The sequence below is a fragment of the Cetorhinus maximus genome, chromosome 14 (assembly GCF_964194155.1).
Source record: "Cetorhinus maximus chromosome 14, sCetMax3.hap1.1, whole genome shotgun sequence".
In the NCBI taxonomy this organism is placed as follows: Eukaryota; Metazoa; Chordata; class Chondrichthyes; order Lamniformes; family Cetorhinidae; genus Cetorhinus; species Cetorhinus maximus.
Genome location: NC_135892.1, coordinates 90,128,337 through 90,272,515, shown reverse-complemented (window position 1 = coordinate 90,272,515; position 144,179 = coordinate 90,128,337). Strand labels below are relative to the sequence as shown.

The 144,179-nt window shown below is 43.2% G+C and overlaps 2 protein-coding genes across 2 annotated transcripts; both read right to left on the bottom strand.

The window, feature by feature from the left end:
* Positions 1-34,998: 34,998 nt before the first annotated feature.
* Positions 34,999-111,919, bottom strand: msh2 (mutS homolog 2 (E. coli)). Its single transcript, XM_078557217.1, has 16 exons — positions 111,624-111,919; positions 109,084-109,238; positions 107,845-108,123; positions 97,387-97,533; positions 95,399-95,548; positions 91,523-91,656; positions 74,951-75,150; positions 72,203-72,312; positions 69,670-69,793; positions 67,114-67,264; positions 64,726-64,823; positions 54,804-55,049; positions 52,409-52,613; positions 41,438-41,685; positions 36,840-37,012; positions 34,999-35,697 (listed from the first exon to the last, which is right to left on the bottom strand). The coding sequence occupies exons 1-16, from the start codon at positions 111,835-111,837 to the stop codon at positions 35,527-35,529; spliced, it is 2,805 nt and encodes a 934-aa protein (XP_078413343.1). The 5' UTR covers positions 111,838-111,919; the 3' UTR covers positions 34,999-35,526.
* A 16,317-nt stretch (positions 111,920-128,236) lies between these two features.
* On the bottom strand, positions 128,237-136,142 carry epcam (epithelial cell adhesion molecule). The gene is made up of 9 exons (XM_078557215.1): positions 136,043-136,142; positions 134,862-134,975; positions 133,150-133,402; positions 132,670-132,735; positions 131,718-131,778; positions 130,859-130,960; positions 129,938-130,150; positions 128,820-128,870; positions 128,237-128,729 (listed from the first exon to the last, which is right to left on the bottom strand). The coding sequence occupies exons 1-9, from the start codon at positions 136,107-136,109 to the stop codon at positions 128,685-128,687; spliced, it is 972 nt and encodes a 323-aa protein (XP_078413341.1). The 5' UTR covers positions 136,110-136,142; the 3' UTR covers positions 128,237-128,684.
* Positions 136,143-144,179: the final 8,037 nt, after the last annotated feature.

Genomic DNA, 144,179 nt, shown 5'->3' with positions numbered 1-144,179 from the left:
GTGCATGCCTGGCACCTGGATCAGGGTGCCCTCGTCTTTCCATTATCAATGGGGATTCCATGTTGGAAGCTGTCATCAATATAGAGACAACAGTGGAATGGTTGCTATTACAGACATCCTGACCTCAGTGCACAGCACCCCTACCTCCCTGTGGCACCCCAACCTCACCGCAACCGGTTGACCAAGGCGCATGGCGTCTTTCCAGCTCCAGTGCCTCCTGCTCGTATCTGGTCAAGGTTAGAAGGTGGGGCACTTCTCACTCAGTCAGCAGCCTTTCAGCATTGTTATGGGATGTCTTCTCCTGAAAGGACAGAGGAACATTGATTAATTCACCCTGTACCTGCATTGCCATTGACGCTTGGCCAACCCCACCTGAGGAACACCTTGCAGGGCTCAGCCCATTCATGACCCTGGAGCCACAAGGCACTCAGTCCAAGCAGCCAGGGCTCACCCCCTTGCCCAGATGCTGCCTCATTGACATTTACCACTCGCACTCTAAGAACCCTGAGGTTTGGATGGGGTGAGGGAGGGGGCCACTCCTAACAGCTGTGCTAAGTGACCCTTGCCAACACGGTGGTCACCCTTCCCAATCGCAGGAGATCATTAAAGCGTTTACGGCACTGCACCCATGTGCGCCGCACCGCGTCATGGCTGCTGACCCTGGATGCCACCTTCTCCCAAGCATGTTTGGTGAGGTGAGTGGGCCTCCCCCTCCCATCCCTGGGGATGAGTATATCCCGGCGTGGCTGCCACCTCCTCCAGGAGGGCAGCAAGACACTCGTCGGAAAAACGTGGGGCCGACTGTCCGGCCGACTTTCCCTCCGGCCTGCCGTGCTCAGCACTGATGTTCTCTATGCCAAGGGTCCTCCCAGTCAATGGCAGACTTCGCATGGCTGCTGCAGCCGCTTTTGAATCGACCGCCTGGTCGCCAATGGACACGGCGGACATTGAGCTCCCGCCTGTCCCTTCTCGCTGATGCCGGAGTCGCGTATTATGCTGGGCCGGTCTTAATCAGCCCACGCGCGTAAAATGGCAGCGGTCGGGTTCCCGACCTCCACCCCCCACCCCCCCCACTCCCGCCGAGCCCACCCAACCAATGTAAAACCCTGGCCCGTGTGTGTGAAGCTGCGTGTGCTGAAAATGGGTTTGTGTTATGAAATGGTTCTGAAAATGTTTTTTTTTGAAGAAGGGAAATGCTACTTTTCAAACATGTTTGGTTAAAAAACTGGATTTGTTCAAATGTGCATTTAAATCAAGCTTGACTATCTATTGGTAAAGTAATGTGAAAAGACATGTTATTCATTACTCAGGCAAATGAAAGATGATGGTCTCAAATCTAGCTGTTGTTGCAGAATTTAGTTGTAAAGTATTACTGATAATAAGTCAAAGAAGGTAACTGGACTATGGACTGTGAAAACAGTTGATGCGAATCGTTGCCCATCATTCATCACGTTAAGGTTAAAGAAAGCCTTCTGTCAACTAAACAATCTCCTCGCAAAAATGTCTGTACTGACTATTGAGATTGATGATCAATGATGCCTCCCTCCTGTGACTAACAGCAAACCTATTTCATGGCAGTGACAACTTATTGTTACTGTGAACAGATCTGACTATAAATAACAGGAACTGCAAAAAGTTGCCATTATGATAACGAGAAAGCATTTCATTACAATTGCAAAAACGTAACACTGGAATAGAATAAAGACATCTCATCATAATAGCAGGAAGGCAATCCATTCTAACTGAATTTTACTCACTATGGGCACCCAATGATTTCTCTGTTTTTTTGCATTCTTCTGAAGGCAGTGATTCAAACTGATATATAATTCCACAGGAAGTACCAGTCTCCAGTACTCACTCAAGTGGCTATTATTTAATTGTGGGCCTATTTGACAAAAGGGTGTTTGACTGCCCTCACTTGACATATGGGCATACAAATTTGTTAATGTTGCACCCATTGTACAAATGTAAAATGGACGCCCAGGTGTCCAATATAATATGAGGATCATCCTGCCTGGATTTTATCAGCCCATAGGGATGGGCTAGAGGCTGGGGATGGGGAGAGCTGTAAAATGGTGAGGGAAGGTGAGGGGTGGAGTACCTGTTGTCTTCCCACCGTGATGCCATTTTACTAGCAGTGGAGAAGGTGGAGGATGGCCCTCCTGCCCAGAGGCCAATTGTGCTAGTTATCAGGCCAATTAAAGGCCTCCTGGCAGTTTACCAGTGAGGGGTGAGCCTTCTGCCGCATGGGGAGACCACCCGGTAAATTCTAAAGGCCTCCCTGTGGCTTGGTTGGGGAGCCTTCTGATTGGGCAGCCTGTGGCCCATGGAGGGTCCCCCCCATGGCAATGGCTGCTCCTGCTGCACCTGCAACGGCCTCATCCTTGCCTTCACCAACCACCCCACTCCCTTGCCAGGGCTTGCCCTGGGCAACCCTCGACCACACTCACCTTGCTGCAAGGGCAATATCTATCACTGCTTGTTCTGCCAGCAGTGGTCACCAATCCCAGTGGTGCTGCTGAGACTGAGGAGCTGCTGACCCTCCTATTGGCCTGCATTTTTCGTGGCCCGTCCACCAACTGTAAAAGTGGACGGGCCACGAAAAATCGTTTTCAGTTGCCTCCTTAATGGGCTCGATTGCCTGCTTAATTGTCGGTGGGCGCACTTCCGACTGCTGTGTGCGTCCACGGAGCGAGATGTCGCATGAGTGCGCGATGATGTTGGGACGCTCGCCCAACATCATCTCGCGCTATTTGGCAGCTGTATGGGTCACGCCTGCCCGCGGGATGTAAAATTCTGGCCCCTGCATGTGTTATTTCATTACCAGGAATGACAAAATAGTAACCACTTAACAACATGACATTTTAACAAAGAAAACGACAAAAATGGTGCCAACCCAAAAGAGAATTTAGGAGAGGTGACTAAAAGTTTATTGTTCAAAAAGATGGGTTTTAAGAGGGTCTTAAAGGAGGAGAGAGTGGTGGAGAGTAGTGAGGTTTAAAGCCCAGGCAATGGAAAGCAAGGTCACCAATGCTGGGGCAAAGGAAGTGGGGGATACATCAGAGACTAGAGTTGGAGGTTCGCAGAGTCCTTGGAAGGTGCAGAGTTGGAGGAGGTTACAGAGACAGGGAAGGATAATGTCACAAAGGGAGTTAACCATGAGTTCTGTGCCATTCTGTAGCCTGTGCATAAGTGACAAAGCAGAAGGCACCACTTCTGAAAACAATGAGATCTCAGCGATTCCAACAGAGGAGACTCTGGGCACTGCTGCAAGTACATCAGTTATAGTTGCATAGTTAAAAGCAAAATACTGCGGATGCCGGAAATCTGAAACAAAAACAGAAAACGCTGGAAAATCTCAGCAGGTCTAGCAGCATCTGTGGAGAGAGAAACAGAGTTAATGTTTCGAGTTCATTTGACCCTCCTTCATAATGGCATAGTTTCTGCATTCCTTCTAGCTCTATAGTTGGCTTTGCAGTCACCTATCATGAGAGGACCCACCTTAAAACAATGAATTCACGTACAGCTTGGGCATTCTCAAATAATGAGGAGTCTACCACCACCCTTCAAATATGGGAGCAGTTAGTAACAATGCACATCTACAACTAGCACAGTGAATTTTATAACATGCAAGAGGCAAACATGCTGGCAAACACATTAAACATGTACACCAATTTCACGGAACAACCGAATGAAATGAATTCACATTGACTTTGTTATCCTGTCTCTAATTCGTTCATGGTGCAAAATATTATATAGTTAACTATCTTGCAGGTACCTGGATTATTCAGTATTAAGTTGAAGGAACTGATGACGTTCACTGCTGTACTACAATGCAGGGCATTGAGAGCAGGTGGCACGTTTCAGTCATAACCTCCTTGTACATTGCTTGTAATAAACTTGGAATGCAGGACTAGTTTCTTGTAAGAAACAGTAAACTTTATTTACAGACTCCAGATGAGGTTACATGCTTGTTCCAAGACAAGGCTAAAAAGCTCCACCCCTAAGATTCCCTGTGCTTAGGGCTGATTCATCTATATAATCACATGATCCCCATAACAGTAAGAAATGGTTCAACTTACAATTATTACGTTCCTCCCCCTTTAATTTTGTTTTACCCTCTTATTCACAAAAACATCTTAACCCATATTATATACAATTATATATAGTTCATGCCATTATAAATTTAGCCTTTGAGGTTTTCGAATTTGGGTAGAGCGATGCAACTCTACAACTGGAGGTTCTTCCATTGGATCGACTTGATCAGGAACTGCGGCATCAGGGACATCCTTCGACAATGGCAGTTCAGAATTATTTACTTCAGCAGAGACATTCGGGATATCTATTCTTTGTCGATCTGGCACCTCAGGGGTCAAAGTTTCCCATTTGATTTTGGATGGAGTAATTGGTTGTTGGAGAACTTCTCGACTCCTGAGATGATCCACGTGTTTCCTAACAAATCCTGTTTTCCATTTCTACTTGATAAGATAAAGGTCCGGTTTCAGAGATGTTTGTACCAGCGACCCATCTCAGTCCAGTTGCAAAATTTCGTACAAAAACTGTTTCTCCCACAGTAAACTCTTGACCTTTACTGTGACCATCATGATTCACTTTCTGACTCCCCTGGTTTCTCTCCACCTTCCCCTCTAATTTAGGGAATACTAGACTCAATCTTGTATGAAGCCAGCACTTCATTAGCAATTCTGAAAGGTGTTAAACCAGTGGTCGCATGAGTTGTGCAATAGCTGAACAGGAACCTTGAAATTCCTGTTTCCAACGATCCCCCTGATAGTTTCTTCATACCTGTTTTAAAGGTTTGCACTGCTCTTTCTGCTAACCCATGGGATAAGAGAGGATGTGGTGCTGTTCTGACGTGTTTAATTCCATTTATGTTCACGAATCTTTGGAAGTCAGTGCTGGGATTCGATGATTGCAGACGAAGTAGGTGATCTCACTTCAGACATGTCCATCTATTTGGAATGTACCTTGATAATCACAAGAAACATGGGGCAGAATTTCCCGAGCCCGCTGGCGGCGAGCGTGATAGGCGGTGTGTGTGGAAAATATGGCGTGACCTGCTTCATGACAGCGTGAAGGCAGGTCGCGATCATCCGCTCAGCCCGCCGACGGAGGGCCACGTTTCCCGCCATCGGTCGGCGGGGAGCTAATTGTAATACATCAGCGTATAATTAAAAGGTCATCCCGCCAGGCTCTTGGAACCCCGCCGTATCGTCCATCCACGTTGGTGGGAAAACACGCCAACGTGTTTCACAACAGCACACAGTGCACTTGGCAGCCTTCACTTTGGGGGAACTGAGGTGAGTGAGCAGCAGCGTTCACCACAGCTCACCCGTTGTTTACAGGCCTCAGGGGCACCAGGGGGTGGGAGCAACTGATGCCTGGCCCTGGAGGCGACTGCTGAGGGGTGGTGGGGGGGGTCAAGTGCTGCCCTGGTGCTGCATCCTGCACACAGGCAATCAAGGTGGGGGCAGAGTAAGCAAGGGGAGTGACCACGCATTAGGGACACCTGTATAAACTGACCATGCCTCTACAACTGAGACAGATCAGGCATAGCCACAGTGATATGATTGGGGTCAGGCTCCTAATCTGCCCACCCACGCAAGCAACATGGAGGCATGAAAGGGCCACCAAGCGCTCCATGTCTTACACCACCCCCTCCGCCCCCCCACACCCCCGGCACAGACTTCGAGCCCGCCACCACTTTATTGGAACTCAGGGCAGTTGGACTGCACACGTTGTACAATCTCCTCACCAACACTGGCCATGTAGCAGTCACTGCTGGAGGTGCTCACAGCCCCTTGCAATCTCAGCATCCTGGTTTGGACCAGTGTCCCCTATGTCTCAGGCTGACAGGGCTGCCATGCAGTGCACTCATCTCTGACCATCCAAGGGGTGACCAGCACTCTCCGGGAAGCATTAAGGGGCGGTCACACAGGGCCAGGAAAGGTGCTAAGTACACCCATGATAACCACGCCTCTCTCTCTTTCATGCTGCAGGAGGACCACATCAGGATCATGGATCCTGGTGACCTAGCCGTATGCCTGATGGCCTACAGAGACTGTAGAAGACTGAGGAGAGAGTGACTGAGGCTCCTGGCTACACAAAGGCAGGAGCTGCCGCACATGCTACCCAGAAGCGACAGCGAGCTGTGGCTAGTCAACACCCAGGGTCTATAGACGCTGCCTGCCATTCCTGCAGATGACTGAGAACCAGTGTCGCTGACGACTGCATATGTCTAGGGACCTGATGACTCACATCTGCTACGTAGGGCAGGACTTGGCGCCAAGGGGACATGGAGGGCATCCACTGCCAGTGGCTGTGAAAGGGACCGCAGCACTCAATTTCTACGCCAGTAGCTCCTTTCAAGGCTCCACAGGTGACCTCTGTGGGATTCACAATCCGCCACCCACAAATGCAACCATAAGGTCACAGATGCCATCTTCTCCATGGCACACAACTTTGTGCATTTCGCCCGGGACCGGGACAGCCAGGATGCAAGGGCCATTGGATTCGCTCTGATCTCAGGATTCCCACAGGTGCAGGGTGCGATTGACTGCACTCATGTGGCACTCAGGTCTCCATCACTACACTCAGTGGACTTCATCAACTGCAAGGGCTTCCACTCACTGAACATGCAGCTGGCATGCAACCACCCGAAATGCATCTTGCAGGTGTGCGCATGGTTTCCAGGGAGTGCGCAAGATATCTGAGTCACTTGCGGATCCCTGCAGTCTTCCAGGGTCCACAGACGCTGCAGGGTTGGCTCCTCAGGGACAAGGGCTACCCACAGAGGCCATAGCTGATGACACCCATGCAGCAGCCTCATTCGCAGCAGAGCAATGCTATAACGAGGCTCATGCAGCAGCTCGCAACTTGGTGGAGCAAACCATCGGGATGCTGAAATGAGGTTCCGGTGCCTGGACCGGTCTGGTGCAGCCCTGCAATACAGTCCACAGAGGGTGTCACGCATCGTTGTCGTCTGCTGCGTCCTTTACAACCTGGCACTGCAATGGGGTGAGGATCTGGCTGAGGAGGAGATGGAGGAGCTGGAGGTCTCCTCGGATGAGGAGGATGCCGACGGTGATGAGGGTGAGGGGATCCTCAGTGGTGACAATGATGGGGTTGACGTTCTCGCACTGGCTAGATGAGGCAGGCACGCTCGGGAGGCCCTCATAGCTGCCAGATTTGTGGAGGATGTTCACGCCATGCAGTGAGATGTCCCCATAGATCCTCACATCGCAGTTGTGAATGTTTGACTCCAGTCTGGCTTATCACAGCGCCAATACCCTCTGTGAGAATGCTCCTGTCACGGAGATGCAGCGGAGGCCCTAAAAGTCACTCGATCGCAGGTCACTCCATAAGTCTTCACATAGCCTCTGGGAATGTCTAACTCCTGTCTGGCTGAGGGCAGCTCGCTTGCACTCCATCATCAGGGCCACCTCAGAGACGCAGCCTAGAAACTTGAGATGCAACCGATGCTGTGTCCGCCTTCAGCACTTCAGCCCTTCAGGAGCTGGTGCACAGCATTACTGGTTGCAGATGCTGGTGTGATGGGGGCCAGCCCCACCTTAAAAGTGCTGAGAGCACATAGGGAGAATGAGAGAACTCTGGTGCCTGCCCGCTATATTCTGGCAGCAATGATCAGCACCGCTGAGGTGCAGGAATCAGTAATGTTTCCAGGGAGTGTGAGGCTGGACCATCACTTTGGTCTGAAGGTTGCACAAAGCACAGGCAAGAGGCCCTGGACTGAGATACCTGCCTTTTATCTTGTGCAGAAAGGTTTCACATCTGAGTGACAAGAACACTGCTCATCAGAACAAGGAGCCATAGGCAGGGTGACATTCTTAGGAGTTTATTGACAATAGTGAACAGTATGTACAAGTGACCAACACCCGTGCCCAGACTATGCAACTACTTTTCCTTAACTTTCCTAACTCTGCCGCTACATCTTGGTGCTCCCCAGACATCTCCAAGGGAGGTGGAGGCAGCCTGCTGACTGCAATGCCTAGTTTGTGATGACTTTGGCAGGCATCCTCTGGAGGGCCGAGACTTGGAGGGCCGCAGCATGCTTTCGGGGTCCTGCTGTGCGGCAGTGGCACCCTCCTTGGCCTGTGGAACTAGAGCTGCTGAGGACACAGGGAGATAGGATTTGGATGGGCCAGTCACTCCCAGAGTCACCTGGACGGATGGCCTCGGAGCGTGCACCCGTTGATCCTCCTCCCTATGGGTGCCCAAGGGCCCCTGGTTGACTTAGTGAGCAGAAGGGGCAGCTGGAGTGAGATCAAGCTGCCCAGCACCCCTCTCGCATACACACCATTAGAGGTCAACTATGGCGTCAGTGATGGAGTTAAGCCCGCGCAGCAGTGCAGGAGTGACATCCTGGATCAAGGCCTCCATGGCGGCTGCCATCCTCCCAGTGTTGACCTCGGTGTGTTGCAATGCTGGCACTATCACCTCAGCCTGAAGGCGGACGGACTCCTCCATTGTGCCTTGCAACCTGAGGAGTGCAGTGGACATCCCTTCCTGATGTTCCCGAGCTTGCCTTTGCAGCTCCAGCAGCTGTGACATGACCGAGTCCAGAGGCTCGTCATCTGACTTGGACTCAGCAACATTCTGGCACCCAGCAGTCCTCCGAGTGCCGGGGACCTGGGAAGTCCCTGCCTCCGCCTGCTCTGGATCAGAAAGTGCGATGTGTTCACCAGATTGTGATCCCGAGGCTACTCTAAAGCTAGGTCCCACCGAGATGTATATCTTTGCGCTGGTGGAGGGTGTGGGTGAGCGCTGTGATGGGACTTCAGGGAGGGTGTCTTCAGGTTCCTCTTCAGAGGTTTCTTCGGGGCTTGATTAGAGGCCCTGGGTCATGGATTCCGTCAGATGTTTGACAGATGTGCCTGCAAAAGCAAGGGGAGATAATTAATGCATGGCAGTGGCCTGTGAAAGAGGACACATCACTCACGGCATGGTTATCTGATGGATGTTGCACTGCTGTATACCTCACTTGGCAGAGCAGTGCCGACCTCACCATCAGCACAGGACCGGTCCCGGTCATCGCCGGCCAGCTGGATGGCTCTGTTTTCAAATTCTGTCGGAAATTTGATCTCCGGCATCCCTCCACCTGTCTGCAATCTTTCCCTCCTGTTGTGAGCCGGTTTGTCCTGCATGGATAGAGATGGGAAGAATGTATCAGGACACCTGCCGGGCCAGATGATAAGAATGCCTGGCCTGTGTGGGTGGTGGGTGGTCCCATAAACGGGATGAGGACAATGACGATGAGTGTGAAAGAGTGAATGGTGATGTCCCTTGCACTGGCAGTGAGTGAGGGCCCTGTGGGTGTGCGATGGGTTTGTGAGTGTGAGAGTTGGCAGTGATGAAAAGAGTGACTTACCCTGAGGAGGAGATCATTCATCCTTTTGCAGCACTGGGTGGCTGCCCTCCTCTACAGGGTGTTTGCGCTGACCACCTTCCAAGCCGGGTTGGTGACTTTGTTGCCCATCCTGCGGCCAGAGTGGGGGTACAGCAAATCCCGGTGGGCCTCCACGGCATCCAGCAGTCGCTCGAGGCTGGAGAAGCTGGAGACTGGAATCTTTTCTCCTTTGTTGGCCATGTCTCCCATGCAGCGGTGGTGAGCTGGTAGTGATGAGTGCTTTGCTTTTAACATGGCAGCCAATGTGATGCAACAGCGGGGTGATGGTGGGCAGGTGAATGATAGCCTGCCCACCATGGAAACGGCGTGTTTCTTGGGAATTAATAAATAATGAGGTGGGCTCGGGACAATACGACGTGAAAACCAACCATTTTCGTTGGCAGGTAGGACTCCATTTTACCCACCCGCTACCACACTTACCGCACCGCAAATCTGGGAAAATTCCAGCCATGGTACCTAGAAATGGACCTACATAGTTGATGTGTAGTTTAACCCCGGGTTGGCCAGGCCACTCGCATGGATGCAGTGGAGATGAAATGGGAAATTTCTGCTGTTGCTGGTACTGGAGGCAGTGTTTCACCATTTTTTCCATATCAGTCTATACCTGACCACCAGATATAACTTTGTGTGAGCATCTTCATTTTTGAAATATCAGGATGTGCACAATGGAGGTCTTCCAATAATGGTTCTCTTCCCTGCACAGGGATAATGACTCTTACTCCCCATAACAAGATACCATCTTGACAACTCAGTTCGGATCTACATACAAAGAATGGTTTTAATTCTTCAGGGACTTGTGCATTTGACCATCCTTGTAATACTTATCCATGGACTCTTGCTAAAATTGGATTCCAGTTTGTCCAAATCTTTATCTGTCTTGCGCAGACTGGTGAGGAGTCCAGGAAATTCAACACAAGTACGATCTCTTAAGGTACTGGAACATGTCTATTACTATCATGCAAAGGGAGACAATCGAAGGCACCTGCCTTTGCTATATAAACACCCGGACAGTGCATAAAGGTGTATTCGAATGCCAACAAAACTAAAGCCCATCCTTGAATTCTAGCCGAGGCTGTCGATGAGATTGGTTATCTTTACTAAACAATCCTAACAATGGTTTGTGATCTGACACTATGATGAAGTGTTGACTGTGCAAATATTGATGGAACTTTTTTACTCCAAACACAATAAATAAGCCCTCTTATTCAATTTGCGCGTAACCTTTCTTGGCTGCAGAAAGGGTTCTGGATACATATCCTATCGGTCTTTCAGATCCATCCTCCATTTTGTGCGACAATACTGCTCCCACTCCGTAAGGAGACGCATCACAAGTGATTATCAATTCCTTAGACGGGTCATAGTGCACTAGCAGACGTGACGAGTGTAAAAGCTCCTTAAATCTTGTGAAGGCTTCCTCTTGTTGCGCCTTCCAGTACCACCTGTGGCTCTTCTTCAATAGTGAGTGTAAAGAGGCTAACATTGTAGATAGATTAGGAAAGCGTCGACAGTAATAGTTTACCATGCCCAAAAAGTGCTTGAGCTCCATGACGTTGGTAGGAGAGGGTGCTTCCTTGATTGCTCCTGTAACAGCATTGATACTTGAGGCAGTCCTTGTAGTAAGCTTTCCATGATTCTTTGGAAAATCGCACAGGCAGGCGACACACTGAAGGGTAGGTGTGTATATTGTTACAGGCCCTTATGCATGTTTATGGTGACATAACTTCTTGACGTGCTGGTGCTGTTCAGCTCGAGCTGTTGATACGCATGACCCATGTCCCTTTTTAGTGTAGGATCTTCCTCCTGAGAGTTTAGATCTTCAATCCTTGGGTTTGGGTTTTTGCCTAATTTCGCAACCTTGTTTACAGTTCATTTATAATCTCCGCAGATGGGAACGGTTTGATCTGGTTTCATCACAGGGATTATGGGTGCTGCCCATCCTGAAAATTGGACTGGCTGTATTATTCCTAACTACTCCAAATGACATAATTCCGCACCTACCTTTTCTTTTAGAGTGTAAGGCACAGGTCTTGCCTTGAAAAACAGGATGTTGTTTCAGAGTCCATGTACATTTTAGCTTGTAGACCTCTGATTTTCTCCAACTCATCTCAAAATACCTTATCATACTTTTTCAGCAACTCTGGAATTCCTCCTATCCTGACCTGAAAATTTTCTGACCAATTTAGTTTGATTTCTTTCAACCAGTCAGGGCCCAGAAGACTAGGTCTTTCTCCCGTTACAACAATTATTGGCAGCTGAGCTGCCTGTCGCCTGTATGATACAGGTACCGAGGTGATGCCTTTCACCTGTGTTGCTTCTCCTGTATATGTCTTTTAACTGAGCGGCAGTTTTCTCCAAACTCAAAGACTGGGTACCTTCTCTGAGGTATTTAAAGATGTGTTCTCCCACCACTGTGGTCGATGCTCCTGTGTCCACCTCCATGAGCAGAGGCTTTCCATTTACTTGAAGTATAACAGTGATTGGTTCAGTTTTCCTGGCCTTTAGATTGTGTAGAGATTAAACGTCAGCCTCAGTAACTTCTGGCTCATCTATACTGTGCACTTCATTTAACTTGACATGCTGTCTGAGTGGCTGTCTCGATCTAGTCCTGCACTGCTTAACAACATGTCCTTTTTTGTGGCAGTAGTGGCAATCTGCCTCTTTAAATCTGCAGATTTCGAGTGCATGATTTCCTCCACAGTGGTAACAATTTAACTTCTGAGCTGCTTCCAGTATTTCCTTTTATTTTTCTAGCAGTAGGGACTGTGTCCTGCTTCGCGGTAGCTTCCCTGGTCTTTGTGCCATGCCCGGCAGTAGGCTCCCGCCCTAGCTGCAGAACGGCGCCATGTTGTACAACTTGCAAAACCTGCGAGTCCCTCTCAGCACTCTCCATTGCTAGCACTATCTCCATGGCGCGCTTCAGGTCTATCTCAACTTCTGCAAGCAAACAGCGCTGTATGGCATCATTGTTAATGCTGCAAACCAAACGATCTCGCAACATGTCGCTTAAAGTATAACCAAAGTCACAGTGCTCCGTTAACTGTTTTAATTTCCCGTTGTCCGTTGCGATCAACTCACCAGGGGCCCTTGCTCGAGAATCAAACTTGAATCTTTGCATGATCACTGAGAGTTTAGGCTGAAAATGTCCTTTCACAAGATTGACTAGCTCGGTGAAGGATCTGGAATTTGGTGCGATTGGAGCAGTTAAGCTATGGATTAGGTTATAGGTTTTGCTCCTGCAGACGCTTAGGAGAATTGCCTTCTGTTTCACTTCCATTGTTATTTCGGTAGCTACAAAGTAGAAACCTAATCGCTCAATGTATTGACTCTAGTCCTCGATGGATAAGTCGTACGGGTCAATTCTACCAAAGAGAGGCACTGCTGGTGAGTATACTTCTTTTCTTTCTTCCCTTAAAATATCGGAATGCTCACAGTCGCAAGGTGAGGTGCTGCGTCGGCTCTATTTATTCTCGTTGCCAATTGTAATAAACTCGGAAAGCAGGACTAGTTTCTTGTTAGAAACAGTAAACTTTATTTACAGACTCCAGACGAGGCTACATGTTTGTTTCAAAACCAAGGCTAAAAAGCTCCATCCCTAAGATTCCCTGCGCTTAGGGCTGATTCGTCTATACAGTCACATGATCCCCAAAACAGAGTGAAATGGTTTAACTTACAATTATTACACTGCTCCTCCACCATGTGCAGCTGAGAGAGCCACTGTGAGAAGCACACCTTTTATGCCCTCTGTGATCTCCAACCCACTCCCTCCTCCTTACCCATTGCAATATACAGTACCTGCAACGATTGTCATCCCCATTTTCTGACTCCAAACTGATGAAAGTGTGGACCTTAAAAAAAAAAATGAAAAAAGTCACAATGTCTTACACTAACAGACCTCATTTTAAACCAAAATAATCTTGATATATAAAACATGGTTTATAGATGTTAACATTGCTAATTTCTACTTGTAAATCAGAAAATATAATTTTGCAACATTTCTGATGCTCAGCAATGTTATGGGTTGTTTGAAACAGGATTGTTTACCTCATAGGAACTTGAAATCCTATTTAGAAGCTGAGTGAATAATTGACTAGCTGAGGGCTAGTCAATAGTTGATGATGTTCTTCAACCTTTGAACCATAAAGGGATTGGTGGGGTTTTGATACATTCCTGAGAACTATTTCAAGGCATGTTATCCACCTACTGAAATCCCAGTCATTTCAGTTAATTACTATCCTCCCACTCCAATCTCATTACTGGTTCAATAATCTCAATTATACTGCTTCCCAATGTCAAATAATGATCTGTGATATGCACTTGACATCGTTGCAAATAGTGCTGGAGCAGATATTTCTGTGAAAATGCACAAGTTAAAAATGATGCAAAAATAGCTTGAATTCTCCAAATTTTGAGGAACATTATTGCATTTTCTGATCCCAAAATTAAACAGCCCTAGTCCATGCTGAGCTAATTGAACTCAGATGGGACGGTGGGGTCTACAGTTGGATTTAATCACCCTGCGTTAGGGAGAATACAAATCACAGACTGTTCTCTCTCGGTTCAGACATGAAAATGGTCACTCAGGTGAGGTACTGGAGGGTGGGAACTGTAAAAGTATGGTCCCAAAAGGCAAATAACAATGGTTTTACATCTGATATGTGAAAAGCATTGATGCCTGAAATTTCTTCCAAGTGAAAGCTATAACTGCCTACTGATCAGTTTGAGTTGAAATGTTTAACCTAAAACCAAATATATTTTCATTTAAAAACCAGGCTCCAATAATTTTACCTCATCTACAAGCAAATAATCAGGAGTACACAGTCAGCCATATAATTATTCCAATTAACCAGGCACTATGAAAGGAGCATTGGAATGTAAGAAGAAAGGAGAAAGAGTAGGCAATTCAAGCCCTCAAGCCTGTGACACCGTTCATTTAGATCATAACTGATCTGTACCTCAGCTTCAATTTCCATAATTGATCCATATTATTGATATCCTTACCTAACAAAAATCTGTTGACACCTGTCATAAAAATATTAATTGTCCCAGCCTCCACAGCCCTTCATGGGACTGAGTTCCAGATTTTCACTGTGTGAAAAAATACTTCTTGATGTCCCTTCTAAATAGCTTGACTCTATTTTAAAAATTGTACTCCCTTGTTCTCAATTCCTTCACTAGAGGAAATTGTTTCTTTGTAACTACCCTACTGAAGCCCTTTATCATTTTGAAGACTTTAATTGGATTGCCCCTCAACCTTAAATTAAAGGGAATACAAAGGAAAAATTCATCATCTCCAGTTCACAGAGTGAGAGGAGAATTGCAGAAATGAATCAGTGCTACAGTTTCTGTGGGATATCATGCAGACAGATCAACCCAATGCACCTTGGCTTGACTTTGTCTGATCCTACTGATTTTGCCTAGCTCCAATTAAATGTTCATATCCTGGTTCACACACACCTGTCAGCTGGTTCTAGATGTCATAAAACTTTGTCACAAGGAACATAAAAAATATTCCACTCTACAGAATATTGACTAGAGTTGAAGTCTAATGCAGTAATCAATTATGTGCAGGTTTTGATGGAAATATTACTTATAAAGTTTAAGCAATTTGGGTAACCTAGGGGGAAATCATTCACAAATTACAGGCTGAAAACTTTAGTCATCTATTGGTTTAATAGTTTTGAAATAATTTCTAAAAATAGGCAGCTTTCACCCAGTTGAAGAAGGCTATGGTCTGTGATCTGTAGTAGTGGGAGGGGTCTTTTCATTACAACAAACCCAGCCATCACTCACTGGAGATCAGGGCTCACTAATGTGAATTTAAAAGGAGTGCTGAAAATTCCTCTTCCACATGGCCGTTGTCCGTTCCTGCTTTAATACAAGGTTATAATACAATTGACTTCTGTGCTAAAGTTGCTAGAGTTGTTCTAAAACATAAAACTTGTGCATTAAGCAAACTGCCAAAGTTAATAATTGATAGTGTTGAGCCTTTTATCACTCAAATTCCATATTGATGAAATAAGCCACCAATATGCAGGCTACCAGCTATATAAGGATCGCATGTTTATTATAGATAATTCATCATGGTATAAAAATCACTGGTTCTGTAAACATGGTGTGACACTAAATATTTTTAATGTCAAGCAATTCTAGAGTTTGTCCTTGTGCTATATTTGTTTTACTAATATCATGTTTTAGTCATCATTTACTGGTTTGCAATCTATAATGGATATTGTACGAAAGTCTATGGTGATTGGGAAAAACATTTAATCCAAAGCCCCATATCAGACGATTGAGTCCATTTCATGAAGGGTAGAATTAAGTGCAGAGTGTGCATACCCTCTGATCTGCCATTGACATCCTAAACACAAAGAAAACATATTGGTGACCTCTGTAACTGTCTGAAATTTGATTGTTGCTTCTATGACTTGCTTGCCAGAAGAAACTATGAGCCCAGCCAAAAAGTTAGGTTATTCTTTGAAGATCCAAAATACTAGTGCTATGAACTGGGAAATAAGTTGGTCCTTCCATTTCAGTAGTGAACTCTTACTCTCCACTCGTATCTATTACTATTTGTCTGAGCTGTGGCTCAGTTGGTATCTGAGTCATAAGGTTCTGGGTTCAAGTCCCACTTGAGAGTACAATAAACCTAGGCTGACACGACAGCTCAGTACTGAGTGAGTACTCCACTGTCATAGATGTTGCTCTTCAGGTGAGATATTAAATCAAGGTCCTGCCTGCTCTCTCTCTCTCAGATGGACATAACAGATTCTGTGGCAGTTATCCTTCCTGCCTGATCAATCAATAGTTCAAAAACAGATTCTTTGCTCAGTATCACATTGCTGTTTCTGGGACTTCATTGTGCACAAAGTGGCTGTGGCATTTTTACAGTACAGTAGTGACAACACTTCCAAAGTACGTAATTGGCTGGATGATGCTTTGGGACATCCTGAGGTTGTGAAAGGAACTATTTACGTGCAAGTCTTTCTTACTCCTAGATGTCTATAATGGCCTGCTGAAAAGTGTATGAGCAGGAGGGATTCCATCTTTGTTCTAATTTTCCCTCATTGGATCTACGGATGTGCACCAGACTTTCATTCATGATTCCTTCAGATGATTCTGGGGTCCAGGACTTACTTAGTAGAAATTGTGATAACATGCTCTCAACCACTCTACTACTTTGTGATCCTATCAGCACACCAGCACTTTGCACAGTCACTTTAACATTTCTATGTTAACTAGCCACTGACTGCATCCCTCTCCCCAAGGCTATACCATATTTGACTCCAAGATGAGCTTCCAACCACATAACTGCAGCATCATTAAGACTGCCTATTCCCACCACCATAATGTCACAAACTCTGGTCCTGCCTCAGCTTATCCACTGTTGTGGGGAGGAGGTGGCATTGTTGTTGGACTGGTTTTCCAGAGACCCCCGGTAATGTTCTGAGGACCTGGGTTTGAATCCCACCACAGCAGATGATGAAATTTGAATTCTATAATAAATTTAAAAATCTGAAACTAAAAACCTGACAATGGCCATGAAGTGATTGTTGTAAAAACACATCTGGTTCACTAATGCCTTTTAGGGAAGGAAATCTGCTGGATCTCCAGATGGTTGACTCTTAAAATGTCCTCTGAACAAAAGGGGCAATTAGGGATTGGTGATACCCATGAATGAATAATAACAAAATTCCTTGTCTGCCCCTTTTGAGAGAGATGGTAGTGTCACAGGACTGGTAATAAAGAGGCCCAGGCTAATGATCTGGGGACATGGGTTCAAATCCCACCATGGTAGCTGGTGGAATTTAAATTCAATTAAAAAAAGAAAATCTGGAATACAAAGTTAGCCTCAGTAATGGTGACCATGAAATTATCATCGATTGTTGTAAAAACCCATCTGATTGACAAATGTCCTTTAGGAAAGGAAATCTGCTGGTCTTGCCTACATGTGACTCCAGGCTCACAGCATGTGGTTGACTCTTAACTGCCCCCTGCAAATGACCTAATAATCCAAGGGCAATTAGGGATAGGCAACAAATGTTGGCCTCACCAGTGATGCCCACATTCCGTGAAAGAATAAAAAATGTTAACACTAGGCTTGATTTTTCTAACGTATTCCTGGTTGGCCTCCCACATTCTACCCTCTGTAAATTTGAGATCGTCCAAAATTCTGCTCCTGTGTCCTTACACCATTACCCCTGTGCTAACTTGCCTACTGTAGCGCATGGATAAGCAACACCTCAATTTGAAAATTCTCATCTTGTTTCCAAACTCTTCCATGGCCTTGCTCCTCACTATCCCTGTAATCTCCCCCAGTCCCACAGATCTCCGAGGTATCTGCACTCATCTCATTCTTGAGCATCTTAAATTTTAACCACTCCACGTTGAGGGGAGGGATGGAGTTGATGGCCGTGCCTTCAGTTTCTTGGGCCCAAGCTCTAGAATTCCCTCCTGATAAACTTCTCCACCTCTCTATCTCTCTTTCCTCCTTTAAGACACTCCTTGAAACCTACCACTTTGCCCAAGCTTTTGATCATCTACCCTTATATCTCCTTAACAAAAACAGAATTACCTGGAAAAACTCAGCAGGAACCTGCTGAGTTTTTCCAGGTAATTCTGTTTTTGTTTTGGATTTCCAGCATCCGCAGTAGTTTTTTGTTTTTATCTTATATCGCCTTACGTGGCTCAGCATCACATTTTGTTTTAATCAAAGGTGCTACATAAATACAAGTTGTTTTATGTTTTTGTAGCTTAAAGATTTGGAAACAAATAGCTGTGTTTCATGACTTCATGAAGCAGAAAAAGTAACAATTTTCAAATCATTAACCTGCAGTCTCTCCAAGTAAACACAAGAGACAGATTTGAATTGTATTCTGTATTGGGAATTCAAATCCGTGTTTGATGGGGTGTGGGGAGAATAGAAATGCACTCATTATACCATCTTTGTGAAAACAAATAAAAGGCATTAAAAGCCTACCTATCCTTTGGGCCAGAGAGACAATAGGCTATGTTGTAATGTTGTGATACAGAATGCATTATCACTTTTAAAGAAAAGCTCCTAACATTTAGAAATGGTGCCAATAATTTTATATACCAATGGACATTGTGCAGCCCTCTGATATTAAATTGTTTCTCAGTCCTCAGACATTTGTGAGATTGCACTCTATCCATCATACTAACTGATTAGAAGGTGCAATTATCATTCCAGAAACAGACGAGAGGACTTATCTTTTAAGGTATTATTCTCTGTCACATTCGAGTCAGTCGACCTTTTATCACACACATGTAAAACTGATTACTTGTTGGTCAAGTACCATAGAGTGAGATGTCTACAGAACCATTGAGTCAACTGGTACAGTTACGGTGTGAATGAAATTGGATTCTGCATCATCCTTCAGTGTTCAAAACAAAAGCATCATTAGGTGGTTATGTAGTTTCCATATAAATTAAGCCACTGAGATCTTACCGATAGAGGTCGGGACTAGACCTTAATGTCTGAAAACGCTGGATTGCACCTCTACAGGTTTAGTTATGGGATATCCGTAATGGTTGTTTATTCCTTCACGTATAGTTTCACTGCGCCATTCAAAAGTATGTATTTTACAGTGAATAAATTGGTGTACAGGAAGTATTGTTCAGTTAAGTTAAAAAATTATGGTTAGCTGTTTAAATAACCCATAAAAGTTCTTCGTTTTAACAGAAGGAAATTAATACTTTAGTAAATGGCAACTTTGAAAAATACTTCAGCATCTATTTATAATCAAACTGTTTCCATTCTTTAATAAATACAACAATCTATTTTAGGATAGGCAAGTAAAATCTAGAAGACCATTCGCTTAAAGAAGTTCATCTCTCTAACGACTCAACTCCCCAGTCCCTGTGCTATCTTACCTTTGTTTTATATTTACTTTTTGCTAATTTGAATTTGTATCCTTTTGTTTTATTGACCTGACTGAGCAGTTATAGTCTAGCTTTGCCTAATCCATATCATTTAATACTTCTTACCCTCTGTGAAGGTTTGCCCATAATCATTATAAGCTGCAGGGTGAGGCCCAGGTTTATGCCCGGGTGTCGGCTGCGCAGAGACGAGAGGGATTTCCAGCTCTGTGAACCCGACCTTTAAAGATGGCCGCCTGCAGGTCGAATTTTCGATCCGGGGCTGAGGGCTGGATTGGAAGTCAGGCCGCCGTCCCAAGAATGAGAGCAGAGGCTGCCGGGTGCAAAGGCAGGCTGGGCAGAAGACCTGCCTCTGTGCTCTGCACACTGTTGAATTAAATTGAAAAAAAGAATGAAATGAAAAACAGCCCTCACCCCCACACACTCCCCATGCCCCATCCATGCCAACCTATGCAACTTCATGCTCCCCACCTACCCCCATGGCCCTTTGTAGCCCCTATTTTAATTTAATGTCAACTCATGCTAACCCATGCCTCCCCACCCATCACCCTTTGTTCTTAGCCCTTCCATGCCAACTCACCTAGTATCCTTTGACAGTTCCTTGACAGCTTGACAGTTCCTTGACAGCTTTGACAGTTCTTCAACAACTTGACAGTTCTTTGACACCTTGAGAGTTCCTTGTCAGCTTGCCAGTTCCTTGACAGCGTGATGGTTCCTTGACAGCTTGACAGTTTTCTGTCAGCTTGACAGCTTTGATAGTTCCTTGACAGTTCTTTGACAGCTAAACAGTTCCTAGATAGCTTGACAGTTCTTTGTCAGCTTGACAGCTTTCACAGTTCTTTGATGGCTTGAGATTCCTGGACAACTTGACAGTTCTTTGACAGCTTGACAGTTCCAATAAGTTTATTCACTTTTTACACACAATCATGTTTACTTTTAACAATTCCAAAGGGTGCCTTACCTCTCCCAAAGGGTGCCTTACATGTCTCAAAGGTGTCCTAGGACCAGCTCCAAAGGGATACCTTACTTCTCCAAAGGGGTACCCTGGCTATCCAAACAAATCCACCAAGTTCCAACCTCCTCTAACCTGGCCTAATCCGCACACTCCAAGTTTCACATTCCTGGGCTACCAAAATCCCACTTCAGTGGATGCAGCTGCTGATTTAAATAGCCAGCTGCCTTCCCAAACTGAGCATGTGCGAACACCGGTCCGACTCCAGTCCCGCCCTGTGAAAATTGAATATACCGTGTTCAGGGTCCATCCATCTGTCCATCCGTCCATCCATCCATCTATGAGAGTGACAAAGAGAGAGAAAAGTGGCCCTACTTTGACTCCTGAGGTACATCATTTACAACCATTCTCCAACTGAGCAACAGCCATTTTCAATCCAACATTCAAATTTCTATCTATACTGCTACATTTCCCCATACAACATACATGAACTGGCTTAACAAGCTTCTTGTGAGATACTTTATCAAATTCTTTATCAAAATCTATATTTAGTACATCTACTGCATTCCTTTTGTCTATGAAATTGGTCATTTCTTCAAAACAATCAAACATGAATTGTTTTTAACAAATCCATGTTGGTTCTCCTCAATTAGCCCACACACTTCCAAATGCTCACTAATTTCAGTTTGATTTGTAGAACGTGAATTTGGCCACATCTGACATTAAACTGTCTATAGTTACATTGTTTATCCTCTTCTGCTTTCTTGAATGTAAGGTATTACTTGGCTGATTTTTTAGCCCCATGGCACAATTTATATATTTACGGAAAATTAAAGAATTGAGGCCAGAGCCTTTGCTTATTCTCCTCTGATTCATTTTAATAACCAAGAATGCCTCCAGGACCCAGTAACTTATCCATGCTGCTATTTTTTTTTAAGCACAAACTCTTTTTATTCTACAGTTTTCTTGAACAAGTGCTACATATTCTCCTCAAACACACTCATTCTCACTTCTACCATCGTTTGTAAATAGCAATGCAAAATACGGCTAACTCAAGTAACTTTCAAATTTATTTTGAAGTGTTTTGTTGATGTGAACAAAAAGCAGATCTGACATTGATTTTCACCCATTTCTTTCCTATTTCACTGGCTGTCAGATGTGCTCATGAATTCATGCACTGCTGAATGCCAGCCTGCTCTAAGCTAAAACTTTAATGATTATGATTTAAACAGCCATAGTCTCTATAATAAATAATGACTCCACTTCTGTAGGTAGGGATACCACATTGACCAATGGGTAAGGCTCATGGTGGTCCCATGAGAACAGTAATTACTGTGTTGTAGATGCACAATTCCTGATTTATATTCTTTTTTATAGCCAGGAGCTTATTTAAAAAAATCTGCATTTCACTATTTATCAGTCCTAAATGAGTTGTAAAGTTTAAAGTAAAAACAATATTATTAGACCATCAAGACTGATACTTCCAGAATCAAACTTACTTGTTAATTTTTCAAGTTGTTTACTTCTGCTGCTGATGAGGGTCCCTAAACCTTGTGTATAGTTCTCTGAGGGTGCTGGCCATTCTCCAGTACCTCGCCTAAGTAGATGTGCCTGCATTAAACTAGATAATGAATGTCATTAGAGTATTCAATCATGTGCTGCACCACAACCAGCCCAATTCATTTCCAACTCAACAACGTCACACTTAGAAATACACACTTGGAAATATGGGGTGGAACCTCTGTCCCGCAGACTAAGTCTGATGGCGGGCAGGGAAGTCGGACTGATTCCCGCTGGCTGGTGGGGTAGCTGAACATGCATGATCTTCCCTTTTTCAGTTCATTATGCAACCGTGAGCAACTCAGTGAATCTCATGACGGGACAGGCAGGAAGTCACCCGCCCTGCCATTACCTCATGAGGTCCAATGACCTGGCGCCATATTTAAAGGGCACCCGGACAGCCATTCACTCAGTGCAAGCCAGGAGCTCTGCATTACTCCTCCAGAGTCCTTGCGGCCACAGCTCACCTTGGAAAAGCTGGGAGATGTGAGCATTCCGGGACATGCAAAAACACCTCCAACATTGCCTTTTGTACATTTCTAGATAAGAGCACTGCCTGTGATACACCCACGGTCGGGCTAATGCGCGCCATTGCAGCGGACCCTGTTCACCAGCATCTCGAACTCCTTGAGGCCTCTTGCTACTCCTGGCCCTGTGCCAACTTATGATGGGCCTTCCTTCTCCTCATCTGGATGAGGGCCAGTTCTAAGGCAGCGTTGTCTGCAGCCTGCATCATCGATGCCTCAGTGGATCTGTGAACAAACTGAAGTGATACTTTTAATAAGCATGTCCCTTACAGGTTTCCATCTCAAAGTCAGCAGGCCAGAGTTAAGATCATTGCCTGGCCTCTGTCTAGACATGGAATCCCCACCCCACCCCTTCCAGGTGAAGGACATCCTGGACAACCAGAGATGGCTGTTCCTCCTGTTCATACATGACTGTGCATTGAGACATTGCTCTTTGACCAGGGTGATGAGAGCCATGTACGAGAAGCCTCCCTCTGACACTACTCCGCTTGCCTCCACTACCCTTCAGACCCTACAGAGAGACCACTGCCTTGGCAGCATAAAAAGACTAACCACTTGAGCCCTTGTCAGCCATGACCATTCACCCTGGAGGTTGGAGGTTTGGAGTCGGAAATTGGCTGCCGTCTACCAGCCATACCCCTTGGTGGCATTCACCTCCGTCCCTCCCTTCATCCCTGCCTCCGGCAGTGGCAGATGACAAATGCCTTGGAATGTATGGTAGCTCCGCACCTTGCTGGCATCTCATTATTGTGAGACCCATGAGTCGGGAACAAACCTGCTGCAATGTGGGCTTCACCATAGAGAGGAGAACACAACTGAGCGTGGTTGACATCCAGTTGCCTGATAATTATTAGGCTGTCCCTTTAGGCAGCCACTTGTGCTGACCTTGAACTCCGCCCAACCGAAAAGCCCCTCTTCCCACTTCAAGGGATCTCAGTTACTAACTAACGACGTCGTCAAATTTGAGAAATGGCGCACGTCACCTTCCAGACTCGGTCCACCTTCTACCCTCCCCCCATCACCCACCAACTTCCCCCATCGCCCTTGACCCACCCAATATCAACTTTCCTCTGCCCTCTTTCACCCTTGAACCTCCCCATGTTACGTTGGTCCCTATAACAATCCACCTCCACATGCCTTCCCTCCCCTCAGAGCAAACATCAGTTACCATCCCCATGTCCACCCTGACCCTGCCCCCTCCCAGTATCCGAACCACCTGTCTAGTCCCCCTCCATGACTAACCCCCCTTGAGCCTTTCACCTATCAAATTTCCACCCTGGACCTGCCACCCTATCACATCTTGTGACTGTTCCCTCCTGTTACCAGTATCCTGAGTTCACAACCCCACCAGGACCTCACCATTGACGCTACAGACCCCATCCTCTAATAAACTCTTTCCCTCCCTTCCCCGTTTAGCCTGCTTCACCTATCCAGCCCCCGCACCACCCTACTCTCCCTTCCAGCCTTCACCGGCCTCCTGTGTCCTGCCTTGGTGCAGTTTTCGCGACTGGCACTCAATATGAGTGAAGTTATGCGAGGTTCCCAAGAAGATGAAAGCAGAATCTACTGACCTCAAAGTCATGGAAGAAGTGAAGCTCGCCAGGTGCATGCCACTTATACACAGTCGTAAAAGTGAACGTTCTAAACTTTCGTTGGCAGGGAACTTGTGGGGAGACAATGGCGCAGTGGCATTCTTACTGGACTAGTAATCCAGAGACTCTGGGGACCTGGATTACTAGTGCAGCAAATCCCACCATGGCAGATGGTAGAATTTGAATTCAATAAAAACCTGGAATTAAAAATCTAATGATGACCATGAAACCATTGTCCGATTGTTGTAAAAACCCATCTGGTTCACTAATGTCCTTTAGGGAAGGAAATCTGCCATCCTTACCTGGTCTGGCCTACATGTGACTCCAGACCCACAGCAATATGGCTAACTCTTAACTGGCCTCTGAACTGGCCTAGCAAGCCCCTGAGTTGTATCAAAATGCTACAAAATCTCAAAAAAGGAATGAAACCAGACAGACCACCCAGCATCGACCTATGCACCGGAAATGATAATGGCAATCTCAGCCCTGTCAACCCTGCAAAGTCCTCCTTACTAACATCTGGGGCTAGTGCCAAAATTGGGAGAGCTGTCTCACAGACTAGTCAAGCAACAGCCTGACAGTCATTCTCACTGACTCATATCTTACAGATAATGTCCCAGACACCACCATCACCACCCTGGGTATGTCCTGTCCCACCGGCAAGACAGGCCCAGCAGAGGTGGTGGCACAGTGGTATACAGTTGGGAGGGAGTTGCTCTGAGAGTCCTCAACATTGACTCTGGGCCCCATGACGTTTCATGGTATCAGGTCAAACATGGACAAGGAAACCTCCTGTTGTTTACCATGACCGTGGTCCCTCAGCTGATGAATCAGTGCTCCTCCATGTTGAACACCACTTGGAAGAAGTACTGAGGGTGGCAGAGGCTCAGAATGTACTCTGGGTGGGGGACTTCAACGTCCATCACCAAGAGTGGCATGGTGGCACCACTACTAACCAAGCTGGCCGAGTCCTAAATGACATAGCTGCTAGAGTGGGTCTGCAGCAGGTGATGAGGGAACCAACAAGAGGAAAAACATACTTGACCTCATCCTCACCAACCTGCCTGCCGCATTTGTCCATGACAGTATCGCTAGGAGTGACCACCACACAGTTGCTGTGGAGACGAAATCCCACCTTCACATTGAGGATACCCTCCATCGTGTTGTGTGGCACTACCACCATGCTAAATGGGATAGGTCTTGAACCGATCTAGCAATTCAAGACTGGGCATCCATGAGGTGCTGCGGTCCATCAGCAGCAGCAGAATTGTACTCGAACATAATCTGTAGCCTCATGGCCCGGCATATCCCCCACTCTACCATTACCATCAAGCCAGGGAATCAACCCTGGTTCATTGAAGAGTGCAAGAAGGCATGCCAAGTGCAGCACCAGGCATACCTAAAAATAAGGTGACAACCTGGTGAAGCTATAACACAGGACTACTTGTATGCCAAATAGCAGAAGTAGCAAGTGATAGACAGAGCTATGCGATCCCACAACCAACGGATCAGATCTAAGCTCTGCAGTCCTGCCACATCCAGTCGTGAATGGTGATGGACAATTAAACAGCTCACTGGAGGAAGAGGCTCCACAAATATTCCCATCCTCAATGATGGAGGAGCCCAACACATCAGAGCAAAAGATAAGGCTGAAGCATTTGCTACAATCCTCAGCCAGAACTGCAGAGTGGATGATTAATCTCGGCCTCCTCCGGAGGTCCCCAGCATCACAGATGCCAGTCCTCAGCTAATTCGGTTCACTCCATGTGATATCAAGAAACGGCTGAAGGCACTGGATGCTGCAAAGGCAATGGGCCCTGACAATATTCCGTCAATAGCACTGAAGACTTGTGCTCCAGAACTTGCCGTGCCCCTAGCCAAGCTGCTTCAGTACAGCTACAACACTGGCATCTACCCGGCTATGTGGAAAATTGCCCAGGTATGTTCTGTACTCAAAAAGCAGGACAAATCGAACCCGGCCAATTACCACCCATCAGTTTACTCTCGATCATCAGTAAAGTGATGGAAGGGGTCAAGAACAGTGCTATTAAGCTGCACTTGCTTAGCAATAACCTGCTCACTGATGCCCAGTTTGGGTTCTGCCAGGATCTCTCAGCTCCTGACGTGACTACCGTCTTGGTTCAAACATGGATAAAACAGCTGAACTCCTGAGGTGAGGTGAGTGACTGCCCTTGACATTAAGGCCGCATTTGACAGAGAGTGGCATCACGGAGCCCTTGCAAAACTGGAGTCAATGGGAATCAGGGGGAAAACTCTCTGTTGGTTGGAGTCATACCTAGCACAAAGGAACAAGGTTGTGGTTGTTGGAGGTCAGTCATCTCAGCTCCAGGACATCAATGCAGGAGTTCCTCAGGGTAGTGTCCTAGGCTCAACCACCTTCAGCTGCTTCATCAATGACCTTCCTTCCATCATAAGGTCAGAAGTGGGGATGTTCGCTGATGATTGCACAATGTTCAACACCATTCGCGACTGCTCAGATACTGAAGCAGCCCATGTCCAAATGCAGCAAGACCTGGACAATATCCAGGTTTGGGCTGACAAGTGGCAAGTAACATTCATGCCACACAAGTGCCAGGCAATGACCATCACCAGCAAGAGAGAATCTAACCATCACCCCTTGACTTTCAATGACATTATCATTACTGAATCCCCCACTATCAATATCCTGGAGGTTACCATTGACCAGAAACTGAACTGGACTAGCCATATAAATATTGTGGCTACAAGAGCAGGTCAGGGGCTAGGAATCCTGCAATGAGTAACTTACCTCCTGACTCCCCAAAGCCTGTTCACCATCTGCAAGGTACAAGTCAGGAGTGTGATGGAATACTCTCCCCTCGCCTGGATGAGTGCAGCTCCCACAACACTCAAGAAGCTTGACACCATCCAGGACAAAGCAGCCCACTTGACTGGCACCCCATCCACAAACATTCTCTGCCTCCACCAACAGAGAGTAGCAGCAGGGTGTACCATCTACAAGATGCACTGTATGAATTCACCAAGGCTCCTTGGACAGCACCTTCCAAACCCATGACCACTACCACCTAGAAGGACAAGAGTAGCAGATAGATAGGAACACCACCACCTGGAAGTTCCCCTCCAAGTCACTCACCATCTTGACTTGGAAATATATCGCCGTTCCTTCAATGTTGCTGGGTCAAAATCCTGGAACTCCCTAACAGCACTGTGGGCATGCCTACACCACTTGGACTGCAGCAGTTCAAGAAGGCAGCTCACCACCACCTTCTCAAGGGATGGGCAATAAATGCTGGCCCAGCCAGCAAAGCCCAAATCCCATGAATGAATTAAAAAAATATTTAATTTGGAGGGGGAACTTAATTCCAGTGAGGTGGTCCTTTAATGAGCATGCATGAGGTGCTAATGCATGCAAATGAAGTTTTCAACATTGATCATTGGGAAGCCCAACTTGCCTTTAGTCTGCCTTGAAAGTTGGCAGAACAAAATTACATCAGTTTATCCTGCCATCAGGAAACAGGTTTTTTTGCCTCCTGTTAAATGAAGTGCCCCCGCTCACCATGACTCCTGCTGCTGGTGGGACCGAAAGATTCTGCCCATGGACATTACCACACAGAAACAGACCATTCAGCTCAACTAGTCTATGTTAGCATTTGCCCTCCATACAAGCAAATAATTCTAATGACACTTCATTACCCTGCTCTCATATCCTTTTTTTTCATTCACCCATCTGATTTAAGTTTAAATGCTGACATAGGCCTGAATTTTTGGTAAAGACAGAAAGGCTCTGTGCCTTCGACAAGATGGTGCTGGAGCCATGTTTCTGCAAATCCTGCCCCTGAATCCTGACGCTCACTATTTTCGCCGGTGGAGGAGGGATCAGAGGTGAATTGTATTTTGGACATGTATGGTTCACGGAGGCAGCTGCACATTTAAAAGTGCAGGAGAAGGAAGAGGACGCCAATGGCAGAGCAACTGAGGCGCAGGCCCATGTAGCCATGGCTCATTCTTTGCATGAGAGGGTCGCCAGAAGCGTGCTAATCCAGAATAGATATACCTAAGCTCTTGAAAGCTCACAATTCACATCGGTCAATCTCTGGTGAGCAGCTTCCATATAATAAATCTTTCACATGGAAGCCACACATCCTCAGGGAAATGCTCCTCCCCAACGAGAGAGAAAACCAACAGCACGTAAAAAAGTCAGTGTCATAAACATGGCTAAACCATGACCATCATAACCCTTGGCCGCAACATAGTGCACAACTACACCTTGAGAAGTCCTTCACAACTTGGACCCTACACACATCTGTTAGAGGCTGCAAATGAGCTGGCAAGGATGCCACCATGTGCATACTCAAACCATGACCACCATGTTGAGAGTGCCAGTAGGGAGCAGGACTTTACACCCAATACCTAGAGATATGATTGTATGTGCTAACAGTACTACAGTTAATGCATATTCTGCAGGGTGAGCCTGCATCTGTCTTCCACATTATCCATCTACCGCCTGCATCCAGTTCCAGGAGTGTGCCACATCTGCAACATGCAATGCTTCCAGAAACCCCAGCTCCAATAGAATTCACAGCCTCTACCACCTGGAAGAGAAAGGCTTCCAATGTTGTGGGGAGACCACATAAGCAGGATTTCCTGGAGTACACATGGCATCTTGACATATGGAGCTTCCACTTATGTGACTGTAAAACTCACATGTGGATGACTGCCTTCGACACAGCACTCATGCTTGAAGTACACCTGATAAACTGCATCTGATCTTTGAGTATGAACATTGATCCTCCCTTAAAGACAATCATTGATGGGCAAGAGATTCTGCAAGGAGCTTTTCAATCCACAATCCTTGATGCACTACTACCATATCTGAAGGTCTGGGGAAGGAAAATGCCTCCCACTGCCATTCATGCATGGACACACCCTTGCTTCTGCTGGCGTCAAGGTGACATGGACTTAAGTATGCAGTCTTCAGTGCCAATGGTAGAGACCGCCTTCATTCTGTAAACATTCTCATTGAAAGTTTTAGTGTATGAAAGCAGACAGAAAGTTTTTGTTGTAGTGACATGTATTTTAAAAGGTGCGTAATTTTGATTTGTACAATAGTGTCACCACGGTGAACCCATTAATGATCGAGGCGAGACAGTGCCCTGAGCTCACAAATACTCTTATGAAATCCCCCTGTGTTGCCTTGGATGAGGCGGAGGCAGGCTGCTCACCTTTAGTCCTATATGGCAATGAGGAGAATGGTAGCTGACCTCGTCATGCTGGGGCCCACTGGGGACCTACTTCAGACTGCGGCCTCTGCACTTTTGCAAGGGTAGCTGTTGTTACTAGCACATGTAGGGCAGATGAGGGCTCTGGCAGAGGGGCTAGGAAGAAGAGGGTGCTGAAATGCTCTCAGGACCTTCACTCTCCTCACTAATCTCCTAGATTGGCCTACAGGAGAGTTAGGTGGGGCTGGCTGCTAGTGTGCAGCAGTCGTCCATTCCAGCAGCCACTGTGCCACCAGTGCGACCATCTTGTTAAGGGAAAGGGGCTCCTCATGTATTCCATGGATGTCGGCGCTTATATTCTGAGTGGACTGCTCCAGGTTACTGAGTGAGCCTCATACCCTTTGCAGGCAGTGCTCTTACATCCACTCCAAGTGCAGCTGCATGTATATTTTCCATGAGATTGGCCATTGTCTTATGGTTGGGGCTCATGTGGTCGAGCCTCTGGGACAAGGTGGAGGTCGTCACCATGATGGACTCTTCCACTCGAAGTGCATGAGCTCGTATTGTCTCAGGGAATTCTGCCAGATGTCCACACATCTGCTGCTGATGCTCCAAATACTGTGCCCTAAATAGTGATTCCTGAGGCCCCACATCCTTGCCCACTCGAGCATCAAGGTGATTTTCCTTGCTCCTCTGAGGGGGACTATGTACAGATGTCTCTGACTCAGATACCTCCTCCTGCATTCTGGTGCGGTGCCCTTCGCCTTGTGCTACTGACTCTACACACGGGCTACATCCCTCCGATGTGTTAGTGCATTGAGAGAGTTTGGTTTAGTCAGATGTGATGCTTCCTCCTCCGACATCTCTTCCTCCTCCTGATGCCCAGGGGATGATCTGGCCTGGGGTGGAGGGGGGTGGCTGTGGTGAGCAAATGACACCGGGACCTGTGTGAGACACAAAAATTAATGAGATATAGCCCTTTACATTGTGAGAGCACTCTCTGATGGCCTTTGCCTTTACCCATAATTGCTGTGCCCTTATCAAACAACCCAACCTTTGCACACCCTCAAACCAACATCCCCTTGTGCTTAGTGGCATAACAGCATCACTTCCACTATTACCACTGTTTCAAAGTGCCTTTACCACTGCCTTTATAGCACCTGCTAGGGATGATTCACCAACAATCAGCCAGGCAGGCACCCTGGCAGCCCCCATTGTGGTCTCCTCTACATTACGGATCACCCGTATCCTTGTGGACCCACACCCAGCCGGGCCATCACGCTGACATTATGTGCCCTCTTGACCTACAGATAAAAGAGTGCTGTTAGCCTAATATAGTGACACCAGGGTCAAATATCTTGATTCTGGCAATGCAACATTTACCCTCATCCTACTGGAGCACTCTGGACATATAAGCCTGCATGATATGGGAGAGGTATGTGCCAGGTCTCCTGACATAGGTGCAGCATGCAATTGTGAACAATCACTTGGATCTCTGTCTGCTTGTGCCAAACAACTCACCTTGCCTGAGCACAGCAGGTCATGGAACCACTTCCTACACTGTACCATGAATGTTCGTGAGTCCCTGCTGTGCTCACAGTGTTGGCTATCTCCTACCATGCCCTCTTGGTCTTAGTGGGTTGTGTTGGCCAAGGGGGTATAAAATGGAGCGCCATCTCTGTAACTCCTCCACCAGGATCTGCTGGTCTTGTTCACTGAACCTAGGCGCAACCCTCCCTCTCCTTTCACAGTTTCTCTTTTTTGGGACATTCTGGCATGAGAAATGTGAAAAAAGGCACGTAAGGCTTCCAGCTTTGAATGGTCTCTCACACATTCCTTTGTTTACATACATGTTTTTTAACTCATCAATGCCTAATTTTGTGGGGGGCAGGGTGGGGTGGAGAGTGGGGCGAAGAGGGTCTGGACAAATGCAGGGTAGCTTGGATTTTGTTCCTGTCACTCCCAGATGGCATACAGTGCTCCCAACCACTAACATCCCTGCTGGCTTGCTCCCTCTTGAGTCAGACTGCTGTGTTATGATAGTGTACAGCTGTGAGGGTCCTGGTCAAGGATCCATTGCATGGGTGCACCCTGAGAGATGGGTGGAAAGAGAGTAGGTGGAAGGACAAAGAATCATGGCAAATGTGAAGAGCATCAGTCATCCCCTGAAGCATTAAAGTAACCTGAGTCAGTACAGAATATCACGAGCAGCTGATGGTGCCAAGATGCTGCTCCATGGTTGTGCCTTGTGAAGCTTTTCCAGTCTTAACTTGGTAGTGTGTGCTGCTTCATTACAATGTGAATAGGCAGCAGCAATGACTATATTTTCCTATGGGAAGCCCATGATGGGTCTTCTCTTTGTGTAAGCAACCAGTTGGACAACTATTACAGTTTGTACTCAAATGTCAAATATGATGTCCACTCCAAGTGAATGCAGCACCACCTTACACTTCCTGCCTCACTCCTTACCAGCTGCTTTTTATCCCCAACCGAGTTATGTAACCCATGTAGGGCTGCCTCTCCACTACTTCTGGGGTTGGCGGGCTTGACTCCTGTCATTCTCCCGTCCATCCTGAATGACTCGGGAGTGAAAATTCGGCCCACTGTTTCTGTCTCATCACTAATGAGCCCTTTTAAACAAAAGTACTGAACAGCAATTAAGAGTAGGACCCCTGGTTCATTTATTTCCATCTCCTATCCCAGAGGCACTGAAACAATTCTAATTCACTTTAGTACCAATAATATAAAGACCCCAAAAAGTTACTTATCAGAGCTGTCAACAGAGGAAATTAGAAGCAAAAGTTCTGAACACAAAAACAGTGTAGTTGTATTTAGTGCTGCGCATTAAACCAGGTCATTTAAAAATTGGTTTTGTTTTTGGCTTTTTAAACAAATAGCCAATTTTGATACATCACTCTTAAAGATTAACTCAGCTCCATTTGTTTAAACAGTTCCCAACTGCTTTACTCATGATCCTAAATTTGATTTCTTTGTTGGCACAGCTTAACATGAACTAGCTGAATCATTTAAACTTGCAGAACAAGTGGAAGCAAATAGTCTGAGGCATCAGCAAGTTATTGAGGTAGGGATGGAAGAGATCTTGGCTGTCAGGTCTCCATACCAAGGGCTATTGTAGTTTCACATCAGTGCCATTTGATTTCTCTAGTATGGATTGCAGAATTCCATTATTAAAATCAATTTTTTTCCCCCAAAATGAAATTTTTTTAGAAGTGAAAATGACATCCTTGAATTGGCCAAAACACTGGGGTGAGAATCAGATGTTTAGCAACTGATCAAAAACCTATTTGATACTATTTTTTTTAAAGCAAACAATATGCTATAAAACAATTAACTAAACACTAACCAACAAGATCAATTTTCAATTAAATGTGTTCACAAAATGTAGATTGAATATATGTTTAGATTAAATAAATGTGGATTTAAAAATGTCTAATTATTAAGATTAAAGTGTTACAATGTCCGATCTGTTTATCTGAATGGAATTGGAAGATAGACCTGTGACGCATAGGGAGAGATTTGCTCTCACAGCTGGAATAGGTCTATGGGAAGTCAGCATGGGCATTCCAAAGACCCACCCTGCAACACCCAGGTGTAAATAACCTATGACTTGGGAAGTCTGTGTGACAAAGAGGAAATGGGGTTATCTGCTGTGAAAAGGACCTGATTTTCATTTCTATTAAAGTTGATGGAAATAAACATCAGGCTGTTTCTATGAGCAGCTGGTACACAATCCCAGGTCCAGTCTTTCAGTGGGGCAAGGTTCTTAGGCTTTGTTACAATCCCCATAAAAACAAATACCTTTTAAAAAGAGACAAATTTCCCAAACAACCAATAGGAATGAATTGGTGGACAAGATTTTTTTAAAAGACTTTTACTCTAACTAAAATCAACATAGGTCAAACATTAATTAACAGGCAACTAATACAAACTAAAGGTATTCTGAAGTCATATTTGACTTGAAACCTTAACTCTGTTTTGCTCTCTACAGATATTGCCAGACCTACTGAGTATTTCCAGCATTTTGCTTTTATCAAAGGTCCTTTTCACATCAATTAACACTGCCAAAATATGCCTTATAAAATTCTTTCATGCTACACCATGCTTCTAGGAGATATGTGGCAGTAAAGGGACAGTTTGGAAGGTATTCCCAGCTCTCCAGTAGACGTCACTTGTCCCCACTATGCTAGGACAAAACTTAAGTGTCCTTCAACAATCGTTCTACTCCGGCCAAGTTGTCCCTGATGCAATTATCACCAGCAAAGCACTTCTCGACAACTCTGTTCCTTAAATTTTCAAAAGCCCCATTTGCTCTGTTCCCTTTTTGAACAGAAACTAAACTCTTAAAAACATCTTGCTTGCTTAACAAAAAACATTTCTCCTTGCTTTTCCACAGCAGTAGCTTCTTCACTCCTGTGTCCCAGCCACAGCTGCCCTTTTTCTGAGAGATACTGTGAAAGGTGTTAAAATTGCCACTCCATCTCAATGAGTTTCCATTTGAGTTTCTCTCCGCTGGGCAACTGGATTACAAGGGCATTGCTCCAAATTGAGGTGTTTATCAAGAATGCAAATTAAGTGTTCCTTTCCAGGATTCTTTTAAGTTAAAGCTACATTTTAAAACATAATCATCTTGTAAAGTTCAGCTTTCATTAATGCATTCTCAGGTGCTTTGCCCAAGACATTCCTGTTCGAGTGACTGGCACATGTCACTAGATTATGTAAGTGCAGTGATATAATATTGCCAGTCTGCCATTTGGACAATGGAGTTAATAAGAATTCCGTGGCTGATTTTCCTCCCTCACAGGTACATTGAAGCCAATTGTAATGCACAATATCAGTTAATTCAGTATGAACCTCCAAATTAAACCTGGCATAACAATTCTGATGACTGATACACTCTTGAAATATCATGACCTGTTTTTTCTCTTTACAGATGCTGACTCGCGCATTTCCTTTTTTCTCCCTTCATTGCTTCTGTGCTGTCAGGTGGCTGTAGTCATCCAATCTTGGATGAGCTGCAATTTCCTCCTTGCCAAACAAGCCACTCCCTTCTCTAGCCAATGTTTCATAATTAACAAGACTGCTCTCAACCTGTGTCCTACGCGGCTCAGCTGAGCGCCCAATCCTGTAGCCTTTTCCACAAAGACAACATATCTCCATGCCTATAGCATCACCTGCCTCCACCCATCTGCTATTGAAACTAGACTCCAGACTCTTCTGGCCAGCATCCCATGCTTCACTAACTTCAACTCATGCAAAGTTCTGCCCATATTATCCCACATCAAGCTCCCACTTGATTGTCACCCACCTTTGCTGACCTGTATGAGCTTCCAGTCAGCTGAGATCTCCAATTTAAAATTCTCATGTTTAATTCATGTTATATTGCCTCACTTCTTCCTATCTCTGTAATCCCTTCCAGCCCTCAACTCCAGATTCTGATATTTTGTGCATTTGCCTCTCCCTTCATGCAACTATTGGCAGCCATGCGTAGGTGCACATCCTCAGGAATTCTGTATCTAAACCCCTGAACTTCTCCCTCTTATAAAGATCCTCTTCAAAAGCCCATCTCTAACCCTCTTCTCTTTTAGCCCCTCCTAATCTGGCCTCCTTTCGCTCATTTCTTTTGATTAAGTTTCCATGAAACATCTTGGCACCTTCTTCCATGGTAAAGGTGCAATGACTTCCAGCATTTGCAGTTTTTCCTTTTTATTTTACTGAGCTTCACAGGTGGGGGTTCTTTCTACTTGACCACCCAATTTGTTCCAGTCACAGAAGAAACAAACAATAGGAGATTTTATTAATTTTATTGAAAATCTCATCTTTCAGAAGAAAATTAATAACAAAAATTAAATGCAATGTGGACTCACATTGCAGCTACAGTATGCAGCATAAATGGCATAAAGCAGAGTTTGGCAAGAACAGGGCTCCTCCAAACTGTGTCTCATTTTACACCTGAATTCCACATGGGAATTGTTGACACATATATGGCTGCTGAGCTCTTGAAAAATGACTGCCTTTGCCATTGCCAAAAACCATGCTTTTCTTGCTCTCAAAATATTAACCCCTCTATTACAATTTATGAACTAGACATTTTACATGTTAGAGAGGCAATATTATACAGTGTTGACTGTGAAGGAAGGAACTACATCTTCATCTCCTTCTTCTCCATGACTGGCCATACTGTTTTGGTGGGGTCCAAGTTATAGATACTTTTGCTCTCCCCAAACCTTCCCCCCACCCACCCCCTCCCCATCACATTTAAAACTATACACCTCAGTATATCCAATGAAGTTAACTTTACTTTAAAACCATGAGCTTATGCCGACACTCTAGATTTTGAGATCATTTCATTGATAAAACCGTTATTCTGTGCTAGCACTTCAGACTTCAACTTCATCAGCTTCTGCTTTACTTCTTCCTCAGACATATCAGTAATAGGTAAAGCTTTGATGTTTGACAGAAATTCTGCAATGATCCTTTCACCATCCTACAAAACAGAAGGGAAAATATTATTCATGTTGTTGGCTTACAGCAGGCATCTCTGGCCACAATGCTCTATTACTCTTTAATTATGTACTATTTTGGTGCCTCAGCTATGACCACATAGATACTAAGCATTCCAGGCAAATTATTTTCCCAGTGAGTCTACTGTTACATTAAACTTAATAAGATACATTTATGACAGCCTCATAATACTAGAAAACCACTCAGAAATTGCCCACCACCTGATCCTTCTTCATGCCAGGAGCATATTCAATGGTCTGACGCCTACAGAAAAGGCTGATTAACATTCCCATTGTGTACAAGCAACCATCTTAATATTGTAATTACTAATGCTGAAGAAACCTGCGATTTTAAGAGAGGGGAAAAGCCTGAAGTTTGTCATTAGTACCAATTTCCAAGATAAAATTATTTCAATTAAACATAATTAACACTTTTTAAACTTGACAATTTTTGGTTGAAATTATTTGTTTAAATAATTTATTAGCAGGTGGTTTCTTAGCTGTGGGGTTCCTAGCTCGAACTTTCCACCAGGGCGAGGAGTTCATGTACAAGTAAACTTGTTGATTGAGGAAGTCACGATAAATGATTTCAGTCCATTGTGTCACTAAATGGCCGCCTGGATTGAAACCCTAAAAAAAGTGCTGGGCGCCATGTACAAAAATTGCACTCCTGGCTCAGGCCTATGGGAGATGAACACTCCTCTCTAAGTAGCTTTTGATGAAACAAGAGAATTTGGCAGTTTAAATCCAATGTGTCACTAATAGGAAGTACGTCTCCCTTTTCCTGCTGACTTCTGGGTCTTCGTTTAAATGGGTTTCATGGAGATTGAACTATAAGATAAAACTCTGCATAATTCAGGATTAATTAGACTGAGATGGCCCACAAAGTGGAGATAAAGGCCATATCATACTGTTCATGGTACAAGGTACTCTTCTGGTTAGGTTTAAAGTACTGAGACAGAGTAGGATCCACCCTATTCTGTACATGATCTTCAAATACTTAATGTCAATGCTGAGTCCATTGTAGGAGTGCTCTGCTCCTCAGCAGCGACATTCCTCACTTGTGAAATGCAAGATAATTCTAAATAATTCAACAAGTCTAAGCTCCCTTTGTTCAGTCACAAACCTGCTTTTCTTGGCGAGATTTCTTAGCCGTTGGTCCCTCATCAGAATTTTCAGAATTCCCTGTATTCTGGAACTCCTCAAGCTCCGTGGCTTTGTCCTTGGCACTTTGAATAACATGTTTGGGAAACTGAGCAAGCTCAGCTACATGAATCCCAAAACTCTGGTCACAAACACCTACAAATTAAATTTAAAAATATTTTAAAAGCTTTCAATATCATACAATTACTGGATGCCAAGAGGTTTAGAGTGTGGACAGAGAAGAAAAGTTACAATAATGAAAAGTTTAATTTCCAGTGTTCTGGAATTCAGATTATGGAATGTTCTTATAAACAAAGCTTAACAAGAATTAAAGTGTTTGCAGGGCATCAATGCTGTTAATGAATTTCAGTAGTTGACAACAGCATAGTGGCCAGATGAACCGAATTATAGTATAATTTCAATTTACAAGAATTCAATGAGACCTCAGGATTCAGCAACCGCTGAATCTCAGTATTACACATAGAATCTCAGAATGGTTACAGCACTGAAGGAGGCCACTCAGCCCATTGCAATTCTCCAGCCTCTTCCCCACAGCCCAGCAGTTTTATTTCTCTTCATGTGCTTACCCCTTTTGAAAGACATGACTGAGTCTGCCTCCACCACTCTCAGGCAGTGCATTGCAGATCTTAACCACTTGCTGCATAAAAGGAGTATGTCCTATCAACTTTGCTTTTTGCTCTCCTATGGTTCTTGACCCTTCCATCAAGGGGAAGTTTCTCCCTTTCTATTTTGTCTAAAACCATCATGATTTTAAACGCTTCCATCAAATCTCCTCTCAACCATCTCATTTCTAACAAGAATAAACTTGTTTAAGTTCAGTTAGCACTTCACTGGGAAGTGGAGCTCCAGGCTATGGGAAATCATGACATGTAAACACACTGCATTACTGGGATGTCAGACACTCAAGCAGCTGAAACCAGGAGTTGGAAAGCTTTCTATCTTTACAGCAAATGACCAGTTAAAATCCTTGGCATGACTATCTCATCTCCCTTGTTCATTCATCAGGAATTCATCAGGCACCAGCAAAGCTTACAAAGTTAGCATTAACATAATGTATCAGTATTAACTTTTAACTGTTACTGAAGCTGGTGAAATGTTTAAGAACTCAAACTGGTGGACTTCTACAAGTATTAATTGGTCTTCTGGCTAGAAAAGTTCTTAAATGATTCAGGTCAGAGGAAGGATATTATTACCGTGAGTGTTTACAAGCTGTAAAGGAAAACACAGACTGCCACCTTTGCCCAATAAACTGATTTCCGAAATCCAATTGAGATGTAAAACACAAAACAAAAGCTAATACAATTGCTCTGTGGTGCTGTGCCATACAAGTTACTTGTGGCTCAGTTGGCACCTCTTGGAGAGGGGGCTGGAGCAGGTGTTCATTTTAAGCTCTAGCATTGCCAGCTGCACTCAGTATTTAGTGGTCTGCCACACCCTTACTGAAAGTATCCTATCCACTGTTAGAAAGAATCAGTTTATAGCTAATGCTTATGCATCACTGATTTAGTTTCTCAGTAACTGACTCTAGTAATAGTACAAGAGTGCCACTGGCTCTCCCCTGGCTCAGATTGGAAGCAATGAAATTGAGCAGTCCTGAAGAAATATGGGATAATGAACACCCACCACATTGGGTGCACAGTCCTCTTTCCCATCTTACTGCATCATTTCTGAATATACTAGCATTTTGGTACTTCTTAATTCTTTTTATTTTGACCAAAATAAAACTCCCTCAAATTGAACACCAATTCTGGGTGAATTGTTAAGACAATAAGATTTAAAATTCTTCACTTGTAGAATAAATAACATTCCACGTTTGTTTTGATTTCTAGAGCCCCAATTGATGATAAAAATTCCTGGGGAGCCACATTAAATGATTTGAGTAAAACCTATCGTATTCATCTCCTGTTCAGCCCATATAAAGCAGAAAGATCAGTACTTCGAAATTGAAATTCAAACTCAACACAAAGCACACATTACAGTGCAACAATAAACAATGTAAACAGAATTCTGAACTACATTGTTAAATGAGTTGACATAGTCTGAAGCCAAGTTCTGAAACTATAGTGTTCTTGTCAGACTGCACCTTGAATGCTGCATTCAGTAGTAGTCACCAACATACAAGGTTAAGCTCTGAGCCCTGGAAACAGTACAGAAAAGCTACAAAGCTTGTTCTTGATATTAGAGGACTGAGTTACGGACAAAGATTATAAAAGGGCTTCTGAAATTTGAAGGGAAGCAAATAAGCGGACATTTTACAGAGGAATACAAGATTACATGATAGAAAAGGTTAATCATGATTACTATTTCAATTAACCCAGGAAAAGAGAACTTGGCACAAACTGGTAAAATGCAAGGTCAGAAATGATGACAACAACTATTTCTTTATATAGATCATCAATAACTGAATTCTTCTTTTGGGTAGTGGAGACTAAAACTCAACACATTCATGAGGCAGTTAGAGGCGGTGATGGCCAGGAACAGGGAGGAGAGATCAGAAGCTCTTCTGGAAGAATGAGTTACAATGTCCAACCGTTCCTCCTCATCTCTAGTTTTCACATATGATGAATAACCACCTAAGCAAAATACAGGTGGATAGCTGACACTTGTGAACCAAGGGGTAGAAAACTACAATAAAAAAGAGGGGCACGAGGGAAAGAAAGCATCTTGAAGCTAAAGCAACTTCAGAAAGGAGCAGAGGAGGGTGAATAACAACAGCAAGGTCTTGTGAAGGCTAAATGTTTTAACAAGCACAAGATGGATTTGGCCTTTTTGCTGCAGATGCAGCTTTCAAGGCACTCTGAACTCAATATATTGTTCTTAGTTACAAATGCTTCCTTCCCACGTTAATTATATGCTTTAAAATGAGGGGCCTGCACAGACTTGCTGGGCTTCAAATTATCCAGCACCAACTGCTTTCCTGAAATGGTGACACTTACAAATGCTCAAAATGAGCTGAACCCCAGGTCTCCAATCCACCTACACTAGCTGTGTGTTACTCATCCTGCTTTTATTAGTCAACAGTAATTGCCTTGTCAAATCTATTTATAAGACACAATGCCAATAGCGCCATTTTTAAAAGAATTAAGGTTAGCTTTTTTATCCAATTTTTTCTCCCTCTAATTTCTTATATCACATTTAACCACTGATTGCTAATTTCAACTGAGGCAGTGACTTGAAACTGTTCCTGAGCCTGTATGTGTGAAGCAGCTGATCAGCATCACCAGAAACCCCCAATCATCCACTCAGTACACTGTTAGACTTAATTGTTTCTTCAAACCAGTTCAGGACTTTCCATCAGAACTGCTGTAAACTGAATTGCACATCTTAAAGGAGTTAGGTCTACAAGTTATTTGACATAAAAGTCACTCCTATAACTTTTATGACAAATGCCCAATTGACTAAAAAACAGTGATTATATTGATGTCAAGAAATTTGTACTGCTTTCTCCTCCCATGTTCTTACTTGAGAATAATTTTAAATATCAAAACATTACTCCTCCATGGAGCTCTGTAAATTCAGGAGCCTGGCATTTAAATTTGTTAGATTCAACAATAGTACACATTTATAGGTTGTGTTTCCCTTCAAGTCCAGGTTGGGCATTTGTTAAAACATGTCAGTCACTGTACCAGAAGTGGGTACAAGGTAGTGCTTCAAAGAGAGGAAGAGGACAGACATAACATGAACAAATCAACCACAGACCAATAAGCAGCACAAGTAGAACCCTCGGAACTGGTAGTAAGATTCAGAGCCGGAACATATATGGAAAAATGACATTATTGAAATATTTCCAAAACTTAATCTGGTTTAAAAATTGCATGCTCCACCACAGACTTTCATACCCAAGGCCCATCTATTTCTATGAAAGGCAATCAAATGTGTTTGCCACAGGGTCTTCTTGAACTCTCTGAAGACACTAGGGGATAAACTGGAGGGAATTGGAATCAAGTTTGGATTTGATCAAGTTTTGAGAGACAATCTAGCTCAATTAAGCCAGGAATGGGAATGTTACAAAGTCACTGTTTTCTAGTTAGCTTCATGTATTGTGGAATAATGTTCCATCCAAAGGTATATTTTGTGGATGAGTCTGAATAGAACATTTTTAATTGAGAGAATGTTTCTGCAAGTATTTCCTCTATTTGTAAAGACAATGCTTGATAAACCCAGTATAATTCTAAGAGAACAGACAATATGTAAAGATATTGCCTTGTCTGTAGGGATACATTTTTAAATGTAAGAGGAATGTTCAACATACTCAATCATTATTGTTTGGAATCCAAGAATTCCCCATTAAGGATACCTCAGTAATTGATGTATAGAATCTTTACTTTTGGTTTAGATATTATAGTTACCAGTTAAAATACATAAAAGGAAATCACACTCATCAATACAGAAAGCTGTTTATGTTGCACAATTATTCCAAAATAACCAGCAATCTGTTGCACTCTTGTACAGCAACTAGAATCTCTGGAATATGCACTATTACCATTAATCTGTTCTATGCAATACCATTCAGTGAATAGAGTAGATAACATTTCAAACAGCAGTATGTTCGTGCTTTACCTTTCTTTACACGGTATAGCATTGTTAGTGTTTCATCTGTGGTTAATGCAGTCACATGCAAGTTGTTGACTGTTGGTACTTGGTCAGCCAGGGCTGTCAACTCATGGAAATGAGTGGCAAACATACAAAATGTGCAAATCTTGGTGGAAATATATTCTGATATGGCCCAGGCCAGGCCAAAGCCATCATACGTAGAGGTGCCTCTTCCCAATTCATCAATGATAATCAGGGAGTGTTCTGTCGCTGATCTGGGAAACAATAATAATATTAAAGTTAATGCCTCCTATTCTGGGGCCAAATGGTGAGTCACAAACCTGCAAGGTGCATTTTAATATTCAGCCATCCAAAGTTACATATATCTTGTTGGTAATGGTTTTCTTTCCTTGGTAAACACCTACATTCTCCTTGGCAGGTTACAAGAAAAAAAAGACCCGTAATATGTATTTAGCCTCCAACCTCTCTCTTCATAGTAACCTGAATTTTCATCCTGTTAGTGCTGAATATTACGTAGGCTATCTAACACACACTGTTTTTCCTGCAACCTCACTGTCCTGAAATCAAGGAGAGAATTTTCTTCCCGTTGGAGGGCTGGGCAGGCATACAGCCGATTGCTGCCTGCAATCGGCTGTGTGCCGCCATTTTACATGGGCAGGCCAATTAAGGCCCGCCCAGCGTGACACGCAAACGGAAGCATTGAGCACTCCCTGTGCGGGCAGGGGGAGGAGGGAGAGTCGGGGCCTGTGATCTTTCCCGCATGCTTGCGAAACAGCGCAGAAATCTCCCTAAGGCACAGAGCTGCCTCAGGGGGATTAGTTTGATTATGAATTGAAATAAAGGAAAAAAAATTATTCACACATGTCCCCTCATGTGACAGTGTCACATGAGCTGGGACATGTCAATGAATCTTAATAAAAATTTTCATTCAATTTATAAAGCCTTCATGAAATCTCGTCCCGCCTGTGGATGAGGTTTCATGATAAACGTGAAGGCCGCCTGGGCTCCTTGCCTGCCGGTCAACCTTAAGGTTGGGCGGGCAGCCCAGACAACCAGCTTAATTAGATTATTAATGGCCTTAATAGACCTTTGACAGTTCGGCGGGCGCACAGCTGACTCCGATGTGCGCCCGCCAAACTGAAGATCGGAATGACGTGCGGTGATGTCAGGACACACACCCAACGTCACTGCGTGTCATTTTACGCGCAGGCGAGTGGAGCCCGCTCCTGCACGCCGACCAGAAGATTCAGGCCCTAGACTCAACACATTGACTCCTTCTTTTAACTGATACATTCCCAGGGTCTGAGCTGGAACTCTACCCCTCTCCTTTGCCCCCTATAATCTATAGTCTTTTAAAACCCAAGCTTGGCAATAACTGATCACCATTCCCCAGATTTATCTTTTCTCACTAACTCTTTTTCAACTGATCAGTGTGCTGCCTTTAATTTTTAGAAAATTATTACAATAGAAAAAATGTGCAAATGATTGGGAAGTGGAGTAAATTTGGGTGAAAAGCAAAATGTTAAAAAATGAACAAACCATAATGAATTTGCAAAGGATATAACTTTCCAAATTGTACAATGGAATCTTTCCCACATTCCCATTACTTGCAATTTTTTATGAGCAAGTTTTACATAAATTAGCTAAAATGCTTTTAATTGAAAGCGTTTTTAATTGAACTTGATTGCTCCTTGATCCAAGAGTTTGCCGCATTCCCAAAAAACCTGGTAGAATTTACTATCTGGGCAGTTCCGTATGTTAGCTTCAGTCCATGAGAGCAGTGGGAGTCTAGGACTAAGGGTCTTCGTCTCAGGATAGAAGGACAGCCAGTTAGGACTGAGATTAGGGGAAATTTCTTCAGAGTTGTGAATCTTTGAAACTAAGATCATAATAAATAGGAGCAACTCTCTACCCTGTAGGGCTGGATGTGCTGTTTTTGAGTAAATTCAAGAATAAGACTGCTAATTTTTTTTAACGTTAAAGCAATCAAGGGATACGGGGATAAGGCAGGAACTTGAAGTTGATGTAGAACTTCAGTCATGATCTTATTGAATGGCAGAGCAGGCTCCAGGGAGTATGGCCTACTTCTATTTCTAATGCGCTTATAACTCAGAGCTCTAGGTCCAGGAGAGTTTCTTTAGCAAGAATTGGGCTACGAACAATTTTTTTTGAGAAAGGAAGAACCTGGATCTTATCCGAATATGCTAGGAATTGCATGGCTGGAAAGATGGTGCAGGAGGGAAGGCTTTAGGTTCCAGGGACACTGGGACTGGCTCTGGGGGAGATGGCAACTGTACAAGACGGGTGGGTTGCATCTGAACAGAGCCGGGGCTGAGTTCCTTGCGGGTCATTTTGCTAGTGCTGTTGGGGAGGGTTTAAACTAACACAGCAGGGGTGTGGGAACCAGGAGAGAATGTTTGAAATTGATACCAGGGTGCACGGAATGCTGGGAGAGACAGATAGCACTGAAATAGAGAATAGTAAGTTAATAGATGAAGTTAGAGGAAGGGAGCAAATAACGAAGTCTATATCAGGGTTACACTCATGTTTGTGAATGCACAGAGTATAGTTAATAAAATTGGGGAGTTACAGGCACAGATTGCCTTCTGGGATTATGATGCTGTGACAATAGTGGAGACTTGGTTTAAGGAAGGGCAGATCTGGGTGTTAAACATTCCTGGTTACAAGGTGCTCAGAAAAGATAGGAAAGGGAAAACAGGAAGAGGGGTGGCGTTTTTGGTTAAGGAGAGTATGCAGTACTGGAGAAAGAGGATGTGTCAGAGGATTCAAGGACAGAAGCAATTTGGTTAGAGCTAAGGAACAAGAAGGGTACAATTCCATTGCTCAGTGTAATATATAGACCACCAGCTAGTGGGAAGGATATAGAGGAACAAATCTGCAAGGAAATTACAGAGAGGTGTAAACATCATAGAGTAGTTATAATGGGGGACTTTAATTACCTGTATATAGACTGGGATAGTGGTAGCGTATGGGACAATGAGGGACAAGGGTTCCTAGATTGTATTCAGGAGAATTTCCTACAGCAGTATGTGTGCAGTCCAACAAGAAAGGAGGCACTACTAGACCTGGTTCTTGGGAATGAGGTGGGCTAAGTAGATCAAGTGATAGTGGAGGAACATTTAGGGGACAGTGATCATTGTATCATATGGTTTAAGATGACGGTGGAAAATGACACTAGTCAATCCAGAGTAAGAATAATCAACTGGCAGAGAATGGACTTCAATGGGGCAAGAATGGAGCTAGGCCGGATAGACTGGAACCAAAGGTTGGCGGGAAAAACTGTAGCTGAACAATGGGCGACCTTCAAGAGGAGATGGTTTCGGCACAGTCAAGGTGTATTCCCTCAAAATGGAAGGGTAGGACAAACAAATCCAGATCTCCCTGGATGACAAAGAAGATAGAAATTAAGTTAAAGAAGAAAATGCATGCTTACAACAGGTGTCGGGTAGCAAATACAATTGAAAACCAAGCTAAATACAGACGGTTCAGAAGGGATGTGAAAAAGCAAATACGAAAAGCAAAGAGGGATTATGAAAAAAGACTGGCAGCTAACATAAAAGGAAATCCCAAAGTATTCTATAAGCACATCAACAGTAAAAGGGTGCTAAAAGGAGGAGTAGGGCCGATTAGGGACCAAAAAGGGGATTTACACATAGAGGCAAGAGGCATGGCTGAGGTGTTAAATGAATACTTTGCACCTGTCTTTACCAACGAGGTAGATGCTGCCCAGGCCATGGTGACAGAGGAGGAAACTTGGTCACTAGAAAGGATTAAAATTGATAAGTAGGAGGTATTGAATAAGCTGTATTTAAAGTTGATAAGGCCCTGGGACCAGATGAGATGCATCCAAGAATATTGAAGGAAGTGAGAGTGGAAATTGCAGAGGCACTGGCAATAATCTTTCAATGTTCCCTGGATTTGGGGGAGGTGGCGGAAGATGGGAGAATTGCAAACATTACGCCCTTGTTCAAAAAAGGTTGAAAAGATCTGCCCTGCAATTACAGACCAGTCAGTTTAACTTCAGTGATGGGAAAACTTCTAGAAACAATTATTTGGGATAGAATTAATAGTCGCTGGAAAAATGTGGATTGATTCAGAAGAGTCAGCATGGATTTGTTAAAGGAAAATCGTGTCTAACTAACTTGCTGGGGTTTTTTGAAGAGCTAACAGAGATAGTTGATGAGGGCAAGGCCATTGATGTGGTATACATGGACTTCCAAAAGGCATTCAATACAGTGCCACACAACAGACTTGTGAAGAAAGTTATAGGTCATGGAATAAAAGGGACAGTAGCAATGTGGATACAAAAATGACTGAGGGATAGAAAACAGAGAGTAATGGGTATTTTTCAGACTGGAAGGTTTGTAGTGGAGTTCCCCAGGGGTCGGTATTGAGACCCTTGCCTTTCAAAGTTTGCGGATGACACAAAACTTGGAAGAATTGTAAATTGTGAGGACAGTGTAGAACTTCAAAAGGACACTGATACATTGGTGGAGTGGGCAGATAGGTGGCAGATGAAGTTCAATGCGGAGAAGTGTGAGGTGATACACTTTGGTACGAAGAACATGGAGACTCAGTATAAAATAAAGGATACTATTCTAAAGGGTGTGCAGGAGGAGAGACCCGGGTGTATATGTACATAAATTATTAAAGGTGGCAGGACAGGTAGAGAGAGCTGTTCTAAAACATACAATATTCTAGGCTTCATTAATAGGGGCAGAGTACAAGAGCAGTGAGGTTATGATGAATTTATATAAGATACTTGTTAGGCCTCAGCTGGAGGCTTGTGTACAGTCCTGGGCGCCACACAATAGGAATGATGTGAACACATTGGAGAGGCTGCAGAAGAGATTTATGAGAATGGTCCCAGGGATGAGACACTTCAGTTATGAGGAAAGACCGGAGAAGTTGGGACTATTTTCCTTAGAGAGGAGAAGGCTAAGAGGAGACTTGATAGAAGTTTTCAAAATTGAGGGGTCTGGACAGAGTAGATAGGGAGAAACTGTTCCCACTTGTAAATGGATTGACAATCAGAGGGTGCAGTTTTAAAGTGTTTTGCAAAAGAAGCCAATGCGAGGTGAGAAAAAACTTTTGCCTACAGCGAGTAGTTAGGGTTTGGAATGCACTGCCTGGAAGTGTGATGGAGGCAGGTTCAATTAAGGCATTCAAGAGGGCATTGGACTATTATTTAAATAGAAACAATGTGCAGAGTTATGAGGAAAAGGCAGGAGATTGGCACAAAATTAAAATGTTCAGAGCTGGTGTGGACATGATGGGCCAAATAGCCTCCTTCTACACTGTAACAATTCTGTAATTCCATGAATTTGATTAGGCAATCCAAAATCAATTAAAAGCTAAAAATAGAGGATCAGCCTGGGAGATTTTCAATTATCTGTCAGGGTAGGGTGTCCTCTGTTATAGCAGATAATTGAAGCTTCACTGTATTCCCTTTTGACTTTGTTCTATGGAAACCATTTGCAGAACTCCTGACTCAAAGCCCAGATCAGATCGATGTGAGGAAATGCTGATAAGATTAGCTCCTGTTCTCATCTTGTACTAACAGAAGCTACAAATACACTTAATTTAATAGGTATAGAATGGGGGAAAAAAACTCAAAAGTACAAAAGCAAAATACTGTGAATGCTAGAAATCGGAAATGAAAACAAAAAATGCTGGAAATACTCAGTAGGCCAAGACAGTATCTGTGGAGAGAAAGAGCTAGTGTTTCCGGTTGAGGTTACCTATCATCAGAACTAAGAAAAATAGAAATGTAAGAGTTTTTAAGCTAGCGGAGGTATTCCAAAGTATTTCAGGATAATTGGAATATTTCCATTACTGTTGGGACATCTTCGCTATAGGAAGTGCAGTAAGAACGGGAGGAGCAGTGAATTGGGAGCTGGAGCTTCAAACAACAATAAAAAAAAAATCAAGGAGCGAAGTCACAAAATAGCAGGTAGGTGTTTGATGAGTTTTTTTTTGCTCTTTAAACAATGAAAGTGTGTCAATCTCAAAGCTAACAATCTGTAGCTTACCATTAATTTATTAAAATTAGCAAACTAGATCAGCTAAACCATTTATAGAACTAAAATAATCAATTGAACAATAATATTAGCTAAATAAGTGAACAGTATAGAAAATCATAGTATGATCAGACAGGATCAATATGGTTTTACAGAAGGGAAAGGGTGTCTGAAATATTTGAGGCGTTTTTTTGAGGATGTATCAAGTACGGCCTGTAGATGTAGTACGCCTGATTTGCAAAAGGTATCTGATAAGGTGCAATGAAAAAGATCAATGCACAAGATAAGGACTCATGGATTTGTAGCTAATATATTAGCTTGAATGGAAAACTTGTGAAGAGATGGGAAGCAGAGAGTAGGGATAAGCAGGACATTAAGTTGGCAGTCTGTAATGAGTGGGATGCCGCAAGGATCTGTGCTGGGACCTGAAGCTATTTAGAATCCAAATGAATGACTTAAACAAAGAGACAGAGAGCAATGTATCCAAAGTTTGCGCATGGTACAAAGCTAAGTGGGAATGTAAGCTGTAAGGAGGTCACAAGAGAAGCTGCAAAGAGATATAAACTGGCTATATGAAAGGCCAACAAGGTGGCAGATGGAGTATGATGTGGAAAAGTGTGAGGTTATTCACTTTGATGGTAAGATTAGAAAAACAATTTTTTAAAAAAAGACAGAGCGTTTTGGGTGTACTCATACAAAGAACACAAAGTTAGCATGTAGGTACAGTAAGCAATGCATGCTAAATTTGCTGATGACACGAAGATAGGTAGGAAAGTTAAGTTACCAAGAGGACATGAGGAGTCTGCTAAGGGACAGAGATAAGTTAAGTGAGCAGGCAAAAATTTGGCAGATGGGATAATAATGTGGGAAAGTATGAACTTGTCCAATTTGGCAAGGTGAATAGAAAAGCACATAATGTTTAAATGGAGAGCAATTGCAGAATTCTGTGGTACAGAGGAATCTAAGTGTCCTGTTGCATGAATCACAAAAAGTTAGAATGCAGTTACAACAGGTGACTAGGAAGGGAAATGGAATGTTGTCCTTTATTGCAAGGGGAATGGAATATAAAAGTAGGGATGTTTAGCTACAGTAATACAGGGTGCTGGTGAGACATCTGGAGTAATGTGTACAATTTTGGTCTCCTTAAAGGATATAAATGCAGTAGAAGCAGTTCAGAGAAGGTTCACTTGGCTGATGTCTGGGATGAGGGTATTACCTCATGAGGAAAGGATGGAAAGGCTGGGCCTGTATCCATTGGAGCTTAGAAGATTCAGAGGTGATCTTATTGAAACATATAAGATCCTGAGGGGACCCGACAGTGGGTGCCGAAAGGATGTTTCCCCTTGTGGGAGAGACTAGAACTAGGGGACACAGCTTAAAAATAAGGGGTCTCCCATTTAAGATGGAGGTAAGAAGGAATTTTTTCTCTTGAGTCGTGAATCTTTGGAACTCTCTTCCCTGGAGAGTGGAGGAGGCAGGGTTATTGAATATTTTTAAGTCAGAGGTAGACCGACTCCCTTGTTAGTCAAGAATTTAAGGTATCGGGAGTGGGCGGAAAGTGGAGTTGTGCCCACAACCAAATCAGCCATGATCTTATTGAATGATAGAGCAGACTCAAAGGGCCGAATGGCCTACACCTGCCCCTAATTCATGTGCTCATAAATGGCATGTTGGCCTTTATTGCAAGGGATTGGAGTACAAGAATAAGGAAGTCTTGCTACAATTATACAGGACTTTGAAGAGACCTACCTGGAGTACCGCATACAGTTTAGGGCTCCATAGTTAAAGAGGGATTTACTTGCATTGGAGGCAGTAGAGTGAAGGTTAACTAAATTCGTTTCTGGGATAAGAGGGTCATTCTACAAAGAGAGGCTGAGTAAATTGGGCCTATATTCTATGGAGTTAAGAAGAATGAGAGGCGATCTCATTGAAACATACAAGATTCTGAAGGGGTTTGACAGGGTTGATGCTGAGGGATTGTTTCCCCTGGCTGGGGAATCTAGAATGTGGGAGTACAGTCTCAATATAAGAGGGTCAATCATTTAGGACTAAGGTGAAGAGAAATTTCCTCACTCAAAAGGGTTGTGAATTTTTGGAATTCTCTACCTCAGACGGTTGATTATATTCAAGGCTGAGATAGACAGATTTTTGGTCTCTCAGGAAACCAAGGGATTTAGGGAGCAGACAGGAAAGTGCGGTTGAGGCAGAAGATCAGCCGTAATCATGCTGAATGGCAGAGGAGGCTCGAGGGGCTATGTAGTCTACTCCTGCCCCTATTTCTTATGTTCTTAAGAAGTCCTCCCTTTCACAGCACGGGGATTCAAATTTGAGACATCCTACACAAAATAAGATTCATCGGTCAAATTAGATGTCAAAAATGAGAATTTTATTATCAAATCCCTGTAGTATCTGTCTATATCAGCTACACTTATATATTAGATGCAGACACAATGAGGGTACTTAAATTATCACACAGGGAGGACGGCAGATGGTATTAGGACTAGTTAAAAGAACTGTTTACCAAGTAAACAAGCATACCTGCACCTTCACCCATTAATGTACATGGGTACAGTTCTTGTATATAAAGTAAATTTTTACTTTGAAGAAAGTTGTAAATACAGAACAATCAGTGCAGGATGTTGCAATACTCTTACTCCCCTTTCTTTCAGCCCAAACACAAACTGAATCTTTCCAGGGGGTCCAAAGTCTACAAAATCTCTTTGAACATCTACAAAATAATAAATTCAGAGGCTGCTGCAGGCCCCAATGCAGCTATATACAAGAGTGAATTGTTGCACTAATGATGGGCATTTAGCAATGAAATTTTTCCAAATAAGTAACATTTTTAAGGGTTATATAATTTGCTTGTTCAGATCTATTTCATAGTGTTATGTCTACAAATATAGAAAAATAATCTGCCATTTCACCACTAAATATTTACTGACAAAGGATTCAAATAAATAACTTCTTTCTCAATGCTGACAAAGGAGGTCAGGGGACTGCCAAGGGGACTGGTGCGCACCAGGTGAAGGGGGCAGTGCGCACCAGCTGAAAAGATTACATCAATTGGGAACTGGCATGGGTTGTAGCAGCAACTCTGTCAGAAAATAATCATCCAACTGGACAATTACTGTGAATATACCAAACTGTTCCTTGTTCTACCAAACAAGAAATGTATGATACATTTCCAATTTGTTTGCAAGTCAGGGAGTGGCTCGTTACTGCCAACAAATTCGCCAACCTCAGACAAAAGTGCTCCCACAGACAACCAGTCGTTCCCCACACAACAGCCAACCTACAACCTCTCAAAAGATGGCCAATTAATATCCAAATTAAGCTGGAAGTCCACATCCACTAGGAACAAATCCAAATTTGTGACATAAGATCCCTACAACCTAAAGATAGAGGGCTTTCATTCATCAATCTAAGCTGGCTTTAACTCAGGTTCTAGAGGTGAAATACCGCACAACGCAGTTCCCTAATAAAATTTTAAACATAATTGACAAAACTGATATCTTCAAGTCAAATGTGTAATCATCTCTACATTGGGAGACCAAATGCAACTGAATGGAGATTTTTTGCAAAGTTGTCATTCAGTTACAAGCATGACCTTGTCTTCTGGTCACCTGTCCTTTTAATTCTCCACCTTGCTCCAACTGTCCTTGACCTCCTACACTGTTCCAAGGAACCTCAATGTAACCTCAAGTTACAGCATCTCATCTTTTGATTATGGACTATACAGCCTTCTATACTCAACACTGAGTTCAACAATTTCAGATCATAACCTTTGCCCCCGTTTTTTTCTAACAACAACTGGTGGTGATTCTGATATTCTCATTCACACCTCGTTTATACCCATCTTTTGTTTCTTTACTCATTCCGTTATCATTTCCTTTGCTTTGCACCATCGCCCATTCTGTCATTTAATATGTCTTGCCTTCCACCCAATCACAGATCTGCCCTTTTGTCCTTACCTTCCCTCCCCCACCCCTTTTCCTTGCTTTTGTGCTTGCTTAAAATCTGTTACATCTCTGACTTGTTCCAGTTTTGACAAAAGATCACTAATCTGAAATGTTAGCTCCACAGATGCTGCATGACCTGTTGACTATTTCTGATGTTTTGTTTTAATTTCAGATTTCCAGAATCTACAATACTTTGCTTTTGATATCTTTAGATGTCTTGTGACGTTTTATGAAAGAAAAACACTACAAAAATCTAATTTGTTATAGTGGATTAACAGTCACATGGAAGTCATCCAAATGCACCAAAAAGTCAGTAATTAGTGCTTTCAATGTAATAAATTTTTAATGGTGCACAACTTCCTGCAACATGCATGCTTCTTCCCAAAATTCGAACACACCCATATTTAGTTAACAAAAAGTCCAGTGAAAATTATATATGTTCAATATTCTTTTCACAGCCCCTAGTAGAAGCTATATAACTTCTATTTAGGAGTGAAGTGTAAAAGATTCATTTCATTCAATGATTTGGGGTTTATGTGCAAATATTCTCTATTATAAATTACAATAAATTCATGTAAATGACCTATTCACTTAGCACATGCTTAAAGTTCCTATTAGTCAAACACCTATCCCTCTAGGCCACTTTGCTGATGGACTGAATGGAGATACAATACCTTGTTCAGTAGTACCTTAATTGAGCACACTTTCTACAGGACAAAAGGATTTAGGTAAAAAACAGCTCCAAAAGTGATATGAGCTAGATTTTACTGAAAGGAGGGTAAGAGCCTGGGGATAAGCACTTTTAATGCCAACAGATACAGATGCATCTTTGTTTCCACAATCTCTCCATCAGCTTTACAGAGGTGCTCTTGACATAAAACAATTTTTACTGCAGGCAGTAAAATAGAGAATGCATAGCTTCACCTATGGAATACTCCATTTTCAGGAGGGTGAGACGGTGTTAGGAATACTACCTCAAAATAGCTGCAGTCTCCAACATTTCTGCCATGAAGGTTGAAACACCTTTGAGCTGACTGTCACCAGCACCAACTCGAGCAAGAATGCAGTCTACAATACTGATTTCTGCAGAGTCACAGGGTACAAAACAACCAATCTGGGCCATCAGAACCACCACGCCAGTCTGCCGGATATATGTTGATTTACCACCCATGTTTGGACCTATAAAATGCAGGTTGAGAGAAGTAGAAACTACATTAGCATCATTAAAAGGAGTTTACAACATCAGCACAGTGAATCACATTTGACTGCAATCAGCACCGCTCAGAATTCTAAGAAGGTAGAAACCTGTTGTTGCAATTGTTTAAATGGTTTCTCGATATTAGCTATACTGATGTGGAGAGCCCTCCTTCCTCACCCAAAGAAGAAAAAGGAGAATTGAAGTCTATAATAGACACCCTCAATCAGTAAATATTTTCATTAAGGAAGAGGTTTCCAGGCTTTGTTTGGTGAGCCGAACCTCCACTGGAGGTTGGCGTTCCATCTACACCCCCTTTCTTTCTGAGGAACATGTTCAGATAGAGCATTTTTTCCCTAAGCCTCCCTTCAGAGATTTTCTCTTCAAAGCTCACTGCTGGTGGTTGTTACAGCATTTCTGTTCCATAATAGTGTTTATATACAGTAAACAACTATATTTTGAATTGTTTATCTGAAACCTTCAACAACTACACAACCACTAAAACGCCCTGCAACAACAGTCTTTCTCCAATCGCACATTTCCAGTACAAGTCACATAGCCCTTATAATGCATCGGAAAGGATGGCCAAGCAATCTTTCAGGCAAGACGTAGTTTGAGACAATCTTTGACCATTCTCAGCAGAGCCATTCAGGCTCGTTCAGCCTCTCCACAAGTAGGGAGGGGCTATGAATTCAAAACCGAGACCTAAAATGGCAACTCGTTGTGCACATAAAGAAAGACCTTAATTTATATAATGCTTTTCACAATGACTGTATATATCAAATGTTTTATAAGTCAACGAAGTACTTTCTTTCCCAAACGTAATCATAGTTGTAATATAAGAAGTGCACAGCAAACTCCAACAAACAGAATTTTTTTTTTTCTGATTTTGATTGAGGGATAAATATTGGCCAGGACAGTGAGGATAACTCTGCTGTTCTCCTTTGAAATAGTGCCACGGGGTCTTTTACATCTAATCAAACAAATAGACGGGACTCAGTTTAACATCTCATCGAAAGACGGCGCCTCTGCCAGTGCAGCACTCCCGCAGTGCTGCACTGGACTATCAGCCTTGATCTTTGTGCTCAAGCCCTGGAGTGGGACTTGAGCCTGGAACCTTGTGAATCAAGAGACAAAAGTGTTACCACTGAGCCACAGCTGGTGCATGCATGATAGCAAAAAGCAGGGGAGGCAGGATTTTGTCTTCCCAAGGAGAATGAGTACCATCAAGAATAGTGGGAAACAACGTTCAGTGATCTAGGTCAATGGCTTGCTCAGGTAGAGCATGTGATAATTCAATGATCTTTGAATTAAACCAGACACATGGATGTTTATAGATGACCGGGCAATCCTCTTGACTGTGGGTCACAAACTCCCTGTAGCGCTCTCCCTTTATAGTATGTTTTTAGCGTTGGATGCTGGCCTACAGTGCATCAGATTATTTCCTTTACGATTACATGACAGAAACAGTAGCCTTTAACCAGATAACAGATTTACAGATTAGCATTTTCCCAGGTCGCTGTCGGCATCTGCTCCCCGTGGTTTGTACTGCCTTACATTAATGAGTGCAAATAACATTGAGTTGAATCTCACATCTACGGTAAGCTAGTGTCCTATGAAGTAAAGCCAAATTTTGTTTCCAGCGTACTATTTTAACAAAACGTGAGGTATAAAGCTAACATTATACAAAGAGGCTTCATCCATACAAATGCTCAGCTGTGATAGGTTGGGCGCCCTCTACTAGAAATCAAAAATCCCAAATTAAACCAGGATCAACACATATGCATCACCTCTGGATATACAAGGCAGTATCAATAGCTCTCATACTTGTTCATTTAGGCCAGTGCGTTCTGTTCATGCCACCACCCCAGATAACCTCATTGTCTCACCCTCCAAGCTTGGGACTCTCTAAGGTGTGTAGTATTCTGAAGGAGTTTCAATCATTTTTAAACCTGGTTGAACACCAAGATATTATAGTTTTTGCAAACAATGTTAGTGACCTACTTTTTTAGGACAGCTACAAATAAACAATCCCAAGCAAACCTTCAAAGATTAAGAGATGGCCAAAGTAGGGTAATATTCATCAAAAGCCTCAAATATGTTAGATAATAATTAATTTCTTTCTATCTTATCTTTTAATTAGTAATTTCTCTAGTAAAAACACCAACACTTACCTGTTATTATGTGGAACATTTGTTTATCTTTCTCAAAAGTAACATCATTGGGTCTGAAGGCCATGTCATCTTGGACCTCGATGCAAGGATGCCTAGAAGCCTTCAGGATAATCCGACCATTGCCCTTCTCAAGGATCACAGGCCGCACATATGGCACAGGCGCCCCATTAGCTACATGGGCAAAACTGACTACTGCATCCAGTTGAGCAATCACATCATTTAGAGTCTGTTGAGGTTCCACATATCCTGTAAGTGCAGGAAAAAGATACCTGATACTGGTCAGCATTGTCACTAAGGTTTCAGAGCAAAGGAACTGTAGTTATGTGGGCTCCGATATTAAATGCGGAGGTGACAAGGGTGTGGGGGAAGCATGTCAAAAACCTGGCAAGTCAAAGGACATGGGGGCCCTGCTGATATTAATAACAAGGCCTCAATTAAATAAAATGTTACAGTCTCCTGTCAGATTGACAGCCTTCAGGGAGGTGGAGGGGGGACGCAGGTGGTGTGGTGAAGAGGGTGGGAGGGGTGCTGGCGGTGAGGTGGGATAGCACTCATGCCTCAAGATAATCTGAGCAATAAATTTGCAACTTACCTACTGGCCCAGGACCCGATTCCCAGCCAATTTTGCCTGATGGGTAAACTGACATTGGCCCCCACCCTCTACTCAGGTCTCTGATTGATAATGCAGATCAGGTCATGATAACATCAAACTCCATCTGCATGTTTTAAATAGAATCTCATCTCCCTCTTGAGGGTGCCTGCCTGTTCACAAGAGCAGGTTTATGATGAGAACACAACAAGGAAGAAGCAAGGGTTGGTGAGGTAACAGACCGGGGTGGGGGGGGTAAATGGAGGCTCTTTATACTGCCTCCCTTGTCTGATTTTGCCCAGATGGGGGCTCTGAAGTTTTCAACAGAGCATAAAAGTATGAGCATTTCACTTGCATCTATGTTCACTTGACCTTCAGAAGAACCAACAGCAGCACAGTAAGTTACTGCCATTCCAAAGTTGGGTTGCAGCTGAAGTGAGAATTTTGGGATATATTGTCGGATGAGGTATTGTTGATTGATGTTGGGGGTAAGCAAAGATGATGGACTAAGGGTGTCACATAAAAATAGGCCTAACTTAAATGTAATTTCACACACCTCTCCGAATGCCCACTCCATTACAATAGTTTAAAATGAACAGGTAGGCAATGGATAAAACAAATTGGCTGGAGTTATTCCAGAGGTTAAATACCACAGCTCAAGTAGAAAAAGACCTGCCTGTAGTAGTTTTAAATTCTACAGCTATCAATTTATTATCTTATAATCTTTTGCATTGTTTTGGGAAACTGAATAAAGGACTAGCTGGCACACCCCTTTCACCTCTAGAACCTGGATGTGAATCCAGCCCATACTGAGGAAATGAAAGTCTCCTCCCTCTGACAGCTGTCAGGATTGTCAGTGAAATTAAGCTGTAGCAGTCTCAATTGTGCTCTCAATAGGCAATATTCCCAATCCAGCACCAACTGGCATTCTTACTCAGAAAGGCCATAAGGAAGGCTGATGTAAGAAGGGAAAATGTCCAATTACCCAATAGGAGAACTCTAATAAGGTTGCTGGTACAGCATATTATTGTGGGGAAGAGTAGAAGGAACCTTGCTCTATAATTAATTAATGTTGTACCTGACTTGGAGCACTTAATGCTGATAATGGCATGCTGACAATTTATTTCCCCTCCAAAAAGGGAACTAATCTAACAAAGGCTGAATTTAACAACCAGGAATCATCACCACTAAGCTGCGAAACAGTAAAGTAGCACAGCTGTAAATCACTAACATTTTTAAAGCATCTTTTAAACCAGAAACTAAAATGTATCTCTTTCTCTCAAAGACAGATCAGGAAACCACTGTATTGTAGATGAACAAGCTGTTCTAACCACGCCTTAATCGCAAAACCTCACTTAAAAAAAGTGACTCAATATTCAACGTTCATTCCAAAATCCATGTCTTTTAGCAGACACTCCATCTGTCATCATCATAGTGAAATTTATGAGCCCCCAAACAACTAATCTACAAGTAAAGACTGACAAGAAACAAGTAAAGACTGAAATCAAAAATAAAAATGATAAATTCAGGTTTCTCAATAATACCATCAATCCATTCCCACTATTTTAGTTAAGAATGCTATAGCAATGACATCTTAATTTTAGAACATAAACACAGTAAAGATTTCTCTGAAAAGGATAAAATTTCCCATTAAAAAAAAATTTATTAAGTACAAATAAAAAAAGGCATTTTCAAATAAATTAATCTCAATGCAACTGAACCAAGACAGCCTGGAAGACTTACTCTCAGTCTGGAAGTCTGACTGAAGTCACCCACTTGTTCTGCTGTGCTGAATTTATATCATCATATTATGATGAGGTCTTGCTCAAGTTATCATCACATGTGCATGCCCACTGTCAGCAAGCTCAGAGATTAGTTCATAAGCAATTGGATATTAAATTGTGTGGGCACTTAAAACTTTCATAATTCTGTTTGAAAATGTAATTGCTTTATTATACCCTTGGTGAATAACTCAACATTAATCTACTTTGACAACATCACAACAGCCTCCCTCGATCTCCAACAATATTGTGCAATTAACCATAATGAATGTGTTTTTTTTTAAATTTTAGGACCATACTAACTACCAACAAAATTGAAGATGGCATAAAGCTGGGTATTTTCTGCAATATAGTTCTGATGTTCAAACACTTTAGAATATAAGGCCATAACAAATTCTTGCAATAACCTACAAAGCTACAGCAAAAGGTTATAGCATATCAAAACACTATGGGCTGCTCTGATTACATAGTGGTACCAGAGGTGTCATTTACAGCATCTTATTTGTACTTTCAGTAGGAAGATTTATTTACTAGATACAAATCATTCAGATGTAAAAATCCTTAAGGTCAATTACTAGCTGGAGTCTCCCGTTATCTAATTAAAGTTGATCAAATTCTATAGATTAATGCTCTGGTTATAAATGGAAAACCAATTCCTGCAGGGGTTTCCTCATGCCAGGTCCCAGCCTCGCTATTGCAGTGCTTCCAAACAAATTGCAAGGAATTGTGTGGTGCAGCGATCTCTGGGATCAAATCTAGCTTGATCTCTATAATTGTTGGTTTCCCTAAGTCCAAAGATCTATCGACCTATCTCAGCCTTGAAGGTGCTCAGCAACTGAGCATCCAACAACCATCTGGGCCAGAGAGCTTCAAACATTCATACCCCGAGTGAAGAAATTTCTTGTCTCAATTTTAAATGATTGAATACTTACCCTCAGACTATGCACCTTAATTCCAGACTCTTCAGCCTGGGGAAACAACCTCTCAACATTTACCCTGTCAAGATTCTCAGCATCTATACATTTCATGAGGTCATATCTTATTCTTCTAAACTCCAGACAGGATAAACCCAATCTACTCAACCTCTCATCAAAGGACAATCCTTCCATCAAAGAAATCAATCTAGTGAATCATTGCTGCACCACCTCAAAGGCAAATATATCTTTCTTCGGATAAGGAGACCTAAACTGTGCATAGTACTCCAGGTGTATTCTCACCAAAGCCCTGTACAAATTGTAGCAAGGCTTCCTACTACTGTATTTCAACCCTCTTGAAATAAAGGATAGCATGCCATCTCATCCTAATTGCTTGCTAGACCTGCAAGCTAACTTTGTGTACAAGGACACTTAAATCTTGCGGAATATCAACATTTAAAAGTTTCTCACCTTTTGAAATAATGTCCTGCCTTCATATTTCTTATTACCAAAGTAAATAACTTCAAATTTTCCCACAGTACACTCACTGCCATGTTATTGCCCAATGACTTAATCTGATTATATCCCTCTGCAGTCTCATGTCCATGTCACAGCTCACTGTTCCACATTGTTTTGTATTGTTATCAGACTTCGATAACGTTACTCCCAGCATCATCATCCAAGTCATTAACATAGGGTGTAAATAAGGTAAAATCTCGATGAGTTAAATCCCAGGAGCTCCACCCCCAAATCTGTGTTAAACAGAGCTTTGTAATAGCTGAGGTGGTCCCAGTCCCACATGAATCCATCTCAAGTAACCCGATATGTCTACAAATGTGGTCTGTCAGAAGCAACAGGTTCAAATGCCTTCGCCTTCGCACCAATCAACAACTCTTAACTTTCTCACAGATTTAGCCATATTCGCAGGTTTTGAAGTTCACAGGGAGGCATTAATGTCGAATGATGGCTTGCCCAGCACTCGATTTCACGCTCGTGTGGTCTAACTCCACACTGACTGGTCAGCGCTGTCATATGACAAGCTGAGGCAAGTTTGGTTAATCCAGAGTTACCAAAGTGAAATTTCAGCTTATTGTGGGCATCATCCTAAGGGATTTGCTACTCTGCCGGTGGGAATAGTTGACAACTTCGACATTTCTGGAACTGTGTCATCCAAGTTTGACTCATCGCGATTTCATCGCAGTAGAGGCCCAAGCACTGATCCTTGCAGCACCAGTGGTGCCAACTTGAAAATGCCCCATTTACTCCTATTCTCTGCTTTCTATCCGCAAAAATTCCTCTAATTATGCTAATTTATTACCCCAATTCCATGAGCCCTTGCTTGCATAATAACCTTTACTTGTTGCACGTCTTCTAGAAATCTAAAAATACAACATCTACTGGCTCCTCTTCATCTATCCTACTAGACAATCCTCAAAAAAATGTGTCAGACATGAATTCCCTTTTGTAAAACCATGTTGATTCTGTCTGATCATCCTATGATTTTCTAATTGCATTGTTAAGGCTTAGTTAATATTAGATTCTAGCATTTTCCTGGACTAATATCAGGCTAACTGGACTGTTGTTTCTTGTTTTCTCTTGCCCTCTCTCCTTTCTGGAGGTACAATGTACCTCAGCCCCAGCTTCAGCACAGCACTACATATTTGTACCAGGTGGGCATTTTATCACTAGAGAAACTAATGGGATTAAAAACCTACAAATCTCTTGTGCCTGATGGCCTGCATCTTAGCTTTCTAAAAGAGATGGCAGCAGAGGTGATGAGTGCACTGGTTGTGATTTTAGATTCTAGAATGGTCCCAATGGATTGGAAAATAGCAATGTAACACCTCCAATGGCTTGACAGTTGCATACAATCTGACCTTTACTTGCCAAAAACAGAAAGTCTACAGTTATCCATGGGCTCAGGTCTGACATTCCAAAAGTCTCTCAAGGAGACTCTGTTGTCACAGTGTCTGCTCGGGTTAAAGAAAAGCCTTGGGGCACCTTCAGCCCTTTCTCTGCATTGCTCCCTCGTGTGTCCAAGTTACTGCAGCATTAAAGGCAAAAGTGAAGGCTGCTCATGTTGAGAGTGCTGAACGGCTTTCCTAATTCTTCTGCTGACCTGCTACCCCTAAGTGAATGGCCATTCCAGTGCTGGTTCTTATTTGGTTGTCTCCCATAAGATTGCACTTGAAGTCCCGCTGCTGCAGCCAATGGGGTCAGGAACCAGAAATGGTTGCCGCCTGAAAGTTTTCAGAGTCTGCAAGATTGAGCCTCAAGAGTTTGAAACAGAAAATGTTCTATTCACTAGCATGAATGTCCCTCACTGCGGCACAACTGTAAAAAGGAAACACAAGCTGCACATGCAATTTATTTTGTGCATTGCCAGTATTTTCCCACAAGGCTGGAGAAGCTCCATACATCCCAGTTATAGCAAGCTGCTTCAATTTTTTTTCTGATTGCCTCTGCTTCTGACGCAGGGTTTACATTGATGCCCAAGAGGGTACTGCCATCAGCGATGCAGCTTAAAAAGCTTATTTTAGTCGTGGACATCAACCCTTACACCAGCTCCAACGATATTGAGGTTTCTGCCCAGGTGCACCAAACATTAGTATAGTTAGGGCACAATATAATTCAAGCTTTTATCCTTTTAAAAATAAAATCTGCTTAAAAGCTAATGATATGCCTCTTGGGCATTACTAAAGTTTCACTTCTTACCCAACCTAAATGTAATCTGTTTAACAGTAACTTTACTAACATGTCAAGTGGCCAAAGGTTTCTACCACAATAGATCCATGCCTGTTGACATCATACAGAATATCAAATGTGGGTCTCCAGTCACCAAGACTGACAATAGGAACAGGAGAAGGCCATTCAGCCCATCGAGCCTGCTCTGCCATTCAATACAACCATGGCTGATTGAACATTTCAATGCCTTTTACCCACATTATCCCCATAACCCTTTACGTTATTGTTAATCAGAAATCTATCAATCTCTACCTTAAACATATTCAATGATTGAGCTTTCATTGCCCTCTGAGGTAGAGAATCCAAAAGATTCAGAACTGAGTAAAGACACTTCTCCTCATCTCGGTCCTAAGTGGCTTCCCCCTTATTTTGAAATTGTGTCCCCTGGTTCTCGATTCCCCAACAAGGGGATACATCTTACCTGCATCTACTCTGTCTATTCCTTAGTATTTTGTAGGTTTCAATGAGATCACCTCATTCTTCAAAACTCTAGAGAATACAGGCCGAGTTTCCATAATCCCTTTTCATAAAACAGTCCCGCCATCCCTGGAACAAGTCTCGTCAACCTTTGTTGCACTCCTTCTATGGCAATAATATCCTGAGGTAAGGGGACCAAAACTGCACACACTACTCCAGGTGCAGTCTAACCAAGCTTCTATACAATTGACAAGACTTCACTACTCCTGTGCTCAAATCCTCTTGCAATAAAGACTAACATTCCATTAACCTTCCTAATTGCCTGCTGTACCCACGTGTAAGCTTTCAGTGACTTGTTGACAAGGATACCCAGATCCTTTTGTGCATCTACACTTTCTAATCTCTTAACATTTAGGAAATACTCTGCACGTCTGTTCCTTCTACCAAAGTGGATAACCTCACATTTTTCCACATTATATTCCATCTGCCATGTTCTTGTCCACTCACTAAGTCTGCCCAAATTCTCCTGTAGCTATTTTACATCTTCCTCACAACACACATTCCTGCCTAGCTTTACATCATCCGCAAACTTGGAAATATTACATTTGGTCCTCACATCCAAATCATTGAGATATATTGAGAAGAGCTGGGGCCCAAGTAATGATCCTTGCGGTACCCCACTAGTCACAGCCTGCCATCGCAAGAATAACCTGTTTATTCCTACTCTCTGATTTCTGCCTGTTAGCCAATCCTTAATCCATGCCAGTATATTGCCTCCTATCCCATGTGCTTTTATTTTGCTAATCAACCTCCTATGGGGTACTTTATCAAAAGCCTTCTGAAAATCCAAGTATACTACGTCCATCGATTCTCCTTGGTCAATTTTGTTAGTAACATCTTCAAAAACTCCCAAGTTCATCAAACATGATTTTCCATTCACAAATCCATGCTGACAATGCCCAATCAGATCATGATTATCCAAGTATCCATTTTCAGATCCTTTATAATAGATTCTAGCATTTTCCCTACTACTGATGTACGGTTAACAGGTCCGTAGTTCCCTGTTTTCTCTCTCTCCCTTCTTAAATAGTGGGATGACATTTACTACCTTCCAATCTTCAGGAGCCATTCCAGAATCTGTATAGCCCGTCCTCTAGTCAGCTCAACATACTGCTCTAGAAAACCATCCCTAACACACTCCAGAAACTCATCTTCCACAGCCTTAGTGCTCAGTTGGTTTACCCAGTCTATATGCAGATTGAAGTTACCCATGATTACTGTATTGCCCATGCTACATGCTTCTCTCATCTCCTGATTAATACCATGTGCTACAATTACCACTACTATTTGGGGGCCTATAAATAACTCCAACCAACGTCTGCTGCACTTTGCTGTTTCTTAGCTCCACCCAAACAGATTCCACACATTGTTCTTCCAATCTGAGATCGTCCCTTACTAATTCACTGACCCCATCCCTTATCAGCACAACTCCACTTCCTTTCCCTTCTTGTTTGTCCCTCCTACATGCAGCCGTGTTTCCGTAATGGCAATTATATCATACCCATTTACCTCTATTTGTGCCTTTAGATCATCTACCTTATTGCGAATGCTGTGCGCATTCGGGTAGAGTGCCCTTAACTTTGACTTTTTGACATCATTCCACATTCGAAGCACACTCAAATGCTCTGCTTTGTTTCTCCTGCCTTCCAGCCTCACTACTAGTTCCTGTTACCAACTTTACTTTCTTCCAATTTGGGTCATCCCTCAGGTTCCCATCCACCTGAGAAGCTAGTTTAAACCCACCCCAACAGCACCACAAAATCTCCCTGCGAGTATATCAGTCCCAGTCCTGGTAAGATGTAACCCGTCCAGCTTGTACAGGTACCACCTGCCCCAGAACCGGTCCCAATGCCTCAGAAATCTGATGCCCTCCCTCCTGCATCAGTTTTTCCAGCCATGTATTTAATCGATCAATTCTCCTATTCCTATGCTCACTAGCACATTGCACTGGGAGTAATCCTGAGATTACTGCTCGAGGTCCTGCTTTTAATTTCCTTCCTAACTCCCTGAGATCTGCTTTCAGGACCTCATCCCTCTTCCTACCCATGTTGTTGGTACCAATGTGGGCCATAACTTCTAGCTGATCCCCCTTCCCCGAAGGATGTCTTGCCGCCACTCCATGACAACCTTGACCCTGGCACCAGAGAGGCAACACAGCATCCTGGAGTCACGTTTACTGCTGCAGAAATGCCTGTCTGATCTCCTCCTGACTATGGAGTCCCCTATCAATATTGCCCTTCCATTCTTCTTCCTCCCCCTCTGTACAGCTGAGCTGCTCATGGTGCCAAAAGCTTGGCTCTGGCTGCACTCCCCAGAGGAAACATGGCCCTCACCAGCATCCAAAATGGAAAACTGATTAGCAAGCAGAAGAGACTCATGGGGCTCCTTCACTACCTGCCTGGTTCTCTTAGCCTGCCTGGCAGTCACCCATTACCCCTCTGGCTGTACGCTTCTGACCTGCAGTGTGACCGCCTCCCTAAACGTGCTATCCATGTAGTCCTCTGCCTCATGGATGCACAACAGTGAATCCAGCTGCCACTCAAGTTCCGAAACCCGGAGCTCAAGCTTGTGCAGCTGGTGACACTTTCCACAGATGTGTTTGTCAGGGACATATGGAGCGACCACGACTTCACATATACCGCAGGATGTATGGTCCACTTGGCCGAGCTGACCTAACATCCCGTAACTCTAAAAACTATTTATTACACTTAAGCAGAATGAGTAGAATAAATTACTAGTAACTTAACTTTACTACACTTACACTAACTTTTTCTTACTTTGGTTTACTTTATTTCACTGACTTAACTTTACTTCCCCATCGCTAGTGTTCCTTACTGAAAACCAAGTAGCTACTTCTTTATAAATAATACGTTTTTTTCTAGTTTTAAGCTATTTAAACACTCCCTAACAGCAGCTTCTCACCAACTAATGAACTTAGTTTTCCTGTGATGTCATTTCTGGATTTTTTTTTCAAATTCAGTCCATTGCCCAAGTAGAGGTATCTCTCGCAGGTCAGGCTGTCTCTGCTCCCGGAAGGTGAGTCCAATACTCCATCATTGGCCCATTCTAACCTACTCTAATCACACTTGCAAATGCCCTAAATAAATAATATTTATTTATAGAATGTCTCATCAGATTAAAATATCTCAAAAGTGCTGCATATAATGAACCAGTGCAGTAAGTGCTTAGGAGGCAACTACCAATAACCAGAAGGACAGAGTCGGGTATTTTTTTGATGGTGTTCTTTAAAGGTGAAGTGCTGGACAAGACACCAGGAGGTAAGAACTGTGCACATTTCTTCCAAATTATGGAATGATATCATTACAACATTCAAATGAACAGATCAGCAGACTCTCTGTTCAATGCCTCATCTGAAGTTAATAACATGCAGAGCAATTTATTCCAGAACATCTTACCTGCAGAGATATTAATGATTTCTTTAACAATTGCATTCTGAGCTTCTTCGTATTCCTCCCTACTCTTCACGTAGTCCTCATTGTAGGAAGTCAGCTTACTGCAAAGAAGGAAAATGTGTGTTCATTTTTGCAAATTCAGTACCAGGAGCCAAGCAGCCTCACGTTTCTGTTAAAATGCATTGCTTATATCAATGCTGCAGCTTTGCACTTGGCAAGCAAAGCTCAAAGTAGATGGTTATGTGTCATGCACTGCATCACTGCAGGGAGAGGAAGTAGGGGCAATATTCCAATTTTGTTCTCCCAGCTTGGTGTAGTGTTCGTGAATGCACATCAAGATATTAGGCATGGGGGATAGTACGTTTAGGACACAGCCCATCCAAATGTGTGTGCAGTAAGGTTAAGTAATCTTTTGTACAAGGTCACAATTCAACAGTCAAATTGTACAACAAGAATCTCAAACTTAATAAAGAGAGGATGAAAAACAACATGCACAGCATTGATTGCACTGAACAGACCGTCAAGAGGAAGCAGGGAAACTGACTGAATCAGCAAATTCGTTCAGTGGATGAGTATCTTGAGAAAAGCTCGACAGGGATTTAAATGTATCAAGGGAAAGGATATTTTCTGGACACTGGGAGCTGCCAAACAGGCCTCAATGGTCCTTTTGATTTTGCACATGCCTATTTCGTGAGGTATATTCTGGCCCTGCTCCAACACAGTTTACTTAATTCATCCTAATGCTCTGCATTCGATTTCCCAAACTATTATCTAATTAAATATTACATTTTGTAGACTAATAGTGCATTAATATTGAAGTAGCAATCCGTGAAATTGTGCCCCAATTCTAAGCTTCCAGTCCCAACTGCAATAGCAGTTCCTACAGCACCAAGATTGACTACAGATTAATTTTAATTTTTGACCTGTTCTGCTCCAAAATTACACACAGGAAATTATACATTCACTTGCTGAAGCTCAAAGTATGGTATACAGCACCCCTGCACCATCCTCCAACCAAGCCCCAGAGGACATAGGGAAAGATGCAGTAACACAAACTAATTTAGACATAGAATTCCTGAACGCAGGAGTATAAACGCAGAGAGTATGGCACCAATAAAGCCTGGAGGGAGGGAGTGTTTCATTCTACTCCAAGCTCAAAAGCAGAGATGTGAACTGGAATATAGGGCTGCAAGAGGCTGCAGAGGTAGAGTGGACAAGGCCACAAACAGGAAGGATTTTGAAATCAAAGTTCAAGGCGGGGAAGGATGCACCATTTGATGTCCGCAGTGATAAAGGTGAGCAAGTTTTATGCAAGCTAGGATGCAGCCAGTAGGTTTCTGGAAGAGTTGGAGTTTGCACAATGTGGGTCCAAGAGGCCACCCAAGAGGACACTGGTAAATGTGTCCCTTGTGATGACAAGCTAAGCCTTATCAATGCTTAACGGCAGGGAACTGACCCATTCCATTATGTCAAATAGGCTGTAACCATGCAACCTAGGATGAATGAAAAGAGATAGAGCTGGGTGGCATCAACATGGAGGTTCATGCCATGCTTACAGATAACACTACCAAGAGAAAAAAGGATGCCAAGGATCAGGCCGTGCCTTGAAGCGTGCCAAGTCACTGTGTGGACAGGAGAAGTCAGTGGAGCATGTGCTGGTTAGAGTTAGCTACAATTGGACCATGGTGTCATGATAATTGTCAACCTTACTGAAGGATATGGAGAAATGGAGGACAGCCATGGAGAATGCATTTGTGAAACACAGCTAAACCAATGACCCCATACTTTCCAGCAACAATCAGGAGCAGGAGCCCTTGCTTGGATGCTCTGCTCTTTCTCTCCCCACACACCCTTTTTTCTCATAACCCAGGAGCAGCAAGGACAACCACAATATGCAGGCTGCAACTGTGGCTAAGATCAGTAAATGCAGCACAAGATGACAGATCAAACCTGGTCTGGATGGCTCAGCTCCTTAATGCAAATGTACTTGAGCAACTGTTTTTATTTGTGCAACAACAGGCTGACATTCTTTATTAAAAGCTAGTATTCTTAGTGCAAGGTCCTTGCATACTCCAATTGGGTCTAAGCAGAAATAAAAGGCCAGGAAATGTACATAAATCCTTTGAAAGAATCTTGACTTTCATGTATAAAGCTCCCGGCCAGCTTCCATAAAAAGTTTTTAAAAACACCACAAAGAAATACGTTTACAAATATCTATAACATATGCCACAGTATTGAACTTGATACAATGTAACCTTCAAATCAATGTCAACATTCCCAAAACAAAGATGGAAAGTGAAGTTTTGGATATCCATCCAGTACAACTGGCTTTAATGATAACCCTCCAAGCTACTGACTATGACAATAAAAGGGAAGAAACAGAATTCTAACCTGTTAGTGAATCGAACTCCATTCTTCTGGATATCTATGGTGTTAAATTTCTTATTGTTACGAAGGGCCTTCTCCTCCTTGCAAGTGACACGGAAATAATAACCCAATTGAGCGTTTGACTCTAGTTTCACAGTCTTGCCAGCTTCAAGACCTGCATATAAATTGAACAGATAGTAATTTGATAAAACTATCCCACTGATATTCAGTTACAAAGTATTCATTCCTTTTTCTTACCACTCCTATCCCCTCCCAATAACGTCTTCCTCAACAATGCACACTTATCAACTCACATTGATACCAATGATACTCCTAGTAAAGTCCAGTGGTTACTTGCAGCTAGCTTGTTCTTGACCTGCAATTCACAGTGGCAATGTGATTTGGAAGAAGGTGTCAACATATCTTGGATTTAACACTGTCCAGTCAGAGAAAATAAAGGAATACCAGTTGGAATCTATCCCAACATCCGTAAAGCGAGTTAAAAAGGTCTATTATGATACTGAAAAAGGTGTCTCGCAGATTGTTTGTAGGAGAGAGTGTGCAGGACAAAAAGAAAACAACATTATTTCACCATCTTAACCCCCATGTTATGTTCTCTATAGGCCAATAACCTTTAAAAAGAGATAAGAATCGCACAAGATTTCATGTTTCAAGACTTTTACTGTAACAAGCCAACTAAAACAAAAATCAACTAAACATTACTTAGTAAGCAACTAATGCACTAAACTACAAAAAAGGTATCCCCCAGTAACTTCCTAACACAACAAAAAACCCCATGCCACATTTATACATTATGGCACCCTCTCAGCAGTTATGCAGTCTTATATTTGAAGTTCCGAATGTCTCCCGACAATTCAAAGGGCTCTTTTCTCCCTGCCCCATCCGAGTGAAGCCTCCAGTGTCCTTTTAATCAAAGTATCCTTCACTCAATCTTCTGAGCATACTTGAATGGACTTTCAGCAGCAAGGCACCCACCCACTCACTCTGGTGATTCTTTGGTTTCCAACTCTCCTCAACAAGCTTCGGTCCTTTGAAAAGGGGTTCTGTCCTCACCAGCACTTCACTTGGTGATGAACCTGACATAGCAGCACCTGCTTCCAGTTTGACTGGCTCTAAGACTCTGTGAATCTGCAGCAGTAAAGCCAGCTGCCTTTTCCTTTGTGTCCAGGTGTTAAAGCTCACACCTGACTTTGAATAAGTTTTGACTTCAGCCTCCATCCCCATGGGAACCAGGTCACATGGGCTTATCGTCAGGCAGAGTTCAGCACAACTTCACACCATCCCTCCATTCTAGGGCATTCTGTTTTACCTTTCATTAAAAGACAGTTTAAAACATAATCATCTCAAAGTCTAGTGGTCATAACACCCACTACAAGTTGAGTTGTCGAAGAAGCCAGCTACACCACCCCTAGTCAGAAGCAGGCTCATGGCTAATAAGGTGAAAAAAGTTGAAAAAAACTACGTATTGAAAAAGGGTTTATCCAGTATTCAGGCTGGTGCTGAGGACTGTGCGTAAGCACTAGGCGAAGCATGCTCCCAAGGAACCTTATTTTTCGAACATCAATATTTGCAGCAAGACAGAGATCTAGCTCAAATGAGTAAAAAGTTTTCCACATTTAACTTGTGTTTAGAGCCACTCCCCATAATCTATATACAAACTCAATGCAAAATGCCACACACTGGTACTGGTGCTTACAGCTCAACTAGTGGTAACAGCAAACTTCTACTCAGTAACATTTCACTTAGTCACGATCCAAGCAGGTTCTCACTTGAGGGTTATTCAAAGAAGCCCCACCATGGGCTGAAAGGTTACAAGGTCTGATGCAATTCTCTACACATAGTGGATGCCCAAATTGAATCACATGAGCAGGTGCTAATTGAAGGCTAGGTGCCATTCAGCCCATCACTATTGTGCAAGCTCAAGGGCAACTCACCTAGCCCCACTACCCCACCCTTCCCCTGTAGCCCTACAATTATTTTCTCTTCAGATAATTATCCAATTCTCCTTTGAAGGCCTTGGCTTAGTGAATCTGCCTTCACCGCACTCTCAGGAAGTGCGTTCCAAATCCATACATTTGCTGAGTAAAATGCTTTTCCTCATGTCACTGTTGCTTCTTTTGCTAATCACCATAAATTAGTGTCCTCTGGTTCTTGATCCTTCCTACAATGGAAACAGCTTCTCCCTATTTTCTCTGTCAACACTCATGATTTCAAACACCTTTATCAAACTTCCTTATATGAATGAAATATCTATATGTTCTACACTTTACAGCAAGATTTATATCAACAACTTTGATGTCAAGTAATAATTATTGTTGTAGCAAAGCAGGAGTTTTACTCTGCATTTAACCACACTCGATGCTGATACTGAATGCCCAAAATGGAAAGTGCGCTGATATCAATCAACTTTGACTGCTAACACTCCTGTGAAGCACCTTTGGATAAACATGCTATATAAGCGCAAGATGTTAATCTTGATTCATGAACACAAAACCGAGAATTACGCTGATCAAATGCAAGTGAAAAAATGCAGAGATTTATTTCAGATCTATTTCATACCTAGCTCCCTGGCAGCTTGGTTGAGTGTTGACTGCATACTTTTCTCCAAACCATCCATCTTCTCCCTCAGTTCAGTTAGATTTGGGTCAAAGGATGGCTTCACCAGGAACTCATGGTTTTCCACCTGTTAAGTCAAGTGAATGCTTTTAACATCTCTAATTAATTCCTTTATTATTGCAAAGCAAGGCCACTCAGCATATTAGCGCTCATCAGTAGCCATTCCGGTTTCTATTTCCATTTTACATGGACTACAGGAGAAGGAAGTCATAAAAATAAAGTAAAATAAAGAATAAGCAAATGCATAGAAATTGAACTGGATAAGGATACTGGCAGGGACTGAAATTATCTATAACACAAAGAAAGCCTTTCATTTATATAATGCCTTCTGTGACCTCAAAACATCCAAAAGTGCTTTATAGCCAGTCGAATGCTGTTGAAGTTTTGTCACTCCAGAAATAGACACAAGTCATTCGTTTCTACAAGTCAGTTGGCAGTTCTTTCATTTTTCTGTTTTTTTGTGGATCTACTGTTAAGCACCAAGTGAAGAAGGCACCACCAGTCACAAAGCTGATCAACTAATTTTACTAAGGACAAATCTTAGATGCCTTGACATATATTTTTCTCTAACAACAATTGTTTACAGCCTCACCATCACCAATGAAACTCCTTTTTCTCATCTCCACCTGAAAAGAGCCTGCTCAGCTCTCAAACATGACCATGTATTGGCCCATAAAAGATTATCAGAGAATTTTTCTTTATCCTACTGCACCAACATTACAAATGGTGTTGAATTCACCAGCAACTTGGACTCAAGTTAAGTCAAAGGGACATCATTCCACACCACACCCCTACCTCCCCACTCAGTCTACTTGGGGCAAGCACTTTCCAGGCCGATTTATTTCCTTGACCAAGATACTCTTTTGCCCTTAATAGCAACCTGGAAATGGCCCTGGGGAGTTGGGTTAACTCAAAAGCAGTTCCTAGTCAGATACTAGGTGCAGTTAGAGCTCCTTTTGATACATCGCAGACAGCTCCTTTGCTGGCACCTGGATATAGCTGTCAACACTACACCAAAAGCACAAATCGGATGAATAGAAATCTCTTAAATTTATGTTTTACCAGATATCACAGAATTACAGTAAGGTGGCAGCTCAAGAGGCCATTCAACCCATCGCTTCTACACCAGCTCTCCAAAGGAGCAACTCACCTACTGCCACTCCCCGCCTTCTCCTCGTGGCCCTGCACATTCTTGCATTTCAGATAATAATCAAATTCCCTCTTGAATGTCTCGGTTGAACGTGCCTCCACCACACTCAGGCATTCCAGATCTTAACCACTTTCAGCATGAAAAACTCTTTCCTCATTTCGTCTCATATAATGCAAAACTAGGAATTACAGCCATGAACTGATAAATATAATTTTATAAGGAATTTAAACAGCCCATACAAATTTCAATCCTTATGACTTCCAAGAAATTAGATTGCCAAGTAGTATGTTCTGAAAATGCTGCAAAATGAACCAAATTCCTTTTTCACTGTCAGCTGTGGCTAGATTTGGGGATTAATAAAGGATGTTACATATAAAATTCTATTTCTTCAGCCCACAAAGTCTCTCACTGTCATCTTCATTGACAAACTGATGAAATAGGCGGACAGGTGGCAGGTGAAGTTCAATGCGGAGCAATGTAAAGTGATTCATTTTGGTATGAACAACATGGAGAGACAATATAAAATAAAGGGTACAACTCTAAAGGGTGTGCAAGAGCAGAGGGACCTGAGCCATTGAAGGTGGCAGGACAGATTGAAAGCACGGTAAATAAAGCATAGTGTCCTATGCTTTATATGTAAGGTAATTGAGTACAAGAGCAAAGAGGTTATGTTGAACTTCTATAGGGCACTAGTTTGGTCTCAGCTGGGGTATTGCGTCCAGTTCTGAGCACCACACTTTGGGCAGGAGGTGAAGCATTGGAGAGAATGCATAAAAGATTCATGAGAATAGTTCCAGTTTTGAAGAACTTCGGTATGAAGACAGACTGGAAAAATTAGGACTGTTTTCCTTGGAGAAGAGAAGGCCGAGAGGAGACTTGATAGAGGTATTCAAAATCACGAGGGATCTGGACAGAGTAAATAGGGAGAAACTGTTCCCACTCGTGAAAGAATTGAGAACGAGAGGGCATAGATTTAAAGTAATTTGCAAAAGAAGCAAAAGCGATATGAGAGAAAAAAACATTTGCTGCGTGAAAAAGTTAAGATCTGGAATGCACTGCCTGAGTGTGGTGGAGGCAGGTTCAATCGAGACATTCAGAAGGGAATCAGGCAGTTATTTGAACAGGAAGAAAGTGCAGGTTATGGGGAGAAGGCAGGAGAATGTCATTAAGTGAACTGCTCATTCGGAGAGCTGGTGCAGACATGATGGGCCGAACGGCCACCTCCTGCAATGCAACAATTCTGAGATTCTATGGTTCTGATTCCCACAAACCTGATTCAAACCTGAAAGAACCGCACACATTAACTCTCTCAATTTAGCCACTTACCTGATTCAGGTCTAATGTGGTCTCAATCAATTCCTGAAACTTGGCGAAATCAGAGATAAGATCCGTCAGCGGGGAGATAAACACAGCTTTCAATAATATCTGGTGTAGTCCTATGAAAACAATTAGTGTTAATCACATTAGACAAGCTATGGCAATCAGAATAAGGGAGGTTTACTTAATGAATATTCTAGCACTAAAATATTAATATTCCACTGAAAGTAAAACAAAATGAGCCATAACGTGTTGTTAAAATAACAGTGAAGCCAATAGCGCTATCACATATGGTACCGCAACTTTCAGAAAATGCAAAAATTGCTGTCCAGAAGTGTCGCCTCACTGCTAGCTTCACAAAAGCAGCAATCTATTTTCTGGTTCACCATTGAAACATATACAATGACATGAAACTGCTGTATTCACTAGATAAATACAAACTAAACTCACTACAAAAAGCTCTTGCCCATTTCTGTCTAAATACCCTTTTAACAACGGCTAATAAGGCTCACTGCCACTAAAAATTAACTACAAATGTGGAGTCTCATTCCTTCAGGTTTTGATTATTGTTTGAGATTAAAAATGTAAAATTTTTTTTTTCAGCTTTTTCCTAATCCAACCTTTCTTTCCCCATTTCTCTTTCCATACCTGACATGTCATTTAATTCACCCATTCTGATTTAAATTCCTTTTCAGTCCTTGTATTGTTAATTTCACAATCCTTCAAACTGATCGGTTAAGGAGGTATGCAGTTAATTGCCCTGTTCACTCAGGTCCTAGAAGCCCACTTTCGCCTGTTGCCTTGAATTAGTTCAGTGTCAACAACTTGCCACATAAAAAAATTTACAACCCTAAACTTGCAAGGACAGTTCTAAAGATGGACACTGTTAGATGCCCTGGCACAGCAAATAATGGGTCAATAACCATAATTCTTAGCAAGTGGTGCTGGCTGGATTTCCAGCTGTTCGATACTTCTGTTAATCAGCTTTATAACACATAATCTAGGCTGACACTTCAATGCAGTACTGAGCATAAGCAGAAACGTATGATTATTATTTGATAAGAGTTTAGGGCCTATATTCAGTTAAACTGAGGCCCTGTGTGCCTGATCAGGTAAAGTTAGAAACTCCAAAGGAACTACCTGAAGAGTAAAAAAGTTTCCTGGGTGTCCTGATCAGAATCTGTTTCATTATCAAAACAAATTAGCCAGTCATTGCCTTACCGTTGTTTGTGGGACCTTGCTGTGCTTCAATCAACTGTCACATTAACCTACAGAACATGGGTGATCACAATGCAAAGATAATTCATAAGCCTCAATATTAATCAACAGCCCCATCTGCCCCTCCAAGTACAGGTGAGGCCAGGAGTTAGGGAAACCTGGCAGTGAAAGGGAGGCAGGAGCTGCTGGCTCAAGTTAAGTGCCTTTTACAGAACTTCTTGTGGGTCAGGAGGAGCAGGATTGTTACTCCTCGCCCCTTAAAGAACATTTTGGCCTCATCTCTACCCCTCTCCCCACTGCTACCACCCTCTTCCTTAAGCCCCAACCTCTCCCTCCCTTGATGGCCTCTCTCTACCCCTACCTGACTCCTCAACCCATACCCAAGAACCATGGCGGTGGACTCATGCCAGTATCTTACCCACCCAGTGTCAATTTGGTTGGCTGCCAGACTAGAAACAGAAGAAGCAATTTTTAATTGTGTAATTATGCCATTAAATTCAGCATCAGATCTGCATCCCCAGCCTTGCCAGTTTTTCCCTACGCTACCCTTTCCGTAAACATTGGGGTCGTTGTCTATGAAGCCATTTTGGAATGCTCTGAAAGGGCTCTATAAATGCAAGTTCTTTTTCATTCAGGTTTATAGATTACCAAGTCAAAATGGACAACATGCTAACATCCCTGCTATCATCAATACCCTAGCAGCCACAAGAGTGGTAGGAAATCAAAACTGGTAGGCACCAGATAATTAAGTAGGTTGCACATGGCTCTTTCCCTTTGTGACATCGGTTCAAATCCTGACTGTTGGCTGCAACTATCCTAAATAAAATAGGTTTTCAAAATTTCCACAGTGTTCCCCATCGACATGAAGCATAAAAATGCCCCTCTTGGCAATTGCACCAAGAAAGGCCGCAAGAATTATGGCATGGGAGATGGTGTAGCGGGGACTGGGCAGAGCAAAGGAAGGTTTCTGATGTATCTAAACATCCTGAACTACTAGTAAGTCAAACACTATTTTTATACACATGACACTGCAAGTTTTACTCTGCTTTTTGGGAGAGGCAATCACACAATGATTCTGCAGGTTTCTCTGTGAAATTAGTAACAATGCAATTAATAAGCAAAGCTCTCATCGCTAATCCATAACTGAATAAATCAAATGTGATTTTCTGGGATTCCAGGGTATTACAAGTGTTTTTGGGAGATCATATCCCAAACCTGGTCTGTTTTTTTTGTTTTAAAAAGACCTTGGCAATAAACAAAAGTGCTTAAAGAAAAATTCACAAAAAATAATTGGAAACTCAAAACGCGATGGAGGTTTCTCACTATGAAAAAGACAAAGCTGGTGGGATGGCTGATAACAAGGGTAGCCAAGTGGGGCTTAGTTATCTACAGGATTTGAAATTAAAGAAGCCAGCTTATACTTAATTTTGCAGCAGATCACAGAAATGAAAATGTTTCATGGTCTCCCAAAACTGCAGGATGCAGCAGTAAGAACAATGTATGATGAACATGACAATGTCCTAAAGTGTTATTTCTTACCTTCATATCTATCCAACACCTGCACCACATTTGGGAGATGATTGACAGCCTGGTAAATCCGATAGCAATCCTGTAGGGTTGCCACCTGACGCTGGAACTTCTTTGCCAGGCGGTTGAGGTCAGGAAATCGCCGAAGCAGATCCTCCTGTAAATTCTGCCTTAGCTCAGTGTCGTCCACAAAAGCCTCCACCAGGTTAAGCCTTTTCAAGGCAATTGACAAGAACTCATTAGACATTTGTTTTAATGCAATAGAGCTCTAAACTGCTTATTAACATGTTGGTCTCAGAAATTCAGAATGGAGGGGAAAACAGCCCATGAAGCTGTGGTATAGAACACACAAGAGTCAACATGGAGCTTCACTGCCTCAGTCTGTCCAATTCCTTATTTTAACTGCATCTCTGTGGAAAGGCCAGATACCAGATCTGCATGGGCAGGCAGTGTTTGGAAGAGAAAGACATTCTTGGCTCCTGTCATGCAGCTCCATTGCTTCAATTCCACAAAATCACACTTTGATTTATTTAGTTGCAGTAACATTGGCAAGAGCCTAGGAGCATAAGACGAAAGAGCAAAAGCAGGCCATTCAGCCCATCGAGTCTGCTCCGCCATTCAATGAGATCATGGCTGATCTGATGATCCTCAACTCCACTTTCATGCCTTTTCTCCATAACCCTTGATTCCCTTACTGATTAAAAATCTATCTCAGCCTTGAATATATTTAATGACCCAGCCTTTAAGCCCTCTGTGGTAAAGAACTCCACAGACTGACTACCCTCAGAAGAAATTCCTCCTCATTCCCGTCTTAAATGGGCTACCCCTTACTCTGAGATTATGCCCTCTGGTCCTAGACTCTCCCTCAAGGGGAAACAACCTCTCAGCATCTGCCCTGTCATGTCCCCCAAGAATCTTCTGTTTCAATAAGGTCAAGCCCAACCTACTCAACCTCTCCTCATAAGAAAATCCCTCCACACCCAGAATCAACCTAGTGAACCTTCTCTGGACTAACTCCAATGCCAGTATATCTTTCCTTAGATAAGGGGACCAAAATTGTTCACAGTATTCTAGGTGTGGTGTAACTAATGCCTTGAACAGTTTCAGCATGGCTTCCCTATTTCTATACTCCATTCCCTTTGCCTTCCCTGTTACCTGCTGAACTTGTATGTTAGCTTTTTGGGATTCATGCACAAGGACTCCCAAATCCCTCTGTGCTGCAGCTTTCTGCAGTCTTTCTCCAATTAAATAATATTCAGCTCCTCTATTCTTCCTGCCAAAGTGCATAACCTCACATTTTCCCACATTATATTCCATCTGCCAAGTTTTTGCCCACTCACTTAACCTGTCTATATCTCTGTCGACTCTTTGTGTCATCTTCACCATTTGCCTTCCCACCTATTTTTGTGTCATCCACAATAGTACATTCACTTCCCTTATTAATATATATTGTAAATAATTATGGCCCCAGCACTGATCCCTGTGGCACTCTACTAGGTACAGATTGCCATCCTGAAAATGCCCCACTTATCCCAACTCTCTGCCTTCTATTAGTTAGCCAATTCTCTATCCATGCTAATATGCTACTCCCAAAACCATGGGCTCTTATCTTATTAAGCAGCCTTATGTGTTGTACCTTATTGAACGCCTTTTGGAAATCCAAATATATTACATCTATTAGTTCCCCTTTATCTATCCTGCTTGTTACTTCCTCAAAGAATTCTAATAAATTTGTCTGGCATGATTTCCCTTTCATGAAGCCATGCTAAGTCTGCTTGGTTATATTATGTATTTCTAAATGCTCTGCTATTACATCCTTTACAATATGTATGTATGTAATAAGTGATGTTGAACATCACTTGGAGGGAGCACTGAGGGTGGCAAGGGTGCAGAATGTACTCTGGGTGGGGAACTTCAACGTCCATCACCAACAGTGGCTCAGTAGCACCACTACGGACCCAGCTGGCCGAGCCCTAAATGACGTAGCTGCAATACTGGGTCTGCGGCAGGTGGCGAGGGAGCCAACAAGAGGGAAAAACATACTTGACCTCATCCTCACCAATCTGCCTGCTGCAGATGCATCTGTCCATGACAGTATTGGTAGGAATGACCACTGCAGAGTCATTATGGAGACCAAGTCCCGCCTTCGCATTGAGGATACCCTCCATCGTGTTGTGTGGCACTACCACTGTGCTAAATGGGATAGATTTCGAACAGATTTAGCAACTCAAGACTGGGCATCCATGAAGCGCTGTGGGCCATCAGCAGCAGCAGAATTGTACTCGAACACAACGTGCAACCCCATGGCCTGGCGTATCCCACACTCTACTATTACCACCAAGCCAGGGGATCAACCCTGGTTCAAAGAAGAGTGCAGGAGGCCATGCCAGGAGCAGCACCAGGCATACGTAAAAATGAGATGTCAACCTGGTGAAGCTATAAAGCAGGACAGCTCGCTTGCCAAACAGCATAAGCAGCAAGTGATTGACAGAGCTAAGCGATCCCACAACCAACAGATTAGATCAAAGCTCTGCTGTCCTGCCACATCCAGTCGTGAATGGTGGTGGACAATTAAACAACTCACTGGAGGGGGAGGCTCCACAAACATCCCCATCCTCAATGACGGAGGGGCCCAGCCAGCAGTGCAAAAGATAAGGCTGAAGCATTTGCAACAATCTTCAGCCAGAAGTGCCGAATGGATGATCCATCTCGGTCTCCTCCGGAGGTCCCCAGCATCATAGGTGACGGTCTTCAGCCAATTCGATTCACTCCACGTGATATCAAGAAACGGCTGAAGGCACTGGATACTGCAAAGGCTATGGGCCCTAACAACGGGCAGAATTCTTACTTCAATGGGCGGGCGGGCAGCCAAACCCCGCCGCCAAAACGGGGCCCACCGCCATTTTGAGTGGGCGGGCCTCAGCGGCCTGCCCAACAGGAAGTATTATGTGCTTCCTGTGTGGGGGGTGGAGGGAATCCCCATTTGTCAAAGTGTGCTCTTTCGCACGAGCGCACTTCTCCCTGAGGCAAAGTCTTGTCTCAGGGAGATTCGTGAGAGGTAAGTAAACTCTAAAAATAGATAAATATTAAAATTATTAACATGTCCTCCTCATGTGACAATATCACACGAGATGGGACATGTTAATAATAAACACATAATATTTATTAAAGTTTTAAAAAACTGATATGAAACTTCATCCTGCCAGTGGATGAAGTTTCATTAATAATCTGCAGCCCGCTGGGGCTCCTGGTCTGCCTGCCAGCCTTAAGGTTGGCCGGGCAGGGTGTTTAATAATGTTAATTAGCCTGTCAATGGCCTTAATTGGCCATTGACAGGTCGGCGGGCGGACAGCTGATTTCGCTGTCCTCCCGCCTTCATGAATATTTAAAGGGACCGGGATGACGTCGGGGGTTCCTCCTGACATCATCCCGCGTCATTTTCCCCTCAACGAGCGGGCCCCGCCCCCAAATCGCCAAGGGGAAAATCCTGGCCAATATTCCAGCAATAGTACTGAAGACTTGTGCTCCAGATCTTGCCGCGCCCCCTAGCCAAGCTGTTCCAGTACAGCTACAACACTGGCATCTACCAGGCCATGTGGAAAATTGCCATTAGTGTCTTTTACCGTGAAGACCGATGCAAAGGATATATTCAACTCCTCTGCCATTTCCTGGTTCCCCATTATTATTTCCCCAGCCTCATTCTCTAAGTAGCCTTTGTTCACTTTGGCCTCTTTCTTCCTTTTTACATATATAAAGAAGCTCCTACTGTCTGTTTTTATATTACTTGCTAGTTTACCCTCAAAGTCTATTTCTTCCCTCTTTATTGTTTTTTTGGTCATCTTTTTAAGAGAGTTTTTAAAAACTCTCTCCATCCTCTAGCTTACCATTAATCTTTGCCACATTGTATGTTTTTTTTTTCAATTTGATATTATCCTTAACTTCCTTGGTTAACCTCGGTTGGTTTATCCCCTTCCTGGAATCCTTCTTCCTCACTGGGACATATTTTTGTTGCGAGTCTAAACCATTTTCTTAAACATCTGCCATTGTTCATCGACTGTCTTTTCTGCTAAACTCCATTCCCAGTCCACTCCAGCCAACCCTGCCCTCATTCCATTGTAATTACCCGTATTTAAATTTATCACAGTTGTTTGGGACCGAAGTTTCCCACTCTCAAACTGAATGCTAAATTCTACCATGTTATTAAACCTGCCTCATTACACATTACCAGATCCAAAATAACCTGATTCCTGATTGGATCCACAACACATTGTTCTAGGAAAGTGTCATAAATACACTATGAATTCTTGCTTGTGGCTACCTCTGCCAATTTGATCTTCCCAATCTACATGAAGATTAAAGTCACCCATGATTAATGTACTGCCTTTTTTACATGCCTTCATTAACTCCTGATTTATTTTCTGTCCTACAGTATAGCTACTGTTAAGGGGCCTATAGACTACATCCACCAGTGTCTTCTTCCCCTTGTTATTTCTTACCTCCACCCATATGGATTCTATATCTTCCAATCCAAGATCCTTTCTTGCTATCGTACTTATTCCATCTCATACTAACAAAGCTACCCCACCACTCTTTCCTTCCTGCCTGTCCTTTCGAAAAGTCATTTCCCGAATACTTAGTTCCCAGCTTTGATCTCCTTATAACCATGTCTCCGTAATGGCTATAAGATCATACCCATTAACCTCTATTTGAGTCGTTAATTCATTTATTTTGTTCCGCATACTATGTGCATTCAAGTAAAGAGCCATTAATTTTGCCTTTTTACTATTTTTCTTCCCCCTTTGACCCTATTTGCTGCTGTATTTTTATGTTTGTACACTGTCCCTTCCTGTCACACTCTGGGTATCGTTACCTAAATAGATGCCCTGCAATGCTGCTATAGCTTTTTACTTTGTCAGCCTACATATCCCTTCTCCAGAACCCCCCCCCCCCTCTATTTAGTTTAAAGCCCCCTATACAGCCCTAGTTATTCAATTCGCCAGGTCACTGGTCCCAGCATGGTTCAAGTGAAGCCTGTCCCGCTGGAACAGCTCCCTTCTACCCCAGTCCTGGTGCCAGTGCCCCAAGAACTGAAACCCATTCCTCCTACACCAATCTTTGAGCCACGCATTTAACTCCTCGACCTATGCCAGTTTGCCCGTGGCTCAGGTAGTAATCCCGAGAATATTACCTTGGAAGTTTTGCTTTTTAAATTTAGCTCCCAACTGTTCAAATTCTTTCAGCAGAACCTCCTTTCTAGTCCTAATAAATGTCGTTGGTACCAACGTAGGCGACGACAACTGGATCCGTCCCCTCCAGCCCTGAGGAGATGTCCTTAACCCTGTCACCGGACAGGCAACACGGCCTTCGGGACTCTTGCTCACGGCTGCAGAAAACAGTATCTATCCCCCTAATTATACTGTCCCCTCCTGCTACTACTTTCCTATTTCCTCCCCCCACTTGCATGGCTCCCTGTACGACGGTGCCATGCTCAGTTCGCTCATCCTCCCCGCAGTCCCCACTCTCGTCCACACAGCTTGCAAGAATCTCGTAACTGTTGGACAGTTGCAGGGGCCGAGGTTCCTCAAACTCTACCCCCTAGGTCCCCATACCTGCTTCACCTGCAATCACACCCTCATATCCCTGAACACAGAGCAAATTTGAATCTGAGGGGTGTGACTTCCTCCTGGAGCAAGTGTCTAGGTAACTTCCTGATGTGGCGCAATGTCTGTAGCTCGGACTCCAGCTCCTTAACTCAGACCCGAAGTTCCTCAATCTGCAAACACTTACTATAGATGTGTTCACTCTGGATCACCTTGGTGTCCAGCAGTTCCCACATGCTGCAGCAGCAACACATCACCCGTCCTGCCATCGTTATCGTATTTTATTAAATTACTTAATTACTCTAGTATCCCTATTCTTTACACTTGAAGAATCGCCTGCTCTTTACACTTTGTAATTTTTTTTTTACACACCAGTATCGGTCTTATACTTAACAAGCTATTTTTAAGAAAAAACACAAACTAAAGACCTTACTTTTACTTTAAAGACTAGAAATACCCATCAATCTTACTCGCCGATCAGCTGCTCTCCGCACTCTTTTCCCTCTCACGTTCTTTAATGGACTCTCGTCTCTCTCTCTCCGCACTCTTTAATCATATTGGCAGGGCACTATCTCAACTTGTGATTTTGATCCCTGGCCTAGCAAATCAGGGAGGACTGAGGAGAAAGTCACAGGAAGGAGTAAAACTGACACAAAGAATAGCCCTCTCTTCCCTCCTTGCTTCTAGAAGTTGTCGACCTAAACAGAAATGCCAGGCCTACAATGAAGAACTTGCATCTGTTGAGCACTTTTCATAACCTCAAGACCCCAAATCATTCTCAGCCAATCATGTTCTTTTGTAGTGTAGTCACCATCATAATGAAGGGGACCACTCTGCATATGAAACAACTATAATTTGAAAGTTACGAAAAAGCCTACTGCTCTAACATTTTTAACATGTTGCATTCTGTTTTGAACCCTTCTACATTCTGCTGCATTGCAAACTCACAAATAAATCAGAACCCTGCGTATTACTCTGCCACCCTGTGGCCATGATAGTATAGTACAGGCAAATCTATGAAGACCCCCCACACAAAATTTGTCATTTTTTTTCTCCTCCCTTCCCCATTAAAAAAGTACTTATCTTCTAACCGTATCACATCTTGCACAGTGATGCCCTACATTAGCCTCATCGTTCTGATTTGGGTATTAAGAGTTATATCTTGCTGGGAAATGGGGCAAAGGCCTGCATAACACTCACTTCTGGAGAGGATGTTAATGAACTCCCCAATCATGCCATCTGGACATCACACATTTTCCTGACATTCTTGCACAAACTATACTTAAGTCATCCATATAATATAAGCATCAGGATTTCTTGTGACTGAGCCGGATGCGGAAGTTAATTTAAAAAGCCAATTGTTTGCAAAAATGTTCAGGCCATTCATCCCTCTTTTTTCCCCTCACTCGCAATGTTCAGAAACCTTGGCAGCAATTGTGCCAATATTTCTTCTCCATATTTCCTGAAAAAGAATTTCAATGACCTCATCCAAGCAATGGGCTGCTCTCTGATCTTCTACACCCCAGGGGCTTTGTTTTTTCTGGATAAGCTCGGGTGTGTTCTAAGCCAGATGGACAACAACTTCTTTAAGCAGATGCTAGGATTTAAACACTGTAACTCAACAATTTTCAGGTGTGGCCAGCAGAGGGCAGCAGGGCCTTAATTTTTCAAATGTTACTACCCTCCATTTTGAAAGAATCCAGACATCAACAACAAGTTGCATTTTAGATAACAAATATGCCTTTACTGAAGAAAAATGGCTCAAGGTGCTTTATACAGTCTTAAGGAGGAAAAATGGATGCCCCAAGGAGAAAGATGTGAAGAAAGGTGATGATAAATATGTATTGTTTCCATCAACATAATGGCAAGACTTGTACAGCCAAACACACACACCCATCTTACTGGCTACAACAGGTAACACTACCAAACTATAAACTTAAACTTGATGTAATACAGATCACAAAAAGAAAAACTACGTGAGTGTAAGAAAGTCAGGGAGTGCAATGTGCAAGATGGATGCACAGGTGCAACTACATAGAAATACACATTGGATGACAAAGAATGCATTTTCGTACAGTTTTGAACAAGGCAGTTTCATTGAATATTTAAGTCAGGACACTCCTGTTTGCATGGGGGAGTCGGGGGTAAGAAGGGGAACAGCATTTCAGTGCATGGCTGGGACTAGCCTGGTGCGGCATTGTCTGGTTAAGAATTGCTTTCTTTGGATTGATACCTTTAAAAAGTAGTTTGCTTACATGCAACGTTATAGCTGCACCCTTATTCTAACGGTTGAAGCAAAGCCCGCAAACACAAGTCACCACTGGTCCTTTGTCTTCTGAGGTAAAGAGGTTGGCTTGGATCCAGCCCATCTTTGGAACTATCAAAAACTTCATTCTCCTCTGCCCCGACTTCCCTGACCCCATCCCACCAACTCCAAAAATAAGCTACAAAGCATTTTTTTTAAGAAAAAAGGACATGTGCTACTTAACACAAGGCATAAGCTTGGTCCCTACAAGGGCTGACTCCATGAATAGATGTTCCCGGCAAAGTAATACAGCGACAAAAAGGTCAGAAAAATCACATGTTTGTGACCCTATTTGTCTGCATTGCGAGACTCATCAGGTTATGCACTAAACGGGAAACTCCAACGGCTTTTGCATTACCGTACATTCAAGCTTTAGTGTGCCACCAAGCACAGAAAAGCATCATCATATCACAGACATATTCTCTGTACAATGTCCAAGTGTCACGGAGAAGCCATCTGTAGCTGAAAGTGCCACTTGTCTCAAGGTGGAAGAATACAATAAGCCAAATAATTAATGTTTAACATGGCATGGAGCAATATAGAGTGATTTGCAAAACTCTTGACTATTTGTATAGGGAAGTGAGTCCAAGGCAGCAGGGAAAAGCTTCTTTACCGGTCTTCTTCCCTTAAAGTAAAAGCTTTCCCTTGTTCAACATACCCACAAAATACATCAGAATGGTTCCATTCCCAAGAAAATATCTCCTGGCTATATTTTTGAATGTGGTAGGATAATAAAAAAGTGAAGGGGGATGGCGGGGGGCAGAGAGAGAGAGAGGGAGAGAGAGCAGAAGAGAGAAAATATCAAATCATACTGTGTACATACAGCATCTGCTCCATCCCCAGATACGAGTGACTCCCAGAAGGGCTATAAACAAGGCACTCATCTTCCCAAGTTCTGGTTATGTTCCTTCATCCATTTTCGAGGCAAAGGTCCAGGAAACCACAAGGTCCACATCTCTTAAGAGGACCCTGCCCTCTCTGGCTTCTGATAAGTGACCTCCCTCCATTGTGGCAAAGTGTAGATCTCCATTGAACAAGCATGTAGATGAAATACCAGTAGGGCATATCCAATTCCTAATGTGTGTCTCAAGGCTTCCAGAAGCAATGGGAGACATCAAATCCTGGGGCCCATTTTTGGGGGTTCACTTGGCATCACTGCCTCCTACCACCTCACCTTCCCCCAATCATAATCGCACAATACCACTCTCCCCAAACAAAGAATATCCAAACCACCTCCCAAAATGCAAAAGCCAGGTGCAAAGATAAAACCTTCACAAAAATGTGTATATGAACTCTTGAAGCTACAGTAAAAAAACAAAGCTGAATGGAATCGCTCCAACACAAGCGGGCACTCACAATGACAAGTCAAAACAGATCTAAATGGAATGAATCTCGGAACAGTAAGTCTACAGAAAATAAACAGCATCTTAGTATGAAAAATTTGTATTAACCTCATGGAGCTTTTGGAAGGGCAGTAATGAAAGTTTGATGTCACAAAACATGGAACATGGGGAATAGTTTGGAGCGGCAGTAGTGGGGAGGGCCAGGCCTATATAAAACAGATGCTCTCAGGCTACTTCTGGTCAGCAATTCTAAAACAAAGAGAATGCAATTCTCAAGTGAGCATGCCCAAATTGGCAACGGGACCACATGACCAATTCAAAGAGTGCACTACATGACCATTTGCTGAAACTGAGGAGCAGCAGCAGCTCTGAAGGGCACAGTAGTTACTGTTTAACCAATACAGAAGAAAAGCTTCAACACATTAAGGTCTCATTGGCCTGTGCCATGAAGTAAAAATCTAGGTCTGGTAGCTCTATTTTAGGTTCTACCTGAAGTTAGGAAGGTTCCTGGCTTTCCTGCGTGAAAGGTGGTGGCACTTAATCCCTGGTCAGCGTAAAATTACCAATATGAACCAGAAAGGCACATGGAGAAACTAAAATTCGTTTCTGCCCTCCAAGGCTAATGAGGGCAAAACTGATAATAAAGGAAGCAATGAGTATCTATGGACATCAGTGACCTTTAGAAAGATAGGAGGGGCAAAGAGAGAAATCAATGTTTTTAAAAAAACACAGGAATTAACATGTTCAAAATAACTCTGCATATCAATTTCAGACTATCAAGGAAAAGATGTTTCTGTATTTGTTCACCCAATAGGGTATTTGTAGTTTTGACCTTCTGGGCTTGTGTATGGATAGAGTGTTTTGAGCTGTGTAACTGAGTGTGGTACTGGTACTTACAAGCATGTCACTGGTAGTGGTGATGGGAAAGGCAGGAGCAAGCTGAGATGAAGAATCAAGAGCATCACATTTAAATTACACATTTTTGCATTACATTAAGCATACTACATTTCCAGAGAAGTGGAAATGTGCAGTTCAGACTAGGTCAATTGAAAATATCAATTAGGCATGGGCATTAAGTGTTATGTAACCAAGGCATATAGATGGAGCTGAGGTACACAGCAGCAATGATTTAACAGAATGGAAGAACAGGCTTGATGAGCTGAATGGCTTCCTGTATCTCCACTTGCAAGTACCAAAATGCTCCGTAAGCTCAACAGTAACAACTTTTTGAACTGATAGCCCATCAGAGATGCTGCTGCTCCTCAGTTTCGGTAACTGGTCACATAATGCACTCTTTGAATTGGTCATGTGGTCCAGTTGCCAATTTGGGCATGCTCAATTGAGAATTGTATTCTCCTTATGCTTTGGAATTGCTGACCAGAAATTACGTTTTTTTGTTATTCATTCATGGGATGTGGGAGTCGCTGGCTTGGACAGCATTTATCACCCATCCCTAATTGCCCTTGTTCAGAGGGCATTTTAAGAGTCAACTGCATTGCTGTGGGTCTGGAGTCACAGACCAGGTAAGGACGGCAGATTTCCTTCCCTAAAGTTCATTAGTGAACCAGATGGGTTCGGCAGTGGTTTCGTGGTCATCATCAGACTTTTAATTCCAGATTTTTATTGAATTCAAATTTCACCATCTGTTGTGGTGGGATTTGAACCCAGGTCTCCCAAGAGCATTAGCCTGGTCCAGTGACAATACCACTACCTCAGAGCATCTGTTTTGTATAGGCCTGAGCTTCCCCACTACCATCACTCCAGCCTATTCCCCATGTTTTCATGATCCATTTTTTATGACATCAAAGCTACAATATAGGTACATTTCATTCCTCGAAAAACACAACACCAAACAGAAAAATGGGTCTGAGGGAGTCAATGGATCAGGTTTTAGCGCAACTAAGAGCATCTATTTCAAAAGGTAGTATTGTTCATTGTAAGGCTAGCAAGTATGGAAAATATTGGAAATATACAGCTGCTCTGTCAGTCACTAAAAAACAGATAGTTGATTATTCCTGGTGTAATCTTCCATCAAACCATTAAAATGTTAACTGACCTTCAGAGAGGCTGAAAGACCTGCTGCGTATTTCAGGAATTTTCATTTTTTTTCCAAAGTCTGCAGCATTTTTTTTCTCTTTCAAGTATTAATACTTAAAACTAATTTATTCACGCACACTTGATTAGCTGGGAAGCCGGCAGAAGAATAGGTAGCTCTGCTCTGCCGACTGCTCCTATAGAAACTAAGTTTATTCACAAATGCTTCTGCAAAGTCAGCTCTAATTTCAATCAGTAATCTCAGGCTGCAGCATGAAGTGGCATTTTTCACCTATAAATCTTTGTTTACATCAGTAAGGGCAGCATATCTTTCCTTTAACATAGTATGAGAATGTTATTACTGAGTTCACACAGCAAAGTAGGAGGCAAGGACACATCCCTAATATTACATAAAATCAAATTCACAATTTTGTTCAACAAGCTCCATTCCGCCACTCCAGCATAACAATACTCCTCTCAAGTAGGCGCACATTTCCTGGTTCTGCTTCACACGTTCATCCCCATCTGATCCCTCCACTGCCCATGTTGTCAGACTGCTTGCCCAGCATCTAGTCTGGACAAACCAAAATATCCTCCAATTAAATATTGAGAAAACAAAAGTCAATCTCTCCAATCTTCGCCAAACCTCCATTCCCAACCCCCTCTCTGGCCACTGTCTGAGGCTGAACCAGAGTGTTCACAACTCTGACGTCCTATTTGACTCAATTTTCAACCCCATATTCTATCACTAAAGACAACCTACTTCCATCTCCATAATATTACCATCTTCGCCTCTATCCACCTGTTGTTGAAACCCTCATCCATGCTTGTTACCTACAGACTCGACTATTCCACCACACTCCTGACAGGCTCCCATCTTCCACCTTCCATAAACTTGAGTTCATCCAAAACCCTGCTGCCCGTGTCCTAATTTGTACTAAGTCCCATTCACCCATCACCCCTTTGCTCGCTGACCTACACTGGTTACCAATCTGGCAATTTTAAGATTCTTACCCTCATGTTCAAATATCACCATGGCCTTGCTCTTCCCTACCTCTAACATCCTCCAGTCAAACTGTCCACAGATCTTGGCATTCCTCCAATTCAGGTCTCTTGTGCTTGCCTCCATTCCTTTGCCTGACCATTGGCAGCTATGTGTTCAACTGTTTAGGCCCTAAGCTTTGGAATTTCCTCTTCAAACCTCTATCTCCTTCTTTAAGATGCTCCTTGACCAAGCTTTTAGTCACCTATTCTAAAATCTACTTTTTGCTTGGTTTTTGTCTGATTATGCTTCTGTGAAGTGCTTTAAAATGTTTCAGTAATATAAAGGTGCTAAGTTAATACAAGTGGTTGGTCAAGCTCAGTGCCAGCATCTAACAGCTAAAGTTGGTTTCCTTACTGCAGTCAGGGCAAAGTCACAATTTAAAGTGACCCAAGCCTTTGCCGTTATTGGTTTTCATACACAGAAATAAAAGACAGAGCTTGTCTGTCACTGTATAATTCCTTCAAAATCTCAGGTTGTTTTCAAAATATCAACAAACAATGTCAAAATTCCAGTGTTTAGTTGAACCGAAGAGAGGATATTTGGAGTCAAGGGAAAATTTAAAAAGTATTTGCTGAAACTTGATAGCTCACTGACTAATTCTTATCCCACCATTGCAGGTATCCCAATCCTCCGAAACTGCCCACCCATTCTCTGCAGAAATTGCAGCACCTGAAACCTGCTTGAACTGGTTAGAATGGGAGTGCCTATTTAAGGTACACTCATACACCCCTTAGGCAATGTTCCTTCTAGGTTACAGGAACTCTCTCATCACTGTTGATGAAAAAAACTCAGAAATGCTTTCCAGTCAAAACACAAAGATAAAGTTAGTATAGTTTCTATTGATCACACACTAATAACCATTTACAGCCTCTCCACCTAGAGAAACAAGACTGCTACAGCTTCTCAGGATCCTGTGTGCCTATTCATTTGTTTCCTTTTGAAGTGTTTTTAATAATTATTATTCCTTCCCTTTTGTTAGAACAACAACAGAGTACTCAGAAACAGATGCACAGAAAGCAAAGGCGGGCCTGCACGTGATCCAGAGTGGAGATTGAAGCAATTCGTGGCTGAGCAACATGGATTAACAAAAAACAAAATCCCAGTCTGTGTGAAATTAGTGATCCCAGTTGGGGCAATAGTAGGAGCCCTCTAATTGGCCTAAGCACTTTGAGGTGGTGGCAGGAGGAGGCAGGCAGAATTAGACAAGATTCCTGACCCCGTTACTGATTATCTAGCAACAGCCCCTGCTGGAGCTGCATGAGCAGCCACTGATTAATGGACAGGATTTAAATGGACTGGATTGGGTTTGGCATCATCTGCCGAGCTTTCTCACCCCACTCCAGTGTTAGAGGAAGGGGAAAATGGTAGGAAAACAAAGATGACTACATACACATATAAGACACACATTGCTGCCCAATTTTGTACATAACTAACATGCACACGTAAAACAATTAAACTTAGCCTAAAATAAATCCTCATGTGCTGTTTTGTATGGGCTGGGTACGGTTGTTGGAAAGGAGGGATGGCACAAATGGACAGAAGTGGCAGACTAGGCCTAGGTGAGGTTCAGAGTGAACTTGGAACAATGGAAACAGGGCAGGTCTGGCCAGGATGAACTTACTGGTTGCTGCTACTCAACTCAACCAGAAGAGTGTGTGTCAAATTCTTTGCAATGTAAACATGTTTTAAGAGCAATGCCGGCTGTGAAGCACCTGTGGATAATTTACCATAAAGGCACTGAATAAATGCAAGCTGTTTTGCTGCTTATCTACAAGACACTAATCACGTAACTGTGGCCATCCTTGGTGTTACTCAAGTTGGATTATATGCCTGTTTTATATGAGCAAGAACGTTATAGCATTAAACCCACAATTCTGCTAAAAATAGAGCAACGTTTCTTTAAGGTTATAAATTTCAGTTGTAAGTGGGGGGCTACTTGATTTGGTTGATTTCAGGAAAAAGATTACAAGATTGGTTTAGAAGCACCCAGCAGTTCAAGGTTGTGTTGTATCTGTAACCACAGTCAGTCAACCTCTGAACTATTCTCATTTCTTCTAATCTCCAAATATACGGTCTTACACGATCTTGTTATTCTCACAGATAATGTTCCTTCACTAGATTGCTTGCTTCAATTCATTCACATGATCCCATTTTTAAAATATCTTTGATATCTAATTTGAATGCATGTTACGCTTGTAAAAGGAAACAGCAGTAGCACCACCTGCCCATCCAGCTCAATCAGGTCCTCCTGTGGACAGTGAACACTTTGGTAGCACAGAGGATTAACTAGGCACAAAGGTGTCAATTAGCCTAAACCATGCAAGATTAGGTCTAACATTGGTTAGAAGTTAAGAGGGGGATGGTACAATGTTACATTATTCAGCTTAATTTACCTCTGCATCATTAAATGCCGTTGATAGAAAACTGCACTGAATGGGATTAATTTTTGTTGCTCAATCATTCCCCAACACTGCCTTTGGGATTTTACTGATAGCAGCCTGAACCCACTTTGCATTGCAATTGTAATGACAACACTATATGGTAATCCTAGATTCAGAGTCCACGCTGGAACATAATGACAAGTTCATTGTTTGTTTCCACTTTATTATAAAGCTAGATTATTTTTCAATTTGCAGCTCTTAGTCACTGTTGCAAATCATACGGAATAAGGTAGATCATACTCCCCCAGAGGGTCATGATGGTTAAATGTACATCCCTTAATATAACTACCAACAGTAACATATTTTTTACATTAAAGACGCTATATAAGAGAGCCATTGCTTTTCACAGGAGCATTATAAAGTAATATATGACACAAAGCCAAATGAGGAGGTTATTAAGTCAGATGACCAAAAGCTTGGTTAATAAGGTAAGTTTTAAGGAGTGTCTTAAAGGAGGAAAGTGAGGTAGAGAGGTGAAGAGTATTCCATAGTTTAGGGCCTATGTAGCTGACAGCATAGCCACCAATGGCAGAGCAATTCAAATCGGGGACAAACAAGAAGCCAGAATTAGAGCAGCACAGATCCTTTAAGGTTATAAATTTCAGTTGTAAGTGGAGGATTACTTGATTTGGTTGATTTCAGGAAAAAGATTACAAGATTGCTTTAGAAGCACCCAGCAAGAGGATTGTGGGGTTGAAGGAGATTACAGAAAAAGGGAGGGACAGGACCATGGAGGGATTTGAAAACAAGGATGAGAATGTTAAAAGATGTTGCTCGAACGGGAGCCAATGTAGGTCAATGAGCACAGGGGTGACAGGTGAACAGGACTTGGTACAAGGGACACAAGCGCCTGTGTTTTGGATGATGTCAAGTTTACGGAGGGTAGAATGTGGGATACCAGTCAGGAATGCATTGGAATCGTTAAATCTAGAGAGAATGAAGGCACGAATGAACTAAACCACAAAGACCAGGAAGGTCACAGGCATAGGTTAGCACAGCTTAGCTGCTGTGGTCATGATGACGATGGCAGATATTTTGCAACCAAAGATCATGGGAACACTTGTCTCTGTGGCAGTTGGCATGATCATTCGTGACTGATCTGCAGGCTCTTGAGCAGTTGGGGCACAGGAACTCCAGATTTCGAGGGCCTCTTTATTTATTTAGCGAAGGCAAATCCCTGAAGCCAAGCGATAGCCTCTTCATTTGCTGAGTTTAAGGCAATTAGTCCACGGCTTAGTCTGTAGAGGGAGCACTCCTCGGTAATGTGCAGCATTGTTTGTTTCTTCCTACAAGTGCATATGGAGTTTGTACTGAGGCCCCAGCAGGAGACGTTGGCTGCACAGGGGTCCTGGCCTGTCCTGAACCTATTTAGCAAGGACTATTCTTGCCATGATAGTTCAAAGCCTGCCATTCGACAGATGGGGTTTGTCACAAGGAACTTGTTAGTGACTTCATGTGTTTCTCATTCCTTGATCTAGAGGGGGATGGGCTCTAACATAAACAGACTCCTTCCATTATCTGTTGTAGTCAGTAGTAGGATCAATGCAATTGGCCTCAATGCACAAGCTGAGGGAAAGAGTTAGCCTGAGATCTTGCTTCTTGTCCTTGGTCAATGATCCGCCTACTGAAAAGTATTGAATGTTGGGAGATAAGAGAGGGTCAAGCTTGGGTAAGGTGCCCAACCCCTTTACACCCCTGTTGAATACTCTAATGACCGTCACCTCCAGGGTGTGGCAAAGAATGCCCATTTGGGCAAAGCGCCATACGACAGTTACTACTTGTAGAACTAGAAACATTTTTTTAAAAAACGGCCTACCTCTCCTCAATCCTATTCTTGTCCATCAGCGGTTGTTTGATCCACTGGTTGACGAGACGCTGTCCCTGAGGAGTTTTACACTTGTTCAGTAAACCAGCCAATGACTGTGTATTGCTGGAATCTTCTGATGATCCCTATGATAAAAGAATATGGCAGGTTATATCCTTCACCCTCTCAATGTTTTTGTCCCAGTTCCTCTATCACAATATTCTGTTCAATAAATGAAATGAAAAGAATTTAAAAGGGTCATGAACATTGTGTGTGTGTCATTCACTGATGGCACACGCTCATTTCTTAACAATAAGGGCAGTAACTTCCGACTGGTGCCTGAAAGTGCTGGCCCACAGAAATTAGAAGAAATAAATGCACACTTACCTGGTCTTGGAAATTGAGTTGCCACTTCCAATCACCAGAGCTGCTTGGGGCCTGCATCGAAAGAGTCCTTGCAGACCCCAGAGAAGTGTAGATCTAGCGTATTCAAGGAGGCCATGCTCCACCCCCCCACCCCCCCACCCACTTCCCCTCTTTTTTTTTTTACAGCACTTGCTGCTGTAAAGCAGGTAAATTTAAAGGTCCAGGGAAATTGACAGGCCAGGGAGAAGTTAAGTGTCTAAGGTAAGTGAATAGGATTTGGGGGTGCCCGGAGGTCAGGGGTGGAAGTCTCGTGGAGACAGTTTGGGTCTTTACAATAGTTACTCAGAAGTAGAAGTTATAATTCTTCTAACTTTTTCTGGGTAACAATTGACATAACCCCGGCAGAACCATCCGAAGTTTACGATTTAAATCATATTTTTGGATGGTTCCCAGCGCAGCACAATTGTCCAGAGGAAGTTGGCAAGTTTGGGCAATTGCCGTGCAAACCCTTGCTTTGGAACTTGCCAGAGGGGTTCCCCATTTGGGGTACCCCCCAAATCTGACTGTGGGGAGCGTGGAAGTTATGGGCCTAAGTAAATTATGTTAAAATTTCAATTTTGTCAATATTACATTGTATAGTCTTTTCTTTTCTCTCTGATCTTGCTTTAGGGCCATTTACCTAAGTTTCACAACAACAAAAATGTGGAAATTTTTAAGGCCCAATGTGTCAAAACTAAACCTCCTGAATTAACTTGCTGCAGCAAAACTTGTCTAAAAGGAGGAGGCACCATTTTGTAGATACCAGTGACAATACGATAACCATTTGTTTTTACACCTTTTCAGCTCTGTCACAATAAAAAGCATTTAAGTATTGACTAATTACAGAAAATACAGAGTGCAAAGTTCTAGCAAAAACTAGAATGCCTGAACTCAATGTGAAATCTGAGTTTTGCTGTATCTCAGCCAAGCCAGGAGATGGAAGACCCATTGGTAACAGGATATCCTAGCGACACGAGAGGAGTAAAGGGAATCTATCAACCTTTCAAAACCCTATTAAAGACAGAGTTCAGTATGATTTTCCTTCCTTCCTCCCTGATACTCTATAGTATACATCATTCCTTTAACCTGGCCCCTCTGCAACACATTAAACACACAGAACAGGGGGCAATTAATCACAAGAGTAATGGAACATCAGCTTTGAAAATATTCAAATATAATAACTCGCTAAAGATTTTGTATTTCCAGAGAGGGGTTGGAAAAATAAAGGATTAGGAGAAAGAGGAAAAGAACAAGTGAGTTATTTGATCATGACACGTGGCAAGCGTAGCATGCTTGGGAGGAACAGGTCATCTTTGGCTTACGGTTTTCCACAGTTGCAGGTTTACTTCACCTCATGGCTGGGCCTGTTGTAGTCTGGACCTGCTGTAGGCTAATTGATGAGAGATTGATTGATTATTTGCTATGATTAGTCAACAACGCCAGTATTGTATTGTGCAAATACTAGAATTGTAGAAGACAAATTACCTTTTCAAAAATTCTGCGTCATTCGACAGGCGGTTGGCTGCATAAAGGGGGAGTGGGACGTTTCAATGGAATGATGACCTAGATGCCCAAATTTCCCCCCTTATCTGCTTGTATTGTGGTAAACAATGGAGGGTTACCATAGAGAAAGTCCCAGCTTTGCACATAAAATTCCCATATATTCTGTGCCACTCACAGCTGTACTACAAAGTGTGGTATATAAGTATTATTTCCCCATATAGAGGAAGAGAAGGGGGAAGAAACAGAAACAAAAAATAAATTATCCTTATGTTACCCTACTAAAAGACCTGAGTGTGCTCATACAAGGAGTGCAATTCGTTAACACACAGGTACAGCAAGCAATTAGGAAGGCAAATGGCATGTTGGCCTTTATTGCAAAGGGGATTGAGTACAGGAATAAAGAAGACTTGCTAGAGTTGTAGAAGGTTTTGGTGAGACCACATCTGGAGTGCTGTGTGCAGTTTTGGTCTCCATATTTAAGAAAATACACTTGCATTGGAGGCGGTACAGCAAAGGTTCACTAAATTGGTCCCTGGGACAAAGGGGTTGTCCTATGATGAGAGGCTCAGCAAACTGGGTCTATTTTCTCTGGAGTTTAGAAAAGTAAGAGGCAATTATCATTGAAACATACAAGATTCTGAAGGGGCTTGATGGGTAGAAGATTGTTTCTACTGGTCAGGAAATCTAAAACACAGGGGCACAGTCTCAGGGTAAGGGACTGATCATTTAGGACTGAGATGAGGGAAATTACGTCACTCAAAGGGTTGTGAATCGTTGTAATTCTCAACCCAAGGATTGTGGATGCTCCATCATTGAATACATTTAAGACTGAGATGGACAAATTTTTGGTGTCTCAGGAAATTGAGGGATATGGGGAATTGAGCTGTGAGTGGCACAGAATATATAGGAATTTTATGTGCAAAGCTGGGTCCTTCTCTATGGTAACCCTCCATTGCTTACCACAATACAAGCAGATAAGGGAGGAAATTTGGGCCATCTAGGTCATCATTCCATTGAAACGTCCCACTCCTTTCCCCTTTATGCAGCCAACCGCCTGTTGAATGACGCAGAACTTTTGAAAAGATAATTTGTCTTTTACAATTCCAGTATTTGCACAATACAATACTGGCGTTGTTGACTAATCATAGCAAATAATCAATCAATCTCTCATCAATTAGTCTACAGCAGATCCAGACTACAACAGAATTGAGGGAAGTGGAGTTGAAGCCCAAGAACAGCCATGATCGAACTGAATGGCGGAGGAGGCTTGAAGGGCCATATGGTCTACTCCTGTTCCTATTTCTTGTGTTCAAGCACAATGCAGACTTTTGAGGGTTTAGCTGTCCTGGCATTAGACCATGTACTCACCCACAGGAAGTGCATAGAGAGAGATCAAGAAAGGGGAAGGTGAGAAAATATCTTGAGAATAGAACAGGGAATTTAACTCTTCCACCTCTTCCATATAACAATGGATACCAGCTGTACTTCAATCTGTAGCATTTTGCAGGAACGTGGTAATTTAATATGGAACTTTAGCACATATACTTACCTTACTGAATCATGTGTCAATAACTGTCCTCCTTCCGCTCTTAATGGTTAGTCCAACTGTATTTACAGAACTCCACAAAGAGCCTTGTGCACAATTATCCAGTGTATTACACTGGTGATTGTTTCTGTAATGTTTATAGTATCTACACTAATCTGGGATTTTCTATCCTGCTGAATAACTTTTAGCACATTGTGCAAAGTATTATACATTAATTCATTGTACTTACCCGAATACTAAAGTTCCCCTTTGCCAAACCACTGGAAATATGAACTACTGTCATACAATGTGGTCTGAACTATTGAGCTCTTGTAGCTGTGTGACATGCTCCATAGCAGCTACGGGTTAATGTGCTGGACTCTTCTTCCCTTCCTTTAAGTAAGAACAGTTGTCTTCAGACTGACAGATACAAGAGTCAGGCCCAGGCCTCTCACCTGAAAAAGATTGAGTGCACTGACTGCTGCATTGTCCAGCCTCATATACTGGTTCAGGTCAAAGGTCATCAACTCATATTGGCCGAAGTTAGTTTTGTCAGACAGGAACTCCAAATATTTGATCACAGCAGAAACAGAAGACATGGCAACCTTTAGAAATTGAAAGAAAATCTGCATTAGCCATGTAGTCCCTATTACTGTAAAGCTGCACTAACCACAATAAAAATGATGCACTTATCAACTACGTAACAGATCAGTCCTTGCAGAACTCTAGCATTTGCAGTTACTATCCTAAGCAACTGAACAGTAACATGTAGGTTGCAGTTAACATAGCCACAGACAACAAAAAATAGAGGGTGATTTGTTTAAGTGCATTATCGCGCAGCTTGGAGGGAACATTAGTTGCATCCCATTTCACAAGCTTATTCTTCTGTATCCTGGTTGTAACATTAGTCTCAATGCTAATCAATTGTTTACTTTTTTAAGCCAGTCAGATATCTGACACACACAGACCATTGTCATGCAAGAGTTTCCAAGCTCATGAAAAATCTACACACCAAGTTTCTGTCTGCTTGATACAGGGAGTCCACTCTGCATTAATACTCACCCCATCTGGGTGAAACTTGAGCTAAGGCTTAAGGAGCCCCAAATAAGCAGAGTTTAATCAACTGGAACCTTAGTTTACCATCACCAAACTGGTAACCTTCCCACAACCCACTTAGCCAGCATAGCCTTAAGGCTGGGGCACTGGCTTTCCTAGTTTCTTGAATAAAGTGGATGAATCTTATCCTCCAAAAGTTTCTATTAGTTAATCAAGCTGGCTGCTTCATGATTAACCATACACTAGAGTATTGTTAATGTCTTCCTCTGGTATTAGATTACTGAGTCTGCCCCAGACAGTCAATTTGGTTCCATATAATTTAAACCCACAGATACAAATTGGATATCTATCTGGTTCACCAGTCAGAATATTTAACCATTGACCCAGCAACCCACCTCAGCCTTTTTAAAAAAAAATTTAAGTGAGGGAGGCCAAATTGCAGGATGGCATTCCAGGCCAGGGAGCATTTCCAGTTCATGGAGGGACAGGTAAATAAACACAAATATTTCAGAGTTTACAACATTAAATAAATATTTCATAGGCATCAAGCTTTCTCAATGCATAAATCTTCAGAGAACTGTAAATTTTAGCATGGATACAGTACCAGCAAAAGTAGCACAGGATGGTGGCATGTGCATTCACATGCATGACTCACAAGGGACTGCTCCTACTCTTTTAACTATGGGAGGGTTTATGAATCGAATTCCTCTCCAGAAGGGCCAGGAAAGTCAATATTTCACTTGCCACACTTCATTAGAGCACTTTTTTAGGATAGCAACTGCAGAAGCTTGGAAGCAGATTAGCCATCCATCTACCCGGTTGGTTTCAGACTTTGCATGAAGTAAGGACAGCATAGAAAATAACTGTAGAGAGAGTTTTATCTACTTGCTAAGTGAAAAGTATACCATTTCCCAGCACTGTTGCTTGTGATGAACAGAAAAATGAAATCAGTAATTAAAGCAAAATACTGCAGATGCTGGAAATCTGAAGTAAAAACAGAAAATTCTGTAAATACTCAGCAGGTCTGGCAGCATCTGTGGAGAGAGAAACAGAGTTAACATCGAGTTGAAAATGACTTATCTTCCTCAATAAGTGTACTTGAAGTCTGAAAATTTTAAAGGAGTACAGGTGGAAATGTTCTGTTTAACTATAAGACAAAGGGTTGCGGTACATAAAATATAACTGAAATAAAACCAGAAAATGCTGGAAATACACAGGCCTGTTGTAGTGAAACACTAACGCTGTTTCTCTCTTCAAAAATGCCACCAGATCACTAAGTATTTCCAGCATTTTCTGTTTCTATTTCAAGCATCCACAGTATTTTGTTTATACGGAACATAGTAATTCTTGTTTTGCAGAACTCTCTCGCGAAGGTCACTTTACTCACCTGTTTTTCCATCTCTGGTAAAGCAGCACTTGACACTTGCTCCCCTTTTTTAGCTTTCAGAAGTCGGTTCAGATCCTGTACAATGTCTTTATTTGTAAATTCACTTTTCTTTCTATCCGTAATCAAAATGCCTCCTCGTTGTACAACCTGTATTATACACAAATAAACACAAAATGGCACAATCTAGCTGGGTATTTCAAAGCTAACTGAATGCGTAACACTGTATGGTTGTTAGAGGGGCTTGTCAACCACCACTCCCCCACCCACCCCCAAGGCCCAGGTGTTTATATACAATAGACAACTCAAAGTGCAATTAGACTAAAAACATGTCAGCTGTGGCTCAGTTGCTAGGACTCTTGCCTCTGAATCAGAAGGTTGTGGGTTCAAGTCCCTAAGACTTGAGCACAAAAAACAAGGCTGACAATCAAATGCAGTACTGAGGAAGCGCTGCACTTTTGCAGGTGTCGTCTTTTGGATGAGATGTTAAACTGAGGCCCTACCTATCTGCCCTTTCAGACGTACTTTAAATGATCCCATAGCACTGTTATAAAGAAGAGCAGGGGAGCTATTATCCCTGGTGTTCTGGCCAACATTTATCCCCAACTCAACATCACAAAAAGAGAGTTTCTGGTCATTATCACAATGCTGTTTGTGAGAGCTTGCTGTAAATTGGCTGGAATATTTCCTACATTACAACAGTGATCACACTTAAAGTACTTCACTGGCTGTAAAGAACATTGGAACGTCCTGTCGTCATGAAAGACACTATATAAATACAAGTCATTCCTTTCTCTAATAAATAATTTTCCCTCCCAAAACATTAACATTTCCCTCAAACATGTCTACCCACAAAACCTTGCCTTTGGCCAATCAAGATTTGAGCTGGAGGGGCTGGATTACACAGGGGTAGGCTCAACGTACCCCAGCATAAATTTCGGGGCAAGCCTGCCACCATTTGGCCGGCTTGCCCCACTTTTAACTTTTAGAGCAACAGCCCTTTCTCTCCTTCTTAGGGAGTTCCTCAGAATCGAGGATGACTTGCTTCCACTCCAGTTCGATGGCTGAAAAGTCCAATGTGCAATCTGCAGACTCTGCCACATGTGGGGCAGATGGTGCTTGAAAGGTTGGGTAGATAAGCTGTTGGAGGTTCGTGCACTCCCTCCAATGCCTTGACTTCGACTTTGCACATTCCTGACGAAGTCTCTCAATATGTTCGGTGCCTTCTCAAATGAACCTTTTCCATTTTGATCAGTCACAAACCAGGGTCTCCCCATAAGTCAACAGGCACATTTGACCTCTTCAGGGACGCTTTAAGGACATCCCCTAAAGCGTTTCCGCTATCCAGCTGGGCATCTCTTGCCGCAACCAAGTTCCAGTAGAGCAGCTGCTTTGGGCATCAGGCATAAGAGCAGCATGACCTGTGTACCCAAGCTGGTTTTGAGTGATTAACACCTCAATCCTGGGCAAGCTGGGTTGGAAGAGGACATTGCTGTTGGACCGCCTTTCCTGTGACCGGATTTGGAGGATCTTGCAAAGGCACCACTGGTGGTACTTCTCCAGTGCTTTGAGATGCCTGCTGTAGGTTGATCAAGCCTCCGAAACATATGGGAGTGTGGGGATCACTGTTGTCCAGCAAACCATGATCTTAGTCTCAGGTTTGAGATCCTAGTCCTCAAATACTCTTTCCTCAGGTCCGCCAAAGGCCAAGCTGGCACAATGGAGACTATGATAAATTTCAGTGTCTATGGCTGCCTTCGGTGAGAGGTTGGTCCCAAGATATGGAAAATGATCCACATTTTCCTGCAGCTTGATCTTTATTGATCGGGGAGGTGTTTTGCTGAGGGAGCTGGTTGAGGGACCTTAGTTTTCTGAGTGTATGAGGCAGGATGTCTTTCTGTCTTCAGGAGGAAGTCTCACCTCATAAAACTGCTGGCCAATCGGAGATCAACAGCCGTGCCACACTTGGATCAGTGGCCACTGCCAGTATTGCAGGAGGCCCAGAAGGAAGAGGATCCAAGGATACCACCAAACGCCAGTATGCCCGGAATTTTGCTGGGATCAGATTGGCAGGCCTTGGCGAGGGGCTGGGCGGATGTGGGGAGGCAAAACTGTGGAGGGACAGGCACTAATTGCACACTCAAGGGCCTCAATTGAGCCACAGGTAGGCAGCCCGACCAATGGATTGGCACCCTAATTCTGGGTCTACCCACCTGTTTTCCCACCCACAGGTGACCCATAAAATTCAAGGAGTTCCGATTATAAGGGGAAAGTGCAGTTGCATTAGGGTGTCAGAACAGAAAGAAATATTACCAAATCTGCTTTACCTTGGGTGATCCAAGATGTGCAAAAGCGAGCTCAAGGCACAAAGGCTTCTCTGGCAGTCTTCTTAAGGAAGGGAGCTCAGCCAGAGTACATAGTTATGCCTTGATGTTAGAGAGGGGAGGAACTCTCATGCAGGCCCAGGGAGAGCCAGACCATAATTTGATGCTTATCCCAGGGATTAAGCAAAGCCTGGAAGGATGTCGAGGACCAGTGGCAAATACAATGGGTTGAATGCCAAAAGTGAAAGAATAACAAAGATCCTTAGGTTAAATCTAACAACATGGCATTGGTATGAGAGAAAGAGAATTCCTGGTAAGAAATTTCAGATAGCAGTCTCTCTGGTCAATCAATAACTCTTTGGAGTGTAACCAGAGTTAAGTACTTTGCATTCAAAAGACCTTTGCCAGTCACTTTGCTCTTTAAAATCAATTGTCAAATGGCGTGCATCAGACTAATAGCTTAGATCATTGCTTTTATAATGCGTGACATCAGAACTCTGCTTAAACCCACGCAGTAACATAGAAGAAAAATAACTCCCATGACACACTGATTGATAATTGAAGAAAGGCAGTAAAAACCTACATTCTTGCCCCAGTGGAAAATTACTGAAACAAACGCTAGCTGGAACTTTTTAAACCTCAAATGGGCAAAAATGTGCAATCTGAACAAAAAAGCTTGGTTTCATTGTAAAATTTAGAGCATAATTATTTCATATACAGGAAAATGTACCCAAACCCATATGCATGCTCTTGTGCTAAGCCATGAAGGTCAGAGAACGCCTAAGTTCAGCGTGCGGAACAAGCTTGAGGGGCTATACAGCCTATTCCTGTTCCTATGGTCCAGACCCTGATCTATGATGAGTTTGGTGACATCATCTGCAATGGTAGTGTAAATGGGCTTCTGTAATCAGCTGCATTGCTATGGATTAGGAAGAGCAAAACCTCACCAGACTCCAGCTCCTAATCATTAGCTAGTTGACCTCCAATGGAAAGCGTCTCTATGTGGACATTAACTGGAATTTTGTAGTGCAGAAACAGGCTATTCGGCCTGACGAGTCAATACTACAACTGGCATGACAAATTCTGAGCTACAGAGGAAAAAATCTACAAGGTTTGCCATTTTAAATGCTATCCAATGATGTTTAGTTTAAAATATCTTGTGATGACATCAGGCTTACATTGAATTCAATAGACTATACAAAATAGAAAGAGGCCATTCTGCCCAACTGGTTCATGCTTCACAAGAGACTCTTCCCACTTTACTCCATCTCATCCTATCAACATATCCTTCTATTCCTTTCTCCCTAATGTACATATTTAGCTTCCTCTTTAATACAACTTGCCTCAACTGCTTCACACACTGGCAAATTCAACATTCTCACTACTTAAGTAAAATGGTATCATCTGAATTCCTTATTGGATTTACAAGTGATTGTCAGGGACAGAATGTGTGTGTTCCCTTATTACCCATGATCAGTACGTTTTCTACAGGAAGAGGTGTGCCTTTCCTTATCCCACTGAGTGTCTATCTCAATCGAATAATTCAGTAGTAAGTTTTTGAGAGTTTAAAAATAAAGTTATTCATTCTGACACTTACCCTCAAATTAAACGCAATATCTCATTCACTCATTCTCTCTCACACCCAAAGGTTAGATACAGATAAGGTAATACACTATTACAGATAATAGCAATCTCTACTCTCTGGCTTACGATTCCCGGTCTCCCATGTGGCAGGCCTGTAGTTGTAGTTCATAGATTGTTTTGGTGCTTTAAAGGTGAAGTGAGGGTTTTACAAAGCAAGCATCCACAGCAGGTTGAGAGGTTTCTTGTCGTCGAATTTCTAGAAGGTTGGTTCTCAAGTGAACTTTAGCTAGAATAGGTTATGTACTTTGGCTGAGGTTTTACAGTTTTTTTCCTAGTGTACCAGACTACCTGAACCTATGGTTCCAATGGTTCTAACTAAAAACAGCTGCTAAGTGGACCAAGAAAACATGGCTGTCTGACCACGTGAATTTTCACAAGTTCAAGGTCTTTTCCAAATAGAAGGTTGATAGGGTCCATTCACTTCCGTCTGACAAATTGAGATTCCACCTTCCCTTTTGTCCAGCATGAAGCAAGGAGGCAGGCAGTCGGTCAATTCTATCGTCCTTTTGTATTGGCTCACCTTTAAACAAAGGTGTGTGAATTCCCAATCATCTTCAGCTGCTTCAAAAATGACCTTTTCTCCATCATAAGGTCAGAAGTGGGGATGTTTGCTGATGATTGCACAATGTTCAGCACCATTCACAACTCAGATACTGAAGCAGTCCGTGTCCATACGCAGCAAGATCCGGACAATCTTCAGGCTTGAGCTGATAAGTGACAAGTAACATTCAAGTGCCAGGCAATGACCATCTTCAACAAGGAAGAATCTAAACACCGCCCCTTGACCTCAATGGCATTACTATTGCTGAATCCCCCACTATTTACACCCTGGGAGTTACCATTGACCAGAATAGTGCTATCAAGTGGCACATGCTCAGCAACAACCTGCTCACTGATGCCCAGTTTGTGTTCCGCCAGGGCCACTCAGCTCCTGACCTCATTACAGCCTTGGTTCAAAAATGGAACAAAAGAACCGAACTCCTGAGGTAAGGTGAGAGGTGACTGCTCTTGACATGAAGGCCACAAGTGACCGATTGCAGCATCAAGGAGCCCTAGCAAAACTGGAGTCAATGGAAATCAGGGGGAAAACTCTCCGCTGGTTGGAGTCATGCCAAGCACAGAGGAAGTTGGTTGTGATTGTTGGAGGTCAGTCATCCCAGGTCCAGGACATTACCCCGAGGAACTCCTGCAGTGATGTCCTGGGCCCAACCATTTTCAGCTGCTTCATCAATGAACTTCCTTCCATCATAAAGGTCAGAAGTGGGGGTGTTCACTGATGATTACACAATGTTCAGCACCATTCGCAGCTCCTCAGATACTAGAGCAGTCCATGTCCAAATGCAGCAAGACCTGGACAATATCCAGGCTTGGGCTAACAGGTGGCAAGTAACAAGTAACATTCACGCCACACAAGCGCCAGGCAATGACCATCTCCAACAAGAGAGAATCTAACCATCGCCCCTTGACATTCAATGGCATTACCATCACTGAATCCCCCGCTATCAACATCTTGACCAGAAACTGAACTGAACTAGCCACATAGATACTGTGGCTACAAAAGCAGGTCAGAGGTTAGGAATCGTGCGACAAGTAACTCACTTCTTGACACCCCAAAGCCTGTCCACCATCTACAAAGCACAAGTCAGGAGTGTGACGGAATACTCCCCACTTGCCTGGATGAGTGCAGCTCCCACAACAATCAAGAAGCGTGACATCATCCAGGACAAAGCAGCCCGCTTGATTGGCTCCACACCCACAAACATTCAATCCCTCCACCACTGACACACAGAAGCAGCAGTGTGTACCATCTACAAGATGCACTGCAGGGATTCACCAAGGCTCCTTAGAAAACACCTTCCAAACCCACGACCACTATCATCTAGAAGGACAACGGCAGCAGATAGATGGGAACACCACCACCTGGAAGTTCTCCAAGCCACTCACCATCCTGACTTGGAAATATATTGTCGTTCCTCACTGGGTCAAAATCCTGGAACTCCCTTCCTAACAGCACTGTGGGTGTACCTACACCACATGGACTGCAGCGGCTCAAGAAGGCAGCTCATCACCACCACCTTCTCAAAGGCAACTAGAGATGGGCAATAAATGCTGGCCCAGCCAGTGAAGCCCATGTCCCGTGAATAAATAAAAAAAAGAAACTGAACAGGACCAGCCATATAAACACTGTGGCTACAACAGCAGGTCAGAGGCCAGGAATTCTGTGGTGAGTAGCTTACCTCCTGACTCTCTAAAGCCTGTCCACCATCTACAAGATGCAATACTCTCTACTTGCCCAAATCTTGACGTCATCCAGGACAAAGCAACTTGCTTGATTCACATCCCATACTCCTCCAATGCACAGTGCCAGCAGTGTGTACCACATACAAGATGCAAAGCAGCAACTCACCAATGGTCCTTAGACAGCATCTTCCAAATTCAGAACCTCTACCCCTAGAAGGACAATGGTAGCAGATGCTTTGAAACGCCACGACCTGCAAGTTCCTCTCCAAGCCACAAACCATCCTGACTTGGAACTATGTCACCATTCCTTTGCTGTCTCTGGGTCAAAATCCTAGAACCCCCTTCCTAACAGTGCTGTGGCACTGCGGGTGTACCTACACCACATGGACTGCAGCAGTTCAAGAAGGTGGCTCACCACCACCTTCTAAAGGGTAATTATGGATGGGCAAAAAATTCTAGCCTAGCCAAGCGACATCCACACCCCATGAACAAAAACAAAAATTCCCTGGATGGCTGTGAATGCTCATATTTAATTGGGTATTCACTCGAGATTTGCTAGTGTGTAGATAAATTGCCAAACGTCACACGAGTTGCAGCAACCATTTTAACAGCTTGTTTGTGCCCAGTTTTAAGAAGTATTGACTGTAAGTTCATAATATGACATCTCTGTACCGGGTATGACATTGATTATCTTGCATTTATAGCCCCTAGTTTTGGACTCCCCTATAAGTGCGTAAATTCTATATTGGTCTATCACATAGAACTTCTTTATACAGTAAAATCTCAAAGAGTTAAATCCCAGAGGGTCTGCTTCCAAATTTGTGTTAAGCGGAGCTTCGTAGTAGAGACACCATCCCCATGTGAATCCACAGCTGGAGTACTGTGTGCAGTTCTGGTCGCCACATTATAGGAAGAATATGATTGCACTGGAGGAGGTGCAGAGGAGATTCACCAGGATGTTGCCTGGGATGAAACATTTAAGTTATGAAGAGAGGTTGGATAGACTTGGGTTGTTTTCGTTGGAGCAAAGAAGACTGAGGGGCGACCTGATCAAGGTGTACAAGATTATGAGGGGCATGGACAGGTGGATAGGAAGCACCTGTTCCCCTTAGTTGAAGGGTCAGTCACAAGGGGACATAAGTTCAGGGGACATAAGTTCAAGGTGAGGGGCAGGAGGTTTAGGGGGGATGTGAGGAAAAACATTTTACCCAGAGGGTGGTGACAGTTTGGAATGCGCTGCCTGGGATGGTGGTGGAGGCGGGTAGCCTCACATCCTTTAAAAAAGTACCTGGATGAGCACTTGGCAAGTCATAACATTCAAGGCTATGGGCCAAGTGCTAGTAAATGGGATTAGATAGGTAGGTCAGGTGTTTCTCACGTGTCGGTGCAGACTTGATGGGCCGAAGGGCTTCTTCTGCACTGTGTGATTCTGTGTAACCCAATAAACCTATAAATGCGGTCTATGTCTAAAACAACAGATTCAAATGGCAAATGAAAACACAGTAAAGCAGTAAGCGTGTGAAAAAGTCTTTATTCAATTTGTTCACACCTTACAATGACCTGACCTTACAAAAGGCTGGGGCTTTTCATTGAGAAAGGCCAAGAGTTAGCTCCAGAAAAATTCATCTTTATCTGCTTAGCGTGCTGCTTTTCCGATGTGTGTGATACAGTCACACATGTTTTTGGTGTTTTTGTGCTGCACTGTGAAATACCGGAGCATTTCTATAGCCTTGATAACCTGAGAGATGAGCTGCTGTGGTTAGTGGGTTTTCACAATCCCTCCGATCAATAACACTTCTAACTTCTGGCGCACACATATGGCAAGCTTAGACAAGTTCAGCTAATCTGGAGTTACCAGTGTGGAATTTTGGCTTATCGTGGACATTGTTCAATGGGATTTGCTATTCTGCTGGCAGTAATAGTCAACGACTTCAACATAACCGGAACTTTGTGCCATCTGAGTTTGACTCATCGTGATTTCACTGTAATTTTAAAAACCTCTAATTAGATCTCCTCTTAGTCCTCCCTTTTTTAAAGAAGAAAAAGAGTCCCAGCCTATTCAGTCTTTCCTGATAGTTGTATCTTTTAGTTCTGGTATCATCCTTGTAAATCTTTCTTGCACTTTCTCCAGTGTTTTTATATCCTTTCATAATATGGAGCCCAGAACTGTTCACAATACACTTAAGTGTGATCAAGCCAAGGGCATATTGAGAAGGGACTTATTGGGTTTGGCTTTATCACACCATACTCAAATAGCCTGCCAACATTCAGCACCATAATGTCCACTTGGATAGGGTGAGTGGGAAAAAAAATCACCATGTCCATAAAGCCAATCATGGGTTACATGCCTTCAGAAAAGATGGGGTAAAGGAAGGGGAAAAGAGATACAAGGAGAGTCATGTGTCAGGGGAAACAAGCATCAAGATCTTCAATGAGATTCCAGGTACTTTTTTGCACTGCAGTTAAAGAATCTCAAAAAAAAAATTGATATTCTGCTCAGTGGTTTCACATCAACAAACCAGGAAGGCCAGTCATTTGCATCATAAAAGTTAGCAATTGGTGCATAATCCATATCTCATAAAAAATTATGCATATGCTTAAGTGTTATTGTCAAGTTCATAACTGAACTATGTAAATAGTCATTATGGGAATTTACAATGTAAACACTTGTCATATTGTCCTTGCACGCATCCCACCACTGGTGGTATGATGGCAAATTATCCTTGCTCCTTGGCCTTCTCAGTGCCCAACCCCACTGACCCACTCCTTATGCCAATCCTGCTTTCCCAGGCTGTGTGCCACCTCCGCTTGAGTTCCTGTCCAGCTATCAAATGTTTGGGCCCACCTCACTTCAGTTCAGTTCTGTCCTCTTTAGCCCAATTCTCGAGCTAGTCATCCTCTCAAATAGCAGCTAGCAGTTTGTGCACCACAGTTAACACCATGAACACATTAAACCTAGGCACCCTTAGTTCTTCACCAAATCCCAGCTAAGGCAATAGGGAGCCTCATCACAATATGGCAACTGTTACGAATATCCAGTGCATGGTTCATGTTAATATAGTAGAGGTAATTTTTAGTTTTGGGAAGGTTAAAGTATAATCGTAGAAAATTGGATAAATGCAACTTAAGCACCTTGGAGGCGCCAACACAAAAGGTTAGGGCCATGTTGACTTAAAGGGTTAATAGCTGGAAGGGCAAGATCCTAAAACAGCAGGTGGGCCTACTTAGCTGGAGAACTTGAGGTGTGGTGCCTACACTGCTGGCAAAGAATTGCAGTCCAGAGAGATGTTTTGTTTTGGGAATTAAAGCTAAATTAGTTTAAAAGCATTGTGAACCCTGAAAGGCCATGTCATCATGTAAATGGGTGGAGCATAAGAAGGTTCTCTGGTTTCAATTTACCTATGTGTTTACTGGAAGAGGGAGCTGGTAATTTGGTTTGCAGCTCACAGGGAAGCCCTGGAAGCTGTTTGGTGCAGTTAGGGCTCAGAAGTAGTCCTGGGGACCCGAGAAGGTGGTGGAAGGTCATTGGTTCATTGCCGGAGAGGATTAGGGCTCAGAAGTCCTGAGAATCATTTATAACCCAGTGCAGCCAGGAGTTCAGAGAAACCCAGGGGGCAGTTCCAGCTTAATGAAGTTAGGAGTCTGCAGAAGAGCTGGAAAGAGCCTGTAATTAGAGGTGGGAGTGCAGCACAATCTCAGAAGAAGAGACTGAAAATCGGGAGGTGAGCAGTCATTCAAGGGAGTCCAAGTCTGAGCAGCATTTGAGGGAATTCAAAGGCTAGATCTTCGAAAGTGAGGAGCTGAAATCCCTCTCGTTAAAACTGTCTCCCTAACGATTGTGACTCATGGTGGTCACTGATGTCTGGGTGGGCTGCTGAAAAATCTATGGGATCTGCCTTGGTCGCATCTGCCATTTAACCTGCAGTGGTGTGTGTTCGACTACTGTTTGCCTATTAATTCCCACTTACCTCATGTTAATTCTGAATGTTGAGTACAAGATATTGTAGGGTGCTTTACTTTTCTGACTTTGCATAGTAGAGTTTTTTTTAAACTGAAGAATCTTGTGGCTTTATTCTCCTAGTGGGTAACTGGGATTTCAAACTTTGTCTACTTTAAATAAAAAGTTACTGGTCCCTAACAGGGTTATAACACAACACTCTAAATATTTGCTCTTCAAGTCTGAGTAGAAATTAAAATTCACACCATGCTTACCCACTTACACCGAACATTAAATACAAAGACAGAAATTTACCTGTCGAAGTTTAGTGATATCTCCTGCAGTCTCGCCACCTGATAACACACATTCCTTGGGCCCGATCTGCACCAGCAGAGCCTCTAGATTGGAAAACTGATCATTGTCCGGGAACTCGCACACTCCCAGCTTCCGAAGTGTGGAATCGACGTAGCCAACACCAACTAACCTCTGCCCATCTGCTGTGCCTAGTTTAACACCCACTACGCCAGCTGCAGTAGACATATCACTGCTGCCAAAGAGAATCTCTTCAAACTGAGTAAGGTTACCAGGAGACGCCTGTACAGGAAAAAAAGGTTAAAAAAATTGGATACTCACCAGACAGTAAATCTAGAAATTTTCAAACTACAGATACATCACAATGAAAAAAATAGCCTCTCCATGTTGATTCTGAGTCAACAGTGGATTCACAGCCAATGGGCTTATCTGCGCATCACACATTTTTGCTACATTAGCATACTTTAAAGAGGATAAATATAGGAGCAAAGGACTTAGGAGGAGTAGACCATTTGGCCTTTTGAGCCTGCTCTGCCATTTGATAAGATCATGGCTGATGTGGTTGTGGTCTCAACTCGACTTTTCTGTCCTGTTGAATCAATATTCAAAAATCTATCTAACTCACCCTTGAATAAATTCAATGACCCAGCCTCCACTGCTTTCTAGGGAAGAGAATTCCAGAGACTAGCAATGTTCTGAGAAAAAATTTCTCATCTCTGTCTTGCCTCTCTCATCAAGATATTTGCTTTGAAATTGAACCTACCCTATTCCATCTCATTCACCTTTCTTACTCTTAGTCTAACTTTCTCTCTTGAAAATCTGGTGTCAGTATCCCCTTCGTAGAGATAATCCTCGTTATCCTTCTCACTGCTGCCCTATTAGGTTTATATCTGTAGTTTTGGAAATTAAGGAAGTTGCTAATCATCTGGAATGATCCATAATCAATATCATTTCCACCATAGTCGTTCCATAAGCGAGTTTATTGCTTAGAACACAGAGCCTTGGAATTCATTTCTTGAACACTTTGATGAATCACCTGTTATTGCCGTCGACATTTCCATGGGTTGCATCCAACACTTGAATATCACGGAAACTCTTTTAACATCTCTTTCACATGATTATAAGAAAAAGCTTGCCACCTGATGGACAATTCCTCTTTTTCCCACCCTTCATTATAAAGTTATGTATTAAAAAAACTCTATCTTAAGAATGGAAGGTTATAATAATTGAACCAACAATTACCTTGCAGGCCAAGTACCAATCATTCTCCTTTGAGGACTTACTCGCGGCTTTGTTCCGATAAACCTCCACACGATACTGTCGGACCAACAGAAGATCCCTGACCACAGATTCAAAGTTCATTTTACTCAGCACAACACTTTCAATCTTATTGTTTCCTGCAAAAAGAGGGGTAATAATGACCAATAAACTTTTTCGATTTTTTTCTTATTCTCATTTCCACTACCCCCACAACCTCACCCCCTGGATTCTGGCTGAGGTCATTCCAAAGCCACCAGACATCCAAGAATTCATCCAACTGGTTATTCTTTCCATGAACTTAAGACAATCAGCACGAGATGTATCCCACAACGGAAGGAATCCCAGTCATACACAATTCTGTATCCAGCTCTTACTACCATTAAGAGATCATCACCCAGATTGCTTTTGTTCCTCACTACCTTAAGGCATTGAGGTAATGCTAACTGAGATCTATTTAACACAGGCCAGAAATCATTACTGACTACTAACTAGGTGCCCATAAATGGATCAAAATTTATAAGGAGGAAGTGTTGAATAGACTGTCGGTACTTAAAGTTGACAAGGCACTGGGACTGGACGAGTTGCATCCAAGGGTACTGAAGAAAGTGAGAATAGAAATTGCAGGGACACTGGCCATAATTTTTCAGTCTTCCCTAGACTCAGGGGAGGTGCCAGAGGACTGGAGAATTGGAAACATTAAGCCCAGCAATTATTTAACTTCAGTGGTGGGCAGGGTTCTAGAAACAATTATTTGGGATAGAATTAGTAGTCACATGGAAAAATATGGGTTGATAAGGAAGAGCCAGCATGAATTTCTAAAGGGGAAATCGTGTTTAACTAACTTGGAGATTTTTAAAGAGGTAACAGAAAGGTTCGATGAGGGTAATGCCATTGATGTGATGTACATGAACTTTCAAAAGGCATTTGATACAGTGCCACACAACAGACTTGAGAAAAGTTATTGCTCATGAAATAAAAGGGACAGCAGCAACATGGAAACAAAATTGGCTGAATAATAGGAAACAGATTAACGGTCAATGGATATTTTTTGGGCCGGAGGAAGGTTTGTAGTGGAGCTCCGCAGGGGTCGGTATTGTTACCCTTGCTTTTCCGTATATATATTAACGATCTAGATCTTGGTGTGCAGGGTACAATTTCAACGTCTGCGGATGATACAAAGCTTGGGAGTGTTGTAAACTGCGAGGAGGACAGTGTAGAACTTCAAAGTTGGTGGAGTGGGCAGATAGGTGGTAGATGAAGTTCAATGTGGAGAAGTGTGAGGTGATGCAAGAACATGGACAGGACAATATAAAATAAGGGGTGAAATTTTGAAGGGGATGCAGCAGCAGAAAGAGCTGGGTGGAGATGTGCATAGATCATTGAAGGTGGCAGGACAGGTGGAGAGAGCTGTTAATAAAGGATATGGTATCCTGGGCATTATTAACAGGGGCATAGAGTACAAGAGCAAGGAGGTAATGCTGAATTTATATAAGGCACTCATTAGACCTCAGCTGAAGTATTGAGTACAGTTATGGACGCCACATTATAGGAAGGATGTGAACACATTGGAGAGCGTGCAGAAGTGCAAGAATGGTTCCAGGGACGAGAAACTTCAGTTACAAAGAGAGATTGAAGAGGTTGGGACTATTCTTCTTGGAGAGAAGGCGGCTTAGAGATTTGATAGAGACGTTCAAAATCAGGAGGGAGCTGGACAGTAAATAGGGAGCTGTTCTCGCTGGTAAAAGGATTAAGAACGAGACGGCACAGATTCAAAGTAATTTGCAAAAGGAGGAAATGTAACGTGAGAAAACATTTTCACACAACGAGTGGCTCGGGTCTGGAATGCGTTGCCTGAAGTGTGGTGGAGGCAGGATCAATTGATGCATTCAAGAGGGCATTAGATGAATATTTGAATAGAAACAATGTGCAGGGGCACAGGGAAAAGGCAGGGCAAAGGTAGGTCACAATGTTCATTTGGAGAACCGGTGCAGACACGATGGGTCGAATGGCCTCCTTCTGTGCCGTTAAAATTCTGTGAAATCGGCAGATTTCAAATTTCCATACAGCATCAATTAGAATTCCCCTACAAACATACACACTAAACATTCCCAGTGCCCGCCTTTAAACTCATTCCCCATCAAACTTTATGGATTAATGCTCCTATGATGTTATATTCAATTTCAGTCACTCCGGTTGCACAGATTGAATTTGGCGGCGCGTCAACAGGGAATATAAAAACCCAGGGCGATTTATGGACTTGAATCTTTCCAAATAAAGCAGCAAAAAGAAAAGAAAAAACACCCAATGATTGGACCACTGAGAGGGGCTAAGCAACCCTTGGAGCGCCAGGCAGCGGCTTGTCCCTATCATGCGACGAATGATAATTCCGCCCCCCCCCCTCCCCCCCCCCCCACCCCCACCCAATCCCCATCCCCATGAGCTGCTCCGGCCAGGACCGGGGCGGACTGCGGCTTCAGAGGGAGGGTTAGGTTCTATCCTCCCCGCCCAGGCCCAGCACCCACCTGATCCCAGAGTCTTGATCACTCCGTTGGTTTTAAAGACCTCCCTGGCGGCGAACAGTGCGTCCTTCCCGTGCACAGTGTAGTAGTCGTTGCGGTCAAAGACACGGAAGGTGGTGTCGGGCTTCTCAGGCATAGACCTGTAGAAGGCCACGAAAGCGCCGCCATCCTGTCCACTGTCTGCTCCAGACAAGCGGTCCCTGGGCTGCACCGCCATCTCACCAAACTCCGAGGTCACAGGTCAGCCGCGAGAGCGCGGGACAAGGAGGGGGCGGGGCCAGAGTGTGGGCGGAGCCACGTTGTTAATCGCCGCAGCTCGGAACAAGCGGGGAGGGGGCGGGGAAGGGCCACCGTGGGGGCGGGGCCTGACGAGCAGAAAGGGGCGAGCCAATAATTGGAGGCCTGGCAACAACGTGTAAGCGGAGGCACAGGTCAGCCGCCGCAGCGCGGGGCAACCAAGAGGGGCTGGGCCAAAGTGTGGGCGGAGCCACGACCAGGGAGCAGGGTCACAGGTCAGGCGCTGCAGCGCGGGAAATCAGCAGGAGGCGGGGCGTCAATGCTCCTACATGGGCCGGGCCCACTGGGAGGTGGCGTCATGCAACGGCTACTCCCCAGGTGAGATGGCCAAAGGTTCTTGAGCTCCTCTAATGGGGAATAGTTTTCACTGCCCATCAACGGGTCCTATAGTTTCATCAATAATTCCACGATTCTGACTTTTTACGCTACACGGTTGTCCTTTTCAGTCTTTCCTCATATCTCAGTCCTGAGGAACCCACCTTCTGGCACTTCTGAAAGAGTTTCAATCCTTAAAATTAGTCTGGGGGACCAGAATTAGATCTAACTTAATTTCTAACTTAAACTGTGATTAAAAACATTTCATTACTTGGATGTTGAAAGATTATGGCTGACATGTGAAGTATTTCTAGAGGGACCATTTCTGAACCCTCAGACACATTTGAGGGATTGAAGCTCTTTCAGAAGTGCCATAAACCAGACTGGAGTCAAACGTTCACAAATGCGATGTGAGGATCTATGGGGTCACCTCACTGCATGTCGTCATCATCCTCCACAAATCTAGCAGTTATGAGGGCCTCCCGAGCTTGCCTGCTTCGTCTAGTCAGTGCAAGGGCCTCATCCCCATCATCATCGCTTCCGAGGACCTCCTCAGCCTCATCCCCATCTCATCGGAGGAGACGTGCAGCTCCTCCATCTCTTCCTCAGCCAGCTTGTCTCCCTGTTGGAACGCCAGGTTGTAAATGGTGCAGCGGATGACAATGATGTGTGACACCCTCTGCGGGCTGTATTGCAAGGCTCCATCAGACCAGTCCAGGCACCGGAACCTTATTTTCAGCAGTCCGATGGTCTGCTCTACCAAGGTGCAAGCTGCAGCATGAGCTTTGTTATACCGTCGTTCTACTGCAGTCTGAGGCTGCCACATGGGTTTCATCAGCCATGGCCTCTGAGGGTAGCCCTTGTCCCCTAGGAGCCATCCCTGCAGCTTCTGTGGACCCTGGAAGACTCCAGGGATTTGTGAACGACTGAGGATGTAGGCATCATGCACAGTCCCTGGAAACTGTGCGCACACCTGCAGGATTTGTGGTGGTCGCACACCAGCTGCACATGCAGCAAATGTAAGCCCTTGCGGTTGATGTAGTCCACCATATGTTGCGATGGAAATCTGAGCACCACATGAGTGCAGTCAATCGTACCTTGCAGCTGTGCGAAATCCGAGAGCTGGGTGAATCCAATCGCTCTTGCATCCTGGCTGTCCTGGTCCTGGGCGAAATGCACAAAGTTGTGTGCCCCCTCAAAGATGGCATCCGTGATGTCATGGATGCATTTGTGGGTGGGGGCTTGAGAGATCTCACAGAGGTCACTTGTGGAGCCCTGAAATATTCCACTGGAATAGAAATTGAGTGCCGTGGTCACTTTCACAGCCACTGGCAGTGGATGCCCTCCATGTCCCCAAATCCTGCAGTAAGTGGCAGATGTGAGCGACTCCTTCTCTAGACATTCGCAGTATTCGGCAACACTGGTTCTCGGTCAACTGCAAGAATGAAAGGCGGTGCCTATAGACCCTGAGTGTCACTAGGCGCCGGCCTGCAACAGCTCGCTGTGGTTCTTGGGCTGCGTGTGTGGGAGCCCCAGCCGCCCCTTCCTGAGATTACTACTCCTGCCTCTGAGAGAGTGAGTGAGTGAGGGAGTGTTTGTGAGAGTTTGAGTGTGTGTAAATGTGAGAGTGAATGAGTTTATGTGAGTATCTGCAAGGGTGAGAAAGTGAGTGTATGTAAGCGTGAGAGTGAATGAGTTTGTGTGAGAGTGTGTGTGAGTGAGTGAATGAGTGTGAGAGTGAGTGAGTGTATGTGAGAGTGAGTGAGTGTGTGAAAGAGTGAATGTGTATGTGTGAGAGAGTGAGTGTGTGTAGGAGAGTAATCCCAGAGACTGGGAGTGAGCTGTAACGCACATGCACACAGAGAGGCTGCTTGGTGTGGGGAGACATATAGACACAACCTTCCCCACACCCCCACTGCGCCCCCTCTCCAAAAACCTATCCACGCAACGGGTCAGGAGGGGGAGGAAATTCCAGGCTGAAAGGCAATCCCCTTCCAACACCCACTTATGTATGAATTTCACTGAGGCTAGCTTGGATTGTGCGCCACCATTAGCAAACAGAAGGTCGGTGTCAGTTAAATCTAACTCCATATCTCAGTCCCTGTATCCCTCCCCCTTCCCTGGTGACAAGGACATGCAGCCTAGTCTGTCTTTCTCTAGCTTTGCTTCTTAAGCAAAAAGGCAAAAAATGTTTAATAGTTAGCTCTGTTGCTTGACACTTAATGGTAATTTTTATAATTACCCATTTTTTACAACGATAAATATATTGCTTTGACATTGTTGTTTATGTTTTTGTTACGATCCTCGGCTAGACCCCAGGATGTTGGCGGGAGTGGGTGGGGGGTGGGAGGGGGAAGGTGGTGGTGTGGGGGATGGTGTTGAGGATGGAGATCCGGTTAGGGACTAATAATGCTTTGTTTAAAGTAAATAAAGTTGAGATTCAAGACACCTGCTTTTGGAATAAAGCTACAAGATTCCACGGGTTTTGATCAAACAAAAACAAACTTTACTATACAAGTTCAGAAAGATAAAACAATATACTCTAACATTTCAGGGTAAGTATGAGGTACATGTGAATTAACAGATGAACTGTGGTCGAACACACCACACTACAGCGTAAATGACAGATACAACCAGGACAGAGTCCATGGATTTATCAAGAATCCACCCAGATGTTAGTAAACACCATGTCACACAATCCCGCTGAAAACTCTGTCTCCTGGGGGATTCCCAGCTTCACCTTCGAAGATCTCCCCTTTGAATTCTCTTCAAAAGTCACTCCCAGCTTTAACAATGGCCCACCTCACAGGCTTTCAATCTCGCCTCCTAAGATTCCTTCTCTGTGGATTTCCAAGTACGCTCAAACATCAGCTCACAAGCACACTTTCAGACCTATGGCCATGCCAAGCAGAACACCGCTGCTCCGAAGGGGTACCTTACCCTCAACGTCCCACAGCAGAGAATCAGTCTGTTAACTGCAGCTCTTTCTTTAATTCAAAGTCTATTTCCTAGCTCCCTTCTTTTAACTTACTTAATAAATTGAATTCAAAACAGTTTTATTTATACCTTAATTTTTTTTTTGAAATTCATGCTTAATGTTGTTCCAAACCAGATCTCAGGCGGCTACTGCTGGGTTTCTTACTGAAGGGGATTGAGAGGCTCAAAAGAAATCTGATTGCTCTTTGGAGGCCTGGCTAAAGGCGTTATGTTTGCTCCAATAGTAATAGGAAATGTTGGAAATGCTCAACATGTCTGGCAGCATTTGTGCAGAGAGAAACAGAAGCCAGTGACCCTGCATCAGAACAAGTGCAGATTGTGGACCTGAAGTGTTGACTCAGTTTCTCTCTCCACAGATGCTGCCTGGCTTGCTGAGTATTTCCAGCGTTTTCTGTTTATAGTTCAGATTTCCATCATCGGCAATACTTTGCTCTCCTGTTATATGCTCCACACTGGGCATATGTAAGCCTGGGCATTTAAAATGAAAAAAATATTAATCACTCAATGCAAACTGTAACAGGAATAGCACATTATTGCAGGTAAATTGTCTGGTGCTAATTTTGGAAGGGTTTACTGTTTTTAAACTTGGAAGTGAAACCAGGAGTCATGCGCCAATATAATATTTCATTGTTAGTTCAAGATATTCTCATTTGTACATAGGATTGTTATTTGCAGTGCTTGAGGTTCAAGTCTTTTGGATGTTGCTGTCTGGATATTGCAGAGGCAGGATCAAAGAAGCAGAGCTGGTTACATAATGTGAATGACCAAGTTGTGTGCGATTGTCTGACAAAGCTGTGATTGTAAAGTGTTTCGTATTGAAACCCAAGCTTTCAATGGGCTTTATAAATAGAGTCATAAAGTACAAAAGCCAAGAACTTTTGCCAAACCTATTTAAAACAGTTCGATCCCACTGTGACTATGGTTCCCAATTCTGGGCACCCAGAGGGTGTGGAAGGGGTTTAAAGTGGGGTGAGGTGGGATAAGGGATGCAGAAACAGAAGAAGCACTAGGGCCCATGATTTCTCTTCCTGGCCCTGGTGCTGGCTGTGACAAGGCTCTTATGACATGTCTAGACATTTCATCAGAAGGAGGACTTAGAGGAGTTTGCTTTCCCTACTCCTTCCTTGCCTATCTCACCCTTCCAGAGATTCACGTTCTTCCCGACTCCGATGTTGAAATCTCTGAGGAGGATTAGTCTATTGTCTGCTGGGACTCAGGCTAGGGATTGTTCAACTTCAGTGTAGAATCCTTCCTTGATCTTGTCTGTTGCCTCAAGTGTTGGAGTGTATACACCCATGACAGTGGCATGCTGATTCTTTGTTAAGGTGAGCTGGGTAGTCATGCATTTCCCACAGGGGTAGTCACTGATGCGCCAGAGAAGCTCATTTTTGATGGGAAAGCCTACCCTGTGAAAGTGTCGTTCCTCTTCTGGAAGGCCCTTCCAGAGAAAAGGTGTACCTTGTTCCTTCAGTTGGCCTTCTCCTGCATGGGAGGTCTCACTTTGGACGGCACTGTCAATGTCGAGGTACCTGAGCCTCTGAGTTATGATGGTGGCAGGGTGCTCAGGACTGTCACTGTTAGGGTTGTCCATGGGAACCCTGACGTTTCAGATCCCAAACTTCCTTTTAATGAGTGGAAGATGCCTGTGTGTGTCTTTTTTTAACATGGAATGATTGTTACACACTGACTAACACAAGGTCTCGGCAAAGCAGGGCCTTGGTCTAATGGCAAGAGCATTCCAAGACGATTGGGAGCCAGATTCTGCTGTGAGACATTAGCACGTTCTGTGCATGATCATATGCAGATGCTGTATGAAACCTGCAACCAGGAACAGACTGAAACTGAACACCCAGTTGAACCAGTTGCCAGACACAAAGTCTGAAGTCTCTCAATTGTTGCAGATTTGGTGGAAGGGCAATAGACTGACCTGGGATATTTTGTACATTGCAGGAGATCAGCAAGGCAGAGACAGATTTTAGGTCTTACAATATAGCCAGTGTGGTTCAGAGCATAGAAACATAGAAAATAGGAGCAGGAGTATGCTCTGCCATTCATTATGATCAATAGCCTGCTCCCACTTTCTCCCCATATCCTTTGATCCCTTTCGCCCCAAGAGCTATATCTAACTCCTTCTTGAAAACATGCAATGTTTTGGCCTCAACTACTTTCTGTGGTAGCAAATTCCACAGGCTCACCACTCTCTGGGTGAAGAAATTTCTCTTCATCTCAGTCCTAAATGGTCTACCCCGTATCCTCAGTCTGCGACCCCTGGTTCTGGATTCCACTCCCGTCGGGAACATCCTTCCTGCATCTACCCTGTCTAGTCCTGTTAGAATTTTATAGGTTTCTATGAGATCCCCCCTCATTCTTCTGAACTCCAGTGAATATAATCCTAACTGACACAATCTCTTCTCATGTCAGTCCCGCCATCCCAAGAATCAGTCTGGTAAACCTTCACTGCGCTCCCTCTATAGCAAAAACATCCTTTCTCGGGTAAGGAGACCAAAACTGCACACAATATTCCAGGTGTGGTCTCACCAAGGCCCTGTATAATTGCAGCAAGACATCCCTGCTCCTGTACTCAAAACCTCTGGCTATGAAGGCCAACATACCATTTGCCTTCTTTACCGCCTGCTGCACATGCATGCTTACCTTGAGCGACTGGTGTACAAGGACACCCAGGTCTCGTTGCACATTCCCCTCTCTCAATTTATAGCCATTCAGATAATAATCTGCCTTTCTGTTTTTGCTACCAAAATTGATAACCTCACATTTATCCACATTATACTGCATCTGCCATGTATTTTCCCACTCACTCAGCTTGTCCAAATCACACTGAAGCATCTCTGCATCCTCCTCACAGCTCACCCTCCCACCCGGCTTTGTATCATCTGCAAATTTGGAGATATTACATTTAGTTCCCTCATCTAAATCATTAATATACATTGTGAATAGCTGGGGTCCCAGCACCGATGCCTGCGGTACCCCACTAGTCTCTGCCTGCCATTCAGAAAAAGACCCGTTTATTCCTATTCTTTGTTTCCTGTCCACCAACCAGTTTTCTATCCATCTCAATACACTACCCCCAATCCCATGTAGTTTAATTTTACAAGCTAATCTCTTATGTGGGACTTTGTTGAAAGCCTTCTGAAAGTCCAAATAAACCACATCCACTGGCTCCCCCTCATCAACTCTACTAGTTATATCCTCAAAAAATTCCAGTAGATTTGTCAAGCATGAGCTGCTACGGATGATTGTCGGGGGAGGTGGGGGAAGCGGAAGATCCAGCTGTGAGTGGGAGAGGAAAGTGTACCGGGATGGGTAAGGTTGGGAGGGGGAACGAAGGTGTTGGGTGGGGTGGGGGAGCGGGGGGGGTACAAAGTTGTCGTGGGGGGTGGTGAAGTTGGGAAAGGGGAGGGAGTAAGGGAGGAGGAGGGTGTAACGGAGGAGAATGCAGCAACTGGGGAGGTAGGTGTAAGGGGGTAGGAAGGTGTAAGGGAAGGACTTCGGAGGGGGGAAGGAGTCCAATGGGAGGAAGGAGTTTGGAGGATGGAAGGTGTCCAGGGGAAGGAAGGAGTTTGGAGGGGGGGAAGATGTCCAAGGGAAGGAAGGAGTTTGGAGGGGGGAGGGAGTCTAGGGGGGAGGAAGGAGTTCTGAGAGGGTAAGGAGACCAGGGGAGGAAGGAGTCTGTGGGGGAGAAGGGAGTAAGGGTGGACGAGGGAGTAAGTGGTGGGGATGTCCAGGTGAACATGCAAGGAAGGGGTCTGTGGAGTCAATGACTGCCTTCTGGGGAGCAAACTGAGGGTGGGTGTGGTAGGAGGGAATGGTGAGAATGAGAGGGGGCAGAGGGAACCAGAAGACTGGGAGGATGAGGGTTCGACGGTAGCGGTAAAAAGGACAGCGAGGGTGGTTGGTGGGGCATCAGAGGCAGACACTGACCCTGGGGTGGGAAGGAGGAGGTCGGGGAGGCCTATGTGATTGGGGCTGGGATTCTCGGGAAGGTAGGGAACGTGCATGTTCACCTGGATATCTCCAAAAGACAAGGGTTCAGGTTGGTAGGTGACGCCGGGGAGGTGGAAGGTGATGCCAGTGGAGTCAACAGTGATGGGGGAAAGGACATGGGTTACTGGGGGAGGGGTAAGGACAGGGAAGTGGGGCAGAAACTTAACAACTACCATTTTTCTCAAATCAAAAGTGAGAGGAGCCTCGTGGGTGGGCACATGTGCTGCATGGGAGTGTGATCAGTTGGTGGGCAGAGAGTGGGGCACATGTGGAGTTTTGATATAATTTAATTTGAGAACAGAAGCAGCCTGTTAAAAAAGACAACCATCATTGAATTGTTGGGACTGTGTGGAGAAGACATGGGAACAGTTTACCCAATGAGGAGAAATTGTAAGCAAGGAACAACAAGGCTATTGTATCAGAACTAGGAAGTTACTGAGTCACATGGCAACATGATGACCAGAAACCACATAGACACAGTAGAGGTTACAGTGAGTTTTAAAAAAAAGTTCCACTACAGTCCTTTATTCTATTTCAGTTCAGTACAACCAAAACGTAACTCCTACTTTACCTAGTTTGGTAAGCGGAATTTTCCAGCCCTGTCATTGCAACATTGATCTGCAGTTCAGCAATGCAGGCAAAGGTATTTAATTGACTAAGGCAAATGCAATTGTTGTGAAATAGTAGCAGCCTCTTTCTTTTCCTCTCCACTTCCCCAGTATCTTGTGACTGCCCTCAAGAATTGCTCTTCTCAGGTATTTCCTGCTCTATGGTGGAAAACCCCGACCTTTGCTCAGTTCCTGCACACACCAATATCCCTGAAGGAGGGACTCAATGGAATTTGCAATGTCAAGCTTGTGTCCTCCTAATTGTCAGAGCAGGATATGTTGGTGTTACACCTGACAGCGAGTCTCACAAAAACACTGTGGAAACCTGGAATAAAAACAGAATCTGCTGGAAAGACTCGGCTGGTCAGGTGGAGAGAGAAACAGAACCAACGTTTCAGATTGATAACCCTGCACAGAACATGAAAAACACAGCAATGTAACAGCTTTTAAGTAAGAAAAGGGGTGGGAAAAGAGGGAGTGGGGGGAAGAACAAAAGGGAAGTATGTTTTTGGATGGAAGTCAGGAGAGATTGACAAACACGATGGTGGTACAAGGCAAAGGACATGGTAAAGAAACGAAAGATAGGTTTAGAGGAGGTGGAAATGGGAATAGCAGAATCATCAACAACAGCTGCCAATTGAAAAAAAAGGGCAGAGGTTATGGTCTGAAATTGTTGAACTCAATGTTGAGTCCAAAAGGATGTAGTGTACCTAATCAAAAGATGTTGTTCCTTGAGCTTACGTTGAGCTTCATTAAAACACTGCAGGAGGCCGGGGATTAGAGGTCAGAGTGAGAATGGGATGAAGAATTAAAATGATAGATGACCAGAATCTTGGTGTCACGCTTGCTGAATGAAGGCTTTCTACAAAGTGGTCACCCAATCTGCTTTTGATCTCCCCAGTGTCTTCCCAGTTGTGTCCCCATCATAAGGAGTGAATACAGTATACTAAATTGGAAGAAGTACAAGTAAATGGCTGTTTTACCTGGAAAGAATGTTTGGGGCCCTAGATGGTGGGACAGGAGGAGGGAAAAGGGCAGATTATATATCTGCTGTGCTTGCATGTGAAGACAAGGGAGTGGTGAGGTTGATAGACGAGTGGAGCATGTTATCACGGAGGGAATGGTCTCTTTGATGCTGAAAGGTGAGCAGGGAAAGATCTGTTTTGCGATGGCATCACACTGGAGGTGTCACAAATGGTGGAGGCTGATACGTTGAATGTGGAAGATGGGGACATGAGGACCTCTATTGTGGTACTGGGAGGAGGGGATGGGGTGAGAACAGAAATGTGGGGAATGTGGCAGACATAGTGAGAGCCCTGTAATCCTCAGTGGAGGGGAAATCCTAGATAGAGAAACAATGAATATAGTGGAAGTGCTGGTATGGAAGGTGGCATCATCAGAACAGGACCAGTACAGTCATCAATGGACCAGAAAAAGAGGTGAGTAATAGAACCTGAACAGGACTGGAACAAAGAATATTCCAGTCCACATATCCCACAAAAAGGAAGCAGCACCCATATGAGTTCCCATAGCAACACCTTTTACTGAGAGGAAGTGAGTAGAGTCAAAGGAGAAATTGTTCAATGTGAGAACAGGTTCAGCCAGGCAGAAGAGGGTGGTTGGGGATGGGAATTGATTGGGCCTCCCATCAAGGAACAAGCAGACAGCACTTTGGTGGGGGTGGAAGCATACGTGGGATTGGCTGTCCATGGTGAAAAGGAGATGTTTAGGGCCGGGAAACTGGAAACTTTTAAATTGGCAGAGCACAGGAGGAGTCATGGATGTAGGTGGGAAAAGCCTGGACAAGGGGAAAAAAATAAAGTTCAGATAGGGAGAAGTCAGTTCTATGGGTCAAGGACAGCAGGTGAGTATAATCTAAAGTAAAAGAAGAAAATGTTGGAAACAGACAGATCTGCCAACACATGAAAGGAGAAATGAAAAGCCACACACTAGGTATTTCCAGGATTTCTTGTTCAAATCTCAGATTCCATATATTTGTAGTTTTCACTTCTCCCTTTTCCTTGTTCAGATGTACAAAAATATTTTCCCCATGCCTTATCTAACTTTCAGCAATAATAACAACTTATATTTATATGGCGCCTTTAACGTAATAAGGAAGATATTAGGTCAGATGACCAAAAGCTTGGTCAAAGTGGGAGGTTTTAAGGAGTGTCTCAAATAAGGAAAGTGAGGTGGAGGGGTGGAGATGTGTAGGGAGGAAATTCCACAGCATCGGACCTAGGCACCTGAAGACATGGCCACCAATGGTAGAGCAATTAAAATTGGGGTTGCTCAAGGGGCCAGAATTTGATGAGCACAGATATCTTAAAGAATGTTGTGGGGCTGCAGGAGATTTCAGAGATAGGGAAGGAGAGGGTTTGAAAACAAGATTGACAATTTTGAAACCAAGACTTTGTTTGACTGGGAGCCAATATAAGTCAGTGAGCACAGAGGTGATAGGTGAATGGGACTTGATGCGAGTTAAGACACGAGTAGCAAAGTTTTGGATGACCTCATAAGTTTATGGAATAGAGAATGTGGGAGACCAGCCAGGAGCGCATTGGAACAGTCAAGTCTTGAGGTAATGAAGGCATGGATTAAGCAGCAGATGAGCTGACACAGGCAAAGTCAGGCAATGTTATAAAGATGGAGAAGCTCTGAAGAAGGGTCATACAGACTCAAAATGTTAACTGTTTCTCTCTCCACTGATGCTGCTAGACCTGCTGAGTTTTTCCAGTATTTTCTGTTTTTAGTTTCAGATTTCCAGCATCCGCAGTATTTTGCTTTTACAGAGGTGGAGATGGGCCGCTTTTGTGATGGGGCGAATATGTGGTCGGAAGCTCATCTTGGGATGATCATGTCTGATAATCATTTGAAACTCTTTTTATTGCTTCACTGTTGTGACCTTTGTATGTCCAATGTGCACCTCTTCTCAAGTTTTTAAAAAAAAGCTTATTTGCAGCCCATTTAGTTCCTCTGTCTGACAAAAGTCAACATTTCTAGTTCATGAGTTCTACCTTTTAGTCTCTCCTGTCCCCCCTCCCCACTTTTGCTTGTTTCATCCTATTCAGGAGTTAATTTAGCTTTCAGCTTCTTGTTCAGATGATGTGTCCACATACAAGGGCCTGAATTTTATGTGCAATATTGAGGTCAGTGGGCGCTCACAGGAGTGGAGCCACACACTCTGACAATTGAAGGGCCGATTAAGGCCATTAAAAAGCCTGTTGACCGAGATTTTACGTTGCCCGCTTGATTTTGCACTCATTGCGTGGGCAAAACAGGCAGGCGAGCAGCACATTTTTATCAAATTGCTATCCAAGGGCGGGATAAAATGGGTCCGGAGCATTGCCATTGCGAGTAGTGAGGAACTTAGGAGATAGTTTGCTGCTGGTTGCTTCGTGAAACTTGACAGCTTTATCTCTGTTTTTAGTTTCAGTCTTTGCATTGCTAGCCTTCATTTCAGAACTCATTGGTGTCTCCAAGGCCTCTGGAGGACTTATACCATATGGACCCTTCGGGTCACCAGACAGCTTTCTTTTCCTCCAGTAATGGGGGATTGTCTACTCAACTGGTGGGACCTCCTCTGAGGAGGAAGAAAGGGGCAGAAGGGAGAGGAGGCCAGGTGTCCACAGGCAGCATCCAAAGGAGCGACCTGTGGGAGGAGAGACACAGGCACAGGGGGTTCAAGGCCAACAGGGAGTCCAAGGTGGAAGGGGCCTCAGAAGAGGCCACTATCCTGCTGCCAGAGTTTACAGGCGGCGATGCAGCTACCTCAACATGTCAATAGTTCAATTCCAAAAGAGGCTCCACCTCTCCAGGGAAACTGTGACCTCCATATGTCGGATGATTGGGCCAGAGATCACCTCCAACTGTGTGGATGGCCACCCCATGACTGTGGCTCTAAATGTCACAGTGGCACCGCCTCCCCCCCCCCCCCCACTCCTTGCTGGCAGCAGCATTGGAGGCAGCATGTTGACTCGGGTGTCATGTCAGCTCTGGTGACTGGCAGTCGTCCTCTGGCCAGCAGAGCCTGCGCGGTCATCACCTGAGAGGGTGCATCCAGCGCCATGCTGGGCATTCCTCAGTCATCATGGCCTCACTAGATGGCACAGTTACTGGCAGAGGGGCAGAGGAGCTGCTGCCACCATCCAGAGCACCGAGAGGAGACCGCAGACACAGCACAAAGCTCGTCCACCAACGTGAAGTCGGTCTGGACCTCCCTGCTCGCCATTGGTGGAAGGGCACCTAGCAGAGATACTAGGTGCCTCACTCCATCTCTCACACTGGCAAGTCATTCCCTGTGTGAGGGCTTGCAGGTCCGAGTGCAACCCCAAAGAGCCTTGATTCTGTTCCTGGGGCACCTTCTTTATGAGAGTCACCACTCTCTCAATGAAGGAGGCATTGCACTAGGTGCTCATGCTCCGCATGGACCCCTCCATGACAGAAACCATGGCACGCAAACCCTCAGGAATCTTCCCCAGATCCTCCCATGCATCCCACTGGACATCCGGCATCTGCCATTTAATAGACGACTCCAGAGTCTCATCATCTGCCTTGGACTCAGCATGGTCCTGGTCTCCAGCAGTCCTCTGACCCTGAGCACTCACTGCCTCCACCAGCAACTCCTGCGAGTGTGCCGTGCCCTCCCCACTGTGCACTGACATTGTAGCCGACAATCTAATGACCATTTGAGGTGCTTGTATCTGTGCTGGTGCCTAGTGCAGAGAGGGATTGTGACACAGATGCATCTGACGGGCACTGGTCCTCTGGTATCAAGCGGGGGTCCTGCAACCATTTTTTGGATGGAGATTGTAGGGGAGGAAAACAACATGTCAGTCGTATCAGGCATCACACTGTCACTATGCATGCTAGGCAGGCTGGTGAGACAATGGAGATCTGCATCATGGTGCCATCGTCTTTCAGTGAACAATGGGGACTAAAGGTTTGAGGTTTCCATTTCAGATGAGATAACACAATGTTTACACACTCCGACTCTCTTGCATCTGTGCACTGCACTCTTACCTTCTTCAGAAACCCCTGCCTCTGCATGACCAGTGGACCGTGCTGAGCATCGGCACTCCCTCTCCAGGGCATCCATCTCGTACCTCATCAGAATCATCAGATTTGGGGGGCCTCCGCCTGTCCTTGACCTCTCAAATGTGTTAAAGCTTCTCTTCTGACAGGACAAAGGAGCATGCATTGATTAGTCCACTCTCTACTTGCAGTGCCATTGCAGCCTGGCCAACCCCACCTGAGGAACAACTTGCAGGACAAATCTAAGCCGTGGCCTGTAGTAATCTGATGTGTGATATACGTTTAAGACAAATGTTGTAATGTAAGATCATATGATCCTGATATCCAACAGCAGAGTAGCACGGGCTACCTCTGTAGTCTGTAGTCTTGAGTTAGAGTCTGAAGACAGAGATTTGAGTTGTAAGCACACAAGTGTAGCTGCTGAGTTCCTTTTGTAAATAAACAGAATGTGTTTCTTGTAAGAACGGTCTGCTGATCTTCTGTCTTGGTACCAACTTGGTCACCCCGAAACAAGTGTGCAACCCGGATCTTTTGGCCCCAACAAACCAGGGCACTGGATCCAACAAACTGGCCACGAGAGTGAAAAAGCAAGAAAATGATGATGAGGTACGAGATGGATGCCCTGGAGAGGGAGTGCCGATGCCCAGCACGATCCACTGGTTATGCAGAGGCAGGGGTTTCTGACGAAGGTAAGAGTGCAGTGCACAGATGCGAGAGACTTGCACGGTAGTTATAAGAAAAAATTTCCTTCTTGATCATCGAAGTAATCCCCTCAGAGCATGCCGCAATTTGGAAGAGTGTAGCCTTTTGATCCAACCTTGGATGACTGGTTGCACTATGCTGAACGCCTCATGTTCTTCTTCCATGTGAACGACATTGCGAGGCAAGAGAAGAGGCACAATCCTTTTGTCCATGTGTGGGAGTAAAACATATGGATTGATTCAGAATCTGTTGGCGCCCTGTGCTCCAGATTCGAAAAGTTTTGATGACTAAGTGAACCTCAAAGAATCATTACCAGCCGATGCCGGTGACGACGCAATGGTCCAAATTTAAGTCAAGGAATAGAGTCGCAGGGGAGACAGTTGCTCGTTATGTGGCAAGTTTGAAACAACTAACTGAATATTGCGAGTTTGGTACATCTATCAATGATATGCTTAGAGATTGTTTGGTGTGCGGTATAAATGAAGATGTGATTCGGAAGAGATTACTATCAAACAAATTTAAATTTTCAGAAGGCATTGGAAGGTGCAGTGCAAGACTGGAAAACCATATGAGCAGCGCAAAATGGCACCGTCCTCCACGTTGGACAGTGAGCCTTAGCCAAAAAGAATGCAAAAGTGCAAAGCTTTACTCAAGCGGGAAGCAGCCACTGCTAGCTGACATTAAAAGAGATAACTTAGCTGCAAAAACATGGCATAATGGTAACAGAGGTGGAAGCAGACAACCTTATAATGAATCACAGCTTAAAAAGATCGAATGTTTTTCTGTCATTGAAATGGACACCCCATGAGACATTGTAAAGACATCAGGCAGACTTTTGGACAAAAGCAAAAGCGCAATGAGATTAACAACATTGAAAAGCCTGAAGTAATTGATTCAGATATTTATTTGTCATATAATTTAAAGGTGGGAAGAACAGAACCTATGTAACCATGGGAGTGAATGAGAGGCCTACCAGAATGGAGGTGGGTACTGGTGCAGCCACTATGATAGGTGAGCATACTTTTAAATACCCGAAACATGGAGAATGTAAACTAGTTTTAGAAGAAACTGATGCCAAAATGAAAACTTAGAGAAGAAAGACAAGTCGGGCATTTGCAAAGCCACAGTACACTAGAGGTCAAACAGTGAGATTATCCTTAATGGTAGTAGCAGGCAAGGGACCTCATCTCCTCAGTCGAAACTGGCTGAAACAAATCAAATTGGAATGGACTGAAATCTTCCCCCTGAGAATTAATGGGCTATCAGAGCTACTACAAAAATATGCCTGTTTAAGGACAAACTTGGAAAAATTGAGGGGTGACAAGCAAAAATTCATGTAGATCCAGAGGCAACACTAAGATTTATGAAGGCAAGACCAGTACCTTATGCAATGCGGGAAAGGGTAGACGCCGAACTGGACAGATTAGAAGAACTGGGAGTGACAACCAGTGCAGTTTTCAGAGTGGGCAGCACCAATTGGATTGGTTCTCAAACCTGACCAAAGCATTTGAATTTGTGGGGACTACAAATTAACAGTCAAAGTTGGATAGACTCACCTGCCCAATCCTGGATGTTATACAGATTTTGGTGTGTATTATTTGAAGCACTACAGATGGACTGAACACTACAATATGAACAATACTTCTGACCTTTATGTAGGGCTTGTAATTGATGAAGCAGCTGGATTGTTTGGCCCAGGCAGAGATTGAGAGAATTGGCCAACACCAACCTCTTTCTGCCAGCCAGAATTCCAGTCAGTGGAAAGGTTTCCATCTGATCCCCCTCAACTTTTACTGAAGCTCCTTGATGCTGCACTCTGGTCAAATGCTCCCTTGATGTCAAAGATCCTCACACCTTTAGATATTCTGGAAGTTCCTGCACTCTTCTCAATATTTCTCATTGTTCTGCCTACAGCGTTTGTAGAGATTTCAAAATGCCATAGTAGTTAATTCAGTACATATTGTTTAAAGAATACATTGCATGTATTCTCAAACTGATGTTTTCCAGAACCCTATCATCAAATTCTCAGACTAAGGTGCCCTGAAATTGGAAGTTGAGCATTTATATTGTGTTATAAAAGCTATGGTTATACTTTACTGGGTTAAGTAGAACCAGCAGCATTACAACTGTGTCATATTTCCAGCTATAGCCAGTACATTTAAAGTGTTACCATGCAGCTAGAGCGAAACATTGAAAGCAGATACAGGCAAGAGTCAGATTTGTCAAAGCCCACTATAAGGTATTAGTGCTGGCTGAAAAGCAGTTAACTACCAACAGGATTAACCTATACAACTGAACTGTAGATGCATGTTCCATACATAATTAAGTTAAGTTGACCATTTTAAAAGGATAAATCAGTAAGTTACAGATCCTAAAATAAGATTGGAACAGTTTAGGGCAAAAAAGTTCCTACAACACTTTTGTAGCTAGTAATTTTAGAGCACACTTCACTAGTCCAATGGGACTGTATATATGGTTCAGAAAAGCAATTTGAGGATTCATTGCTAATCCTCATTGTGTTGTGGGCTAAAATGGTATGGGATGGAAGCTTGCCAGAATTCAGGGACTTGGGCATGCAAAAGCAACAAGTAGAGGTGGAAAAGGGAGATGCAAAAACCTCAAGGCATTATTACAATTTAACACAAAACTCTGCTTCAGAAGTATGTTACAACAGTCTTTATTAAAAATGAAAAATTTGCATAACAATTTAAACATTATACTTCATAAGCAATTCAGCAGAACTTCCATAAGTATAAAAGCATAGTGACCTAAAACAATGACAGTTCAAGAGACCAAAAATTCCAGACTAAGTACAAAAAAATCATTTAAACCCAATAAAAAAATGGCTGGACTCAAATATTGCATCCAGTTTCTTCAAGGGGAAGTCCTGTAGCAGTACCAGCTTATAACAAAGATGTTCTTCCAAATGTGTGAGGAGGGTAAAGTGCAGCTAAATGAAGTTCAAATGAATGGAAATTATGGAGCTGCACAGCAACCTTGTAGATAGTCCAAAACCAAGTGACTGTCCACTTGCACTGCCTTCTTAGTTCAAAAACTTTCCAAATTCAGGGCAAGATAGATATGTAACTAGCTTCTGTCAGGAGTAAGATTAGGTTGTCAGTTGCTGTTTCTGAATTTCATCCAATTCTCTTCCCTGTAATAGAAGAAATCAAACATTAAAGTAGAAATGTTTCAACTTTTTAAAAAAAAAATTCAGCTCGAGACAGCAGAAAAAAAAACTTACCTCAGCCTTTTGATATATGTGGGCCTTGGAAGCCTTCCTTCTGGTAACAAACTGGAAAAGAGACACAAGAGATATTAAAATATGCAACTTTAGACATTTTGAAACTCAACTGGTCATTGATAAGTAAAGTGCAATCTTTGAATCTTTTGAAATAAATGCTGCACATACTATGATAGTTATACAAAGTAGGATTTGTAGAGGAGCAATATTTATGCAAGCACTAAATTTAATTTCAGAACAGGAGTAGGGCATTCAGTCCCAAACCTGTTCTGCCATTCATTGAACTTATGGCTGATCTGAATCAACCCACCTTGTCTCCAATATTCCTCAATACCTTTTGACTGGCAAAAACTCAATTTCAGATGAGCTAGCATCTAAGAGAAAGCTGCTTCTTTGAGTTGTCTGCCTGAAGGCAGGCCTGACCCACAGGCAGGGCAAGGAGGCAGGTCCTGAATCCATCCCAACCAGAATGGGTATTGAACCCTGTGCTGTTGGCACCAATCTAATCCACACCAACTAAGCCAACTAGCCCCCACAAGGAATTATAGCTGCTGTGGCAACATGCACTTTTACATACATATTGTAGCCCCGGAGTTACAAATAGTGATGGTAGAGGATCCAATTTCTTTCCATCACATGGCTGACCAGGAACATCTATGGCTCTTACCACCTGCCAATGGTGTGTGTTGGAAGGGTTTGAAAGTTGCTCAACCCTTTTGGACACATGATGAATGCATTTTTCTTGGCTATCAAGTCCTGGAATGGAATTTGAACCTGGAGCTTCTGGCCCAGAGTCAGGGATGTACCCACTAACCATAAGACCTTCATGCGAGAGCTTAGAAGTCCTCAATTTACTTAAGAGTATCACTGGTTCCAAGCAGTAAAATGAAAGGCATGTCAAAGCAGTCCTTCTACTACACAGACACCCATCCACTGCTCAAGCTGCAGGCTACACAGTTTAGTTGTTAAAGATGGGCAAGCCATTACTTAGGTCATGAATTTGGCCCCAGATTCTCAAAAAGCACTAACCCAGCTTGATTTGGTGGGTATTTTTGGTGCCTTGATACAAAGTTAATTTTCTAGAAAAACAACTTGAAGTTCTTTCTATTTATACTTACAAGCACAACAAGTCCAGCAATAATTGCTAGGCACACCACCACAATGACTGCAATAATGCCAGGGGTCACCCGCTTCATGGAGAACTCTGGACTCTTTGAATCAATATAGTACACATACGCTTCTTCAAAACTGAGCTTATCCCCATCAAATGGGATACCATCATCCAGAATTGATCGATTATATGTGTTGGAGAACAAGGTGTTACCCTTGACCTGGTAGGGATGAAAAGGGTTACAGTTAATGTTGTATTATAGCTAATCAAGAGCCACCATTACAAGTTCACTTCTAGGGAAGAAAATCACTATGCGGGTAACTTGAGTTCTTAAACACAATCTTAAAAAGAGTTGTGCTTAAAAGTCTCTCATTGTATTAGAGAAGATCACAAATGTGTTAATCATCTTCCAAAGCACTCTGCCCAGAGGATGACAAGCCAATGACATTCAGTAGTCCTTTCCTCATTGATACTAGTGTTTTGTTCTTTCGGAGGATGTGGGCGTTGCTAGTAAGGCCAACATTTGTTACCCATCCCCAATTGCTCTTTAACTGAAAGGCTTGCTAAGCCATTGCAGAAAGCTAAGAGAAACCACATTGCTTTGGGTCTGGAGTCACATGGAGGCCAGGCAAGAATGGTAGATTACCTTCCCTTAAAAAAGGATATTAGTAAAAACCTGAGACTAGCTTTATATTCGATTTATTAAATCAATTTAAATTCCACCAGCTGCTGTGTACAACTCATGTACCCAGAGCATTAGCCTCTGGATTACCAGGCTGGTGACATCACCACTACACTACCATCTCCTGCTGTTTTGGCTATTTGTGGAAATTTGTAATCTAAACTTGGAGTTATTGTTGTCTGAATGTGGGAGAATTGCAGCTACAGCTAGCACCTACTTCAGCAGATATGTTTAAATGCAACTTACATCCTTCTCCAGGTAATAGGCTGCAGTAGCAAGATCAGATTCTGACTGCACAGTTTTATTTTGTATCAGGTCCACCAGGATAAAACGATCCTCCTTAAGATACTAAAAAAAAAGGACAAGTTAAAGCTTGTTGGAATTCAAACTTTTAGTGCCTAATAAAGACAACTTCCAAGGAATAAAGTAACTGGGAGAAACCCTAGTCAAAATTATATTTAGGATGGAGGAGGAAGAGGGCCAAATAAAAAAAATCTTAAATTGTCAGCTGCTAATTAGCTAAAAAGTCAAAAGATTAACTAGAAAACATGAGTAGGTAGTCTTAAGAGCCTTTACATTTAAATCACAAGTAATCTCATTTTTATTCCCTGCATCTTTGTATTAGCCATTGGAAGCCTAAACAATAGCCATCTAAGTAAACATGTACTGCTTTGTTAACTTTTAGTCAGAAAATTGGAGCTGGGGAGTTTTTCCATTCATCTAGCAGTCAGTTGAAGAATCAGTGTCCAGCACTTTATTGCCTTGACCATAGCATTACTCTACAGCAACTACAAATTACAAAACTCCATGATGGCAACAATGCATCTCTGATATGAATCCAGGACTACAGCAAATGCCCCAGTACAGATATGAGCAGTAAAAATTTATGCAATCAAAAATATCATGCAACAACTATTGCACAAATACTGCAACTATGAACAATGTAAACACCTAAACAGTACTCAATTCCACTGTTCTTGAGTCCATGTTGTCAAATTGTTAGTATTTAGTTACAGGAATGTTAAAAAAAGATTTGGAAACAGCTCACCCACTTCTAAAAAAAGGGGGCAAAAAGAAATATCTAGTTCACAAAACATTTAATTACCTCAAACTTATCGATGTATCCTGGGTCCACCTGGTAGGCGGCAAGAGTTTCTTTGATAACTCTGTTGAAAGAGTTGTAAACAGAGTGCGTATACGTTAGCCAGACATGCCACTACAATATGTAGAAGACTGTCCCATTGTGGGAATGACACTGGTCTTTAACCAAAGTTTAAATTAACCCTAAAATCAATAGGACTACCTCAAACAAAAAAAGTGCTGGAAAAACTCAGGTCTGACAGCATCTGTGGAGAGAGACAATTAACGTTTCGAGTCCATATGACTCTGAAGAAGTCATAAGGACTCAGAACATTAACTGTCTTTCTCTCCACAGATGCTGTCAGACCTGAGGTTTTCCAGCACTTTTTCAGATTTCCAGCATCCGCAGTATCTTAGGATAGACTACCTGTCTGTAGACAAATTTAGACTCTCCAACCAGTTTCTACAAAGCAAAAGTTTCTTCAATTCTAGCCTCACTCCAAAGCCTAGCACACTGCTGCAACAAAATTGTTCTTGCAGGAGTGTTATACTTTATGCAGCACCAGGCGTTTAATTGAAATGCAAGTGTTCCTTGTCTAAAGAACACTCGTTTATTAAAAAAAACACCTTTCACAATTGATGAATTTTTTTTTTTGAAATCTACTTGTAATGTAGGGAAACAGGCACCACATTGCATACAGTAAGGTCCCTTGAACAGCAGAGAGATCAAGGACTGTTAACTTGCTTGATATGTTGGTAGAGGGATAAATTAGAATACCAGGAAAACTGCTGTTTGAGAGATCACATAGCACTGCGCAGTCAATTGAAGGAAACATCTGAAAGAGTGCGCTTCTTCCAATGCGCCACTCCTTCAGTACTGTACTAAGAAGTGTACATAGATTATATGCTCCACTGTAGGAGTAGGCAGAAACCTACAGCCTTTGATAACAGGCACATTAAAAAATAGTGATGCTTACTTTTTGAGTTCAGCTTCATCCACTTTTTTATTAATGGGTTTGTGCCTCAGTTGAATTTGAAACCAACTGCAATGAAAGGAATCAAGTTAGTAATAAGTTATTATTTAGATAAGATAAAAACACAACAAATTGAGTACGAGGGATTTTACAAATTTTAACAAACTGCCTAGTTAAAATAGTGATTCTCAATTATTTTACCATCACTGGTAAAACCTCCTGGGTTTTTATTTTGCCAATATGGAATGCACATAAGGACTCATGGTATTTACAAAGTCCAGACAGCTGAAGTGATTGCAGCAGTGTTGTGATTTCAAGACACCACCTTCCATAGCATTACCATGCACAGCAAGTTGCGTAACCAGGAGTAACAAAAGAGCTATATTTGGTATTGCAGAACTACTGCCAACTAGTGATTTCTTCCACCCCCTCCCCCCCACCAACCACACCCCAGCAAAGTATTTAGGATTGCAGTGTACTTACAAAGTTTTCACCAGTTCGGGACACAGGATGTCTTTATCTCCCTTGTCAGTCCTCCTAACACCCGCAGAGTTTACACACCAGCAGGTGGTGGTCCCATTACACTGCTTGGCATGGAAGCTGCCATCAGAGGTGCAGTCAGGATCATAGATGCCATCGTTATCCAACATAGCATGCTCTGTAGGCTTTCTGCGGGTTCCAATCTTGTTTTTCAATTTAAACATTTCATTCTTCATCATCCAGCATTTCCTAGTCACTAGAGGGTTCAAAAGTAAAAGTATTAACAAATAGCACGGTTTGAATCTCTTATGCAACATATCCAATACTTATACAAGGTGTAGATTCTCAAGATATGGGAAGTGAGCAAGTAATTGGTTGTCCACCTAAAATTATCTGAGGCGATGACAACGTTTGCCTTGAATTTACTTCAGTCTCTAAGCAAGCAAACCACATATTGATCAGGCATCCATCACTATCATGGACTATTCATCTGCACCACAAGGGTCAGATTTAGGAAAATGAAGCTTAAATTATCCACTGCAATAATAGAAAAGGCCACAAACACCAACTGATTTACAATTAGAGTTCCTGCAATAGAGGTACTATAGTGTGCAATTTCACAAGTGACCCATTGAACTGTTCATATCGGCATTACATAGCTATTTCCACTATGAATTTCCCCTCAAACTTAAGTGACAATTGCTTTTGTTACATCTCTAGCCTCAAGTACCATTCAAATATCAGTACTGTACCTGTATATGAAAAGCAGTGAAAACAGCCTTCTCAGGGCAGCATTACATGAAATGCATGACCAACTCTGTCTAACTACCCATGACTCACTGCAAAAGTTTGAATCCCCTACATCAGGTGCATCATTAACCAGACTCTCTGCAATGTTGTAAGCAGCTATCCTGGCTGCTTTCTTCGTCAGGAGAGGTCATTGGCTCTCCATGATTAAGCAACACTGTGGGGAAGAGAACCAAACCAGTCTAGTAACATGCATAAAAACACAGCAAAGGACATTTAAGACTCACCCAAATGTAAGGGACCAAAACAAATAGGGAAATTAAACTAAACTTGTGCACACTGCATGCAGAAATGAAAAATTTTGGGAATGGTGAAGTCCTAGGACTGAGTGGCCAGATTGAGAATGTGAAAGCTGTAAAAAAAAATCTAACCCACAAGGGCTTTTCATGCTCTATTGTAGCAGGTCCAAAAGCATGAAGTTTTCCCAAGTCATTTGATTCTCAGGTGGAGCAGTGTGTCTGGGTTATGGATTGGCTCCAATAGTTACTTTATTTTTAAGTAACATTTACACCATTAGCAAAATGTGGAGCCATTGCTAGTTTTGTTTTACATTCACTCAAGATGCAACATCCTCTGCATAAATGCCAAATACAATGATTCAGATGCACTGAAGACTAAAAATTACCATTTAGATTGTAGAACTGCATTTTACTGCAGTGCTTCTGATCCAGAATTTTCTGGATTCAAGTTTAAAAGGATATACAAATTATGGAGTAGTTAATTGAGGAACCAATCTCAAATAATTTAGGACAATACATTACACAATTGGTAGTAATTTGCAAAATAGAAAATGGAGATACATGTATTCTACATAAAAGCATTATTGCATAACTTGCTTAAAGCACATTCCTTTACTATGGACCTACTGTAGATAGGCTTAAAACAGAAGTTTATTTAAGACAACTTACATGCATTGCAGTTTACAGGTTTACTATCATCAGCAGTTAGTTGCAATGTACATACACAACTGCCATCATCAGGCACACATTTGGCAAATTGGTTTGTTGCACACACAGGGCAGTCTGAAAAAGCAATAGATTAGATATGAGGTTTAAGTTCAGTTATATACAATTTGCAACAAAATAATGGCACAGCTGACAAATAAGTTTTACTCAATAACACTGAAGACTTAGTAAAAAGAAATCAATTTCTTCTCACTGCCTTCCCCCTCAGTAACATGAATTCAATACAAATCCTAAAAAAAGTTTTCAAAATAGTATAACCACATTGTACTATGTAATTAAACAATTACATGGACACAGGGCAGTTTGAAGCTCAAACAGACCCAAAAAAACCAAAAAAAAACCTCTCCTTAACTATCCAGAACATTTACAGTGCAGCCAGATGGACAAAGCGTTTTGCCCTGTACCCTATTAAAACCAAAGCGTAAAGCACCAAGTGCTAGTCTAGATTATGTACGAGTCCTGGAGCTGGCCTGAGCCCACAATCTTTTGACTCGATAAGAATGCTAACCACCAAACTAACCTGTAATGTAATTTAAAGCACAAGTCAAGCGACCTGTTGTTCGCAAAATACATGTAGGAAAGATAGGGCCAACATTCAAAAACCAAACTAGAAAAGTAAACCCGTCGGATAGAACCTCTCATTTGGGTTTAATCCACTGGACCCACCCTTCAGGAACCACTAAAACCAGAGGGGAGACTGCAAGCAAACCCCCTGTCGGAAGGTGGGAGTAACCACCTGTCACCCCCTGGCACACCCTAGCGGCCAGGACTGGGACGGCAGAGCCCTGCCCCGCCTCGACGCTCCAAACAACAAGCGTCAAAGCAGGAACCCCCCCACCAAATCCAGTCAGCTGGGAGAGAGGCTGGTTCGAAACCAACCAACTCCGCCAACCCAAGCTATACATTCAACAACAAAAAAAATGTTTAAAAACTAGAATGAGCTTAAAAAATTACCGATTACAAAATTTAATGATTACGCCCTCTTACTGTATTAAAAAGTCACTTAAAAAAAATATATATGAATTACTTTTAGAGCCCAGGATGTCTCGGTGGAGCCACACCTGGAGAACAAAGCGCCAGAGCTCTCTCTCTCTCTCACCCCCCTCACTCACTCACTCACTTACCCTCCAGCTCCTCAGCCAGGGTAGCCGGCACCAACACCACCAGAAGCAGCCAGACCAGGACACGCATCTTCTCCCCCTCCTCCCCGGTTCACAGCGACAATAAAAGCCTCTTGCCGACAGCGGCCGAGTTCCCCCCTCCCCCCCCTGCTTCCACAAGGCACAAGTTTCGACGTCCCGACGACTCTTCCACTTAAAAGTTAATTATTCGACCGTCGGCTCGACTAGACTCGTCCCGAATGCGCTGACTGGTGGCAAATAAAATGTTACAAAGCAGCGCGAGCTCCTAGTCCACAGCGTCCCTGTTGCAACCTCAATGCCAGTTCGCTGTCCCGACAGGTATTTATACCCTTAGCAAAACTGACGTCAATCCATTACCTGCTGAAACTGGAGACTGTCCCTTTTTCTGGTGAGGTAAGGTTCAGTGTTTCGATTCACTCTACCTTCTACCCCCTTACCATATTTGTCTCTTCCTCCTCCAAATAAAAAGGGTGTGATTCCCTTTTCTGTCTCTCTCTGGGATGGTTGAGAACAAAATATATATCAAAACCCAGTGTCAAATTCCCCCTCCTCACTCCCAATCCACAAAGACGTGACACTGAATCATTGAGGTTTTTCTTATCATTCATCATCCCCCCCCCCCCCACCCCCAGGTTAAGATCACGCAATCCCAAATTACGATGTGAATCCAGACGATGGTTCTGTGGATGTTAATTTTAATCTTCACTCACCGATTTACCAGAGGACCGAGTCAAGGCAAAAAGCGTTTTAATCAAATCAAATGCAATTTTAAAAACGTGCGCCGGTAAGCAAATTGCCCTCTATTCAACTTTATAAACGAGATAAATTGCAATACTACAGTCAAGATGGGTACATTTAAATGAGAAATAAATGCTGGAAATGCTCAGCAGGTCTGGAAGCACTTATGGGTGAACAACATATGTATGTTACAATTCAGGTCGATGACCTTTGGTCAGAACTGTAAAGAGTTAGAGAACAATTTTTAAATACAGATGGCAGTGGGGGAAGGGTGAGGAGGAGGGCAGAAAGAACAAAGAGAGCATCTAATGATAGCAGGCATAAATAACAAAAGGGAGGATGGTGCACACAATGAAAAATGGGTCTAGAGGAGGTCTAAAAGTAGCAAGAGCTGACCTACACCTACCTGGAAAAACTCAGCAGGTCTGACAGCATCTGCGGAGAGGAACACAGTTAACGTTTCGAGTCCATATGACTCTTCAACAGAACTAAGGAAAAATAGAAAAGAGGTGAAATATAAACTGGTTCAAGGGGGGGGCGGGGGGACAAGTAGAGCTGGATAGAGGGTCAGTGATAGGTGGAGATAACCAAAAGATGTCATAGACAAAAGGACAAAGAGGTGTTAAAGCTGGTGATATTATATAAGGAATGTAATAATAAAGGTACAGATAGTTCTAGTGGGGGTGGGGGGAAGGGTTCGAAATAGGCTAAAAGGCAGAGATAAAACAATGGATGGAAGTACATTTAAAAATAATGGAAATAGGTGGGAAAAGAAAAATCTATACAAATTATTGGAAAAGGGGGGGATCGGAAAGGGAAAGAGCTGACCTACATTGGTTCCTGCTCAAGCAACGCCTCATTTTAAAATTCTCATCCTTGTTTTCAAATCTCTCCTTATCTTTGTAATCTCCTTCAGCCTCACAACCCTCCGGGATATCCCACCTCCTCTAATTCTGGCCTCTTGAGCATCAGCGATTTTAATTACTTCACCGTTGGTTCTGTGCCTAGGCCCTGAGTTCTGGAATTCCCTCCCTCAACCTCTTTGCCTTAATACTTCTTAATACCTGCCTTTTTGTCCAGGCTTTTGGTTATTTGCCCTAATAGCATCTTACAGAAGCATGGGTGCTTACAGCACAGAAGGAGGCCATTTGGCCTGGCGTGCCTTTGCTCTCTCTTTGAAAGAGCAGTTGTGTTTAGTCTCATATCCCCATTTTTTGTCTACATGTAACCCTCTAAAGTTTCTCAATCTCAAGAAGCTGTGCCCTTTTAAAATTAATTATGGAATCAGCTTCCACCATAAGGTAGAGTGTTTCAAATCCTGACAGCTCTCTGAGTGAAAACAATTCTATTCTCCCCTCTGGATCTTTAGCAGATGATTTGCGTATGATCCAGGAGTTTTTCTGTATCTACTCTATCAAAATTTCTTTATCATCTTGGAAATCTCTGTTAGGTCACCTCTTAACCTCCTCTGATCCAAGAAGAATTGTTCCAACTTTTCCAACAAACCTGAAATTCCTCATCCCTTGTAACATTCTGGCAAACCTCCTCAAAACCTTTTCAAAGATCTTTACATCTTTCCTGAAATGTGGTGCCCAGAATTGTACACAGTACTTGCGTTAACCGATGCATTATAACGTACTTGCATGATCTCTTTACTTTTATATTGCATTTTGCTATTTATAAACCCAAGTAAACCATATGGCTTTTTATATCACTTATCAACTTGCCTTTAAACTGTCAGGATTTGTGCAGGTGGACAACAAGGTCTGTATACTCCATCAAGAAATGGGAACTTATCTTCTTCTGGACAGAGGACTCCATTTTCTGACAGGCTCAAGAGTTCTGGCGCATGCAGGAGACAGGTTGCGCATGCTCTGTTCTAGTTTTGTTTTTTTCAGTTAAAGGGCTTGGCCATCCGTGACATCAGAAGTATGTCTGTGTGGCACGAAAACAACAATCACGGGACCCAGGTTTGGCGCTATAACAAGGAGAACCCTGGGACCCAGAGAGGGAGACCACCGGGGAAGGAACTACCAGGGGAAGACCACCAGTAGAAGCCACTGGGAAGAGAAACCACTGGGAGGGGAGGCTGAGGAAGAGGCCCCAGGCAGCAAAAGTGCTGCTTTTGGCAGGCTCCAAGTAGTGAGGGCTCGGGGGAAGCCCTCGAGAGCTGAAAAGGCAGCTGAAGGTCGATGACTCCATGTTGTGGGTCATTAGGGAAAGGTAACGCTTTGGAGCAGGTTGTTCCGCTCAGCGTGACTGAAGAACTGGTGTTGAGCTTGTGTGTTGTTGCTGGAGTGCAGCCTTGGGAATCCAGTGGAATGTAGTCTCATGAGAAGAGATTAAGCCATCAGGAGGTGAGCAGTCATTGAGGCAGCCCAGGTGGGAGCGACCTTTGAAGAGAATTCAGAGGCTAGATCTTCAAAAGTGAAGACTGGAAATCCCTCGTGAGGGAGACAGAGTTTTAACGAGATTGTGTAACTCACAGTGGACACTGATGTTTGGCTGGGTTGCTGAGAAAACCATAGGATCTGTCTTCATTGCATCGGCCATTTATTGTGCAGTGTAGTGTGTTCAACCACAGTTTGCCTATTAATTCACATGTACTTATTTTAATTTTGAATTTCAGAGGATAAATTTTAGATTATATTGTTGGAAGGATCAATGACCAGGTTATAGATTTAAGGTAAGGGGCAGGAGGTTTAGAGGGGATGTGAGGAAAAAAGTTTTCACCCAGAGGGTGATGGGAATCTGGAACTCACTGCCTGAAAGGGTGGTAGAGGCAGAAACCCTCATAACATTCAAGAAGTATTTGGATGCGCACTTGCGATGTCATGGCATACAAGGCTATGGGCCTAGTGCTGGAAAATGGGATTAAAATAATTAGGTACTTGTTTGACTGGCGCAGACTCGATGGGCCAAAGGGCCTTTTTCTGTGCTGTAGACCTCTATGACTATTGTGAAGTGGTTTTACTTTTCTGATTTTATACGGTAAAGTTTATTTTGTTTGTTTAACAGCTGTGGAATCTTGTGGCTTTATTCTCTCAGTAAGAGACCTGGGATTTTAACCTTTGTCTACTTTAAACAAATGTTACTGATCCCTAACCAGATTGTAACAACTCATCTACACTTTTCAAATGGATGTGTACCATTTCTGGTATACTGACTTTCCATATTAGTCCTCCTAATGTGCATTCGTATCCACACTGAACGCCATTACAATGCTTCTGACCATTTCATCATCCTATCTATGTCATCTGGTAGGTCAGAGACAGCTTCTTCTTTATAACCATCCTGCAAAGTGCCTTGGAATGTTGCAGTACGTTAAATGCACTATATAAATGCAAGTTGTTGTTGTTGATCTTGACCCACAGAAGATGGCAGAAAATGATCTGTTAAGTATGAAGGCTGGTAGGATAGAAGGTGAGGATGATAAACAATTCCTATAACAACTGTTTTAGGTTATATTTAGGTTGGTCTTAACTGGAGATCACAAGGCATACTTTTGGATTTCATTTCAGTTATTTAGTATTTTTTGCCAAAAAATCTACAATAATAACTTGTATTTATATATAACATCTACATAATCTAGTAATCTAACCTTGCTATACTCAGCAAGGAACAAAGGAAATTGGAGATGTTCCGTTGAGTCATATGGACTCGAAACGTTAACTGTGTTCCTCTCTGCAGATGCTGTCAGACTTACTGAGTTTTTCCAGGTATTTTTATTTTTATTTTTGTTTTGGAGATGTTTATGGTTGCCAAATGTGTGTGATTAATATGAAGATTAAAGGTTGAAATACAAATACATAAATAATGTGTTAATATTTTACAACCCATTTTTAAATGAAATATTTTAAACTATTTCTATTTTTGGGGGACTGGGAATAGAAATAACATTTTGTTTACTCAGTTCATCATTGGTGAAGTTTGAAATTCATACATACAAAACATACATTCTTCATTAAATTCCCCATAAACATTGCAAGTAAATTGAAACTTTATCATTATGATTTACAGGCTAAAACTGATATCCAATTTATTTACAAATAAGAAAAATGTTCTGCAAGGTTTTCTAATAGCTTCTGCTGCTAACAGGGCTTCAATATAGGCAGTTTCTCAAAAGCCATGGGTGCTTTGCCTACTGTGACTGACTGAATTGTTCTGTAGAGAGCCAACATGGATTTGATGGGCTGAACCTGTAGAGCACAGGGTCCTGTGTCTCAGAACTGCTCAGGATGAACCATGCCCCTGCATCTTTTTCCAGACCTTCTTTACAAAGGCACACTCCAGAGGGAGTTGGATGATGGTCTCTTCTAGAGTGTGAGCGATATTGGCAAGGTCACATTTATTGCCTCTTCCCAGTTGCCGAGAGGTGGTGGTGGGTTTCCTTGAACTGCTGCAGTCCTTCTAGTGATGGCACCCCCAACTAAGGTCATGGTTTACCTTGCAGTCCTAAATGCTTCAGAGACTTGGATAATCTACAGCAGGCACCTCAAAGAAATACCACCAGTGATGCCTTTGCAAGATCCCCCAAATACGGTGGCAGGGAAGGTGGTCCAACAGTAGCGTCCTCTCCCAAGCCAATATGCCCTGTATCAAGGCGCTAATTACTTAAAACCAGCTCTGCTGGGCAGGAAATGTCATGCATATGCCTGACATCAGATTCTCAAACCAAACCCTCTACTTGGAACTCTTATCAGTTACAACAGGAGACTCCAGACAGAGGGATGTCCACAGAGTATCGCTGAAGAGGTCAAACTTCCCTGCCAACTCATGGAAGTCCCTGGCCTGTGTCCAACCAAAACGGAGAAGGTTTATTTGGGAAGGCAACAAACACATTGAGGGACTTCATCAGGAACATGCAGAAGCGATTGAGGCATTAGAAGGGTGCACACAAACCTCCAAACAATTCATCCATCTGACTTTTCAAACACCTGCCCCTTCATCTGGCAAAGTCAGTAGATTGTGCATTGGACTTTACAGCCATCTCAGAACCTGTTCAACTGGAGTGAAAGCAAGCCATCCTCGATTCCAAGGAACTCCCGAAGAAGAATAAGAAGAAGAAGATGGTACCTCCACAATGATGTTAGGTAGATAATTCCAGGGTGATCAACGGATGCCAGCCATCGCTGGGCAGCATCAATTCCCAACTCAGGCACACACAGCACAGACTTAAAAGGCCCAAGAGCAAATTCGGGACCATTATCCCTTAATTGAACAATCACCAAAGAAAAGGACACCTCCATTTTTAATGTTAGTGTTAATGCATTATAATATTTTGTACTATAAAATAATATTTTTCTCTTCTCTGGTGCTCACCTTTACATAAAGTGCTCTGAGGCATTGCCCGCTCCAAGAAGTTATCTGGCAATGAAAACTAATAGCTTTAAAGTTGACACTCAGCAACGTATCTTGGTTGTGTTGAGCTGATAAGATAATGCAATCTGCGGCGAGTCTTATCAGTGTTGTTAAATAAACATATTATAGATAATTAATTTTTCTATTTGTGGATTTCCTTAATTACACATGTAGGAACTTTTGCGCTTGAAATGTGCAGCAACTTTGCCTGTGGATTACCGGAGCTAAATCTTGGAGCTTATTTTTTGCTTTGAACTTGTTTCCAATTGCCTATGGAACTGCGAGACCACCCACTGTGAGAGGTTCTGAAGATCAGGAATGGGATTCTCAATGGACATTTGTTTATCTGGCATCACATTGGAGGAAGAGGAAGAGAAGATCGAGGCCAAAATATTTCACCAAAATGTTTTTGGTATTCAGTGGTCCTAGGTTCAACTTCTGGTTTTTACTGATATAACTGGCACAGGTTAGGATGTTTGAATTGAACATTATACCCCAGGGCTGGAGAAGGGAAAATCAAGTCAGAGTTCCCCACTCCTGATCACTGATTGCTAATGAGATGTGATCATATATCAATGTTGAGAAAGGATTGGGCTTCTCTTGCTCTAGATTGCTGCATATACCGCCATTTGCTGTATCGGCTTCGTCATGCAATGAGTGGGGGAGTAGGGTACGATTATTTGAGGCCGTGGTATTTTCACTGTACTGGTATTCCAGAGATAAAAACAAAAAACTGCTGGATGCTGGAAATCCCAAACAAAAACAGAATTACCTAGAAAAACTCAGCAGGTCTGGCAGCATCGGCGGAGAAGAAAAGAGTTGACGTTTCGAGTCCTCATGATCCTTCAACAGAACTGAGTAATATTAGGAGATGGGTGAAATATAAGCTGGTTTAAGGTGGGGGGAGAGAAGTTGGGGGGGCGGGGGGTGGTTGTAGGGACAAGCAAGCAGTGATAGGAGCAGATAATCAAAAGATGTCACAGACAAAGGAACAAAGAGGTGTTAAAGGTGGTGATATTATCTAAACGAATGTGCTAATTAAGAATGGATGGCAGGACACTCAAGGTACAGCTCTAGTGGGGGTGGGGTGGAAAGATGAACAGGGCATTAAAGGTATAGATTTAAAAATAATGGAAATAGGTGCGAAAAGAAAAATCTATATAAATTATTGGAAAAAACAAAAGGGAGGGGGAAGAAACGGAAAGGGGGTGGGGATGGAGGAGGGAGTTCAAGATCTAAAGTTGTTGAATTCAATATTCAGTCCGGAAGGCTGTAAAGTGCCTAGTCGGAAGATGAGGTGCTGTTCCTCCAGTTTGCGTTGGACTTCACTGGTAACAATGCAGCAAGCCAAGGACAGACATGTGGGCAAGAGAACAGGGTGGAGTGTTAAAATGGCAAGCGACAGGGAGGTTTGGGTCTTTCTTGCGGACAGACCGCAGGTGTTCTGCAAAGCGGTCGCCCAGTTTACGTTTGGTCTCTCCAATGTAGAGGAGACCACATTGGGAGCAACGAATGCAGTAGACTAAGTTAGGGGAAATGCAAGTGAAATGCTGCTTCACTTGAAAGGAGTGCTTGGGCCCTTGGACGGTGAGGAGAGAGGAAGTGAAGGGGCAGGTGTTGCATCTTTTGCGTGGGCATGGGGAGGTGCCATAGGTTGGGGTTGAGGAGTAGGGGGTGATGGAGGAGTGGACCAGGGTGTCCCGGAGGGAACGATCCCTACGGAATGCTGCCAGGGGGGGTGAAGGGAAGATGTGTTTGGTGGTGGCATCATGCTGGAGTTGGCGGAAATGGCGGAGGATAATCCTTTGAATGCGGAGGCTGGTGGGGTGATAAGTGAGGACAAAGGGGACCCTATCATGTTTCTGGGAGGGAGGAGAAGGCATGAGGGCGGATGCGCGGGAGATGGGCCGGACACGGTTGAGGGCCCTGTCAACGACCGTGGGTGGAAAACCTCGGTTAAGGAAGAAGGAGGACATGTCAGAGGAACTGTTTTTGAAGGTAGCATCATCAGAACAGATGC

Coding starts and splice junctions, on each gene's coding strand:
- msh2 (XM_078557217.1), bottom strand. CDS start 111,837: ATGGCGGTGCAGCCCAGGGACCGCTTGTCTGGAGCAGACAGTGGACAG. Junction 69,794..72,202: donor CCACATTAGACCTGAATCAG/GTAAGTGGCTAA, acceptor TTGACTTAACAG/GTGGAAAACCATGAGTTCCT. Junction 35,698..36,839: donor AATCTCGCCAAGAAAAGCAG/GTTTGTGACTGA, acceptor TCTGTTTTGTAG/GATGGTGAAAGGATCATTGC.
- epcam (XM_078557215.1), bottom strand. CDS start 136,109: ATGCGTGTCCTGGTCTGGCTGCTTCTGGTGGTGTTGGTGCCGGCTACC. Junction 131,779..132,669: donor GATGAAGCTGAACTCAAAAA/GTAAGCATCACT, acceptor CTCTTTCAACAG/AGTTATCAAAGAAACTCTTG. Junction 128,871..129,937: donor TTGCTGGACTTGTTGTGCTT/GTAAGTATAAAT, acceptor TCTCTTTTCCAG/TTTGTTACCAGAAGGAAGGC.